This window comes from Oncorhynchus masou, chromosome 8 (genome assembly GCF_036934945.1).
Source record: "Oncorhynchus masou masou isolate Uvic2021 chromosome 8, UVic_Omas_1.1, whole genome shotgun sequence".
Lineage (NCBI taxonomy): Eukaryota > Metazoa > Chordata > Actinopteri > Salmoniformes > Salmonidae > Oncorhynchus > Oncorhynchus masou.
Genome location: NC_088219.1, coordinates 34,090,818 through 34,234,996, shown reverse-complemented (window position 1 = coordinate 34,234,996; position 144,179 = coordinate 34,090,818). Strand labels below are relative to the sequence as shown.

Sequence of the window (144,179 nt, the reverse complement as noted above, 5' to 3'; positions counted from 1 at the left end):
CACACATTACCCCATCATGAAAAAGTAAAAACAGTTTTTTAGAAATGTTTGCAAATTTAGCGCTCTGGAGCAGGTTTTCATCAAGGTTCTTTCTGTATTTGCTCTGTTCATCTTTGCCTTGATCCTGACGAGTCTCCCAGTTTTGCTGCCGATAAACATCCCCACAGCATGATGCTGCAACAACCATGCATCACCGTAGGGATGCTGCTAGGTTTCCTCCAGACATGACAGTTGGCATTCAGGCCAAAGAGTTCAATCTTGGTTTCATTAGACCAAAAACTTGTTTTTCATGGTCTGAGAGTCTTTAGGTGCCTTTTGGCAAACTTCAAGCGGGCTGGCATGTGCCTTTCACTGAGGAGAAGCTTCTGTCTGGCCATTCTTCCAAAAAGGCCTGAATGGTGGAGTTCTGCAGAGATGGTTGTCCTTCTGGAAGGTTCTCCATCTCCACAGAGGAACTCTGGAGTGACCATCGGGTTCTTGGTCACCTCCCTGACCAAGGCCCTTCTCCCCCGATTGCTCAGTATGGCCAGGTGGCCAGCTCTAGAAAGAGTTTTGGTGGTTCCAAACTTCTTCCATTTAAGAATTATGGAGGCCACTGTGTTCTTGGGGACCTTCAATGCTGCAGATATTTTTTGGAATATGTCTCCCTTCCCCAGATCTATACCTCGACACAATCCTGTTTCGGAGCTCTACGGACAATTTGTTCGACCTCATGGCTTGGTTTTTGCTCTGACATGCACTATCAACTGTGGGACCTTATATATACAGGTGTTTGCCTTTCCAAATCATGTCCAATAAGTTGAAATGAGTTGTTGAAACATCTCAAGGATGATCAATGGAAATAGGATGCACCTGAGCTCAATTTCGAGTCTCATTGCAAAGGGTCTGAATACTTATGTAAATAAGGTATTTCTTTTTTTAATTTAAGATATTTGCAAAAATGTCAACAAAAAAAAATTTGCTTCGATATTATGGGGTATTGTGTATGGATGGATGAGGAAAACAAATAATTCAATCAGTTTTAGAATATGCTTGGAACAGCGCTCAGGACCTCAACAGAACCATGACCCTGAGCACACAGCCAAGACAACGCACAAATGACTTCGGGACAAGTCTCTGAATGTCCTTGAGTAGCTCATCCAGAGCCCGGAATTGAACCCGATCAAAAATCTCTGGAAAAAACTGAAAATAATTGGGCAGCAACGCTCCCCATCCAACCTGACAGAGCCTGAGAGTATCTGCAGAGAAGAATGGGAGAAAGTCCCTAAATACAGGTGTGCCAAGCTTGTAGCATGATTCCCAAGAAGACTCAAGGCTGTATATGCTGCCAAAGGTGCTTCAACAAAGTACTGAGTAAAGGTTCTGAATACTTATGAAAATGTAAGATTTCAGTTTTTTATATAAATTAGCAAAAATGTCTAAAAACTTGTTTTTGCTTTGTCATTATGGGGTTTTGTGGGCAGATTGATGAGGGAACAAATCTTTTAATCAATTTTAGAATAAGGCTGTAATGTAACCAAATGTGGAAAAAGTCAAAGGATCTGAATACTTTTCAAAGGCACTTGTCTGTGTGCCTTTTTGCTAAAATGGGGAAATGTACATGGTGTACTTAAATATTTCCATAAGTGTTTTCTGTGAGTGGCTTGCTTTTTTAATGGAGGGCATTTGGCTCCATGTGTAGATAATACTACAGAGACAGAGAGGAGGGGTGGGAGGGAAGGTGGTGTGGGGAGGGGAGGGGGAGCAAGGGAGGTGAGCAGAGAGGAAGCATGGGTTAAGGAGCAAGGATGGGGGGAAGGAGCAAGGAATGGGGAAACGAGGGAGGATGGCAGCAGTGGAGAGTGAGGGAAGAGAGAAGGGGAGGAGGGGGGAGCACAGCAAGAGAGGGGGGAGGGTCTGCAGTGTGTTTGTGATGATGGGGCTCCACTCCTGAGCAGCCAGGGGCTGCGTGTCTCACATACGGAAACATGGCCGACTGCTAATGTTCACAGGAGGGCACTGGGGAGAAAGGAGAGGAGAGGAGGCACAGTGTGGTGGAGCATAGCAGTGCAGAGTAGAGCTAAGTAGAGCAAAACTGTAGCTGTGGCTGGCTGGCTCGCCAGACTTGTCCAGAAAGAATAGTCAAATCCAATCAAATTTGATTTATCACATGCTTCATAAACAACAGGTGTTAACTAACAGTGAAATCCTTACTCATAGGTCCTTTTCCAACAATGCAGAGTTAAGAGAAAGATGTTTTTTCACACAAGGAACAAATACACAATGAATAACAAATAACAATTCTGAGTAAAAAAATAACATGGCTAAATACAGGGAGTACCACTACCGAGTCAATGTGCAGGGGTACAAGGTAATTGAGGTAGCTATGTACATATAGGCAAGGGTAAAGTGACTAGGCAACAAAATAGATAGGACTGAGTAGTACCAGTGTGTGTGTGTGTGTGTGTGTGTGTGTGTGTGTGTGTGTGTGTGTGTGTGTGTGTGTGTGTGTGTGTGTGTGTGTGTGTGTGTGTGTGTGTGTGTGTGTGTGTGTGTGTGTGTGTGTGTGTGTGTGTGTGTGTGTGTGTGTGTGTGTGTGTGTGTGTGTGTCAATGTAAGTATTTGTGTGTGGAGGGGTAGATTCCAGTGTGTGTGTGTACATAGAGTCAGTGCAAGAGAGTTATTTTTTTTTCAAGGGTAAATGCAGGTAGTTTAGGTAGCCATTTGATTAGCTATCTAGTAGTCTTGTTGAGCAATCTTATGGCTTGGGGGTAGAAGCTGTTTAGGGTCTTGTTTGTTCCAGACTTGGTGCACTGGTGTCGCTTGCCATTAGAGGTCCTGGATGGCAGGCATTTTGGCCCCAGTGATGTACTGGGCTGTACTCAACCACCGTCTCTACTGTCATGCAGTTGGGTGCCTTGTAGTTGCTGTACCACGTGGAGATGCAGCCAGTCAAGATGCTCTCAATGTTGCAGCTGTAGAACTTTTTGAGGATCTGAGGCCCCATGCCAAATCTATACAGCCTCTAGAGGGGGAAGAAGGGCTAACCTGCCCTCTGCACAACTGTGGGTGGACCATGTTAATTTCTTGGTGATGTGGACATCGAGGAACTTGAAGCTCTCGACTCGCTCCAATACAGCCCCATCGATGTGGATGGGGGCTTACTCACCCCTTTGTTTCAGGCAGGCCACGATCAGATCCTTTGTGTTGCTGACTTTGAGGGAGAGTTTAAAAAATAAATATATATATTTTTTTTAAATACATTTTCCTTTATTATTTTCCACTAACCCTACCACCCCTCCCATAATTGGAGTAAACGAATGAACAACAACACTTACGCTTCTACTTCCAGCTTATACATACTATATACATTTTACGGACACAATCTATTTTAAATGTTATATATTTTGTTTGTTTTTAGTCCTGCCCTTCCTCTACCCTCAACCTCTCTCATCTAATTCTGATGTCCATCCAGTTTCATTACAATATACCATATATTTTTAACTGTGCTGTTTCACAAAAGTTCTGAACCTAAATGCATTTTACGAACACAGTATTTTACATGAGTTATCTTGTTGTTATTAGTCCCCACCCATTCAACCGCTCCCAACTTTGCTGTGATGTTTTGCAACAGTTCTGAACCTTTCTGGTCTCATAGTTTCTACAGATTGTAAACTAAAGATAAACATTTTTGCTAAAAGTATTATTGTATTATTGATCGATTGAATATGACTTTTCAAATCCCTCAGTAGTGCTCTCTGTCGAGTTAGCTCCAGGTAAATGTTGCAATTCTTCAGCCATTCCTGGACCTGTGACCAAAAACAAGCTACATATGGACACTACTAAAATAAATGATCTAATTACTTTGTCTATTCGCAGCAAAATCTGCAGAGCTGGGAAGGTTGTATCCCCCATATATATAACATTCTATTTGTTGCAATATTTGTTTTGTCTTTTCTGGTGGATTAAACTGAAATTGCAACCAACTTTCTATGACTTGTTTTAAAAATAGTGATATTTTGGAGAGTATTTCATTTTCAAATAAAATAAAGTGAGAAGTTGTAATCTCAATAAAGGGGAAAAAGCTAGTCTTGAACATGGGGTGAGACATTCTTACTAATTTGTTAGAGAACCAGTTAGGAACCAGTTAAGCATTAGGGGGCACTATTACAATTTTTGGATGAAAAACATTCCCGTTTTAAACAAGATATTTTGTCACGAAAAGACTGCCAAAACTGCAAAGATATTGTCTGTGAGTGCCACAGAACTGATGTTACAGGCGAAACCCAGATAAAAATCCAACCAGAAAGTGTCGCATTTTTTGAAACCGCCTCATGCCAATGATTCCTTATATGGCTGTGCATGAGCTACGAATGAGCTTAAGTTTTCCACGTATTCCCCAAGGTGTCTACAGCATTGTGACGTCTTTTTACGCATTTCCATTGAAGAATAGCCGTAAGAGACCTTATATAGCAAATGGTCACATGGTGTCTCCCGCAGAAAATCTTGCGTAAAATACTGAGGTAGCCATTTTTCCAATTTCTTCGTATGAGAAACCAATTGCCTCGACGGATATATTATCGAATATATATGTTAAAAACCCTTTGAGGATGGATCCTAAACAACGTTTGCCGTGTTTCTGTCGATATTATGGAGCAAACTTTGAAAAAAGTTTGGAGTTATAGTTGTAGCATTTTCCGGTCGATTTCTCAGCCAAGCATGATGAACAAAAGGGAGCTATTTCACCTACAATAATAATCTTTTTGGAAAAAAGGAACATTTGCTATCTAACTGGGAGTCTCCTGAGTGAAAGCATCTGAAATTCTTCAAAGGTAAATGATTTAATTTGGTTGCTTTTCTTATTTTCGTGAAAATGTTGCCTGCTGCTAGCAGAGCCTAGCATAGCATTATGCCATGATAAACTTACACAAATGCTTGTCTAGCATTGGCTGTAACGCATATTTTGAAAATCTGAGATGACAGTGTTGTTAACAAAAGGCTAAGCTTGTGTTTGAATATATTTATTTCATTTCATTTGCGATTTTCATGAATAGGAAAAGTTTCTAGGGGTATTTATGGCCGCTGCGTTATGCTAATTAGTTTGAGGCTATGACTACGCTCCGGGATACGGATTTGCTCGTCGCAAAAGGCTAAACTTGTTTGAATATATTTAATTAATTTCATTTGCGATTTTCATGAATAGGAAACGTTTCTAGGGGTATTTATGTCCGCTGCGTTATGCTAATTAGTTTGAGGCTATGATTACGATCCCGGATCCGGGATTGCTCGTCGCAAGAGGTTTTAAGCATATGTTTTAGTTTCAGTCTCCTCCATCTCCACTAACCGAAGCTAGTGTATGGATTTTTTTTCTGTTAATAATGTCAAATTAACAGCCATGCCGAAAGACTCAAGTGAAGGCAAAAGAAAAAAAAGAACTTCTTAATGCAATTAAAGCCTTTTCGTCTGGGAAAATTTGAGGGCTGGATAGGATACCAGTGGAGATATACTAAACCTTTTTTTGATATACTCAGAGGAACGTTATTAGCATGTTTTAACCACTCCCTATATTAATGGTAGATAATCAGACACTCAACAAGAAGGTCTGATTTCATTATTAATGAAACAGGATCCAAGTGGTGAATATAAAGATACAGTCCATTTACAAAATTGTAGGCCTCTTACAAGTGTGATGCAAAAATTCTATCAAAATGCATAGGGCATAGATTTTAAAAGGTATTGTCGGATATTATTCATCGTTATAATGAAAAAATGTTTTACCTTTATGTAACTAGAAAAGTCAGTTATGAACAAATTCTTATTTACAATGATGGCCTACCCCTCCCAAACTCTAACCCAGAAGATGCTGGGCCACGCCAGGGTCTGCTGGAATCCAGGGTCTGCTGGAATCAAGCCAGGGTCTGTAGTAACGCCTCTAGCACTGAGATGCAGTGCCTTAGACCGCTGCGGCACTCAGGAGCCCAAATACATTGGAGATAAAATCTGGGAAACCAGGCCTGGTATTCATAGCTGACTTCGAAAAGGCATTTGATAAAGTACGATTGAAATTTATATATAAATGCCTGGAATATTTCCATTTTGGAGAATCTCTTATAAAATAGTTAAAGTTATGTATATTAACCCTAGGTGTAAAATATTACATAATGGCTACTTCTCAGAAAGTTTTGAACTGTTGAGGAGTAAAACAAGGCTTATCTTGTTTTATCTTCAGCATAAATATATTTTTATTATTTCCATTGAAATGTTAGGTGTTAAAATCAGATCCAACAATAATATCAAGGGGTTCAAAAACCAGGCCATAAAAACAAAGGTGTTATTGTACTCTGATGATTCATGTTTTCTTTTAAATCCACAATTTGGATCCCTCCACAGCCTCAAAGAGGATCTAGATACTTTTTCTAACCTTTCTGGATTACAACCAAAATATGATGTGTACAATACTACATATTGGATCATTAAAAAATTCAACTTTACCAATTAAATGGTCTGACGGTGATGTGGACATACTCGGTTTACATATCCCAAAAGAATGAAAGATCTCACTCAAATAAATTTTCATAGAAAGTTAGCAAAAATTTATAAGATCTTGCTACCATAGAAAGGAAAATACCGGTCGAGTTGTGGAAAAAAATCACCCTGATTAACTTTTTAGTCATATCCCAGTTTACTTATTTGCTTATGGTCTTGCCCACGCCTAGTGACCTGATTTTTAAATTATATGAGCAAAAACAAAATCTAACTTATTTGGGATGGCAAGCCAGACAATATTTAAAAGAGCTTATTTATATTTGGAGGGCAGAAATGATTAAATATTAAAGCATTAGACCTTTCACTAAAGGCGTCAGTCCTACAAAAGTTATACTTACAGTACTTTACTTCCTTTTTTCTAAATATTGTTTGGTGAATCATGGACTCTTTCATTTGTGACAAGTTTCAATAAATTATTTATGGTAGCATTTCTATGTTGAAGATTAAAAAATAATTTGGTGCATTTTTCTCCATATTCCAACAAGTTAGCTTTATTTCTATAATATATTACACTTGATCTTTCTTGGATAAGTTCCTCTATTTCTTTTTGTTTTTCCTCTAACTTATTCTGAGCCGCTATGGAACCGATTTTATTGATATCTATCTGTACGTTTAGTCCTTCCATTTCCTTTGTTTAATATGGACTCTTTTTACCTAAATAGATTTTTTTTAGAGATGAGAAGTGAATTGCATGGCCTCTAAAGGCACATTAAAAAGTGGCCCATACAATAAGGGGATCTGCTGTACCTATGTTACAGTATGTTGGAAAAAGTCAGTTAGAAATTCTTCTGTCCTAGTTAAAAACAAGTTATCATCCAATAGGCTTTGATTACATTTCCAAAATCCTCGCCCACGTGTACATTTTGTAAGAGTAATATGTATGCCAATTATTTGATGGTCCGACCGCATTCTGTCTCCTATCAACACTTTTTAAACTTTTGGAGCCAAGGAGAATGACAGAAGAAAGTAGTCAAGATGAATAGTTTGATTGAGCCTCCGCCATTTGTATCTCACTAGGTCAGGATATTTAAGCTTCCATATATCCACTAGTTCCAATATATCCATGACATTCATGATTTCCTTTACGGTCCATAGAGGTACAGTACCAATCAAAAGTTGGGACACACATACTCATTCCAGTTTTTTCTTAATTTTTTACTATTTTGTACATTGTAGAATAATAGTGAAGACATCAGAATTATGAAATGACACAGATGGAATCATGTAGTAACCAAAAAAGTGTAAGCAAATCAAAACATATTTTATATTTGAGATTCTTCAAAGTAGCCACCCTTTTCCTTGATGACAGCTTTACACACTCTTGGTATTCTCTCAACCAGCTTCATGAGGTAGTCACCTGGGATGCATTTCAGCAGGTGTGCCTTGTTAAAAGTAAATTTGTGGAATTTCTTTCCTTCTTAATGCATTTTAGCCAATCAGTTGTGTTGTGACAAGGTAGGGGTGGTATACAGCCATTGGAAATCTGATGAGTCCAAATTTTAGATTTTTGGTTCCAACCACCGTGTCTTTGTGAGACACAGAGTTGGTGAACGAATGATCTCCGCATGTGTATTTAACTAGGCAAGTCAGTTAAGAACAAATTCTTACTTACAATGACAGCCTACCCCTGTCAGGACCCGGTTACGAACCTGGGTCTCCGGAGTGAGAAACAGTCACTTAACCAACTGAGCCACGAATAGTCAGCAGAACCCAGAAGATGAGGCAGACACAGCAGTACTTAAGACGGTGTATTTAATAAAGTAAAAAGGAGAAGTCCTTCAATACAAAAAATGGCAAATCCAAAAGGTGGTAGGAATAGCACAAAAAAGCCTCTAGAGATACTCAAAAACAAAAACAGAATTCCACAAGAGCATCCACCGGAATCGACAAGAATACACAGAACACTAGGGCTGGGTGCTAACATACAAACACAGAGCACAGAACTGAGGGAAACTAAGGGTTTAAATACAATCAGGGGAAAACGAGGCACAGGTGCAAATAATAATGGGGAACAAGGAAAAAACATAAGGTCAAAAAGCACAATGGGGGCATCTAGTGACCAAAACCCGGAACAACCCTGGCCAAATCCTGACAGAATCCCCCCTAGGAACGGCTCCTGACGTTCCTACCAGCTCTCTCAGGGTGGAGGGCCCTGAACTGACGAATGAGGTCAGGGTCCAGGATGTCTTTGGCAGGAACCCAGGAGCGCTCCTCAGGACCGTAGCCTTCCCAGTCCACCAGATACTGCCAGGACCGCTGCACCCGGCGGGAATCCAGTATCCGATGGACGGTATAAGCCGGCTGGCCTCCAATGACACGAGGCGGAGGTCTGTCTGCCGGGACAAGTGGAGAAAAAACAACAGGTTTTAACAATGAAATGTGAAATGTGGGATTAATCTTAAGGGATCTGGGTAAGTGTAGGCGATAAGAAACTGGGTTAACTCTCCTGGCAACCTTGAAGGGACCGATATATTTTTGGGACAGCTTGCGAGACTCCACCCGTAGAGGTAAGTCTCTTGTGGAGAGCCAGACTCTCTGGCCGGGGCGCAGGGTAGGCCCGGGACGGCGACGTCTGTTGGCTTGTTGTTGGTACCTCTGTGAGGAACGCATAAGATTAAGACGGGTCTTCCTCCACATAAGCCGACAGCGTCTGACGAACTTCAAGGCTGAAGGCACTCTGACTTCTGCCTCCTGGTCCGGGAACAATGGAGGAGCATAGCCAAACTGACACTCGTGCGGGGACATACCAGTGGAGGAGGAGCGCAAGGTGTTGTGCGCGTATTCGGCCCAAACAATAAAGGATGACCATGTGGACGGGTTGTCACGAGTCATACATCGGAGGGTGGTTTCCAGCTCTTGATTCATCCTCTCTGTTTGGCCGTTGGACTCCGGATGGTACCCTGAAGATAGACTGGCAGAAGCCCCCATGAGTTGGCAGAAGGCCTTCCAAAACCTTGAGGCGAACTGGGGACCTCTGTCAGAAACCATATCTTGAGGAATGCCGAAGACTCGGAACACATGATTAATTACCAACTCAGCCGTTTCCTTGGCAGAAGGTAACTTAGTCAGAGGGACGAACCTGGCCGCCTTTGAAAACCTGTCGATTATGACTAGGATAGTAGTATTGCCATGGGATGGAGGAAGTCCAGTAATAAAGTCCAATGAGATATGGGACCAGGGTCTGTGGGGAACAGGTAAAGGGTGAAGGAGTCCTTGAGGGCGGAGGTGAGAAGATTTGCCCTGGCAGCACACGGGACAGGCATTGACGAAAGTGGCAACGTCTTCTCTTATGGTAGGCCACCAGAACTTACGCTGGATGAACTCCAAGGTGCGACCTACGCCCGGATGACAGGTGAGGCGAGAGGAGTGCCCCCACAGAAGGACCTGAGTCCTCACTGCCTTGGGGACAAACAACCGATTGGCAGGACCTCCTTTCGGGTCCGGTTCGCTAGCTTGAGCACGTCTCACGGTATCCTCAACTTGCCACGAGTTCGGAGCCACAATCTTAGCAGCAGGAAGGACAGGCATGTCCGTGTCATCTCGAATGGCAGGAGCGTAGACTCGGGACAGGGCATCCGGTTTGAGATTTTTCGACCCGGGCCGATAGGTGAGGATAAACTGGAATCGATTGAAGAAAAGAGACCATCTAGCTTGTCTAGAGTTCAACCGCTTCGCCTGCTGGATATACTCCAGATTTTTGTGGTCCGTAAGCACTTGAAACGGGTGAGAAGCCCCCTCGAGCCAGTGTCTCCATTCCTTCAATGCCATCTTAACCGCTAGGAGTTCACGATCCCCCACATCGTAGTTCCTCTCAGTCGGGGTAAGCCGGTGTGAGAAGAAAGCGCACGGATGAAGCTTCTTGTCTTCACTCCTCTGAGACAGGACAGCTCCAACACCAACCTCTGATGCGTCTACCTCCACCACAAATGGTTCATCCATAGTCGGTAGTATCAGGATGGGAGCAGAGAGAACGCGCTGCTTGAGTCCTTGGAAGGCCGTCTCAGCTTCTCTTCCCCACAAAAACCTTGCATTGCCACCCTTGGTTAAAGCTGAGAGAGGGGCTGCCACCAAGCTGAAGTTCTTGATGAACTTGCGGTAAAAGTTTGTGAAGCCCAGGAAACGCTGAACTTCCTTAACGGATTTGGGGGTGGGCCAATCCGCTACCGCCCCTACCTTCCTGGGGTCCATTTGGACTCGACCGGGTTCCACTACAAATCCCAGGAATTGTACTCGGGATGAATGGAATTCACATTTTTCCGGCTTAACGTACAGATGGCTGTCCAGGAGGCGTTTGAGTACTTGTCTGACATGCTTAGTGTGTTCTTGAAGGGAGCTCGAAAAGATGAGGATGTCATCCAAGTAAACGAACACAAATATGTTAAGCATATCCCTAAGCACATCGTTTATGAGCGCTTGGAACACCGCTGGGGCGTTGGTCAGGTCGAAGGGCATCACCAAGTATTCATAGTGACCAGTAGGCGTGTTGAAAGGGGTCTTCCACTCGTCACCAGGTCTGATCCGCACAAGATGGTATGCGTTCCGCAGGTCAAGCTTAGTGAAAACAACTGCTTCCTGGAGCAGCTCGAAGGCTGTGGCCATAAGGGGTAGCGGGTAACGGTTACGGACGGTTATGGCATTGAGTCCCCGGTAGTCGATGCAAGGACGTAATCCACCGTCTTTCTTGGCCACAAAGAGAAACCCTGCTCCCGCCGGGGAGGTGGATGGACGCATGAGGCCTGCTTCCAGAGCGTCCTTGATGTAGGTATCCATAGCAGCTCGTTCGGGTGGAGATAGGGAAAAGATCCGACCCCTGGGGGGGCAAGTGCCCGGAAACAGGTCGATGGGGCAATCGTAAGGTCTATGGGGTGGTAGCATGGTGGCCCTCTGTTTGCTAAACACCAGTTTGAGGTCATGATAACACTCGGGAACTCGGGTCAGGTCGATGGACTCTAAAGACTCGGGAGTAGAACTCGGGGAATTCTGGAAAATACAAGTAGCTTGGCACGTAGGACCCCACTGCTTGATAGTGCCCACAGACCAGACGATGTGAGGGTTATGGCTGTGAAGCCAGGGGTATCCAAGGACGAGAGGGAACTCGGAACAGGAGATCAAATGAAAGTTCATCAATTCCTGGTGTTGTGAAACTGAAAGTCGCAAGGAGGTAGTGACATGAGTGACAAGTCCAGATCCCAAAGGGCTTCCATCCAATGTAGTGACCCTCATGGGTTCACTTAGAGGTTCAGAGGGAACGCCATTCTCCTTCGCCCAGACACCATCCATGAAGTTACCTGCGGCTCCAGAGTCTACCAAGGCTTGAAGGTGAAGCTTGTGGTTGTCCCAGGAGAGGGTGACTGGAATGAGCAGATGGGAGTTGGACGGATGGGAGGAGGTTATGTTTCCCGTTACAGTTCCCCCCGGTCTGTACGGGACAGAGCGTTTCCCTGGAGCCCGGGACACGTGGAACGGAAATGGCCCGGTTTGCCGCAATATAGACAGCGTCGCTCCCTCATCCGGCGGTCTCTCTCAGCCTGGGAGATGCGTCCAATCTGCATGGGTTCCGATGGAGCCAGCGAGGATAAAGGTGGGGACTCGGAGCTGGGACTGATAGGGGCTAGAGGTCTACGGTTGAGTTCTTCTCTCTCAGACGCTGGTCAATGCGTGAGGCCAACTTGATCAGGGACTCGAGATTGTCCGGTGGTTCCCGAGTGGCCAGTTCATCTTGGATAGTGTCGGAAAGGCCTTTCAGAAAGCACACCGTGAGCGCCTCGTTGTTCCAGCCACTTGCTGCTGCCACCGTGCGGAACTGGATGGCATAGTCCGTCACGCTGCGCCAACCTTGGTGGAGAGTCAGGAGCTGTTTGGCTGAGTCAGAACCACTGCATGGGCCTTGAAACACTTGTTTGAATTCCTCAGCAAAGGCAGAGTAGCTGGCACAGCAGGAACTATGGGCATCCCACACAGCAGTAGCCCAGGCCAGGGCTTTCTCCGACAGCAGGGTGATGATATAAGCGATCTTAGACCGGTCGGTGGGAAACGACGAGGGTTGTAGCTCAAAGGAGAGAGAACATTGGGTGAGAAGCCCTTTACAAGCACTTGGATCACCTGAGAACCGTTGGGGAGGTGGAAGATGAGGTTCAGCCAGGGGGTTAACTGCCATGGGTAAGTGAATCTGAGTTACTGGGACGGGAACTGTTGCCGGGGTAAGACGATCAGATATTTGCTTAATGGAAGTCAGCATCTCCGACAGAAGATGAGAATGTCTAGCCATTAAGGCCTCTTGCTGAACCAGGGCGGCTTCGTGGCGTTGGACAGTCTCCTGGTGGTGGGACAGCATGGCAAAAGGTCCTGGGAACTGGCTGCCTCTGGGTTCATTTTTGGCTCTGTGTTTCTGTCAGGACCCGGTTACGAACCTGGGTCTCCGGAGTGAGAAACAGTCACTTAACCAACTGAGCCACGAATAGTCAGCAGAACCCAGAAGATGAGGCAGACACAGCAGTACTTAAGACGGTGTATTTAATAAAGTAAAAAGGAGAAGTCCTTCAATACAAAAAATGGCAAATCCAAAAGGTGGTAGGAATAGCACAAAAAAGCCTCTAGAGATACTCAAAAACAAAAACAGAATTCCACAAGAGCATCCACCGGAATCGACAAGAATACACAGAACACTAGGGCTGGGTGCTAACATACAAACACAGAGCACAAAACTGAGGGAAACTAAGGGTTTAAATACAATCAGGGGGAAACGAGGCACAGGTGCAAATAATAATGGGGAACAAGGGAAAAAACATAAGGTCAAAAAGCACAATGGGGGCATCTAGTGACCAAAACCCTGAACAACCCTGGCCAAATCCTGACAACCCCGGACAATGCTGGGCCAATTGTGCGCTGCCCTATGAGACTCCCATATCACGGCCGGATGTGATGCAGCCTGGATTCGAACCAGGGACGCAGTGATGCCTCTTGCACTGAGATGCAGTGCATTAGACCGCTGCGCAACTCGGGTTCCCACTAAGTTCCCACTGTGAAGCATGGAGGAGGAGGTGTGATGGTGTGGGGATGCTTTGCTGGTGACACTGTCTGTGATTTATTTAGAATTTAAAGCACACTTAACCAGCATGGCTACCACAGCATTCTGCAGTAATACACTATCCCATCTGGTTTGAGCTTAGTGGGACTATCACTTGTTTTTTTAACAGGACAAGGACCCAACAAACCTCCAGGCTGTGAAAGGGCTATTTGACCAAGAAGGAGAGTGATGGAGTGCTGCATCAGATGACCTGGCCTCCACAATCACTCGACCTCAACCCAATTGAGATGGTTTGGGATGATTTGGACCGCAGAGTGAAACAAGTGCTCAGCATATGTGGGAACTCTTACATGACTGTTGGGAAAGGATTCCAGGTGAAGCTGGTTGAGAGAATGCCAAGAGTGTGCATGTCTTAAAGTAATGATGGACTGTCATTTATCTTTGCTTATTTGAGTTGTTCTTGCCATAATATGGACTTGGTTTTTTACCAAATGTGATCGCCTGGATTCACTCTTTATGTAGCAACATTTTAAATTGTGTGTTTTATATTGGATAAAAGTAGACTCAGAGCTACAAAATGGTATATCATACACCGAATTTGAGGAAGAATGGGAAAGTAATCAATGTGTTGATCAATGTGAAAATGGCCTTTCAATGTTTTGGTATCTAGTGAAGAGCTCCTCTTTGTTTACATCCATTCAGCATCGTTCACACTCTCTTAAGCTTAAGCCCCACCCATCTCGTTTCGCTCATGGAGTGCACATTTGACACTCTGGCTGATGATTTGTTTACCTATAGTATGGATAACATGAAACAGCCTAACCATCTCAGCCGGAAACAATTTCTTTACGCTATTTTGCAGACGTTACTGACACCGGCCATATTTAACGGGTGTTGTACACACATCACGTAACGTTAGCTAACGAGCCAGGCAGCTAACGTTAGCTAGTTAAACAACAATGAACAGTGCCAACAATGCCACGGTGATGGGAGCTACCCAACCAGGTTCAATTTTAGCTAGCTAACATTAGGCCCTAACGAGAAAAGCAAATGGCTCTGGGAAATGAATAACAACATTAGCTAGGGAGCCAGCCAACTGACGTTAGCTAGATAGTTAACAGTACACTTTAGCTTGAAATGAAACCACTTTATGTCAAAATTAGAAACATACAATATCGGAAAATGTAGCTATCTAACGCTACACTTTATCTTAAGACATGTAGCTACCTAGCTGGGCAAACAATGAACCTAGCTAGGTAAATAATGTTTATGATCACACACGCCACGTAACGTTAGCTAACAAGTGAGCCAGTGTTAGAACACAATGCCAAATCATGTCATTACTACCTTGCATGAATACGGCTCTGGGATACGAAAAAAAACGTCAACTTGGGAGCCAGTCAGCTAACATTTGCTAGCTAGCTAACAGTACACTTTGTGCTTGAAATGAAACCACTTTATGTCAAAATTAGAAACATATAATATCTGAAAATGTAGCTATCTAATGCTAGACTATCTTGCCTGTATACATCATCATGCATGATAGACGCGTTTCCCTGTCAGGAATGCTATACCACAGTTGCCCTTAGTTTGAGATGTAATCCGGAGACAGATGTATTCTCCATCTCTTTAGCTATCATACTCTAATTCCAATAACTCCAGAAAGTGTAGATCAACACTTGTGAAGCTCCACTACACAATACACAATACAAGCCGTGTTTGACAGGATTACCAACACAGACTGACAAGCTCAAATAGACAGAAGCCTTCTATATGGCAGACCAATCCAAACTCATCTCTCTGTATGTCCAGCCCACTCATTATCTCAGCCAATCATGGCTAGTGGGAAGCTTGCTAACTTTTTCTGTGGCTTAACCAACAAGGCTTGTAAATTCAACAATTGTATTCGTATTTACAGATGGCATACAAGTTTGTTATTAAGGCATATGACAGTTCACATTTCCGAGAAGGCATTTCTGCCAAGAAAATGCAGTTCAAACGGCTCTCCTGTGAAGTCGTGACTTGCAGCATATGCCTAGTTTCCTGAATCGAGGCACAAGTAGGGCTATCTTCTGTATACCACTGTATACAACCTTGTCACAACAAACGCATTAAAAATTCCACTATTTAACTTTTAACAAGACACACATGTTAATTTAAATACATTCCAGGTGACTACCTCATGAAACTGGTTGAGAGAATACAAAGAGTGTGCAAAACTGTCATCAAGGTAAAGAGTGGCTACTTTGAAGAATCTCAAATATAAAATATATTTTGATTTGTTGAACACTTTTTTGGCTACTACATGATTCCATATGTATTATTTCATAGTTCTGATGTCTTCACTATTATTTTACAATGTAGAAAATAGTTTTAAAAAATTAAAACCCTAGAATGAGTAGGTGTGTTCAAACTTTTGACTGAAAACTTCTACAGAACACACACTGAATTTGTCATGATTGAACTACATCACATGAAGCCGAGAGTGAAAAAGAGATTCTAAAATATCCACAATACTCACTGAGACATAGAACTGTCTAACTGCTGCTCAGGGTCAGCTGGCTGGCTTTAAATCATGCGAGTACACCTTCTAAAAAAACAATGGTTGAACATCTCTCCAAACATAGACCGTAACCTGTCAGAAAGCAGCACAAGCCACCACGAGTCATGATTCATCTACATCACCTGAAGCCTAGAGTAAAAAAGAGATGCTATAATATCCACAATACTCACTGAAACTGTCTAACTGCTGCTCAGGGTCAGCTGGCTGGCTTCACTCTGTCAAAGTACTGGACAGCAATATTACAGACAGGAAAAAGAGACATTAGAAATGCAAGAGTAAAATAATGGTAAGTAAGCAAGTTATAGGAAATATGTCGCATCTACCTTAATGGAGGAGCAATTTTCTCAACAGCTGGCTTTTCTCTGCAACTCTATCGATCACCATGTCAGTATCCAGGGCCATTAGGATGCCCTTCTCAGTGGCCATCAGCATGAAGGCCTCTAGGTGTTGTTCTGAGAGAGTGCTGCTGAGTCTGCTCTTGATATACTTTAAAACTTCGCTCACAAGCTACTTGGGTAACTGAGAGGGTGAGTAGGAACTTGTATCCAAGGGCAAGGATATGTTATGCATCAGTCAGCAGGTTGTAACGTCTCAGCGGTGGACATTCTTTCCAGGATGAGCAGAATTTATTATTCATTGCCATCAGGGCCATCCTCCACTGTCCTCCAATCCTGAACTGTTCAGTCTTTTCCACTGTACAGCGAAGCTTCTCAGCTCACACCGCAAATTGTCACCAGTTGCTCAGCTATCAAATCAAAGCAAACTTTTGCTGAGCTCTTGAAGGACTGTCACTGGAAGACCATTTGGATGTTATTTGGGAGAAGTTTCTAGGGTCCAGAAGGGCTAGGTCAGCATATAGAGTGCCATGAAACAGAAATAGTCTGTGAATACGATCTGTGACTGTATCCATCATTTGATTGTGGAGTTGAACTTTATAGGCCCTCTCTGCCTCTGTCAAAGCTTCATCTTGAGCCATCTCTCCGGACATGAATTTCTTCTTTCTTGCCCGTTTCTGTGGCAGAGTGGCTTCCACCTCCTCCAGTTCTGTGTCCTCATCCTGTTCTTTGATATTCTTATTTGCAAACTGAACACGTGTCTGTAGCTGCCTTAATGGTTTTAGTCTCTTGACATGCCTTTCAGGGTTTCCTGTGTCCCCACGACCATTCGATGGGCAGACAGGATGCCCATCCCACTTGTCTGCAGGTATTTGGACAGTGGTGACGTGTTCTCAAATATTCAAAGAAATATTTGAGCTGCCAGCATCGTCTCATACCGGAGAAGAGCCTCAGTAAATACTCTTGTCTTCACCCGAACAGTTGTCTTCATGTTGGCCTGTCCTTGTATGGCTGATAGTGTGAGGAGTACTTCAACATTGAGACCCTGGTCTGGTTTTTCCAAAGGATCCAAAGACCTTCTTTCAAGCAGTATCCTTAGCCCACCAGCGTGTTTCTCCGATTGGAGATAGGCGTCTGTGTCGACTGTCCTGGCTCTTCTTCTCCCACACGTCCATCCTTTGGTAGGATTCACGGAGTAATACAGCAATGTCGTTAAGGAGAGCAAACAGTGACCCACTTGCTAAGACAATTTCAGTTGTTGTCAGAAAAAAAAAACAGATTAAGGACATGTGCATAGCACCATACATCCACTTGATTGGGGGACTTTGAGGATAAGAGAGCAGAGAAGCCCTTATATTTGCCCTGAGTATTGGATGCTCCATCCGTAGCATTTCCAATACACTTGCTCAAACTGGACTGGTCCTGTCATCAACCCCAAAGATTGTCTCTTCCACTGAAACTGGACTGGTCCTGTCATCAACCCCAAAGATTGTCTCTTCTACTGAAACTGGACTGGTCCTGTCATCAACCCCAAAGATTGTCTCTTCCACTGAAACTGGACTGGTCCTGTCATCAACCCCAAAGAATGTCTCTTCGACTGAAACTGGACTGGTCCTGTCATCATCCCCAAAGATTGTCTCTTCCACTGAAACTGGACTGGGCCTGTCATTATCCCCAAAGATTGTCTCTTCCACTGAAACTGGCCTGGACCTGTCATCAACCCCAATGATTGTCTCTTCCACTGAAACTGGACTAGGCCTGTCATCAACATCAATGCTCAATTCCACTGAAACTGGACTGGCTCTGTCATCAACCCCAATGATCGTCTCTTCCACTGAAACTGGAATGGGCCTGTCATCAACATCAATGCTCAATTTCACTGAAACTGGGCTGGGTCTGTCATCAACCCCAATGATCGTCTCTTCCACTGAAACTGGGCTGGGTCTGTCATCAACATCAATGATAGTCTCTTCCACTGAAACTGGGCTGGGTCTGTCATCAACATCAATGCTCACTTCCCCTGAAACCGGACTGGTCCTGTCATCAACATCAATGATCGTCTCTTCCACTGAAACTGGACTGGCTCTGTCATCAACATCAATGATTGTCTCTTCCACTGAAACTGGGCTGGGTCTGTTATCAACAGCAATGCTCAATTCCACTGAAACTGGACTGGCCCTGTCATCAACCCCAATGATCGTCTCTTCCACTGAAACTGGACTGGTCCTGTCATCAACCCCAATGATCGTCTCTTCCACTGAAACTGGACTGGTCCTGTCATCAACCCCAATGATCGTCTCTTCCACTGAAACTGGACTGGTCCTGTCATCAACCCCAATGATCGTCTCTTCCACTGAAACTGGACTGGCCCTGTCATCAACCCCAATGATCGTCTCTTCCACTGAAACTGGACTGGGCCTGTCATCAACATCAATGCTCACTTCTCCTGAAACTGGACTGGTCCTGTCATCAACATCAATGCTCACTTCCCCTGAAACTGGACTGGGCCTGTCATCAACATCAATGCTCACTTCTCCTGAAACTGGACTGGTCCTGTCATCAACATCAATGCTCACTTCTCCTGAAACTGGACTGGTCCTGTCCTCAACCCCAATGATCGTCTCTTCCACTGAAACTGGACTGGCCCTGTCATCAACCCCAATGATCGTCTCTTCCACTGAAACTGGACTGGTCCTGTCATCAACCCCAATGATCGTCTCTTCCACTGAAACTGGACTGGGCCTGTCATCAACATCAATGCTCACTTCTCCTGAAACTGGACTGGTCCTGTCATCAACATCAATGCTCACTTCTCCTGAAACTGGACTGGTCCTGTCATCAACATCAATGCTCACTTCTCCTGAAACTGGAATGGGCCTGTCATCAACATCAATGCTCACTTCCCCTGAAACTGGACTGGTCCTGTCATCAACCCCAATGATCGTCTCTTCCACTGAAACTGGACTGGCCCTGTCATCAACCTGGATATGAATAAAAATATATATCAATTAACCAATAAAGGCCCACCCAATTTTGAAAAACTCCAAAAACACAGCAGCAGCAATCCCACTATTTCATATCAAGTGAATCAATGGTAACACAACACGTTTTTTTTGTGTGCCTTTACTCGCCGTTCACATTTTGCTGACAACTTCACGTGGGATTTGAAGCGCTGTGAGAAGGAATTCCTTTACCACATTTTCAGGAACTTCACCTTCTTCTTCTTGGATACCAATAAGTACCAGATTTTCCCTCATAGATCTAGTCTGAATGTCAAGTAAGGCATCTCTCTGAAAGATCTTCTCCTTTCTAAGTTCATTAACATCCATTTCAATCTAATTGACTGTTCCTTTTAGCTTGTTTGTTTCTTTCTCCATTGTCGCATCTTTTTCGTCACTCATCTTCAACTCCTTTATATCTTTACTGACTAACTCAAGTATGCCCAGTTTGTCATTCATCAATTTTAACAGATCAGTTTCCACCCTTACCATTCCCGGTGGTGAAAAGCATAAATCGTCTGTGTCCGTTGTGGAGTCGGGTTCCTTGTTTACTCTCCGTCATGTTTGGGTGTTGCTTGTTTCATAATATTTGTTCATACATTTCTCTAGCCCTATGAATTGTTTTGTGTTGTTATCCAGATTGAAGGTTATTACCCACGAGTGAAGTGCTTATTTACAGTGCCGTGCGAAAGTATTCGGCCCCCTTGAACTTTGCGACCTTTTGCCACATTTCAGGCTTCAAACATAAAGATATAAAACTGTATTTTTTTGTGAAGAATCAACAACAAGTGGGACACAATTATGAAGTGGAACGACATTTATTGGATATTTCAAACTTTTTTAACAAATCAAAAACTGAAAAATTGGGCGTGCAAAATTATTCAGCCCCCTTAAGTTAATACTTTGTAGCGCCACCTTTTGCTGCGATTACAGCTGTAACTCGCTTGGGGTATGTCTCTATCAGTTTTGCACATCGAGAGACTGAAATTTTTTCGCATTCCTCCTTGCAAAACAGCCCGAGCTCAGTGAGGTTGGATGGAGAGCATTTGTGAGTATGCAAATTGGAGTGGTTCCAGGTTGTCTGGGATGATGGTGTTGATGTGAGCCATGACCAGCCTTTCAAAACATTTCATGGCTATAGATGTGAGTGCTACGGGGCGATAGTCATTTAGGCAGGTTCCCTTGGTGTTCAACCATGACTGATGAATGGGGGAACTAGTCTCTATTTATACAAATTCCCAGCCATGTACTTTTTCAGCCACGACTCTGAGAAAAATAGGATATTACAGTTTCAGGACCCGTTGATAGTATAGTCTCGAATGGAGTTCATCCCGTTTGTTCTCCAGTGACAGCACGTTCATCAATAGAACAGAGGGCAATGATGGTCTATTTGCTTGCCGACGTAGTCTCGTCGGGATGCCGGCTTGCCGGCCTCTCTTTCACAGCCGCTTCATCTTTCGAGTCCCGGGGATTCGAGACTGGTCTGGAGTAAATAGAAGGTCCAGAGCTGCCGACTTGTTAAAGTAGACATTTTCGTCCTAATCGAGGTTAGTGATCGCTGTTCTGATGTCCTGAAGCTGTTTTCACTCATAGGAAATGATAGTTCAATCATTCTGTACAAAAAAGTTAGTGATCAGTGTAAAAAAAGCACACATAATAGCAGAATTGTCAGGAGCCCGTAAGATGGCTGCTATCCACTGTAGGGCCATCTTACAGACTAGCTATAAATGTCAACAATGACTGATGAATGGGGGAACTAGTCTCTATTTATACAGATTCCTATTTCAATTCAATTAGTGGAGGTGAAATTGATTTTAAAACAGCTGCAGTACAAATTTAACCTTGATTTTACATGAATGTAATGAAGCAATGATGATTGGGTAGATGATGATGATGGTGATGTTGAAGATTGAGGCGGTTTGTTGGTAACCAAGCAGAACTGTTATCTTTACAGAAGAAGCGCTGAACTAAAAGCAATAGTAATACTTGTCCATTCCCATGCAGGATGAGCCTCAGTAACTCTGAACTGTGCTCGTTCATCTTCACAAGTTGTACAGTCTGTCAGCACATTCTGAACATTAAGTCTAGCATGGCTCATTTGACAGAGACACGGACCCACAATCGGTATGACTACACTAAGTCCTTAGTGCGTTGCAATAACCCCCAACTCTTTGTCTTATGGAGAACAATTATGAATGACTGGTATTACATGCTTGGATATCAAGAATTAGTATTAGGCACCTCAGTGAAGAACTAATAGGCTACGTCCCAAACGGCACCCTATTCCCAATGCAGTGCATTACCTTTTGGCCCTGGTCAGAAATAGTGCACTACATATGGAACAGGGTGCCATTTGGGACACACACATACTTATTTTTACCATGCTGTAGCTAGCGTAGCGCTCCGCACTTCATTAAACTACAGGCTAATTAGGGTTTCCTTAAAGGCTGTGTGATTCTTGCATACGGTACATATCTGTGAAGTTAGTTGGCAGCACTTTGTCTTAGTGTCCAAAATGGCCCTGGTCAAATGTCGTGCACTATATAAGGAATAGGGTCCCATTTGGGACGTAGAACTTCATCTTAGCAACAAAGGAAGACAGGAAGCGGCTTCACTGACCCAATAGCAAAATCTTTGCTTGCTCAAGATAGACTTGATCATTTGAACTAAAATCGTCTCCATAGTTAATAGCTTTAAAAAGTCCTATTCAATCATACTGACGTATAGGCATGTTGACCATTCAATGAACCAGGAAGGAAGCTTCCCATCACTATCACTAGTATGAGATGGGCTTTGATATTTGGACCTTCAAAATATTTAAATATTTAATATTTAAAGGTTATTGAATATGAATGTTAAATGGTTTTCCTGTTGGAGTGTGTATAGCTGTCTGGACCAGAGGTAGTTTTAGGCGATTTTAGCTCTGGGTTTGATTAGCAGTTGGTTTACTAAACTGCTGGGTCTCCTAACCCATAGGGTGGGTTAGGTATTGAATATGTTGCCATGGCAGCTGTGGTGAGGCCTAGAGTGGCCTGTTTAGGGGTGTGTTAAGGTGAGAGATGGATTTTATGTTACCCGCCCGTCTTGTAGTGAGATCACTGCAACTGGAGTGCTCTCCCTGAGGAGAGATGTTTATTTAGATTCAAATCAAATCAAATTGTATTAGTCACATGCGCTGAATCCAACAGTGAAATGCTTACTTACGAGCCCCTAACCGACAGTGCAGTTTAAAGAAATAAGAATAAGAGATAAATGAAACAAGTAATTAAAGAGCAGCAGTAAAAAATAACAATATATACAGGGGGTTGCCGGTACAGAGTCAATGTGCAAGGGCACCGGTTAGTTGAGGTAGTATGTACATGTAGGTGGTGTGGAGATGGAGGGGCAATGCAAATAGCATGGGTAGCCATTTGACTAGATGTTCAGGAGTCATATGGCTTGGGGTAGAAGCTGTTTAGAAGCCTCTTGGACCTAGACATGGCGCTCTGCTACCTAGTATTGCTTCTGAAGCTAAGCAGGGTTGGTCCTGGTCAGTCCCTGGATGGAAGACCAGATATTGCTGGAAGTGGTGTTGGACGGCTAGTAGGAGGCTGTGTAGGGTGCTATTTTTTGGATGGGATGTTAAAAGGGTGTCATGGCTCTCTGAGGTCATTAAAGATCCCATGGCACTTATCGTAAGAGTAGGGGTGTCAACCCTGGTGTCCTGGCTAAATTCCCAAGCTGTCCCTCATACCATCATGGTCACCTAATCATCCCCAGCTTACAATTGGCTCATTCATCCCCTTCCTCTCCCCTATAACTATTCCCCAGGTTGTTGCTGTAAATGAGAATGTGTTCTCAGTCAACTTACCTGGTAAAATAAAGATAAATAAAATAAAATAGAGGTCCAGTGATGTACTGGGCCATTCACATTACCCTCTGTAGTGTCTTGCGGTCAGAGGCCGAGCAGCTGCCATACCAGTCAGGATGCTCTCAATGGTGCAGCTGTAGAACCTTTTGAGGATCTGAGGACCCATGCCAAATCCTTTCAGTCTCCTGAGGGGGAAAAGGTTTTGGCGTGCCCGCTTCAAGACTGTCATGCTGTGCTTGGACCATGTTAGTTTGTTGGTGATGTGGACACCAAGGAACTTGAAGCTCTCAACCTGATCCACTGCAGCTCCGTGGATGAGAATGGGGGCGTGCTTGGTCCTCTTTTTCCTATAGTACACAATCATCTCATTTGTCTTGATCACGAGAGAGAGGTTGTTACCCTGGCATCACACGGCCAAGTCTCTGACCTCCTCCCTATAGGCTGTCTCGTTGTTGTCAGGGATCAGGCTGTTGTGTCATCTCTTGTGTCATCTGCAAATGTAATAATGGCATGTGAGTTGTGCCTGGCCGTGCAGTCATGAGAGGGAGTACAGGATGGGGCTGAGCACGCACCCTTGAGGGGCCCCTGTGTTGGGGATCAGTGTGGCGGATGTGTTGTTACCTACCCTTACCACCTGGGGGCGGCCCGTCAGGAAGTCCATGATCCAGTTGCAGAGGGTGTTTAGTCCCAGGGTCCTTAGCTTATTGATGAGCTTTGAGGGCTCTATATTGTTGAACGCTGAGCTGTAGTCAATGAATAGCATTCTCACATAGGTGTTCCTTTTGTCCAGGTGGGAAAGGGCAGTGTGGAGTGCAATAGAGACTGCATCATCTTTTTATTTTTATTTTTTTTATTTCACCTTTATTTAACCAGGTAGGCTAGTTGAGAACAAGTTCTCATTTACAACTGCGACCTGGCCAAGATAAAGCATAGCAGTGTGAACAGACAACACAGAGTTACACATGGAGTAAACAATTAACAAGTCAATAAACACAGAAAAAAAAAGGGGGAGTCTATATACAATGTGTGCAAAAGGCATGAGGAGGTAGGCGAATAATTACAATATTGCAGATTAACACTGGATTGATAAATGATCATGGACAGGTAGAGATATTGGTGTGCAAAAGAGCAGAAAAGTAAATAAATAAAAACTGTGGGGATGAGGTAGGTGAAAATGGGTTGGCTATTTACCAATAGATTATGTACAGCTGCAGCGATCGGTTAGTTGCTCAGATAGCTGATGTTTGAAGTTGGTGAGGGAGATAAAGGTCTCCAACTTCAGCGATTTTTGCAATTCGTTCCAGTCACAGGCAGCAGAGTACTGGAACGAAAGGCGGCCGAATGAGGTGTTGGCTTTAGGGATGATCAGTGAGATACACCTGCTGGAGCGCGTGCTACGGATGGGTGTTGCCATCGTGACCAGTGAACTGAGATAAGGCGGAGCTTTACCTAGCATGGCCTTGTAGACGACCTGGAGCCAGTGGGTCTTGCGACGAATATGTAGCGAGGGCCAGCCGACTAGAGCATACAAGTCGCAGTGGTGGGTAGTATAAGGTGCTTTAGTGACAAAACGGATGGCACTGTGATAAACTGCATCCAGTTTGCTGAGAAGAGTGTTGGAAGCAATTTTGTAGATGACATCGCCGAAGTCGAGGATCGGTAGGATAGTCAGTTTTACTAGGGTAAGCTTGGCAGCGTGAGTGAAGGAGGCTTTGTTACGGAATAGAAAGCCGACTCTTGATTTGATTTTCGATTGGAGATGTTTGATATGGGTCTGGAAGGAGAGTTTGCAGTCTAGCCAGACACCTAGGTACTTATAGGTGTCCACATATTCAAGGTCGGAACCATCCAGTGTGGTGATGCTAGTCGGGCATGCGGGTGCAGGCAGCGATCGGTTGAAAAGCATGCATTTGGTTTTACTAGCGTTTAAGAGCAGTTGGAGGCCACGGAAGGAGTGTTGTATGGCATTGAAGCTCGTTTGGAGGTTAGATAGCACAGTGTCCAATGACGGGCCGAAATTATATAGAATGGTGTCGTCTGCGTAGAGGTGGATCAGGGAATCGCCCGCAGCAAGAGCAACATCAATGATATATACAGAGAAAAGAGTCGGCCCGAGAATTGAACCCTGTGGCACCCCCATAGAGACTGCCAGAGGACCGGACAGCATGCCCTCCGATTTGACACACTGAACTCTGTCTGCAAAGTAATTGGTGAACCAGGCAAGGCAGTCATCCGAAACACCGAGGCTACTGAGTCTGCCGATAAGAATATGGTGATTGACAGAGTCGAAAGCCTTGGCAAGGTCGATGAAGACGGCTGCACAGTACTGTCTTTTATCGATGGCGGTTATGATGTCGTTTAGTACCTTGAGTGTGGCTGAAGTGCACCCGTGACCGGCTCGGAAACCAGATTGCATAGCGGAGAAGGTACGGTGGGATTCGAGATGGTCAGTGACCTGTTTGTTGACTTGGCTTTCGAAGACCTTAGATAGGCAAGGCAGAATGGATATAGGTCTGTAACAGTTTGGGTCCAGGGTGTCACCCCCTTTGAAGAGGGGGATGACTGCGGCAGCTTTCCAATCCTTGGGGATCTCAGACGATATGAAAGAGAGGTTGGACAGGCTGGTAATAGGGGTTGCGACAATGGCGGCGGATAGTTTCAGAAATAGAGGGTCCAGATTGTCAAGCCCAGCTGATTTATACGGGTCCAGGTTTTGCAGCTCTTTCAGAACATCTGCTATCTAGATTTGGGTAAAGGAGAACCTGGAGAGGCTTGGGCGAGGAGCTGCGAGGGGGCCGGAGCTGTTGGTCGAGGTTGGAGTAGCCAGGCGGAAGGCATGGCCAGCCGTTGAGAAATGCTTGTTGAAGTTTTCAATAATCATGGATTTGTCGGTGGTGACCGTGTTCCCTAGCCTCAGTGCAGTGGGCAGCTGGGAGGAGGTGCTCTTGTTCTCCATGGACTTCACAGTGTCCCAGAACTTTTTGGAGTTGGAGCTACAGGATGCAGACTTCTGCCTGAAGAAGCTGGCCTTAGCTTTCCTGACTGACTGCGTGTATTGGTTCCTGACTTCCCTGAACAGTTGCATATTGCGGTGACTGTTCGATGCTATTGCAGTCCGCCACAGGATGTTTTTGTGCTGGTCGAGGGCAGTCAGGTCTGGAGTGAACCAAGGGCTGTATCTGTTCTTAGTTCTGCATTTTTTGAACGGAGCATGCTTATCTAAAATGGTGAGGAAGTTACTCTTAAAGAATGACCAGGCATCCTCAACTGACGGGATGAGGTCAATGTCCTTCCAGGGTACCCGGGCCAGGTCGATTAGAAAGGCCTGCTCACAGAAGTGCTTTAGGGAGCGTTTGACAGTGATGAGGGGTGGTCGTTTGACTGCGGCACCGTAGCGGATACAGGCAATGAGGCAGTGGTCGCTGAGATCCTGATTGAAGACAGCGGAGGTGTATTTGGAGGGCCAGTTGGTCAGGATGACGTCTATGAGGGTGCCCTTGTTTACAGAGTTAGGGTTGTACCTGGTGGGTTCCTTGATGATTTGTGTGAGATTGAGGGCATCTAGCTTAGATTGTAGGACTGCCGGGGTGTTAAGCATATCCCAGTTTAGGTCACCTAACAGAACAAACTCTGAAGCTAGATGGGGGACAATCAATTCACAAATGGTGTCCAGGGCACAGCTGGGAGCTGAGGGGGGTCGGTAGCAGGCGGCAACAGTGAGCGACTTATTTCTGGAGAGAGTAATTTTCAGAATTAGTAGTTCGAACTGTTTGGGTATGGACCTGGAAAGTATGACATTACTTTGCAGGCTATCTCTGCAGTAGACTGCAACTCCTCCCCATTTGGCAGTTCTATCTTGACGGAAGATGTTATAGTTGGGTATGGAAATCGCTGAATTTTTGGTGGCCTTCCTGAGCCAGGATTCAGACATGGCAAGGACATCAGGGTTAGCAGAGTGTGCTAAAGCAGTGAGTAAAACAAACTTAGGGAGAAGGCTTCTGATGTTGACATGCATGAAACCAAGGCTTTTTCGATCACAGAAGTCAACAAATGAGGGTGCCTGGGGACATGCAGGGCCTGGGTTTACCTCCACATCACCCGCGGAACAGAGAAGGAGTAGTATGAGGGTGCGGCTAAAGGCTATCAAAACTGGTCGCCTAGAGCGTTGGGGACAGAGAATAAGAGGAGCAGGTATCTGGGCATGGTAGAATATATTCAGGGCATAATGCGCAGACAGGGGTATGGTGGGGTGCGGGTACGGCGGAGGTAAGCCCAGGCACTGGGTGATGATGAGAGAGGTTTTATCTTTAGACATGCTGGTTGTAATGGGTGAGGTCACCGCATATGTGGGAGGTGGGACAAAGGAGGTATCAGGGGTATGAGGAGTGGGACAAGGGGCTCCATTGTGAACTAAAACAATGATAACTAACCTGAGCAACAGTATACAAGGCATATTGACAATTGAGAGAGACATACAGCGAGGCATACAGTAATCACAGGTGTTGAACTGGGAAAGCTAGCTAAAACAGTGGGTGAAACAACAGCTAATCAGCTAGCATAACAACAGCAGGTAAAATGGCATTGACTAGGCAACGAGGCCGACAGATAAAACAAACAAGCAGAATGGAGTACCGTGATTAATGGACAGTCCAGCGTGCATCAGCTATGTAGCCAAGTGATCAGAGTCCATGGGGCAGGGGGGCTGGACTGGCGGGTGTTATCCAGGTTAAAAAACTAACAATGACTAAATAGCTTGTAGCTAGTTCGCTGGATTAGCTTCTGGAGGTTCTTGAGTGTGTTCTAAAAATTAAAAATAATAGCGATTCCGTATCACATTGGTTGAGGCAGGTTTCCGGAAGGTATAAAAAAATAAAAAAATCGGGAAGAGATAGAAAGTACATATGGGCCACTGCGTGTTTGGGACGCGGCAATGCAGACGGTTAGCAGGCCTGTGCTAACAAACTAACAGATTAGCAGGCCTGTGCTAGCTGATTAGCAGGCCGGGGTAAACAAGGTAGTAGTTAGCGGACCTGGGCTAAACAAGCTAGCAGTTAGCATGCCGAATTAGCAAGCAAGGAGATAGCGAGGGCTAGAGAGTTCGCCTTTGGAGGGCGTCGCGATGGGGTGAGTCTGTTTATTCCTCTTCATGCAGTGACATCGATAGACCGGTCGTGGGTCCGGGTATTGTAGCCCAGGAGTATGCTATGAGCACAGGAGCTCTGGCCGGGCTAGCTTCAAGCTACGTGGGTGGAAACGCTGGCCAGGAGTAATCAACCAGGGTTGATGTTTAGCTTGATAGCTAGTTGTGAAGATCCAGCTGAAAGATGTTCCGTTTGCGGTGGGAATCCGGGGTTAAAAAAAATAAATAGGTCCGCTATGCTCTGGTTAGCGTTGCGTTGTTCGAACTGGCGAGAGCTTTCCGAGCTAAGGGTTAGCTGATGACCGGTTAGCTGAAGACCGCTAGCATAGCAGATGGTTAGCTGGCTAGCTTCAGTTGAGGGGTTCCGGTTCCGAAGTAAATATAAATACTTTAGGAAAAGTAGCTACATTGGGTGAGGCGGGTTGCAGGAGAGTATTTGGAAGCGAGCAAAAATGTTTTTAAAGATATGCGAAGAAAAATATCTAAAACGAAAAAGAGACAATATTTACAGAGAGACGATACGACAGGACGACTTACTGCTACGCCATCTTGGAATCAAATTGTGGATCTGTTGGGGCACATGCACTATGGTGGATTACTTAAAACATGTTGGTATGACAGACGCAGACAGGTAGAGGTTGAAAATGTCAGTGAAGACAGTCCTTACACTGCTCTCTGGTCTTGGCCATTGTGGAAAGGTTGGAGTCTGTTTGATTGAGTGTGTGGACAGGTGTCTTTTATACAGGTACCGAGTTCAAACACGTGCAGTTAATACAGGTAATGAGTGGAGAACAGGAGGGCTTCTTAAAGAAAAACTAACAGGTCTGTGAGAGCCAGAATTACTACTGGTTGGTAGGGGATCAAATACTTATGTCATGCAATAAAATGCAAATTTAATTACTTAAAAATCACGCAATGTGATTTTCTGTATTTTTTGTTCTAGATTCTGTCTCTCACAGTTGAAGTGTACCTATGATTTTAAAAAAATACAGACCTCTACATGCTTTGTAAGTAGGAAAACCTGCCAAATCGGCAGTGTATCAAATACTTGTTCTCCCCACTGTATCAACAGTACTAAATCCGTGTGTGTGTGTCAATATTTGTGTTGCTTCACAGTCCCCGCTGTTCAATAAGGTGTTTTTTAACTGTTTTTTAAATCTAATTTTACTGCTTGCGTCAGTTACTTGATGTGGAATAGAGTTCCATGTAGTACTGTGTGCCTCCCATAGTCTGTTCTGGACTTGTGGACTGTGAAGAGACCTCTTGTGGGGTATGCATGGGTGTCCGAGCTGTGTGCCAGTAGTTCAGACAGACAGCTCGGTGCATTCAACATGTCAATACCTCTCATAAATAAAAGTAGAGCGATTGACAGCCAGGAGAGATTGACATGCGTATGATTAATATGAGCTCTCTGTGTACATCCAAGGGCCAGCCGTGCTGCCCTCTCCTGAGCCAATTGCAATTTTACTACGTCCTTTTTTGTGGCACCTGACCACATGACTGAACAGTAGTCAAGGTGCGACAGAACTATGGCCTGTAGGACCTGCCTTGTTGATAGTGTTGTTATGAAGAAGGCAGAGCATCTCTTTATTATAGACAGACTTCACTGTCATTGTGTTCTGTTAGACAAGTAACTCTTTATCCACATTATAGCAGAGGGTGGAAAGCCATAACACATATGTTTTTCCAGCAGCAGTCTATGATCGATAATGTCAAAAGCTACACTGAAGTCTAACAAGACAGCCCCTACAATCATTTTATGATCAATTTGTCTCAGCCAATCATCAGTCATTTGTGTAAGTGCTGTGCTTGTTGAGTGTCCTTCTCTATAAGGATGCTGAAATGCTGTTGTCAATTTGTTTGTTGTGAAATAGCATTGTATCTGGTCAAACACTAGTTTTTCCAGAAGTTTAATAAGGGTTGGTAATAGGCTGATTGGTCGGCTATTTGAGCCAGTAAAGTGGGCTTTACTATTCCAGGCCTGAGGGCACACGCTCTCTAGTAGGCTTAAATTGAAGATGTGGCACATAGGAGCAATATCGTCTGCTATTTTCTTTAGTAACTTTCCATCCAGATTGTCAGACCGCAAGTGGCTTGTCATTGTTGAGAGACAACAATACTTTTTTTACCTCTTCCACACTAACTTTATGGAATTCAAAAGTGCAATTCTTGTCTTTCATAATTTGGTCCGATATACTTGGATGTGTAGTATCAGCGTTTGTTGCTGGCATGTCATCCTTAAGTTTGCTTATCTTGACAATGAAAAAGTCATTAAAGTAGTTTGCAATATCAGGGGGCTTTGTGATGAACGAGCCATCTGATTCAATGAATGAAGGAGCCGAGTTGGCTTTTTTTCCCCCAAAAAATCATTTTAGGTGTCCCAAAGCTTTTTTACTATCATTATTTATATAGAGTTTATATTTGTTTCAGAGTGTAGTTTATTTTTATTTAGTTTAGTCACATGATTTCTTAATTTGCAATATGTTTGCCAATCAGTTGCGCTGCCAGACTTATTTGCCATACCTCCAACCAGACCATTTTAAAATTACTCATCAATCCAAGGGGATTTAACCATTTTTAGAGTAATTTTCTTAATGGGTGCGTGCTTATTATAACTGGAATAAGTAGTTCCATAAATTCATCAAGTGCATCGTCTGGTTGCTCCTCATTACACACCACAGACCAGCAAATATTCTTTACATCATCAACATATGAATCACTACAAAACTTCTTGTATGACCTCTTGTATGACCTCAAGCCACCTTGCTTCTACACCTGCATTGCTTGCTGTTTGGGGTTTTAGGCTGGGTTTCTGTACAGCTGATGTAAGAGGGGCTTTATAAGTACATTTGATTGATTAATTGACCTCTTATACACATTATTAGGCCCAGCCTTTGGAACTTTGGTTCTCCTAGATATGGCTATTATATTGTGATCACTCCATCCTATGGATTTGGATACTGCTTTAAAGCAAATATCTGCAGCTTGAGTAAAGATGTGATCAATACATGTTGATTATTTAATTCCTGTGCTGTTTGCAACTACCTTGGTAGGTTGACTGACAACCTGATCCAGGGTGCAGGCACTGGTTACAGTCTGAAGTTTTTTCCTGAGTGGGCAGCTTGATGATAGCCAGTCAATATTGAAGTCACTCATAAAATATATTTCTGTGGAGATATCACATACATTATCAAGCGTTTCACACATATTATCCAGATACTGACTGTTGGCACTTGGTGGTCTAAAGCAGCTTCCCACACTAATGGGCTTTAGGTGAGGCAGATGAACTTGTAACATTATTACGTCAACAGTATTTAACATTAGATCGTCTCTAAGCTTTGCAGGAATGTGGTTCTGAATATAGACAGCAACACCGCCTCCATTGGCATTTCCGTCTTTTCAGTAGATGTTATAACCATGTATTGCTACCACTGTATCATCAAAGTTTTTATCGAAGTGAGTTTCAGAGATATATGAATGTCATCTGTTACAAGAAAGTTATTGACTTTATGGTCCCTGTTACATATGTTAATATGGGCTATTTTTAGCAGTGTTCTGGGTTATTCAATGTTTGACCAAATATTTGTTTGATACCTGAAGGGGTCCTAAAATTCCAAATGAAGTAGCTAAATGATACTTGGTTTGACCATCTTAAAACAATTCCATATGTTATCCCCAGCTTAGACTCTTAATGATTTGAATCGTGAACATAACTATTCACATAATTGCAACATATGTGAAGTGAAGTTTGATTAGGTTTATATTGAATTGTAGGCCTAGTTATTTTTTACTTACGTTTGGGTTTGGAGAGTGTTTATTATTCAAACTATGATTCTCAATCATAACGAGCATATTTAACAGTTACAACTCCGTGGCTAATTATCCCAGCAAACAGAGAGAAAAACTAGATGAGTGGTCAAAAGTTCATAAAATCCATTTCTTTCTATTATATATGTGAAGAGCTGTAGCTACATGCGTAAAGCCCAGAGTTGTTTTCCCTGAGGCTCTATAAGACATATGGATTTAACAGTCTGTTTTTAGGGCATAATACATATGGTAATCTCTCACTTGGGGTGAATTAGTTAACTTCTTGAAGGTCTTTCTGTCTGAATCCAGCTCTTATTTTTCCCAAAGCAATTACAGTGAATTTAGACCAGTTATTTCTGCACTCTCTCTCTCTCCGGTGGAGGACTGGGTTTCAGTATTGGCTGTTTCCTCTTATTGTTCTCTCGTTCTGCTGTGCCTGTGTGGAGAGCGACGTGAATGGTGCAGACAGCTGGCTAGAGACAGAGACACAGCGCACTCTGCTGGTGGTAAGGGGAACTCTACTCACTGTGGCCTGGATCTGTCAGAGGAGAAAATCAATACAGCATCCATCCTCCTGTGTGTGTGTGTGTGTGTGTGTGTGTGTGTGTGTGTGTGTGTGTGTGTGTGTGTGTGTGTGTGTGTGTGTGTGTGTGTGTGTGTGTGTGTGTGTACACATTCAGGTTCGCACTAACTTGTGCCTGTGAAAAAGAGAGAGAATGAAAGTGGAGTGAGTGAGTGAGGTGAGAGAGGGAGGTGGATGGGTAGCTGGGTACCTTCAAGTGTATTGAATAGTTGCTGCTTTCCCACTCACAAGTACCACCAGTCTCAGTCACATGTCTCAGAGTCATTCATCTGTGTCTGCTACTGAAATTCAGTATGATGGTCCTGTGTGCTCTTTAGTGAGTTGTAACGTTCAATGTCTCTCCTTCTCTCTCTACCCCACGCAGGTGTGTGTGAGTGTGCAGATTTCACCACAGGACCAACCTGCGAGCGCTGCCTGGATGGTTACTATGGCAACACGTTGATTGGCACGACCAACGACTGTCAAACTTGCCCCTGCCCGGACCACACCAGCTGTGCTCAAATTATGGAGATTGGGGACGTGGTCTGTACCAACTGCCCTTCAGGACAGAGGGGTGAGATGAATTACTGTTACTGTTAGATTACTGTTAGATATCTGGTAACGGAAACAAACCATTCCCCCAACCTGGGTTGGATCCCAAATGTCACCTTATCAAGGGGGGGGCAAAGTACGGCTCTGCATCACAACTCCGCAAATTGATTTTATTAACTGTCACGGTTTTCTGTAGGCGAAGGAGAGTCGGACCAAAATGCGGTGTGGCTATTGTGATTCATATTTTAATGAAACAAGGAAAAACACTAATCAATACGAAAACAACAAACGTAACACGAAAACCGAAACAGCCTATACTGGTGCAAACTAACACACAACAGAAACAAGGACATAAGGACAATCACCCACGAAACACTCAAAGAATATGGCTGCCTAAATTTGGTTCTCAATCAGAGACAACGATAAACACCTGCCTCTGATTGAAAACCACTTCAGATAGCCATAGACTAAGCTAGAACACCCCACTAAGCTACAATCCCAATACCTATGAAAAAACCCCAAGAAAAAACACACCACATACAAAAACCCATGTCACACCCTGGCCTGACCAAATAGATAAAGAAAACACAAAATACTAAGACCAGGGCGTGACATTAACAAACAATTGGTCCGACCAAAAAATGCGTCCCTCCGTTGTATTTCAAAACCCTCGAGCAAAAATGTTTGCCCACCCCTTCCCTATATAGTAGGGAATAGGGTGCCATTTGGGACACAACCTTGAAGTTCATTGTTTGCTCAGTGGAGCGGTTTCCAGAAATTGGATTTATAAAAAGCTTGCTGGTGATAGCTAACTGTCCTCGCTGTCTTGATAAAATTGAACTTGATCCTAGCATGTGTAGAGCACAGTGTGTGAATTAAAACATATTCCCTTGTCGGGTTGGGATCGTTTATTCATTACAAGAATTTCATAGAACTGAATTTGAAGTTTGTCTGAACTATATTGATTAAAGGTTCAAATTGAAATGGCCACCGAAACCCCACACACAAACACAAACATCGTCTCTGCTCAGGAACCAGGTGTGAGTTGTGTGAGGACGGTTTCCACGGCGACCCCCTGGGCCGTTCTGGGCTGGTTCGGCAGTGCGAGCGGTGCGATTGTAACGGAAACGTGGATCCCAACGCGCTGGGCGTGTGTGATCACATGACAGGCCGCTGCTTCAAGTGTCTGGGACACACCGAGGGGGACCACTGTCAACGTTGTCGACGCGGTTACTATGGAGACGCCATGGACCGGACGATGGCCGGGAAGTGCAAACGTGAGTGTGTGAACTTGGGAAGGGCTTATATAGGTTTGGGTTACTGTGACATAGGTTTTTTAATTAAGGAGAAATACAAAATTAAAAATGTAGAATGTATTGACAATGAATGTATTTCAACGTGTTATATCATTTGTTCGTGTGCATCAATGTGTGTTTGTGTGTCTGTGTATATGTGCCCTTTATGTGTGGATTTCTTGTGAGCTTTTCTTGAGGGTTTAACAAGTTTTTCTCATACTGTACTATTGACTTGACTTCAGCAAGTCTCAGTAAAAATAATTTTTCGTAAAAGTTAGAGCATGAGAGTTGTGGTTAAAAGTGACATTAGGAACTCCACAGTTGTTGTAAAGTGAGAGAACATTTTCTTTACAGGCTCTCTATCTCTCTGAGTGAATAGAAGTCATAGACCTACAAGGAAATAGTGTCAGTTGAACGTAGTTCAGAGAAAGAAGAGGAGAGCAGTCTGACATGCCAACTACAGTACTTTGTCTCCATTATAATGTATGAATAGAAAGAGAAAAGTTTCAACTTTAAATACACTTTTTTTCTCCTGATATACATGAAGGGCCTAAGAGGATTTGAATACTGCAGATGTATGAGAGCGAAAACGATATAAAGAGAAAGCTAAAGAGTGCAAAAAACGACAGAGAAAAATAGAGCCACAGAGATGGAGAGAGATAGAGGCAGTGATAGGAATAGAGACACAAAGAGCGAGAAAGAGAGAGAGGGATAGAGAGAGAGAGAGGGATGTACGTAATGTCTTTGTCCCCCAGAAGTACCTGAGCTGTTCCATCTATAACCCCAGGGCTGAGCACAGTTTGCTTCATAAATGGCACCCTATTCGCTACATAGTGCACTACAAAAGTAGTGCACTATAGAGGGAATAAGGTGCCATTTGGAATGCACACAAATATGACAAAGTGGTGAGGGAAAGGCCCCAGAATCTCACTCTGCTGTCTCCCTCACTGAGTTACACACACACACCCAGGGAAACACTGAGTCACACACACACACACACACACACACACACACACACACACACACACACACACACACACACACACACACACACACACACACACACACACACACACACACACTCGGGCTCAGGGAAATATGGCTGCCCCACAGACACCTCACAGATAAACGGCCTGCTCTGCCTCTGCATTGTTCCAGCTCACATACAGCCATGCACACAGGCCAGACAAGACACACCCTACAAAGAGAAGGATTGTTGTACTTTATTCCTGTCTAAACTATGAACCTCAGAGGATTCTCTCTCCAGATGAAATCCTGCAACTAGTGAGGTCTGGCCGCCCGACAACCCTGCGCGCTCAACCCCATCCCCTCCTCCCGTCTCCCATTCATCACTTCCATCAACTCATCCCTGACCACTGGCTGCATCCCCTGCCTGACTCGCTCCCCTGAATCGCTGAATCGCTCTCCTCGACTCCTTTGTCATCAAAAACTACAGACCAGTATCCCTTATTTTCTTTCCAAAACACTTGAGGGTGCTGTCTCTGACCAACTCTCTCGCTATTACTCTCAGAAGGACCTTCTTGACCCTAACCCATCAGGCTTCAAGACAGGGCACTCAACTGAGACTGCTCTTTTGTGTGTCACAGAGGCTCACCCCACTGTCAAAGCTAACATTCTCTCCTCTGTTCTCATTCGAGATCTATCTGCTGCCTTTGACACTGTGAACTGTCAGATCCTCCTCTCCACCCTCTCAGGGCTGGGCGTCTAAGGCTCTGCACACTTTTGGATTGCATCCGTCACCTGGTAGGCCACTCCTACCAGGTGATGTGGAGAGGATTTGTCTCTACATCACATACTCTCACTACTGGTGTCCCCCAGGGCTTGGTTCTAGTCCCTCTCCTCTTCTATCTATACACCAAGTCACTCCGTCATATCCTCATATGTTCTCTCTTATTATTGCTATGCACATGACACTCAACTACTTTTCTCCTTCCCCCTTCTGACACCCAGGTGGCGACACGCATCTCTGCGTTCCTGGCAGATATCTTAGCTTGTATGTCGACCCACCACCTCAAGCTCAACCTCGACAAGACGGAGCTGCTCTTCCTTCCGGGGAAGGCCTGACCGTTCAAGACCTCTCCATCACTGTTGACAACTCAACGGTGTCCCCTTCCCAGTGTACAAAGAAACTTGGCATGACTCTGGACAAAACCCTGTCGTTCTCTGCAAACATAAAAGCAGTGACTCGCTCCTGCAGGTTCATTCTCTATAAACATTTGTAGAGTACAACCCTAACTTACACAAGGAGTGGCTCAGGTCCTTATCCAGTCACTGTCACTCGCTGTTGGCTGGGCTCCCCTGCAACTTATCCAGAACGTTGCAGCCCGCCTTGTGTTAAACCTTCCCAAGTTCTCCCATGTCACCCCGCTCCTCTGCACACTCCACTGGCTTCCAGTCGAAGCTCATAACCACTAAAAGACCATGGTACTTGCGTACGGAGCAGCAAGTTGAACTGCCCCTCCATACCTTCAAGCTATGCTTAAACCTTACACCCCAACCCGAGAACTCAGTTCTGCCACCTCTGACAAAAATGAAAAATGTAAATGTAGAATAGAGTGAAGGGATAGATTAGAAGATAAAGTGAATGGATTGAAGATCGAGTGAATGGATAGAGGGTGGGAAATAAATGATCACAGCAGTGTCTGCAACAATGATATAGGGATAAGCTTCAGTGTTTTGTCAGGCTTGTTACAGACATTTTTTATACTGTGTTTAATTAGTGTAATTTTTCTGTGATGGATATGATTCATGTCACTTTTTGGAGACTGTGTTTGAATTGTGTTCTGTTTTGATCATGTACTGTATGTGTGTGTGTTTAGGCCACCATACTTTTTGATACTGTATTTGATGTGAGGTTGCGTGGTTGATGTGTGGCTGACATGTGGTTGTGTCTTCACCCAGCCTGCGACTGCAGTCCTGCAGGGACTTCTGGGTTGTTGGAGGACTGTGACCCCCAGACCGGAAGTTGTCAGTGCCTTAGTCATGTGACCGGGGGAGACTGTAGCCAGTGCTCAGTCGGCTTCTTCAACCTGCAGCCTGGAGTAGGCTGTGAGAGGTACAGGGATTTCTCCAGGGATTCCGCACTAATCTATATGGATTAGAATAGTCCTTTCATTTACATGTTTCTGACTCTATACTTTATACTGTAGTTCTGTTTTGTCTCGTTAATAATTATTACTGTACGTGAATCACTTTTTACATCGACTGTTTCTAAGGTGCAACTGTAACCCCATTGGCTCGTCTTCCGCGGGGTGCCACCCAATCACAGGGCAGTGTGTGTGTCAGCCGGGACTGGAGGGGCGGCTGTGCAGCACCTGTCGTATGGGCTTCTTTGGTTTCTCCTCACGAGGCTGCAGAGGTAGCTACAGTAGCCTATACTGTGATTGGGTCTAGAAGTCCCTGTGTGTCAAATACTAAGACAGGCCAAAATATATGCTAAATCAAGTAATTCTGATAACAATAAGTAAAAAAAAAAAAAAAAAAAAAAAAGCAAAACGCAAGCATGTAATTTCGAATACTTCCATTGTATCACCCCTCTCTGACATTCATGTCCTCTGCCCCCTGTCCACCCCTGCCTCCCTCTGTCCACCTGTACCCTGTCCACTGCCCCTCCCCTGTCCCTCTCAGCCTGTAACTGCGACCCTATGGGTTCCCGCTCCATGCAGTGCCACACCAACGGCACCTGTCCCTGCCGCCAGGGCTTCGTGGGGTACAAGTGTGACCAGTGTGAGCTCAACTACTTCCACAACAGAGCCACGCACCAGTGTGAAGAGTGCCCCATCTGCTACGGGCTAGTCAAGGAGGAGGTAAGAGTGTGCGTGTGTCTTCGTAAGGCTGTCAGTCTCTCCATCTTCTTCTCTGTGTCAGTTTGCCTCCTTTTTTTTGCCAGAATCCCTATCCGTCTGTTTCCCAGTCTGCTTCTCAGCCTGTCTGTGGGGTAAATCTCCATAGGTAATCGGTGCAGTTATTAACCCATCACCACTGCATAATGCCATTTGCTCCAAAACAAAAGTCAGCTATTCAAAGTCCTACCCAATAATGTCTTTGTAGTCTAACAATCGTGGCCATCTGGCCTCCTTATTTAAACAACTAAGGTAAGTTAACAGTCAGACTGAAGTCAATGTGAAGATACAGAAATAGCTACAGAAATAGACCAGGTGCGTCCCAAATTGAACCCTAATCCCTATATAGTGCACTACATTTGGCCAGAAAAGTAGTGAACTGCACTATTTAGGGAGCCTTATGTTCTAAACGCTCTACAGTGTCTTTTCTCTGCAGGCAAAGCCAATAGCAGAGTTTGGTACTTTCCGTACATATGCTTGTTCTTGCTGAAGTGGTTTGTGTTTTTTTCTCTAGCAAACAATTTGTGTACCTGGCAAAGACTGCTGTGATTTCCACAGCGTTAGCAATTCAGAGGAAACCGGGGTCCGGTCTGCTCAGAGCCCATAAAATTACTTTGCTCTACCTACCAGTCTCTTTCTCTCATCTCTTTCTCTCTACCATGCAGTCTCTTTTTCTCACATCACTTCATCTCTCGCTCTCATATCTCACCTCTGGCTCTTTACTACACACCTTCCTCCCTTCTAAAGACAGGAGAGAAAAAGGAGGGGGGGGGTGGATAGAATGTAACCATAGGGGGGGGGGGGAGCACTACAGTATAGAAAAAGGGGAGAACTCCTTTCCTCTCTTGTGCTGTATACAGTATGTTCCTTTTGCTCCCGTACGTTTCAAAAACAACAACTGCAAGATACCATATTGTGTTGTGTGTGGAGTTATTGTTGCTCTTACCATAATATAATAACAGATTTGACCTCCTGGAGTGGGCTGAAGTGTCCAAATTACAGGTTTTTAAAGTGAATGTGGGTGAGTGTCCACCAAGGAGAGTGAAAGAGAAGTGGTATTATAAATGCCCTCTCCACCTACAGATGTACTATCTTCATTTGACTAATTTCTCACAGCAGACAAATAATCCTGCAGCAACAGGACATGTGAATTATTATGTGGATTATAATTATAAAGGACATGTTTATAGGGATTGATGCATTTTTGGGAAGGGCAAATCCACTCAATATTTTATGTGAAAATTACAATCTTTTGAAGCCTTTTTAAACCTTGAATTCACCACAAATGGCATTTTCTGCTGCACAGGACAATTATCTGCAACAACAGAGTGATCAAATTAAGATAGGACATCTGTACCTCCTCACCTGCTCGTGTTTAGCAGCGACACACACTCACACACACACAGGTTGAGCCTGCTAATTGCCTACTCCAAAAACGTATGGCTCCCCAGCCAGTAATATGCCTTAATCATCGAGGCCTGGAAGCTCATGCAAAAGCAAGGTCCACTTAAGAATTGACAACCAATGTATGAAACTGTGCTTAGGGTTGAGCTTGCCCTGCTCCCACTGCACAAAGAGTATTGCTTTTAAAATGTACAATCGGTTTCACGTTAAGATAGACAATCTACTCTTAACGTAGATGTTTATCTCTGTGTTTTGAATGAGATTGAATACACTGTAAATATGTCTGGGTGTGATTTGTTTTTGGCCACTGTGGGATCATGTTGTCATCTGCTTTCACTGACAATCTCGTGTTGAAAAAAGTCCATCGCAGCCATTTTGTTTTATTTCAATATCTAATCACTTCTGGGTAACAATTAAGTTGTGTTTTCAATTAAAATTTCAAAATATGAAAAACAAATCATTTCTTAGCAAAGATCAATTTCTCAAGCAAGAACTTTGCTCGGACAGTCTGGGTGTGGTCTTAGTGGGGAGGGGACAATTGAAAACTAGCTGTTGCTGGCAGAGAGGTGTGAAACTCTTTCCTGTTGGTCTATTACTAATTTACAAGCTGAAATTCCAGGTGTTTTTTTCAAACAGCTCTAACACTAAAAAGGCAGTATCATTATTTTCAAAATGTTACCATATTATTACAACATCAGTGTGGAAATATATATAAAACACAGGAAATCAAGTTTTTGACTGCACTGGGCCTTTAAAAGGGGGAAGTGCATACACCTATACAATACCTTTCCAGATCCTGGATCTGAGAGGAAACCTTATCTTTGTTAGGAACCAGTTTGGGATTGAAAAGTTGTTCTTTTTTCATTACACACTTTGGGAGCAGCATACCAAAGTGCATATTTGTATTTGTATTCTCATCATTGACAATCTCCCCCACCAAACCTCCATTGTTTGGTGTTCTGGTGTTTCCCCATACAGGCAGGGAAGCTGAAGGCACGGCTGCAGGATTTGGAGAAGCTCCTTGCACGCTTCGACTGCCGGAATGGCTCCGGACGCCAGCATCACGAGCGCCAGCATCACGAGCGCCAGCATCACGAGCGTGGCCATCAGGGGGAGGACAGCCTGCCCAATGCGCTGGAGGACTTCCTGGCTATCCAAGGTAAACAATCAGCACCCCACCCACTCACTCATTCTACTCGATCAATCAGAAAACTCTGTGACAGTTTGTTATTCTCAACCAACCAGTCAGGAAGTCGGAAATCCCACTGCCAATGCAGTTTACCACTGTACTCTCATTTGGCCATTATACCTGACGTATAGCCCATCTCACATTGTAGATTGCAATACCATCACGCCGTCCCATTCCGTGGATAAAGTAGACCTAGAGCAGATGACGCCAAACCGCACCCAGAATGACTGTCCATATGCTTCGCTGACTGTTCAGCTAGACATGGTTATAACCCAACATAACGGGATAGAACGAGACTGAATCAGCAGTCAACCAGCCTAACAATCATCTCTCCACAATTAACAGAATTTCTCATTATTTTATGAGCAGAGGGGGGGTGGGGGTACCATAAAAGGCTTACAGGTTCGTTGATATGGACAGAATGGAGGCTGAGTCCCAACAATACAGAACAAGGCAGGCAGGTCTGTGTATGGGCAACTTAATCCCTGTTTGTATGACAGAGATGCAGCAAGCACATCTTTTAATCCCTGTACCTCATTATGATTAAAGCTATAATCAGGATTATGGCAGTCCAACCGCTGCCCACCCTACTTTGGTACGCCACTAGTCTTCGTTGGTTGGACATTCTGCTCTGTGCGGTCCAATAACGCTAGGCTAGGAGGGGGGACTGTGTGGAGCTCCGAGACAGAACAGTATACACACAGACAAACACACGCACGCAGACACAGTTTATCATCTCATAGAGCGAACAAAGCGGTAATGACCCTCCTCTCACAAATAGACCCAGAATGTCACATTAGCTAGGCGCACGGCAGTTAACATTATGAGACAACAATAAAACCAGAACAACAACCAAAGGCACCTGGACTCACTGTGCAGTGAGTTCAGTCTAAGAATTTACAATATGCAGGCCATGATAAAATGCAACGGTTCCACTACAAATCACACTACAAAGGGGTTGGCAGGCCTTGTGTCCCAAATAACAATACTATTGAAATGGAATCCAAAGGATCCATTTACTGATCCATGCTGTGTATTTTGAAGTTTGCTCACATCTGTTTCTTTGATTCCCCGCAGAGGCAAAAGAAGCCTTTGTCAAACAGTTTGCTCTCCTGGAGACGTCTACACACACTCTCTCAGCTCAGCTGCACACTGTTGCCACTGCTATGAACTGTAGCGGCAGCATGGAAGAAGAGCAGGAGGAAGGGTGGACAACATTGTGCAGGACCCTTGCTGACTCTGTGTCCGTGGTTAGAAGTGCACAGACCCAGCTGACGCAGGCAACTCTGGACCTGGACAACATGGTCAGTGGGACATTTACTCCGTCTGGGATCTTTTATTTCAGCTCCTGAAACATGGGACCAACACGTTTATAGTTTTGTTCGGCATTCTTTTATGAATACCTCAAATGACAGACTCAGCAGCAGTCATTGATGAGTCAGAGACAGTGTTGTGTCCCAAATGGCACCCCATTCCCTGCATAGTGCACTACTTTCGACCAATGACATGGGCCCTGGTCAACAACAAAAAAAGAAGTGCACTATGTAGGGAACAGGGAGCCATTTGGGACACAACACTGTCTCTGACTCATCAATGACTGCTGCTGAGTCTGTCATTTGAAGTATTCATAAAAGAATGACGAACAAAACTATAAACGTGTTGGTCCCATGTTTCAGGAGCTGAAATAAAAGATCCCAGAAATGTTCAATACGCTCTCAAATTGTGTGCTCAATTTTCTTAATATCACTGTTTGAGAGCATTTCCCCTCGCCAAGATAATCCATCCACCTGACAGGTGTGGCATATCAAGAAGCTGATTAAACAACTTGTGCTGGGGACAATAAAAGGCCACTCTAAAATGTGTAGGTTTGTCAAACAACACAATGCCACACATGTCTCAAGTTTTCAGGGAGTGTGCAATCGGCATGCTGACTGCAGGAATGTCCTCCAGAGCTGATGCCAGAGAATTGAATGTTAATTTCTCTACCATAAGCCGCCGCAGTCATTTTAGAGAATTTGACAGTCCAACCATCCTCACAACTGCAGACCACTTGTATACACTCCAGCTCAGGGCCACCACATCCAGCTTCTTCACCTGCGGAATCGTCTGAGACTAGCCACCCATACAGCTGATGAAACTGTGGGTTTGCACAACAGAAGAATTTCTGCACAAACTGTCAGAAACAGTCTTAGGGAAGCACACCTGCGTGCTCGGGCGTCCTCACCAGGGTCTTGACCTGACTGCAACTGAGCATGTTTGGGACGCTATAGATCGACATGTACGGCAGCGTGTTCCAGTTTCCGCCAACATCCAGCAACTTCACACAGCCATTGAAGAGGAGTAGGACAACAGGCTACAGGCCACACTCAACAGCCTGATCAACTCTATGAGAAGGAGATGTGACGCGCTGCATGAGGCAAATGGTGGTCACACCAGATACTGGCTGGGTTTCTGATCCACGCCCCTACCTTACTACAGATGCATACAATATCTGTATTCCCAGTCATGTGAAATCCATAGATTAGGGCTTAAAGAATGTATTTCAATTGACTGATATGAACTCTAACTCTGTAAAATCTTATAAATTGTTGCATGTTGCGTTTATATATTTATTCGGTTGACGTTGCAGTAGCATACATGAACATATAGTGATCACGCTTAGCGAGGTCTGCAGTTATTTATCCATTTAAAGTATTTTGTCATTTTTTTCATTTGAAAAAAAACTGAGTTACTAGTGGCTATTCAGTAGAGGTTCAAATGCATTGATCAATAGGGATCCCTAAAGCATAGTATTTGTAACGGTTTTCTTGCGGTGAAGGAGAGGTGGACCAAAATGCAGCGTGGTTTCTATTCATGGTTCTTTAATGAAGAAAACTATACATGAATAGACTAACAAAACCTAAACAGCCCTATCTGGTGCAAACACAGAGAAAGGAACAATCACCCACAAACACACAGTGAAACCCAGGCTACCTAAGTATGATTCTCAATCAGAGACAACTAATGACACCTGCCTCTGATTGAGAACCATACGAGGCCGAAACATAGAAATACCCAAATCATAGAAAAACAAACATAGACTGCCCACCCCAACTCACGCCCTTACCATACTAAATAATGACAAAACAAAGGAAATAAAGGTCAGAACGAGACAGTATTTCTCAATGTGAAGCTCCATATCTCTAAAAATCGAGTGAGTGAGCACACCGTTTCTCTGACTAACTCTCGGCTGAAATGAATGATTTGTTATGCTACAGCTCAAGCTTTCCCCCGTATCTTCACGCTCAATAGCGTCAGCTTGGAATTCTATTATGAATATGGCTGCCATGTTATGCGGTTCTGGGGAAATGAGAGAGCTTGTTTTGGCAGTGCTTCGTGTGTGTGTGTGTGTGTGTGTGTGTGTGTGTGTGTGTGTGTGTGTGTGTGTGTGTGTGTGTGTGTGTGTGTGTGTGTGTGTGTGTGTGTGTGTGTGTGTGTGTGTGTTCGTGCCGTGCCGTGCCGTGCCGTGCATTTAACTTACCTCCCCAGTCGTTTGGGCAAGCCTGAAGCCAGAGCAATGCCATTGCACATTAACAAGCAGAACGACTCCAAAATAGGAAGAGTAGTGTGTGTGTCATGTATTGCGATTAAATTATTTGAATGTTCCCAAAATAAATGTCACAAGGTAAAATAGTCAACATTTATCTACTGGTGCCACAACAGAAAAACTTTGCCGCTGTATACATTAGTGAGTGAATGTGTGTAATTGCAGCCTTCAGTATGTCTTCTTGAAATGCCTATTGAACAGTGAGTTCTGAGTCAGCCTACTTTGAGTTGAACATAGGTCAGCAGACAACTGTGCATGGTCACAATTCAGGTTTAAAATAGCAACTGATGTCCGCCCATACAGATCATACTTTATAAACGTTGTCCTCCAGTTTTCTTTTGTCTATGAGACTGCACCGTTTCAGTGCTTCCCACTTTGCTCTGCATTCCCAAAGGTCATCCCTTTCAAGATGACACCTGTGCCCAACCGCTGGAACTCTGCGGTGAACGAATCAGAGATACTTATGAAAAGGTAAGTCACTGGAGGTCAATAGACTAAGTGGCCAATTACGACACACAAAGGTTATCTTCTTCTAATAGAGGCACTGCCTCTTCCGTCTGTCAGTCGCACAATGGCTGGCCTGCCACCGACACCCTCTGTCAATGACAACAGTACAAAGCCTCTGAATATGCTGAATGAATGCCCATTCGGTCCATTGAGAGGAAGTAGAGAGATCGACGAGATAACTGCAATCCATTTGACTTGTGCACAGCAGACCTGTTGGTTTTCTGTCAAATACTTTGAGCTGTTTCATCAAACTTGTCTGGAGTTCCATATGGGCGCTTTCAGTGTTTGCATATTCGGGTCTATTCCATTGGTTCCATTGCAGCACAAGATTAGCCAAGCTGAAGTAATTGATATAATAAATACTATTTGAACTCAGGTGTGGTAGTCAGACCCATATATCTAAGGGCTATTTGAACAAGAAGGAGAGTGATGAAGTGCTGCATCAGATTACCTGGCCTCCACAATAACCCAACCTCAAACCAATTTGAGATGGTTTGGGATGAGTTGGACCACAGAGGGTAGAAAGCGCATCCAACAAGTGCTCAGCATATGTAAGAACTCCTTCAAGACTGTTGGAAAATAATTACAGGTGAAGCTGGTTGAGTGAATGCCAAGAGTGTGCAAAGCTGTCATCAAGGAAAAGGGTGGCTACTCTGAAGAATCAAAAATATATTTTGATTTGTTTAACACTTTTTGGGTTGAAACATGATTCCATATGTGTCATTTCATAGTTTTAATGTCTTCAATATTATTCTACAACGTAGAAAATAGTCAAAATAATGAAAAACCCTTGAATGAGTAGAGTTGTCCAAACTTTTGACTGGTACTGTATATATACACTAACATTCAAAAGTTTGGGGTCACTTAGAAATATCCTTGTTTTTGAAAGAAAAGCTAAAAGATTTGTCCATTAAAATAACATCAAATTGATCAGAAATATAGCGTAGACATTGTTAATATTGTAAATGACTATTGTAGCTGGAAAAGGCTGATTTTTAATGGAATATATACTTTGGCGTTCAGAGGCCCAATATCAACAATCATCATCTCCTGTGTTCCAATGGTACGTTGTGTTAGCTAATACAAGTTTATAATTTTAAAAGGTTAATTGATCATTATAAAACTCTGCCTAGAAGGCCAGCATCACGGAGTCACCTCTTCACTGTTGATGTTGAGACTGGTGTTTTGCGGGTACTATTTAATGAAGCTGCCAGTTGGGGACTCGTGAGGCATCTGTTTCTCAAACTAGACACTCTAATGTACTTGTCCTTTTGCTCAGTTGTGCACCGGGTCCTCCCACTCGTCTTTATTTTCTGGTTAGAGCCAATGTGCGCTGTTCTATGAAGGGAGTAGTACACAGCATTGTACACAGCATCTTCAGTTTCTTGGCAATATCTCGCATGGAATAGCCTTCATTTCTCAGAACAAGAATAGACTGATGAGTTTCAGAAAAAAAAGTTATTTGTTTCTAGCCATGTTGAGCATGTAATCGAACCCACAAATGCTGATGCTCTAGATACTCAAGTAGTCTAAAGAAGGCCAGTTTTGTTGCTTCTTTAATCAGCACTACAGTTTTCAGCTGTGTGAACATAATTGCAAAAGGGTTTTCTAATGATCAATAAGCCTTTTAAAATGATCAACTTGGATTAGATAACACAACCTGCCATTGGAACACAGGAGTGATGGTTGCTGATAATAGGCCAGAAAGATTTATTTCAGCTTTTATTTCTTTCATCACATTCCCATTGGGTCAGAAGTTTACATACACTCAATTAGTATTTGGTAGCATTGCCTTTAAATTAACTTGGGTCAAACATTTCAGGTAGCCTTCCACGAGCTTCCCACAATAAGTTGGGTGAATTTTGGCCCATTCCTCCTGACAGAGCTGGTGTAACTGAGTCAGGTTTGTAAGCCTTCTTGCTCGCACACACTTTTTCAGTTCTGCCTACGAATGTTCTATGGGATTGAGGTCATGGCTTTGTGATGGTCGCTCCAATACCTTGATTTTGTTGTCCTTAAGCCATTTTGCCACAACTTTGGAAGTATGCTTGGGATCATTGTCCATTTGGAATACCCATTTTTTGACCAAGCTTTAACTTCCTGACTATTGTTTTGAGATGTTGCTTCAATATATCCACATAATTTTCCTTCCTCATGATGCCATCTATTTTGTGAAGTGCACCAGTCTCTCCTGCAGCAAAGCACCCCCACAACATGATGCTGCCACCCCCGTGCTTCACAGTTGGGATGATGTTCTTCGGCTTGCAAACATCCCCCTTTTTCCTCCAAACATAACAATGGTCAATATGGTCAAACAGTTCTATTTTTGCTTCATCAGACCAGAGAACATTTCTCCAAAAAGTATGATCTTTGTTCCCATGTGCAGTTGCAAACCGTAGTCTGGCTTTTTTTTAATGGCGGTTTTGGAGCAGTGGCTTCTTCCTTGCTGAGCAGCCTTTCAGGTTATGTCGATATAGGACTCATTTTTCTGTGGATATAGATACTTTTGTACCTGTTTCCTCCAGCATCTTCACAAGGTCCTTTGCTGTTGTTCTGGGATTGATTAGCACTTTTCGGACCAAAGTACATTCAGGCGTTTGGAAATTGCTCCCAAGGATGAACCAGAGTTGTGGAGGTCCACAATTTGCTTTCTGAGGTCTTGGCTGATTTATTTTGATTTTCCCATCATGTCAAGCATGTCAATCAGAAGCTTTTAAAACCATTATATAATTTTCTGGAATTTTCCAGGCTGTTTGAAGGCACAGTCAACTTAGTGTATATAAACTTCTGACACACTGGAATTGTGGTACAGTGAATTATCAGTGAAATAATTTGTCTGTAAACAATTGTTAGAAAAATGACTTGTGTCATGTACAAAGTAGATTTCCTAATCGACTTGCCAAAACTATAGTTTGTTAACAATACATTTCTGGAGTGGTTGAAAAACAAGTTCTAATGACTCAAACCAAAGTGTATGTAAACTTCCGATTTCAACTGTAGATATTCCATAAAAAATCAGTCGTTTCCAGCTTCCATAGTAATTTACAACATTAACCATGTCTACACTGTATTTCTGATCAATTTGATGCGTGTTTTCTTTCAAAAACAAGGACATTTCTAAGTGACCCCAAACTATTGAACGGTAGTGTATATATATCTTATACGATTCCCTGTCTCCTTCTTTCTCCATCTTTCAGTCACACAGAGATGGCTGGTCATATAGAGTCTATAGCGACCAAAGCTTTCATGGCCTCCAACCAGACCTACTCTCTCCTGATGGACCTACTGGAGGACAACTCTATTGAGGAATACATCAGCATCCTCACGGAGCAGTGAGTAACTAGGCATCACACACGGGCTGGGAATTGCCAGGGACTTCCCACTTTCATCACAAAACTTAGGTGCCGATATATGTATTGCGATTCTCACCATTCTATATGCATTGTTACGAAACCAATAACCAGCCTACTGATTTTGCTGCACTCGTTATGTCTAGGGGTCTTGGGACTAGTTAACTGGTATGTAATCTGATTTTAAGATGTGCATCTATGTGAGAAATCAGCATATGCCCCTAGGTGTTGAATGTACATGTGCCTAGTGGAGGCAACAACCTTACCTTGGTCCATGGCCAGTTCTACCTTTCTTGGCCTCTTGGTCGGCCAGTCCAAGTGGATCATTATGTGTTCAGATGATGATGAAAATAAATGTATACAAAAGGAAAATACAAACAGGTGTCATGGAAATGACCACTAAGGACCCCAATGTCAAGCTTAAATTAATTAAAAGTTTATTCACGCCAGTGGATAGATTACAGACAAACAGCACCTCATGTGGAGTTTAGTCAGAAGCTCTGATGAGGTTTTTCCCCCATCAGTATATTTATACCATTGCTTCAGGTTACACAAAGATAGCCAAGTGCATCCTTTCTCAGCAAAGCGTTTTGCTCCCAGTGACCAGCTGCAGAGGAGATCACCTGGCAACCACAGTCTGGGCGTTCAGCCAATATTTCCACTTCCGCTGACCTTGTGAGAACAAACCTCAGACACCGTGTCTGTCTACAACAGGCACATTTCTAAGTATGCAACAGGTCAAATATATGATAAGTGTGAGAAACTGAAAAAGCAGAACGAGACATAGTACAATTCTACTACACTACCACTCCTTTTATCACTTATTCGTGATAGTTAACAATATCTTACACATGTCTCTCAAAAGGGAGGTATCTATACTAAAATTAGAAACTCAAACGAAAAGAGAACACCCAGGAAACCAGTGTGCCTCAAACCCTATCCCATTACCCTTACTGGTAAATACTTTAACAAGGCACAGTGCCACTCATTCCTGTGGGTTCTCCTCAGGGTAGAACGGCATCTCATGAAAAAACAGCTGATCATCACAGTCATTGCGTGGGGGGGGGGCATTAAACATCAACACTGCAGTCAGACGAGAAGCTCAAGATGAACAGATTACTTCACAACAGGCAAGCATCATAATTATATCAACCAGAAAAACTAAACCAACCATAATCAAACTCCAAGCGGGCTGTCATGTGCCTTTTACTGAGGAGTGGTTTCCGTCTGGCCCCTCTACCATAACGGCCTAATCGGTGGAGTGATGCAGAGATGGTTGTCCTTCTGGAAGGTTCTCCCATCTCCACAAAGGAACTCTGGAGCTCTGTCAGAGTGACCATCGGGTTCTTGGTCACCTCCCTGATCAAGGCCCTTCTCCCTCGATTGCTCCGTTTGGCCGGGCATCCAGCTCTAGGAAGAGTCTTGGTGGTTCCAAACAATTCCTTCGACCTCATGGCTTGGTTTTTGCTCTGACATGCACTGTCAACTGTGGGACCTTATATAGACAGGTGTGTGCCTTTCCAAATCATGTCCAATCAATTGAATTTACCAGAGGTGGACTCCAAATCAAGTTGTAGAAACATCTCAAGGATGATCAATGGAGACAGGATGCACCTGAGCTCAATTTCGAGTCTCAAAGCAAACGTTTTGAACACTTATGTAAATAAGGTATTTCTGTTTATATATTTTTTTTATAAATTTGCCAAAATGGAAAATGTACTGTGTGTACATTGAAGAGGGGGGGAAATGATTTAATTCAATTTAGAATAAGGCTGTAACGTAACAAAATGTGGAAATAGTGAAAGGGTCTGAATACTTTCCGTATGTACTGTATGTATATTTTTTACTGCTCTAGGGATACAGCTATTGTTTGGATAACCCTATTTACTATTATTTATTGAGTGTATTATTATTTTTTTAAATTACGCTCAATGTAATGTGCACTGCAGAGAACACCGGAAATAGAACTACCACTGAGTTAAATTATTGTCTTTTTTGTTTATGTGTCAACTAATCCTATAAGGGATGGGATGCCAACTGGAGATTTGACACGAAAACAAAATATCAGTCATTCATTCTCAGACACACCTACACAGTACACGCGCAGATACACAGTCTTTATCTCTTCCCCTCTCTCTCTCTTTCTCTCTCGCTTTCTTGCCAGCACCATCCCTCCAACACTGTCTCTCTTTAAAGGCTCCACATAAGGTGTGAAAAAGCCTGTTAGCCTGCACAGAGCAAGGATAAAAACAGACGTGCCCTAAGAGATGTTCCTTGCCCCTTGAAGCAATATCTGAACACAGTACCTAATTTCCACAATTTTGTTGCTCCTCTGTCACTCTATATATTTTTCCCAAACAGGGCCCAGAAGTGGTTTAGTTAGCTGTAGCGGTGCCCCACAACAAAATGTCATAAACCTGCCTCTTTTTTTGCAGCTCTTTAAGGCACACTGGTTGAGAAAGTAAGACATTTAGTCACAGGGGAACAGCTCTATTCCTTCCTCTTTAAGCCTATTGCTTTCAGGGGCTGCTTTCATGGAATAGCAGCATGGAAGGAGCAGCATCGCTTAGCATGAGATTGCTCTGAGGATTATCCCAAACGCTCAACATAAAAATGCAAATCCCTCTGGTGGCCACGCCTCGATGGGAGTTGGTGGGAGGCAAGAAACCTGAAATTGATTTCCTTCATACCAGCACTAGTCTGCTTGGTTCTGGGGAATTCTGTCATTCTTTCAGAGAAATTTGGTGGGTGGATGGGTGGGTAGAAAGCAGGAAGTGTGTGTGTGTGCACACATGTGTCCATTGATAAATATGAGGGACACTCAAGAATCAAAACACTAAACGATCTAACCTTCTTCTTTCCCTCTTCACCCTCCCCTTTCTTTCTCTCGCTATCTATTTTTCTTTCTCTCTTTCTCTCTCCCCCTCCGCCCTCTCTCCCTTTATATCTCTCTCTCTTTCTATATCTCTTTCAGAATGGCAGACATGCAGCAGATGAAGGAGAATTTGATGGCCCAGGTGAATGAGACTCTAGCCATTCAGCTGTCTCTGGAGGAGGAGTCTGCTGAGATCATGGTTGCCTTTGTTAACCTCACATCCTCCATATTGGAGCTGTCCAAAAAGATGCCCAACCCCACATCAGGAACCAACCAATCAGACCCCAGCCTAAGATCGGGTGCCAATCAAACAGAGGTCAGTGGCTATGAGGGTCAGGGGTAACAAAAATTAATTGTACTCTCAAGTTGACTGACCGAAGGAATGGATGGATGGATGGATGGATGGAATGATGGATGAATGGATCACTGCTGTGCGTCCCTTCCCTCAGGGTGTTGAGCTGAGCAACAGGACATCTGAGCTGGCGTTCCATGTCCAGTCTAAAGAAGAACTGGCCAGTAAGATCAGAGAGGAGATGGAGCCTCGAATACAGACTGCCCACAACAACCTTGCTGCCGTACAGGACATGCACAAGGTAAAGGGGGCTTTATCTTCACACTACAGTAGATAATGATGTCAGAATTGCCTTTATTTATTTACATGTAACCGAAATTTGACCTGGTGAAATGGTGCTAACAACAATAAACAGAATACACTGTACCAATAGACAAAATAACTGACACATAATTCACATGCAGTGTCAGTCTGTAACTACAGGTATTGGGGGCTGCATCTTTCCTGTTTTCTCATGTTAAGCCTGACAATTCACAAAGCTATACAAGGTGCTGCAATGCTGACATTTAGACTGTTGGCTGGCGGCAATAATGTAATCACTTGTTCAGTAATACAAGTTGGAAAATCAAACAATGCAGATTGTAAAATACATTTTCGATGCAACTGTATACTAATAAGCTACCAATAGATTTTTCTAGAATATACAACTGTCCTGTATAGCCTACCTGAATCTGCACGTCCTGATCCATCCTTGCGCTCTCTCCCAGCTTGGATGGAAAGTTGTGGTGCCTAAACCCATCCTATTAATGCCAAATAATACAGTCAGTCCACCCTCAAAACACTAGCTTACTAGGGATCGTTTTATTATTGCAGTGTAGCCTACTATCTATAGCTCGTATTTAGCTGCTATTTATACACTTTTTATTTTAAAAATTACACATCAAATAGCCTAACAATTCTCCTGAAGTATTCCTTGTGACATCTCTCTCTCTGTGTCTGTCTCTTTTTCTCTTTATGTCTCTTAGGAATGCTATGTGTCTGTGCTTGTCTGTAGTAGCTCCAGTATGCGACTGCGTCGCCTTGTATTTTTGTGATCAAATATTTTCACCACGGCCTTTAGGCCTAGGTTGTAGGCCCGACGGGCCCGACACACAATGCCAGTATGAACGAAATCGCAAACCACTTTTTTTTTGGCCTTCAAGAACTGTTAAAAAAGATAGTCAGTCCGCATCTGCCAATTTATTGGCTGTCCAGCATCCAGATGACCCGTCCCCAGAGCTTCCTGTACAGATAATCTCTTTTCATAACCTGTTGAGGCTCATTTAAATATGTTGCAGAACTGCTTATCACCACTTCCTTCTGCCCAGTTTCATTCATGTTGCTATGGTAATCAAGCTATTTTTAACCATCGAGAGATCGTTTTCTAAACTAAAACTAGTAAAGAACTACCTAAGAACAAAGCTTTAGGCTCTGTCTGATTGCACTGGCGCCGTCATAGCGTTGAACACGGCGGCATTTGTTCACCGATATCCCTTTACTTTTAATCAGTTCAATAATGTATTTTTCAAAGCCTGAGGCACTTTGATCAGTCACATTCTTGAAGCCCAAAAAACAGGGGTTACTGTGTGACATCGATGACAGGCACATGAGCCCCCAGAGCTCGTTGCCCCTCCCCCCTGCCTTGCGGGGGCTGTGGGGGTGTCTGGTACACCAGTGAGTACCCCCAACAGTACATGTTTGTTGTAGCCCCAGACAAACACACCTGATTCAGCTCACAGAGGGCTTGATGATTTGTTGACAAGTTGAATCAGGTTGAATCAGGTGTGAATCAAGTTGAATCAGGTGTGTTTGTCTGGGCTTAATAAAAATTGTTAGGCTACTGTTGGGGTAGAACTGGAGAACTGGAGTTCGGAAACACTGCAGTAGATGGTAGATGCTTCTGGTCAGGTTGTTGTGCAGTCTAATGTCACTCATGTCCCTGAAGTTCTGTGAGGTTCACTCCCCCTTCTCTCTCCATCCCTGGTGCCTCTGCAGCTGACAGTTCAAGCCCAGGGGTCAAAGGTCATTGCCCTGTCATCGGTGGTGACAGGGAAGGAAGTGGAGTCAAAGGCCATTACCCTGCGGAGAGAACTGGAAGGTGACATTTACAGCATTTTGTATTTGTTTCCATTTCTGTTGTTGTACGTTTCCGACAGTTTGCTTAGTTTTCGCATCCCCATCGCTGCAATAGCAGCCCACAGAGTTATTCCAATCAAATCAAGAGAAAAAAACAATACTGAGAAAAACAACTATAACCCAAATGTAACCATTACGAATGTGTCTCACCCTGTTACGCTCCCCTTGTCATTTTGTGTGGAGAGTAAGAGCATCTGCGATTGTGGTCTCAAATGCACTTTCAGTTTCACAGCCTTCAATTCATTATAATAATATGTTCACTGTTTATAAAAATAAAAAAAATAAACAAGGTGCCACTTCGGATTTATTGTTGGAAATGTCATCAGGGGAATCTGAGTAAAATGGAATAAAGTGGAATGGAACTAGAAGTAATATTTTCTCACCAACTGTGTTACTAGTACATAGATTGTGTGAAATAAAATAGAATAGTCCTACACTACCCATTGTCAGTTATTATCACTTCTGTAGCCATGTCGCTGGCCAACCTGCGTTGCCCCTCTCCATCCCTCAGACATGCAGAGAGAGTGGCCTCAAAGGCAGGCCCAGACGAAGGCTGCTCTGAAGAGGGAGAGGCTGCTGAGGGAGAAGGTTCTGGAAGACGTCAGTAAGAAGGTGAACCAGACCAAGCGAGTCCTTAGGCCTGCCTTGGAGAGCGCTACCCTCTCCAACGCTACCGCACAAGAAGCAAAACACATCGCAAATGCCCTGTCTAAAGTAAGTATGGGTGTAGGGGGGCATAGATGTGTGTGTGTTGTGCATGCGTGAGCTATGTTTCCAACTCACCCTGTGGGTTGAGCAATGAGATTCCATTCACATAACACACCTCACCCCTTGGAACCATGTTAATTTGTCTCTTTCCTTTATTCTTCGTATTCCTCTGTCTGTGTTTTTCTCTGAGCCCAGGAGGCCAAGGCCACCCTAACCCAGGGCAAGCACACGAGGACATTGTCTGCCCAGCTCAGCTCATCTATAGACATAACCCTGCAGCAGCTGGCTGAGCAGGAGAACCACACTGTTCAGGCACAAACCCAGACGAACGCAGAGGTATAACCAAAACACAGCCACTAATCAACCACACTACCCAGGCACAAGCACAACTCAATGTAGAGGTATAACCAAAACACGTGATTCAGAAATTAGGGAGAGAGATTTTTTTAATTTGAGAAGAATGATAAACTAGTTAAGGATACTATGGTTGTCATGTTTCACATTGTATTTATTAACTACAAAAAGGTCAGACGTGTTTTTAATTCTAGTTCTGCTCTGCGCACACAAGTTTGTTAGCTAGCTAGCTAGATCTGATCCAACTTTAAGCCAACTCTCGGAAGTTCAAATACATTCCAAGTTCCTTAATAGATGCCGCTCCTACTAATTCTTTGGGGCTATTTCAGGTAATGCATGTCATAACAAGGTGCTGAGCGCTTCAAGCCTCCTCCTCCACTCTCTCTCGCTCTCTCCCCACCAACAAAAGTTCAGTCAAATCTAGCCTTGACACTTGTCTGTCCATAGTGACTGTTAGCACAATGCATGGTGTTTGTAATTGTCTTCATTATGATTTAACCATGCTGTTACGGTAAAATATTTGCTCTTTTTCCATAATACAGATTTTCCCAAATAGATTAAATAGCTTACCAGCTCCATAACAAGATGCTCTAAGTAATTTAATGTCAAGCTAAATAAAAAAACTGAATTCAGAATTCAGAGGTTTAAAAAGGAACAGAAAGGAATGCTATAAACCGGTAGTTGTTTTGGATTCGAACCGGTTCAGTACTTTATTTTGCTGGTCGGAACAGTAAAATGGAACAAAATAAATGATGGTTCTGTTGAGAAAATACTTTTGGTTCAAACCACTGGTTCCATACACTCGTTTTTTAAATCAAGGTGTATCAATGCGTCCATTTGGCAGAGGCTGGTGCTCTCACATAAATTGATTTTGAACTTTTAGATTTTTATAATTTTATTCCGGTTTTTATGATTAACCACTTGACCATGATTTTGAGAAACTCAAACGTTATTATTGAAATTAAACTAGTCCATTTCAAATAACGCATTTGAAAATCATACCTGGCATGTCGATCAGTAGAAATGGTAGGATAAATTGTAAGCTTCCCCAAACTCACCCCCCACCTATGGTCTTTACTATAACACCCACAAAAGATTGTGGAGGTCCCGTGAAAAAAACCTGCCACCCTCTATAGAACTCAAATGCCCATCTAACTGATTGGTCCTGTCGCCGGACCTAACCCCCTCTGTTTTTGTAAAACAGCTGAGGGATGGGCCTGGAGAAATGTAACCACTCTCAAAATCATAGACTGAGCTATGGATGCAAGGACTGACCATGCATGATATCAACACAATCTTTTTAACCATGTTTTGAAGCCATACAGTGTTTGATTACATTCACGTTGTTCACAAATATATATATATATATATATATTGTTATATATATACTGTATATATCTTGGGTTTTGATGAGTATGACAGTTGATCTCGGCTCATGAGGCATTTAAAAGTTATATTCTTCAAGAATCAACAGTTCTACAGTATATCATACACTTCCAGAAATTGATGTATAAACTAAGGATTCTTAGCTTTAAGGTCTTGGTGAGCAGTTACTTCGTAGAATCAGATGTGCTAAAGGAGGGTTGGACTGAGAACTTACAGGATGGTAGATCTCCAGGAAGAGGGTTGGAAAGCCCTGATCTATGCACGTGATGTCACTGTATATTTCTCCCTCTGTGATCATCAGCCTGTAGAGTCTCTGGCCAGTGTAAAGGTGAACATCCAGGCAGCTCAGCTTCAACTTGAGGCCTACTCCCTCACACTCACCCAGCTCGTCAGTAAAATAGGTAAGTTCAAACCTGCTGACGTTTTCTTGTCTGTCCCAAAAAGGAATCTTACTCCCAATATAGTGCACTACTTTTGGGCCCATCAGGTCAAAAGTAGAACAATAGGGTGCCATTTGGGATGCACATAAATTTCATGCAGTAACAAATGCAACATTTCAGATCAACCAGAAACGTCTACACTTACATGTTACTGCCCTTGCCACTGATCAGACTTGACTTCCATCCAGTCAGTCATATGTCAGATAGAGAAGTCAGAATGGTCATTAGTAAATTGGTCCAAAAGGATTGCTCAGACGGAGAAGGATTATCCTGACCTCAACCCACAACTCTAGGGTTGAGATAATGAAGCAATAACACACGAGGAGGTGTGCCTGGATACAGCCTTTAGCCATGTTATATTGGCCATATATCACAAACCACAGAGATATCTTATTGCTATTATAAGTTGGTTACCAACGTAATTAGAGAATTACAAAGAAATGTTTTGTCATACCCGTGGCATACGGTATATACCACGGCTGTCAGCCAATCAGCATTCAGGGCTCGAACTACCCAGTTTATACATTTATACATACACTGGTATAAATCATCTAAATTATACCCCAAAAATATTGCTTTAGTTTTATTGATTTAAATGCAGAAACTAGCTGTGCAGGAATTGATTAAATGGTTTTCCACAGTTCCCATCTGGCCCTGTCAATGAGTCACTAGGAGTCACTTATAGCTGGCGGGGTGTGTGGCATGATCCTGATCGAGAAATATCCCTCTACTAACCCCGTTATTGGGGGGGCACAACATGGTGGCACACAGATGTCAGAAGACAAGAGCCCTGCTGATGGCAAACGTTTAATACTACACTTCAAAAGGGTTCTTCAGCTGTCCACATAGGACAACCCTTTTTGGTTCCAAGTAGAACTATTATGGGAACCATAAAGGTTTCTTCAAATGGTTATCCTACGAGGACAGCCGAAGCACCCTTTTAGGTTCTAGCTAGCAGCTTTTTTACTGAGAGTGTAGGCCTGCTCAATACTCCGAGCTTTATAGTACCCTGTTCATCCCTCCTTCTGTGTCTCACGCTTTTTCAAAATAACTCCTGAAAGAACAATGTAGTACCTCAAATACTCTGTTGTTTTCTGTTGACCAGATGGGGGCATGGCACTGGAACGGTTTGAACGTATACTGAGTGAGACGGCGGTGCGGTTGAGTGTTCTGCGTGGCAGCGTGGAGAGCCCGGCCCTGAACGGGAAGATCCAGACCCTACGATCAGCCGCCCAGGACCAGAACAGCCAGCTGACCCACCTGGAACAGGACCTGCAGGAGATCAGACAGGAGAGAGACAGTCTGAAGGACATTGCCCTGCACCTGCCCCAGACCTGCCCTCAGGCCTCGGGGATAGAGGGACACTAGGATCGGGGCACCAGGAGGACACTAGAGCCCTAGTCCATGCATTCTACCCCCTTCCTGGTGTATACACACTCGTTCACACCACTTCAATGATTTAAAAGAGAGGTCCCACCATGTTTTTTACACCAGAATAATTGTAATTGGGCATCGGAAGGTGAAGAGGGGACAAGTAGGGCGACAGATGATGGATAGGACATTGGTATTTGAACTATTTAGGGGAGATAATATCTGAGACCCAAATTGCACACTATTCCATATAGTGGACTAATTTTGACCAGAGCCCATAGGGCAAAAGTAGTGCACTGTGTAGGTATTAGGGTGCCGTTTGGGACACAGCCATAGATGAGGAGTGTAGGTGGAATCATCCAGGTATCCTTCTTAGTTTGTTATTCAGTACTGTGGTTGTGCATCCCCCTTTGCTGCCGTACAGTCACACAGTTCTACCACTTTGTCTCTGTGCTTTTCAAACTTTCACCTCTACTATACTGACCTGGCTGATACCGTCAGTACCACTAAATCAAATCGTATTGGTCTTATACACATATTTAGCAGATATGCAGCCATAATCAGTTTTCCATTGCCATTGCCCGCTTTCAACTCCCACCATCATTATCACGTTCTTTCTTTTAATTCTACCCCTCACTCCTTTTTGGCTTTAACCGTCCTCTCTCCTGTTCTAGCCTCTTAATCCCCTCTCTCCATCCCTCCTTCTAAATCCATATCACCCCTGACCTGTTTCCTTAGTGTTTATGTTCATTGTCATTTAATTTCCCCCTTCATATTTCCAACAGCATTTTAATTCATCTGTGAATAATAACAGTCAGCTAGCTCCCTGTGTTCTATCAAGTTTTAAATAATGCTGATTTTCCACTTTGGAGGAAGGAGTGTTTGCGCTGTGGCGCTTCTCCAACCTGACACATTCATTTACACTTGAGTTATTTTTCATCAGCCCACCATAATTAACAATTAGTCATTTTGCCCTCTGTAGGGTTCAGCCTTCTACTGCAAACACACAGCCACAGACACACACACACACATAGTTTGGGATTCTGCGTGTGCCCCTCGCTTTTCCTCAATCTCCTTTTTTCACTTTTCTCTAAAACGTTCTACCTTTCTCTCGATCTTTCTTTCTCTCTCTCTTTCTCTCTCTGAGCAAATTATCTTCTCTTGTCTGGCAAATGGAAAAGGACTAAAACAGCTAACTGTTTGTTTGTTCTATGTGGGTACCTGAGGCTGGAATACCTGCTGAATTATGGAAAATATAGAAATGGGACCTCTGCAAAGACTATGTTCCATTTCAGCAGGTGATTGTATTTTGTCAGACAACAAATAGTATATGATTGGTTTTGTGTTTAGATAATAGCCAGAAAAAACTGTTGAAAGCAAAAAATGAAAATAAAATGGATTGTGGGTGTGTGTGTGCGCGTGTGTGTGTGCACGCGCGCGCGTGCATGTTTTGTGTGATTTTGTAAACAACATCTCTTTGCAATATCTCCTTCTGGCCACATATTGGTGCTGCTTACTAGTATTGAAGAAACAAGCACAGCAATTGCCAAAGCCATAGACAAGACTGTATAATGAACACCTAAAGATGTATACTGAGTCAAATATCGATGATGAAAAGCAGTGATAGAAGTGCCTTATATAAATAAAATGGTTATTACATTAATAACTTCAGACTTGATGGGACTATATTTCTGTTCAATATTGGATCACTTATTGGAGATAAAACTGACAAAACCTCCATGCAGTTATTGCATTTACCACACGGGGGAGACAAAGAATCACAAGAATATTTGGCATCCAGAGAACATCACTTGCTGTGTGTTGTTGACCCACTGTGGTGGAATGATATATACAGTACCAGTCAAAGGTATGGACAAACCTACTCATTCAATGGTTTGTCTTTATTTGGACTATTTTCTACATAGTCCAGATTTTAGATTATTCAAAGTAGCCACACTTTGCCTTGACGGCTTTGCACAATCTTGGCATTCTCTCAACCAGCTTCACCTGGAATGCTTTTCCAACCGTCTTGAAGGAGTTCCCACATATGCTGAGCACCTGTTGGCTGCTTTTCCTTTACTCTGCAGTCCAACTCATCCCAAACCATCTCAATTGGATTGAGGTCAGGTCATCTGATGCAGCACTCCATCACTCTACTTGGTCAAATAGCCCTTACACAGCCTGGAGGTGTGTTGGGTCATTCTCCTGCTGAAAAACAAATGATAGTCCCACCAACCGCAAACCAGATGGGATGGCGTATCGCAGCATAATGCTGTGGTAGCCATGCTAGTTAAGTGTGCCTTGAATTCTAAATAAATCACAAACAGTGTCACCAGCAAAGCACCCCCACATCATCACACCTGCTCCTCCATGCTTAATGGTTGGAACCACAAATGTGGAGATCATCCGTTCACCTAATCTGCGTCTCACAAAGACACGGCGGTTACAACCAGAAATCTCATATTTGGACTTTCCACCGGTCTAATGTCCATTGCTCGTGTTTCTTGGCACAAGCAAGTCTCTCCTTGTTGTCCTTTAATAGTGGTGTCTTTGCACCAATTCGACCGTGAAGGCTTGATTCACACAGTCTCCTCTGAACAGTTGATGTTGAATGCGTCTCTTACTTGAACTCTTTGAAGCATTTATTTGGGCTGCAATTTGATGCTGGTAACTAATGAACCTATCCTATGCAGCAGAGGTAACTCTGGGTCTCCTTTCCTGTGGATGTCCTCATGAGAGCCAGTTTTATCATAGCGCTTGATGTTGTTTGCGACTGCACTTGAAGAAACGTTCAATGTTCTTGATATTTTCCGGATTGACTGACCTTCATGTCATCAGTAATGATGCCCTCATTTCTCTTTGGTTTTTTGAGCTGTTCTTGCCATACTATGGACTTGGTCTTTTACCAAATAGGGCTCTCTTCCTTGTAACAAGCACAACTGATTGGCTCAAACGCATTAAGAAGGAAAGAAATTCCACAAATGAACTTTTAACAAGGCACACCCGTTAATTGAAATGCCTTCCGGTTGACCATCTCATTAAGCTGGTTGAGAGAATGCCAAGAGTGTGCAAAGCTGTCATCAAGGAAAATGGTGGCTATTTGAAGAATCTTAAATATAATATATATTTTGATTACTACGTGATTCCATATGTGTTATTTCATAGTTTTGATGTCTTCACTATTATTCTACAATGAAGAAAATAGTAAAAATAAAGAAAAACCCTTGAATGAGTAGGTGTGTACATTATGCTGGGACCTCCACACTCTACTTCATATTGCTGTACTGCAGAAAGCTCACCATGATCTGAAATACATACATACATTCTTAATGTATAATGACACAGGACGAGACCCAAATGCAGACACAGGAGGCAGATGGTTTGAGTCTCTGACATTTAATAAAAGACAAGGGGCAGGCGGGCTCAGGATCAGGGCAGCCAGAAAAGGTTGGAACCGTGAGAACTAGAAAACAGGGACTAGAAAAACATGCTGGTAAGCTTGACGAGACGAACTGGCAACAGACAAACAGAAACCACCGGTATAAATACACAGGGGATAATGGGAACAAATGGGAGCCACCTGGTGGGGGGTGAAGACAAGCACAAGACAGGTGAAACAGTTCAGCGTGTGACAGTACCCACTCCCACCTGGCGGCCTACCCGGGCACATACTTGGTTGACTGGGATGCCTGCTGCGAAAGTCAGTGATGAGGACCGGGTCCAGGATGTCCTTAGCAGGGACCCAGCACCTCTCCTCCAGGCCATAACCCTCTCAACCAGAAACTGGACACCCCTGCCCCGAGGTTGAACCCTCAGGAGGCGTCTCGCCGTGTATGCCGGGTGGCCATCAATGAGACGGGGAGGGAGGGTGGACCTGGAAACAGGAGACAAAGGGCTGTGAGACAAAGGTTTAATCTTAGACACATGAAAAGTGGGATGTATATGGAGGGTACGGGGCAACAGAAGACGAACATAAGTGGGTCTAAGGATTTTAGAGATGGGAAAGGGGCCGATAAAGCAGGGGGAAAGTTTACGGGATTCCACACTGAAGGGCAGATCAGGAGTGGAGAGCCATACCCTCTGCCCGAGAAGATAGCGGGGAGCCGGCGTCTGGTGGCGGTCCACCTGTTGCCGAATCCTGGAGGTGGTCTTAAAAAGAGGGGACCGGACTCGACGGACGTACAGGTACGCCGACAGCGACGGACGAACATCTGGGCTGAGGGTATGTTGACATCTTCCTTTTGCTCTGGGAAGAGTGGAGGCTGGTAACCTAGGGAACACTCAAAAGAAGGGAGCCCAGTGGCCAAGCAGGGAAGGGTGTTCCCGGGCGTACTCCACCCACACGAGTTGCTGGCTCCAGGTGGTGGGATTGGCCGAGATGAGGCACCAAAGAGTCGTCTCTAGGTCCTGATTGGCACGCTCCGACTGGCCGTTGGACTGAGGCTTAAACCCGGAGGACAGGCTGGCCAACGACCCAATGAGGGTGCAGAACACCTTCCAGAATTGGGACGAGGACTGAGGACCACAAACAGAGACCATGTCAACTGGAAGTCCATGGATTCGGAAGACGTGCTGCACCATGAGCTGGAGCAACCCCTTGCCTGAAGGTAACTTAGGGGGGGAACGAATTGGGTGGCTTCAGAAAACTTATCCACCACTGTAAGGATGGTGCTGTTGCCATCAGACGGAGGGAGAGCAGTGACAAAGTCCAGGGATATATGGGACCAGAGGCTATGAGGCACAGGGAGTGGTTAACTTCTTTGGGAGTGGAGGGCAATATTGAGTAGCTTGGATAATAAGGTGCCCAGAGTAAACTGTCTGCTACTCAGGCCCAAAAGCTAGAATATGCATACAATTAGTGGATTTGAATAGAAACCACTCTGAAGTTTCTAAAACTGTTTGAATGATGTCTGTGAGTATAACAGAACTCATATGGCAGGCAAAAACCTGAGAAAAAATCCAACCAGGAAGTGGGAGATCTGAGGTGTGTAGGTTTTCAAGTCTTTGCCTATCCAATATACAGTGTATATGGGGTCATATTGCACTGTCTGATTAAAAACATCCTAAAGATTGATTATATACATCCTTTGACATGTTTCTACGAACTGTAATATAACTTTTTAAACTTTTCGTCGGAACTAAGTGATCGTGCATTGAGCATTTGGATCACTAGGCTAAACGCGCAAACAAAAAGGAGGTATTTTGACATAAATTATGGACTTTATCGAACAAAACAAACATTTATTGTGGAACTGGGATCCCTGGGAGTGCATTCCGGTCAAGATCATCACAGGTAAGTGAATATTTATAACGCTATTTCTGACACCTCGCCTTCTTTGGAAAATGGCTGTATGTTTTTCTGTGACTAGGTGATGACCTAACATAATCTTCGCCGTAAAGCCTTTTTGAAATCTGACACAGCGGTTGCATTAAGGAGAAGTTTTTCTATAATTCCATGCATAACACTTGTATTTTGGTGCGGCTGGCTTCCGGGTTGGATGCACGCTGTGTTAAGAAGCAGTGCAGCTTGGTTGGGTTGTGTATCAGAGGAAGCATTACTTTCGACCTTCGTCTCTCCCGAGCCCATACGGGAGTTGTAGCGATGAGACAAGATAGTACTACTAATAATTGGATACCATGAAAAAGGGGGTAAAAAAAATAAATAGTGTATTATACTTGTATGTTTGAGGAATTTTAATTATGGGATTTCTGTTGTCTTGAATTTGGCGCCCTGCAATTTCACTGGCTGTTGGCGAGGTGTGTGGGACGCTCCCACATATCCCAGAGAAGTTAAAGGAGGCCAGCTGGAGCTTGCCTCTGAGTCTTGTTCTGAGCGCACATAGTGCAGGTGGTGACAAATGTTGAGGTGTCAGAAACCATAGTGGGCCACCAAAAACATTGTCAGATGAAAGCCAGGTTCCGGCGGGAGCCGGGATAACAGGTGAGCTTAGAGGAATGAGCCCATTCCCATTCCTGGGGAGTGCGCCGAATCAGGGACGAACATCCGGTTAGTTCCCCCCCCCCCCCCCCGGGCCTGACTGGGAACGCTGCACCTTGCGGACCAGGCTCTTGATTCTCCAGACAAGTGTAGCAGCGAGACAGGAGGTAGGGAGGATGGTCTCTGGGTCTGATGTTGTAGCCACATCAGACCCAGAGGCCAACTATACAGGCGAGAGAGAGAGCGTCTAGCTTAATATTCTTGGACCCAGGGCGGTAGGTGATGGTAAAGTTAAACTGAGTGAATTAACAGAGCCCAACAAACCTGTATAGATTTGAGGCATTTGGCAGTGGGGAGATATTGAAGATTCTTATGGTCAGTCCAAACTAAGAATGGGTGTTCTGCCCCTTCAAACCAGTGCCTCCACTCCTCCAGCGCCATCTTGACCGCAAGAAGAGTCCGTTTACCAACGTTATAGTTCCTCTCAGCGGAATTCAGGAGATGAAAAGTGAAATCGCAGGGGTGCAACCATCACCACGAACTGACGGGACGGGTCCGGATGGATGAGGATGGGGGCTGTGGTGAAACAATCAATACGCTGGTGGGCCATACTGAGAGACTTCTAACTCCTATTACTCGTACCCCTTTCCATGTCATCCTTCAAACTTCTTACAGATAGGTGGGACAGTTGCGTCCCACTTGGGCAAAAAAACAGGGAATTTGCAGCGCGGCAAATAAAAAAAAGATGATCACCCCACAGCAGGATGACATGGAACAGGGTACGAGTAATAGGAGTTAGAAGACTCCCAGTATGGCCCACCAGCGTACTCGTACCTACTGATGAGCCTGGTCTTTTACTGGAAAGGTGGGTATGTAATGCCGTGTAGCACCACAATACAGGCAACTGTTAGAGCTCAGCCTGCGTAATCGTTCATTAGGCGACAATCTAGCCCTACCCAGTTGCATAGGCTCTGGAGTAAAAAAGTTGCCCATCCCTGATTATTCCCGAGGAGGCACAGGTGACTTCGGATCCTCTCGGGAATGCAGGCGTTGGGGACTTCCATGGTTCTTCGGAGGCGAGAAAGCAGCTGTAATGCTCCGGGTGTCGTGGGTGTGGAGTCAGACGCAGGAGACAACTGTTCGCTGCTCTGGCCCCCCAATGGTGGAACAAACTCCCTCACGACGCCAGGACAGCGGAGTTAATCACCACCTTCCGGAGACACCTGAAACCCCACCTCTTCAAGGAATACCTAGGATAGGATAAGTAATCCTTCTCACCCCCCCTCCCTTAAATGATTTAGATGCACTATTGTAAAGTGGCTGTTCCACTGGATGTCAGAAGGTGAATTCACCAATTTGTAAGTCGCTCTGGATAAGTTTGTGAACCAGGTCAGTCAGATGGGTACAGGACAGCAGGTGGGCTTGAGGTCAGGGCAGGTAGAATGGTATAGCAAACGGGATCAGGGCAGCCAGAAAAGGAATGAACCGGGAAGACTAGAAAACCAGGAGTATAGAAAAACACGCTGACAGGTTTGACGAGACAAGACGAACTGGCAACTTACAAACAGAAACCACCGGTATAAGTACACAGCGGATAATGGGAACAGATGGAAGACACCTGGTGGGGAGTGGGGACAAGCACAAGACAGGTGAAACACATCAGGGTGTGACATCATGTTAACCCTCTGACTGGATTGTGACAGTTCCTGCTCAGACCAACCACAAATTTAAGTCGTCTGTCAGTCACTGCCTGAGGGTAGCCATTTGCCAGGCTAGTGTCTAACGATCTGATGGCCCAACCAGGAACATCTTCAAGGCATGTTCAAGGGAATGTTAATTGTTTTGAAAACCAGATGGGTGGCCAGAGAGGCATTTTTCTAAGGAGTGTTTGGGGGAGTTTTAAAGTTTTTATAAGTTACAGATGTGGTTTATATTTCTGAAACATGAAAGAACTGTTATAACTCACTGGTTCAAATTGTTTTGTTGTCATTCTAGGGCTTACAAGCCTATATGACTGCATAGGTTTATAAATTGATACATCATCAATCATGATGTTTTGTGTACACAAGTTATATGAAGAATGTGTCTACATGTCTACACAGAGTGATGTGTCAACCTGCTGTCTGTGAATGATATAAGGCTACATCCCCACTTATCCCCTAGGTAGCCTGGCAGTGTCAGACACCACACTTTATTCTTATTTGAGAATCAGGTGTGTTTATGTAAGAGTTAAGTAAGATGCCTGAAGGATTGTGAGCGAGATGGAATAATGAAGCCAAACCTGTTATATTCTTCAACAATCAATGAATAAAGATTTATTTGAAATGGTTTCAAATGTAGCCTCTGGCCCCCATTTTGACCTCCGACATGGCCCAACCTGCATTCCCCATTTTGACCTCTGATATGGCCCAACCTGCATTCCCCCATTTTCACTTCTGCTCACCTAGACATACCAAGCTAGAACCATGGCAAAAAAGACATAGGACTCAGGATCCTTCCCATTGAGACTTATGTCTAGACACAGGTGTATTTAAGTGACTGTGTTCCTTACTGTCCAGATGAGAGCAACAAAGAGCATATCTTTGGCCACATCCATAGGGATGAAAGACTGAGCTGCCTGATAACTTTTACTTATCAACCTCACCACATCCAAACTCAGAGAGATAGAGAGAGACTTGGTAAGACCTGTTTATAATTCTTGTAATTCTCCTTTTTTTAACTGTTCAGTCCACTGTAAACCATCATCTCTCTCTCTTTCATGGGGCTGTCTCTACGAACAGACACATGTCACATATGTCATCGGTAGGGAGGTGGTATCCTTTTTGTGGGGAGGAGACAGTGAAGCATTTGTTTTTCCTTTGTTCCAGGCTGGCAGGGCTGTTTTCTGTCCTGGAATGGTGGTGTACCGGCTAGGTTTGGGGCTGACACTAGACCTATATGTTGTAGGGCCTAGGTTCACTGTAGCAGACAGGCATAGGAACTGCTAACTACTTTTTGAGGCAGGCAAAAATGGCAGTGTGGAAAATGAGAAAGCATCAGATGCAGGGGCAGGTTGTGCAGACCCCAGAGCTATGCTGCTGTGTGGGGCATCGGGGGGGAGGGGGGGGCTTGGTTTTTAACTTTTTAGTTCTGGTAAAATTAAGTAAAGATTGTGCTCAAATTATGTAACTACAGTGCCAATAAAGTTATTGTTATATAATAATAATCCCTCTATCGCTTTTCTTGCAGTTCTCTGGCCAGAAGACAGCAAAAAATATATTGTGAGTGCAGTATGATTTAGGCAATTTCTCCCCGCTACCATCTAGAAGACAGAAACAGTACAGGTGTATCAAAGCTTGGACTGAGAGACTGAGAAACAGCTTCTATCTCCAGTCCATCAAACTGTTGAACAGTCATCACTAGCCGGCCTTTGGACACTGCCCTGAACCTGAGTCACTGTTCTAGCCGTCTACCACCCAGTACTCTACCCTGCACCTTAGAGACAGATGCCCTATGTAAATAGTATCATTGAACACTGGTCACTTTAATAATGTTTACATACTGTTTTACCCACTTTATATGTATTCTAGTCATGGCTCATCCTATATAACTACAGCGGTACACCTTTTCTATTCATACACTCCATACTGTCTATACACACTATTATATATATATATATATATATATATATATATATATATATATATATATATATATATATATATATATAATAGTGTGTATAGACAGTATGGAGTATATATATATATATTATATATATTATATTATATATTATGTATATATTATTTCTATACATTACATGTATATGTATTTATATTTTGGTCTCTGACATTGCTCATTCGGATATTTCTTCATTAAAAAAAATGGCATTTTGCTGCACTTGCAATAACATCTGCAAATCTTTGTACACAACCAATCAACTTTGATTTGACATGATGATGCTGCTGCAGTGTTCACAAACTATTGGAAAAATTGGATCAGCCTTTGCCAAAGCCATAGATAAACTGTATAAAAGCACACATGCAAATGTATGCAGTCAAATAAAAACAATGAAAAGCATTTTTTTGTATTAATATCAATAAAAGTGTAATACGTTTACAACTTGGGGCGTATGGACTTTAATTCTGATCAGTATAATTGGTTTGTGAAAATGTTGCTTCAAATCTCAGACATCCACAAATAGGTCTTAGGTAGGTCTGTACATGTCAGGGTTGGTTTCAGATCTGTTTTATTTTGAAAGCAGATTGTGTGCCTTACACTTGCAGTTCTTTAATTTACCACACGAGGGTAACCAAGAATCACTTTTATTTCTGGCGAGCCAGAGCATCACTTGCTGTGAATTGACTGACCCACTCACTGAACTATAAAAAACGGAGCCACTGTCACCGCAGCGCGCCACAGCCATACCACACAGGGCAATACCCCGCGAAGGGAAGAAGACCAGCGAGCTGCTGTCCGCTGATTTCTCCTTCCCCATCTCACTATATCAAACTCACTCCACAATGCCTGTGAATCAGAAATTTCAAGGTAATTGCAAATAACGTTATCCGAGTGGGATATTTTTTTTGGGGGGGATTATCTATCAAGCTAAAAGGGCTAGCTTAGCGTTTGCAATCTATTGTCAGCTAGTTCTGTATTGCCTGTTGGAATGGAACGCACGCCACTCTCCGCAATGGAGCATGCAAGGGCTAGCTCGATAGTAGACCAGCTAGCTAACGGGATGAAATTAGACTACTCTAGCGAGCTAACGTCCGATCTATTTTCTTGCAGGAGGGAAAGCCTTTGGATTACTCAAAGCTCAACAAAGGGAGAGATGCGAGGAAATAAACAAGGTAAATCCGGTGATGTTTCTAATGTCGATATTTGCGTTTTATTTTGTCAATGAATGTATTAACAATTTATTGTCGACAGAATAATACCACTTGGCCTTGAACCTACTTTGATTTAGCTAGCACATAGCTAATCAGGTTTCAGCCCGTTACGTTTGCTAATAACGTAAATAGCATTATTGCTATCCACGTTATCTGCCTGTACTCACATTTGCATGTGATACAATATGTAATGATTCATTTCATTGTTATTGACCCGGTGACCCGTTATCTTGCCGGCGGTCTTCCCTGTGTCGTGAGAGCGACAGCCACTTGTTGCATGGCATAGCCGTCACAGCTACGTCTTCTGGGGGTCCGTCTGTGAATGTCTCTCGCACTCCTGGTTTTAATGTCGTTGCTCGCGCTAAGACCAGTCTAATTTCGCCCTAGATATTAACTACAATTTATCCAATTCCATATTCCCCAACCTGATTTAAAGACTAAAATCAGAAAAGGGGCAGATGCTGTGTGGCCCCTCTCCCTTGACTCCTGGAGCCGGGCGGTTATCCCCCTGCGTTTAGACGGGAAATGCGTGTTTGGGCAGCGGGCTAAATGCGCCCTTTGTGTCGGGGGCGACTGTCTGGAAGAGGGCTGGAAACGGGCCCACGGCATTTGAGTAGCTTCTCTCTCAAAATTATTTCAATTCAAAGGGGCTTTATTGGCATGGGAACCATCTTTTTAGATTGCCAAAGCATATAACCAAAACAAACATAAGTGAGAAAAAACTAGGCTAACAACATACATTTTTTTAAATAAAAAATGAACAGTAGACACTGCACTCAAAGGTTTTAAAAAGATAGACATTTAAAGAGTTATATTGTCAGCTATGTAAAGTGTTTTAGCAATATGAAAATAGTTGTAGTATGAAGATAGTGGGAGAAGATAAACAGATAACTATTGGTGGTATTTACAATGTTTGCGCTCAACTGTTTGCCCATTTCTCATGGAAATGGTACACAAATCATGTTGCTATTGATTGCACATTGTGGAATTTCATCTTACAGATATAGAAGTTTATCAAATCAAATTGAATTTGTCACATGTGCCGAATACAATAGGTGTAGACATTACAGTGAAATGCTTACAATTAATGTTGGATTTGTTTTCAAATTCTTTGTGGGTCTGTGTGATCAGTGGGAAATATGTCTCTAATGTGATCATACATGCAGTTCAGTTTCCACCTCATTTTGTGGACAGTAGACACATATATGTCTGCCTATGGTGACCTCTCTCAATAGCAAGGCTATTCTCACTAAGTCTGTACGTAGTCAAGGATTTTCTTAATTTCCGGTCAGTCTCAGTGGGCAGGTATTTTACCACTGTATATGGCCAAAAATTGAGAATGACACATATTCATTTCCACAAAGTTTGCTGCTTCAGTGTCTTTAGATATTTTTTGTCAGATTTTACTATGAAATACTGAAGTATAATTACAAGCATTTCACAAGTGTCAAAGGCTTTTATTGACAACTACATGAACTTGATACAAAGAGTCAATATTTGCAGTGTTGACCCTTCTTTTTCAAGACCCCTGCAATCCGCCCAGGCATGCTGTCAATTAACTTCTGGGCCACATCCACACTGATGGCCACCCATTCTTGCATAATCAATGCTTGGAGTTTGTCAAAATTCGTGGGGTTTTGTTTGTCCACCCGCCTCTTGAGGATTGACCACAGGTTCTCAATGTGATTAAGGTCTGGGGAGTTTCCTGGCCATGGACCCAAAATGTTGATGTTTTGTTCACTTAGTTATCACTATTGCCTTATGGTAAGGTGCTCCATCATGCTGAAAAAGACATTGTTTGTCACCAAACTGTTCCTGGATGGTTGGGAGAAGTTGCTGTCGGAGGATGTGTTGGTACCATTCTTTATTCATGGCTGTGTTCTTAGGCAAATTTGTGAGTGAGCCCACTCCCTTGGCTGAGAAGCAACCCCACACATGAATGGTCTCAGGATACTTTATTGTTGGCATGACACAGGACTGATGGTAGCGCTCACCTTGTCTTCTCCGGACAAGCTTTTTTTTCCGCATGCCCCAAACAATCAGAAAAGGGATTCATTAGAGAAAATGACTTTACCCCAGTCCTCAACAGTTCAATCCCTGTACCTTTTGCAGAATATCAGTGTGTCCCTGATGTTTTTCCTGGAGAGAAGTGGCTTCTTTCCTGCCCTTCTTGACACCAGGCCATCCTCCAAAAATCTTTGCCTCACTGTGCGTGCAGGTGCACTCTCACCTGCCTGCTGCCATTCCTGAGCAAGCTCTGAGCAAGCTCGGTGCCCCGATCCCGCAGCTGAATCAACGTTAGGAGACAGTCCTGGTGCATGCTGGACTTTCTTGGGTGCCTTGAAGCCTTCTTCACAACAATTGAACCGCTCTCCTTGAAGTTCTTGATGATCCGATAAATGGTTGATTTACGTGCAATCTTACTGGCAGCAATATCCTTGCCTGTGAAGCCCTTTTTGTGCAAAGCAATGATGACGGCACTTGTTTCCTTGCAGGTAACCATGAATGACCGAGGAAGAACAATGATTCCAAGCACCACCCTCCTTTTAAAGCTTCCAGTCTGTTATTCAAACTCAATCAGCATGACAGAGTGGTCTCGAGCCTTGTCCTCGTCAACACTCACACCTGTGTTGACATGATGTCAGCTGGTCCTTTTGTGGCAGGGCTGAAATACAGTGGAAATGTTTTTGGGGGATTCAGTTCTTTTGCATGACAAAGAGGGACTTTGCAATTAATTGCAATTCATCTGATCACTCTTCATAACATTCTGGAGTATATGCAAATTGCCATCATACCAACTGAGGCAGCAGTCTTTGTGAAAATGTATATTTGTGTCATTCTCAACTTTTTGCCATGACTGTACTCTCAATTTGCTCCGTTTTTTTGGTTGATTCTTTGCAGTGTGTCAAATAGTTATCTTTTTCCTTCCTCATAATTTGGTTGGCTCTGATTGTGTTTCTGGCTTGGTGCTCTGTGGGGTCTGTTCGTGTTTGTGAACAGAGCCCCAGAACCACCTGGCTTAGGGGACTGTTCTCTATTTTAATCTCTCTGTAGGTGAGGGCTTTGTGTGGGCATCGCTTCCTTTTTAGGGCGTTGTAGAATTTAACAGCACTTTTGGGGATTTTGATAACTGGTGGGTATAATTCTGCTCTGCATGCATTGTTTGGTGTTTAGCATTGTATACAAAGTATATTTTTGCAAACTTCTGGATGCAGTTTCAATTGGGTGTCCCATTTTGTGAATTCTGGGATCTCAAGTGTTATGTTCCTTTTGATGGCATAGCAGGCCCTTCTTGCCTTGTCTCTTAGATCGTTCACAGCCTTGTGGAAGTTACCTGTGGTGTTGATGTTTAGGCCAAGGTAGGTATAATTCATTGCGTGTTCTAGGGCAACAGTGTCTATATTAAGGTGACCAGATTTCTGAAATCCGGCGCCGACAGAGATGGCCGCCTCTCCGGCGCCGACAGAGATGGCCGCTTCGCTTCACGTTCCTAGGAAACTATGCAGTTTTTTTGTTTTTTTACGTGTTATTTCTTACATTAGTACCCCAGGTCATCTTAGGTTTCATTACATACAGTCGAGAAGAACTACTGTATATAAGATCAGCGTCAACTCACCATCAGTACGACCAAGAATATGTTTTTCGCGACGCGGATCCTGTGTTCTGCCTTACAAACAGGACAACGGAATGGATCGCATGCAGCGACCCAAAAAAAAACGACTCCGTAAAAGAGGGAAACGAGGCGGTCTTCTGGTCAGACTCCGGAGACGGGCACGCCGTGCACCACTCCCTAGCATTCTTCTTGCCAATGTCCAGTCTCTTGACAACAAGGTTGATGAAATCCGAGCAAGGGTAGCATTCCAGAGGGACATCAGAGACTGTAACGTTCTGTGCTTCACGGAAACATGGCTCACTGGAGAGACGCTATCCGAAGCGGTGCAGCCAACGGGTTTCTCCACGCATCGCGCCGAAAGAAACAAACACCTTTCTGGTAAGAAGAGGGGTGGGGGCGTATGCCTTATGGATAACGAGACATGGTGCGATGAAAGAAACATACAGGAACTCAAATCCTTCTGTTCACCTGATTTAGAATTCCTCACAATCAAATGTAGACCGCATTATTTACCAAGAGAATTCTCTTCGATTATAATCACAGCCGTATATATTCCCCCCCAAGCAGACACATCGATGGCTCTGAACGAACTTTATTGAACTCTTTGCAAACTGGAAACCATTTATCCGGAGGCTGCATTCATTGTTGCTGGGGATTTTAACAAGGCTAATCTGAAAACAAGACTCCCTAAATTTTATCAGCATATCGATTGTGCAACCAGGGGTGCAAAAACCTTGGATCACTGTTACTCTAACTTCCGCGACGCATATAAGGCCCTGCCCCGCCCCCCTTTCGGAAAAGCTGACCACGACTCCATTTTGCTGATACCTGCCTACAGACAAAAACTAAAACAAGAAGCTCCCACGCTGAGGTCTGTCCAACGCTGGTCCGACCAAGCTGACTCCACACTCCAAGACTGCTTCCATCACGTGGACTGGGACATGTTTCGTATTGCGTCAGATAACAACATTGACAAATACGCTGATTCGGTGTGCGAGTTCATTAGAACACCTACACCACCCGATGTTACAGGAAGGCCATAAAGATCATCAAGGACATTAACCACCCGAGCCACTGCCTGTTCACCCCGCTATCATCCAGAAGGCGAGGTCAGTACAGGTGCATCAAAGCTGGGACCGAGAGACTGAAAAACAGCTTCTATCTCAAGGCCATCAGACTGTTAAACAGCCACCACTAACATTGAGTGGCTGCTGCCAACACACTGACACTGACTCAACTCCAGCCACTTTAATAATGGGAATTGATGGGAAATGATGTAAATATATCACTAGCCACTTTAAACAATGCTACCTTATATAATGTTACTTACCCTACATTATTCATCTCATATGCATACGTATATACTGTACTCTATATCATCGACTGAATCCTTAGGTAATACATGTATCACTAGCCACTTTAACTATGCCACTTTGTTTACATACTCATCTCATATGTATATACTGTACTCGATACCATCTACTGTATCTTGCCTATGCTGCTCTGTACCATCACTCATTCATATATCCTTATGTACATATTCTTTATCCCCTTACACTGTGTATAAGACAGTAGTTTAGGAATTGTTAGTTAGATTACTTGTTGGTTATTACTGCATTGTCGGAACTAGAAGCACAAGCATTTCGCTAAACTCGCATTAACATCTGCTAACCATGTGTATGTGACAAATAAAATTTGATTTGATTTGATATTTGAAATGAAAACCGGGGACATTTCCAGTTCGGTGGTCAATATATAATTAAAATATCCAATGTTGTTAACTATGAAATAAAAAAGGGGGACAATTCCGGTTTCATGTATTTAGTCTAACAGGCAGACTGTGATAGAGAAAACAACTATATTACAGAAACACTACAGACAAGACAGAACTGTCCGATCTGAACAGCCATTCAGTGGTCCTGGTAGACTAAGAGCAGAAGAGAACATGAGCAAAATTTAAATGAAACAGACAATAGTACATGTGAAATACTTAACATAATAAAGAAATAAGATGCTGATGAGATTGGTACCTACGTAATATACTTATACCAACCTAATCTGTATATTTCTCAGAATGAATGTATCTTCATCAGGATTGCTCCGTCTTTGGCAAGCTTCTCCATGTACTCCTGGCAGTGGAGGTTGAAGTTTATCTTCACAATAAGCATGGCCTTGGTGGTAGGAACAGTGAACCTATTTCTTGCTGCTGTCCATAGATCATTAATTTTGGAGAACAGTCTCTCGACTGGTGCATTACTTCCAGGTAAGCACATGACAACAGACACTAATCTAGCCAGGTTAGTGTGTGAGATGTCGTTCTCTTTGAAGTGGTTAACCACCGAGCTCCATCTCTGACTAAACGGTGTCTCTGATATTTTCCATTCTTCAAGCGATCCCCCTTTAGGAACTCTTGCAGGCCAGAAACCTCGTCACACAATGCATCCTCATTGATGGTCACATTGGGGCATTTTTCCTGCAGTGTGCCTGCTGCTTTCTGGATCTCTTCACGCAGAGGTTGCCTTTTTAAAAGGAGACAATGTAGATATTTTAGATTATCTGTGTGCTTTCCCCATGCTTGCAAGTAGTTCACAGCCATAGTGAAGAATGATTGGGATGTTTTGAGAAAGCTATCTTTCGACATGGCTCCATTGTCCGCTAGCTCTTTCAGAAGTCCTCTGACCAAAACTGGAATGAAGTTGTCATCACGTCTTACAGTGAATTTTGCCTCAACGTTTCTCAGAATTGCAGCGGACTCCACAGCACAGTGGTCCTGGCCAAGCATCTTGATCGTGTCACTGAATACGGTCAAGTTTCCAGGGACAAAGGCCAGGCAAAGGTCAGTCAGTGGATCTTCGAACATTGTTCACAGGACAACTGGGCATTTGTCAATGGCACATATATTTTCAGCACTCTTTCTAGAACAGGGAGCATGGATATCCAGCGAACATTGCTGTGTCCTAAAATGTTATGGTACTCCTGGCCAACAAACTCACAAAAATTCTTCAGTCTTTCTACTCTGACGGTAAAAATATAAACATATCCAAATATCTTTGTGAGTAGGTAGTCAACATCATATCCAAAGCTGTCTGGCCGTGTTATGAATGATGTGGGCAGGACAACCTAAGCCTCCCGCGGCAGAGCATTTTTAACTTTGGTATGGACATTGACCCTCCCCAGCCTATTCAGTCCTCCAAAGTTGGTATTTGTTGTCGGCAGATAATATTTTCCAGGTTACATTTTTGGATGACCACCAGGACCTCAGCTGCAATCTCCTCTGCTGTTTCTCCATTCAATTCAACACAATCAAGCAGTTATGTTTCCACAGATGTGCTGCCATCATATATCTTACATATCTGACTACTACTGGCAGCAGCTTTACATGTCCATGATTGGACGCATCAATGGACAGGGACACAAATTCAACCTGGTCTAGATCCTGTGTTAGCAAAGTAGTTGCCCATGTTGCAAAATGTGACGTTACTCACTATGGCGTCACATTTTGTCCAAGCACATGCTAACTTTGGCTCACAAAGCTTCCGTGTCAGTTGTGCTGTGCTGTCCGTAGATCTGTAACTATGTATGTGTCACATAGTGTGGTATGCAAAGACACCCTCCTGCACAGCTAAACCATATTCTTCTTGGGAAGGCTCTACCTTCTTGAAGAATGTGGTGACAGAGGGCACACCAACATGGGCAATCAGAGAGGCTTTATGCTTTTTAGTCTGCTGATGTTCTACCACTGCCATTCTTCTCCGGATGCCAATTGAAAGAGAGGAATTACAAAGGGTGCAGTGAACCATTCTATCGTCTTGACCTGAGCATATAAATGGAAATTCTCTCTTGTTTTTCATAAAAAGTGCATTTCCGTTTCTTGGAGAGAGTCTTTGTATCTCCTCTGTCTGTTCTTCTTCACTCTCCTTGTGTCACTCTTCTTACACTCAACTTTTTCTTCTCCTCCAATCTTTCTCCTCCTCTTTTCTTCACTCGTCTTCCATTCCTTCTCTTCACCTTTCCACCTCACTCTTCTCCACTCTCCTTGCTTTACTCTTTTTTTCTCCCTTAATTTTTCCTTCTCCTTTCTCTCCAATCTGTATTAATAAACAGCATACTATTAGATAAAATACTTTGGTTAACAGATTCCCATTGTTTGCCTCATTTTTGTATTTTATCTCAAAAACATTGTTTGGAACAACAAATTGGCAGGCTCTGTAACCATATCTTTACCTTTCCTCCTCTTGTCTCCTTCACTCTTCTTCCTCTCCACTACTAATGCTATCCATGAACATTTCTAAATATATTTTCACACTTCTTATTATAATGCCAAACCATTAAAATTGTAATCTACAAAAAATATTCTCAGAATTAATTGTGCATTCATTTAATATAATCATATTTTCAAAATAGCCCGTCCACTGCATGTTTACATGTGAACATTTTTTTTAACCTAGCTAACATAACAGTAGCTAGCTAACTTAATGTTAGTCTACATAGGTTATGCTAGCTAACGTTAGCTATTTAAAACCTTATAGAGCAGATCATCTATCTATATAATAAATTGTGATATAACATCACTAGCTAATATCTTAAACGATTTTAACTTACCTGGCTTGAAAATACGTTTCTGGTGATGTTGTGGATTCACTTGACACTTGCTAGCTTCTGGCCTAGTTTTCCACAGCAGTTTTCTCTAAAACTATCGCGAGCAAGTAGTTAGTAGAAGAAGAGTGAATGAAGCTGCTATAGCGAGCAGCCCCTTCTGCTGGACAAACAAGCACAACGCGATTGAGACGTCAACCTGGGAAGGCTCTGCTGCCCGGTCTTTCTTGCCAAGTAAAATATTTCACTTTGCGGGCTGTTAAACTGTTAAACTGTTTAAAGCACAGTTAAAAACGGGGACATTTCAGGGGACAGCTCCAGCTGGGGACAGGCCACCAAAAACGGGGACTGTCCCCGGAAAACGGGGACGTCTGGTCACCCTAGTCTAGATATAATTTGTATTTGTTGTCCTGGCAACTGGACCTTTTTTTTAATACCATTATTTTGTCTTACTGAGATTCACTGTCAGGGTCTAATAGAATCTGTGAGGAATATCTAGGTGCTGCTGTAAGCCATTCTTGGTTGGGGACAGAAGCACCAGATCATCAGCAAACAGTAGACATTCGATTTCAGAGTCCAGTAAGGTGAGGCCAGGTGCTGCAGACTGTTCTAGTGACATCAGCAATTCATTGATATAAACGTTGAAAAGGGTGGGGCTCTTGCTGCATCCTTGTCTCACCCTTCGGCTCTGAGGAAAGAAATCTGTGTGTTTATTGCCAATTTTAACTGCGCACTTGCTGTTTCTGTACATTGATTTTACAATGTTTTCACTGAGGAAATGTTTGCTGTTAATGATACCGCAGAGGATTTTTCAGCGATTGCTGTTGACATAGATTCTCTTTGGGGCTAGAAGCCTGTCCTATCTCTCTCTCTCTCTGGGGCTGAAAGTATGTCTCTCTGTCTCTCTCTCACACATTCTGGTCACATGGAAACAACCTAGAAGTGAGGAGAGAGAGAATCAGCCCTCAGGGCACAGACATCAGTTCAACTTCTAGTTTTGATTTACATTTAGTTGAGTTGTCAACCAATGTGAATTCAATGGGAAGTCAGCAAAACATTTCACCATGTCATTGGTTTTAGGTTACAAGTTGGATGAAAAAAAGACAATGCTGTGAAGTGATGTGGGAATTATGTGGAAACAGCGTTGATTCAACCAGTTTTTGCCCAGTGGGATGTTGCGGAGAGAGGTCAATCAGGAGAATCGCCGTTGTTTTGATTTGTGGGCCGGTATTGGTATGAAAATTAAATGAGGCTCTCCTGCTCCTCTCTCTCTTCACCCTGCTCTTGCTCTACCCCAGAGGTGTCAAACTCATTTCCCCCCACAGGCTTATGCGGTCTTCAAATTGATTATATTTCCTTGCCGTCAAAATAAGCAAAGAATGCTTTTGGAATTTTCGATGTTCCGTGACTAACTTTCATTTCAATGACTGTTGGAGCCTGTTGTAGCAGCAAAGGGGAACCAACTCCATATTAATGCCCATGATTTTGGAATGAGATGTTCGACAAGCAGGTGTCCACATACTTTAGGTCATGTAGTGTACATAATTTACACACAGTACATACACCATACACATACAGTGCATTCGGAAAGTATTCAGACCCCTTCACTTTTTCCACATTTTGTTACGTTACAGCCTTATTCTAAAATAGATTACTTTGTTTGTTTTACCTCAATCTACACACAATGCCCCATAATAACGAAGCAAAAACAGTTTATTTGACATTTTTGCACGTAAAAAAAATTTTCAAACAGGAATACTGTACGCTGTTGAAGCACTTTTGGCAGTGATTACAGCCTTGAGTCTTCTTGGGTATGACGCGACAAGCTTGGCACACCTGTATTTGGGACAAACTTAGCATTCATTTTCTAGAATCAATGTTCATTGATTCTGGTGTTTTTAGTCGTGTCCGCCCTGCGTGCAATTTGTGTAGTTGAGACATACAACGGGTATTGTTAAAAAAAAGCGAACTTCTCTATTAGAGTAAAATATTGTCTCAAATGTGTTTTGGTGTCCATTCGACCCGGTTCTATTGAACCAAACCTCAAATACCGAGTTGAAACTGCTTGTCAGCGCTTTGGCGCCCGAGTGGCGAAAGATGTGCAAGATCAGGAACAGGCCGCCTACCTCGCGAAGCTGGGCACAGTGTGCGACGCTGGGCGCATTGCTCAGTTTGACTTGGGCTGTTCAGTTTAGGGTCCGCGGTTCCGATGCAGTCGTAAACGTTTGAATCGTTACAGCCCTACATTCAATGTCCATTGTGTCACGTTCTGACCTTTATTTCCTTTGTTTTGTCTTTATTTAGTATGGTCAGGGCGTGAGTTGGGGTGGGCAGTCTATGTTTGTTTTTCTATGATTTGGGTATTTCTATGTTTCGGACTAGTATGGTTCTCAATCAGAGGCAGGTGTCATTAGTTGTCTCTGATTGAGAATCATACTTAGGTAGCCTGGGTTTCACTGTGTGTTTGTGGGTGATTGTTCCTGTCTCTGTGTCTGCACCAGATAGGACTGTTTGGGGGTTTTTCACATTTCTTGTTTTTGTAGTCAGTTTTTCATGTGTACCTTTACGTATTAAAAAGAACCATGGACACTTACCACGCCGCATATTGGTCCTCTGATCCTTTCGCCTCTCCTCTTCGGAAGAAGAGTAGGAAATCCCTTACACATTGAGAGTTTCCCTTATATTCATTTAGGGGTGCTCTGTCAATGCTAAATTGTTGCCGGGCAGTCCAAAAATATAACTAAAAATGGTATTTGTGTGTGTGTATTTGTGTGTGTGTGTACAGTATCTATCACTAGATTATTTTTAAAAATGTAAATCATATTTTTGGAGTGGTGACAATGATTTTAGCAGTGGAGGAGCGCCCCGAAAAGAATATAGGGAAACACTGTCGCTATTAATATTGTGTGCGTGTTTGTTGCAGTGATGAGTCAGACCCACTGAATCGTGCCGCTGTCCTTGAGAGATTGCCTGTAATGCTGATTCTCATATTCACCTACAATTTCACGCTCTACCACTCACACAAACACTCTTTATAACCCTTTCTCTCCAACTCACATACATGTACTGGACTAACACCTCTTCAGGCATCAAATGACTCTTCATATTATATTATATATTCCATTTAGCAGACTCTTTTATCCAAAGCGTCTGAGAAGGAAGTTGTCAAGGAAGTGAGTTTGTGTTTATACAGGACCTACCGGCCCGCATTGTTACAAAATTTAGGATTGCCTCTAGATCCGCCATTATAGCACACAGAGCCTCCGACGACACGTGTCTTTAACAGTCATGCGTGTGTATATATTTTGTGTATGGTTGGCCCTGGTAATGAGTGCTCCATACAGGGCCACATTACTGAGCGACACCTGAACAATCACAATGGCTGCCTGCCTTTCTTTACTGACTCCGGTATCAGTCATTCTCATGTCCCACTTTCCTGTGCTATAGAGCACAGGAAGAAACACACTGTGTGAGTCCCAAATGGCACCCTATTCCCTATATAGAGCACTACTTTTGACCAGGACCATAAGGGCTTTGTTAAAAAGTAATGCACTCTGTAGGAAATAGGGTTCTGTTTGGGACACAGCCTGTGTCTTTACAACCCCTAGAGACATAGCATGGCCAGCAGCATACCACCATGCATCCCACTGTTGGCTTGGCTCTGAAGCTAAGCATGGTTGGTCCTGGTCAGTCCCTGGATGGGAGACCAGATGTTGTTTGTAGTGGTGTTTGAGGGCTAGTAGGAGGCACTCTATCCTCTGGTCTAAAAAAAAAAAATATCCCTAGGCACTGATAAGGGACATTACTCTGTGTAGGGTGCTGTCCTTTGGATGGGATGGTAAACGGTGTCCTGACTCTCGTGACGTCACCAAAGATTCCTTGGCAGTAATCATAGGGGTGTTAACCCTGGTGTCCTGCCTACATTCCCGATCTGCCCCTCGTACCATCATGGCCACCTAAGCATACCCAGCTTCCAATTCTCTCAATCATCTCCTCTATGGAAGTTCTGCTCCGAAGCAACTTTGCATTATTATTTTTTTTGTGTGTGTTATTTCATACAGCCGGCAATAGCTTTTGGATATCAGACCGGTGGTAACTCACCAGCATTACGGCCAGGGATACGACTTTCCCGAATTGGATCCTTTGTTCGTACCCCCGAGGGCAATTGATCTTATTCCAGAGGCTGCATTCAAAACACTGCCGGAGGAGGAGAGGTATTCGGAGTGGACTTCTAGTCTGACTCAGGAGGCGTGCACAGCATCCATCACTTCCGATTCTATTATTCGCTTATATTCAGTCTCTGGATAACAAAGTACACAAGCTCAGGGCAAGGATCTCCTTCCAGAGAGACATCGGGGATTGTAGCATACTCTGTTTCACAGAAACAGGGTTTTCTTGGGATATACTGTCCCTGTCCATACAGCCTGCTGGGTTCTCAGTACATCGTGCAGACAATAATAAAAACTCTCCGGGAAGAAGAAAGGCGGGTGTGTATGTTTCATGATTAACTATTCATGGTGTGATTGTGATAATATACAGAAACTCAAGTCCTTTTGTTCATCCGACCTAGAATACTTCATAATCAAATGCCGACCATATTACATCCCAAGATAATTATCTGCAGTTGTAGTCACGGTCGTGTATTTTCCCCATCGAGCCTATACCACGACGGCCCTCAAATAACTACACTGGATTTTATGCAAACTGGAAACCACATACCCTGAGGCCGTATTTATTGTAGCTGGGGATTTTAACAAAACATATTTGAGGAAAACGCTACCGAAGTTCTACCAACAGATTGACTGTACTACTCGCTCTGGAAAACATTGGACCACTGCTACTCAAACTTCCGGGATGCCTACAAGGCCCGCTCCCAACCCCCCTTCAGCAAATCTTATCGACTCCATTTTGCTCATCCCTTCCTATAGGCAGAAACTCAAACAGGAAGTACCCATGCTAAGGTCTATTCAACACTGGTCTGACCAATCCAAATCCATGCTTCAAGATTGTTTTGATCACGCGGACTGGGATAAGTTCTGGGAATAACATTGACGAATACATGGATACAGTGACTGAGTTCATCAAGAAGTGTATAGGGCAGCCTTTCTTAAAGTATGGGTCGCGACCTGTTAATGGTGGTTCGCAACGTGTCAGAGTAAATGTATAATTATTTAATTAATTACTGGAATTGATTTGGCCAAGTGCATCTGCGCTCTCTGTTCAGTGCACTCTCTGCTTAGAAGCGTTCTCTGCTCAGTTTGTAGCAGCAAAGGGGAACCAACTCCATATTAATGCCCATGATTTTGGAATGAGATGTTCGACAAGCAGGTGTCCACATACTTTAGGTCATGTAGTGTACATAATTTACACACAGTACATACACCATACACATACAGTGCATTCGGAAAGTATTCAGACCCCTTCACTTTTTCCACATTTTGTTACGTTACAGCCTTATTCTAAAATAGATTACTTTGTTTGTTTTACCTCAATCTACACACAATGCCCCATAATAACGAAGCAAAAACAGTTTATTTGACATTTTTGCACGTAAAAAAAATTTTTTTTTTGGTGTCCATTCGACCCGGTTCTATTGAACCAAACCTCAAATACCGAGTTGAAACTGCTTGTCAGCGCTTTGGCGCCCGAGTGGCGAAAGATGTGCAAGATCAGGAACAGGCCGCCTACCTCGCGAAGCTGGGCACAGTGTGCGACGCTGGGCGCATTGCTCAGTTTGACTTGGGCTGTTCAGTTTAGGGTCCGCGGTTCCGATGCAGTCGTAAACGTTTGAATCGTTACAGCCCTACATTCAATGTCCATTGTGTCACGTTCTGACCTTTATTTCCTTTGTTTTGTCTTTATTTAGTATGGTCAGGGCGTGAGTTGGGGTGGGCAGTCTATGTTTGTTTTTCTATGATTTGGGTATTTCTATGTTTCGGACTAGTATGGTTCTCAATCAGAGGCAGGTGTCATTAGTTGTCTCTGATTGAGAATCATACTTAGGTAGCCTGGGTTTCACTGTGTGTTTGTGGGTGATTGTTCCTGTCTCTGTGTCTGCACCAGATAGGACTGTTTGGGGTTTTTCACATTTCTTGTTTTTGTAGTCAGTTTTTCATGTGTACCTTTACGTATTAAAAAGAACCATGGACACTTACCACGCCGCATATTGGTCCTCTGATCCTTTCGCCTCTCCTCTTCGGAAGAAGAGTAGGAAATCCCTTACACATTGAGAGTTTCCCTTATATTCATTTAGGGGTGCTCTGTCAATGCTAAATTGTTGCCGGGCAGTCCAAAAATATAACTAAAAATGGTATTTGTGTGTGTGTATTTGTGTGTGTGTGTACAGTATCTATCACTAGATTATTTTTAAAAATGTAAATCATATTTTTGGAGTGGTGACAATGATTTTAGCAGTGGAGGAGCGCCCCGAAAAGAATATAGGGAAACACTGTCGCTATTAATATTGTGTGCGTGTTTGTTGCAGTGATGAGTCAGACCCACTGAATCGTGCCGCTGTCCTTGAGAGATTGCCTGTAATGCTGATTCTCATATTCACCTACAATTTCACGCTCTACCACTCACACAAACACTCTTTATAACCCTTTCTCTCCAACTCACATACATGTACTGGACTAACACCTCTTCAGGCATCAAATGACTCTTCATATTATATTATATATTCCATTTAGCAGACTCTTTTATCCAAAGCGTCTGAGAAGGAAGTTGTCAAGGAAGTGAGTTTGTGTTTATACAGGACCTACCGGCCCGCATTGTTACAAAATTTAGGATTGCCTCTAGATCCGCCATTATAGCACACAGAGCCTCCGACGACACGTGTCTTTAACAGTCATGCGTGTGTATATATTTTGTGTATGGTTGGCCCTGGTAATGAGTGCTCCATACAGGGCCACATTACTGAGCGACACCTGAACAATCACAATGGCTGCCTGCCTTTCTTTACTGACTCCGGTATCAGTCATTCTCATGTCCCACTTTCCTGTGCTATAGAGCACAGGAAGAAACACACTGTGTGAGTCCCAAATGGCACCCTATTCCCTATATAGAGCACTACTTTTGACCAGGACCATAAGGGCTTTGTTAAAAAGTAATGCACTCTGTAGGAAATAGGGTTCTGTTTGGGACACAGCCTGTGTCTTTACAACCCCTAGAGACATAGCATGGCCAGCAGCATACCACCATGCATCCCACTGTTGGCTTGGCTCTGAAGCTAAGCATGGTTGGTCCTGGTCAGTCCCTGGATGGGAGACCAGATGTTGTTTGTAGTGGTGTTTGAGGGCTAGTAGGAGGCACTCTATCCTCTGGTCTAAAAAAAAAAAAAAAAAAATATCCCTAGGCACTGATAAGGGACATTACTCTGTGTAGGGTGCTGTCCTTTGGATGGGATGGTAAACGGTGTCCTGACTCTCGTGACGTCACCAAAGATTCCTTGGCAGTAATCATAGGGGTGTTAACCCTGGTGTCCTGCCTACATTCCCGATCTGCCCCTCGTACCATCATGGCCACCTAAGCATACCCAGCTTCCAATTCTCTCAATCATCTCCTCTATGGAAGTTCTGCTCCGAAGCAACTTTGCATTATTATTTTTTTTGTGTGTGTTATTTCATACAGCCGGCAATAGCTTTTGGATATCAGACCGGTGGTAACTCACCAGCATTACGGCCAGGGATACGACTTTCCCGAATTGGATCCTTTGTTCGTACCCCCGAGGGCAATTGATCTTATTCCAGAGGCTGCATTCAAAACACTGCCGGAGGAGGAGAGGTATTCGGAGTGGACTTCTAGTCTGACTCAGGAGGCGTGCACAGCATCCATCACTTCCGATTCTATTATTCGCTTATATTCAGTCTCTGGATAACAAAGTACACAAGCTCAGGGCAAGGATCTCCTTCCAGAGAGACATCGGGGATTGTAGCATACTCTGTTTCACAGAAACAGGGTTTTCTTGGGATATACTGTCCCTGTCCATACAGCCTGCTGGGTTCTCAGTACATCGTGCAGACAATAATAAAAACTCTCCGGGAAGAAGAAAGGCGGGTGTGTATGTTTCATGATTAACTATTCATGGTGTGATTGTGATAATATACAGAAACTCAAGTCCTTTTGTTCATCCGACCTAGAATACTTCATAATCAAATGCCGACCATATTACATCCCAAGATAATTATCTGCAGTTGTAGTCACGGTCGTGTATTTTCCCCATCGAGCCTATACCACGACGGCCCTCAAATAACTACACTGGATTTTATGCAAACTGGAAACCACATACCCTGAGGCCGTATTTATTGTAGCTGGGGATTTTAACAAAACATATTTGAGGAAAACGCTACCGAAGTTCTACCAACAGATTGACTGTACTACTCGCTCTGGAAAACATTGGACCACTGCTACTCAAACTTCCGGGATGCCTACAAGGCCCGCTCCCAACCCCCTTCAGCAAATCTTATCGACTCCATTTTGCTCATCCCTTCCTATAGGCAGAAACTCAAACAGGAAGTACCCATGCTAAGGTCTATTCAACACTGGTCTGACCAATCCAAATCCATGCTTCAAGATTGTTTTGATCACGCGGACTGGGATAAGTTCTGGGAATAACATTGACGAATACATGGATACAGTGACTGAGTTCATCAAGAAGTGTATAGGGCAGCCTTTCTTAAAGTATGGGTCGCGACCTGTTAATGGTGGTTCGCAACGTGTCAGAGTAAATGTATAATTATTTAATTAATTACTGGAATTGATTTGGCCAAGTGCATCTGCGCTCTCTGTTCAGTGCACTCTCTGCTTAGAAGCGTTCTCTGCTCAGTTTGGCAGCTGCGCTAGTATGAGAGGGAGATGCCTGTGTGCTTCGCAGTTTACCAGATCTTTTTTTCTGCAGATTTCGTGAAGATCACTCCGCAACACACACAATGCAGCGCTGTCTTGTTATTCCCACTCGCCCTCTGTCATGAAATGGACTCATGCTAGCCACAAGTTCTGACTGAGCTCAATTGTCATGAAACGCATATACAGTGATGAGTTTCTCTCTCTTTCATACAAACTTATAACGAGGAGCGCCCACAGTGTGTTTTGTGCGGGGAAGTGCTTAGTAATGAGTCTCTCATAACAAACAAATGAATAAAACAACACGTCCTGACCAAACATCCACAGCATGATGGTAAACCCAGGGAGTTCTTTCAGAACAGGGCAGAATGCTTCAGGAAACCATGCTTCAAACCTGGAAAAGTTAGTCAGCTGGCAAGGCATTGTTGTCATTTTATAACAGATGACAAGCAGAAATAACCGGGGTACTAACTAACTCTCATAGTAGTAGATGTTTCAATCAATCCCCTGGCCTTCTACACAGCTAATAGCTAACAATCGCCAAAGCAAGCTTGCCACGGATACAGCAAGCTAGCTACCCTAGTAACAGTACAGATGAAGATGAAAAATGATCAGGTTTACTGTACATCTTACTGTATAGATTATTGTTGAAAACTAGTCTAGGTTGGAACTGTTGCTGTTAAAATAAAATAATAAAAAATTCTTAACTGCAAAATGCTTTTTGAGGTAAACACATCTACAGCAGGAAGCGGTCTCCTGCCTGACTGAGAAAGCAGTAGATGTTCTGGTCCAGTTTGGCACCACATACCTATGTGAGTCAGGGTTCTCAACTCTGACATACTTAAAAACAAGTACAGAAACAGTTTCAAGGCTGAGCTTGACCTCAGTGTTACACTGTCAAAAACAGAGCCCAGAATAGACATGCTCTCATTAGAACTGTGTGTTTTCTGGTCTACATCTGTGTGATGTGATCAATCTGTTTATTCCAGTTCAGAATAAATAATATGCATTGTATTTTAACGGCAACAGTTCCAACCTAGACTTTCTTTCAACAATAATTTCTACAGTAAGATGCACATTTAAGCCTAATCATTTTTCATCTGTACTGTTACTTGCTATCAAAAAGCCTGTGTGTGTGTTCTGTTATTCATCTGTGTGACGTGATCAAACAATTTATTCCAGTTCAGAATTTAAATAATTTATTGTATTTTAACAGCACCAGTTCCAACCAAGACAGATATGTAAGTGTTTTTAATGGGGGAGAATAAACATTAATAGATATATATATATGGATATTTCATTTAATTTGTTTTTGTCTGTATTGCATTTGTTTTTTAAGCATTAGGGCAATGAAATGTACCAATATTTATGTATTGTTCAATAATTTTTCTAAGCTTGCGTTCCAGGAAAAATACAGAAATTTTAATTTGGGTCCCAAGCTGAAAACGTTGGTATAAGGTATGTTGTTCCCACTGTGACTACTTAAACATACCCAAACCAAAAACTGTGGATAGATGGCAGCATTCGTGCAAAACTGAAAGGGGCCAAACACCGCATTTAACCATGGCAAGGTGACTTGGAATATGGCCAAATACAAACAGTGTAGGTATTCCCTCCGTAAGACAATCAATCAGGAAAAACGTCAGTACAGAGACAAAGCGGAGTGGCAATTCAGTGGCTCAGACCCGAGACGAATGTGGCAGGGTCTACAGCCAATCGCAGACTACAAAGGGGAAAACTGCCACGTCGCGAACACCGACGTCTTGCTTCCGGACAAACACTAAACACCTTCGACCGCTTTGAAGATGACACGGTGCGACCGACGCGGCACACTACCGAGGACTGTGGGCTCTCCTTCTCTGTGGCCGACGTGAGTAAGACATTTAAGCGTGTTAATCCTTGCAAGGCTGCCGGCCCAGACAGCATCCCTAGCCACGTCCTGGTCTGCTCATGCAAAGGTAACTGGACTAAATGACTATCACCCCGTAACACTCACTTCTGTCATCATGAAGTGGTCTGAGAGGCTAGTTAAGGATCATATCACCTCTGCCTTACATGACACCCTAGACCCACTTGAATTTGCTTACCGCCCCAAATAGATCCACAGACGATGCAATCGTCATCACATTGCACACTGCCCTGTCCCCTCTGGACAAGATGAATACCTATGTAAGAATGCAGTTCATTGTCTATAGTTCCGCATTCAACACCATAGTACAGGCTCATCATTAAGTTCGGGGCCCTGGGTCTGAACACCGTCCTGGACTTCCTGACTGGCCGCCCCCAGGTGATGAAGGTAGGAAATAACACCTCCACTTCGCTCCTGTACTCCCTGTTCACCCATGACTACGTGGTCACGCACGGCTCCAATTCAATCATCAAGTTTGCGGACGACACAACAGTAGTAGGCCTGATTACCAACAATGACGAGACAGCCTACAAACTTTTACAGACGTAAAAACTGCACCACTCACAAACAGTGCTCTCTAGACGGTGGTGCGGTCTGCTCAACAGATCACAGGGGGCAAACTACCTGCCCTCCACGACACTTACAGCACCCATTGTCACAGGAAGGCCAAAAAAGATCAAGGACATCAACCACCCGATCCACGATCCACGGTCTGTTCACCCCGCTATCAATCAGAAGGCAAGGTCAGTACAGTTGCATCAAAGCTGGGACCTAGAGACTGAGAAACAGCTTCTATCTCAAGGCCATCAGACTGTTAAATAGCCACTCAGTTATACAACCCTGTCCCTTAGAGGCTGCTGCCCTATATACATAGACTTGGAATCACTGGCCACATGAATAATGGAACACGAGTCACTTTCTTAATGTTTACATACTGCTTTATTAATCTCATATGTATTTACTGTATTCTATTCTACTGTATTTTAGTCAATGCCACTCCGACGTTGCTCGATCTAATATTCATATTTTTCTTAAATCTTTTACTTTTAGATTTTGTTTATTGTTGTGAATTGTTAGATACTACTGCACAAGCATTTCGCTACACCTGCTACTAAATATCTGCTAAATATCAATTAGTATTTGGTAGCATTGCCTTTAAATTGTTTAACTTGGTTCAAACGTTTCGGGTAGTCTTCCACAAGCTTCCCACAATAAGTTGGGTGAATTTTGGCCCATTCCTCCTGACAGAGCTGGTGTAACTGAGTCAGGTTTGTACGCTTTCTTGCTTGCACACGCTATTTCCGTTCTGCCCAGGGATTTGTGATGACCACTCCAATACCTTGACTTTGTTGTCGTTAAGCCATTTTGCCACAACTTTGGAAGTATGCTTGGGGTCATTGTCCATTTGGAAGACCCATTTGCGACCAAGCTTTAACTTCCTAACGGATGTTTTGAGATGTTGCTTCAATATATCCACAAAATTTTCCACCCTCATGATGCCATCTATTTTGTGAAGTGCACCTGTCCCTCCTGCAGCAAAGCACCCCCACAACATGATGCTGCCACCCTCGTGCTTCACAGTTGGGATGGTGTTCTTTGGCTTGCAAGCTTCCCTCTTTTTCCTCCAAACATAACGATTGTCATTATGGCCAAACAGTTCTATTTTTGTTTCATCAGACCAGAGGACATTTCTCCAAAAAGTACAATCTTTGTCCCCATGTGCAGTTGCAAACCGTAGTCTGGCTTTTCTTATGGTGGTTTTGGAGCAGTGGCTTCTTCCTTGCCGAGTGGCCTTTCAGGTTATGTCGATATCGGACTTGTTTTACTGTGGATATAGATACTTTTGTACGCGTTTCCTCCAGCATATTCACAAGGTCCTTTGCTGCTGTTCTGGGATTGATTTGCACTTTTCGCACCAAAGTACTTTCGTCTCTCGGAGACAGAACACATCTCATTCCTGAGCAGTATGACGTCTGTGTGGTCCCATGGTGTTTATACTTGCGTACTATTGTTTGTACAGATAAACGTGGCACCTTCAGGCGTTTGGAAATTGCTCCCAAGGATGAACCAGACTTGTGGAGGTTTACACCTTTTTTTTCTGGGGTCTTGGCTGATTTCTTTTGATTTTCCGATGATGTCAAGCATAGATGCTCTGAGTTTGAAGGTAGGCCTTGAAATGCATCCACAGGTACACCTCCAATTGACTCAAATTATGTCAATTAGCCTATCAGAAGCTTCTAAAGCCATGGAATCATTTTCTGACATTTTCAAAGCTGTTTGAAGACAGTGAACTTAGTGTATGTAAACTTTTTACCCACTGGAATTGTGATACAGTGAATTATAAGTGAAATAATCTGTCTGTAAACAGTTGTTTGAAAAATGACCTATGTCATGCACAAAGTAGATGGCCTAACTGTCTTGCCAAAACTATTGTTTGTTATCAAGAAATTTGTAGAGTGGTTGAAAAACGAGTTTTCATGACTCCAACCTAAGTGTATGTAAACTTCCGACTTCAAATGTAGATACTGTAACCTCTGCATTGAATAGTGTAAATGACATGGGTGCGTCCCAGTAATATTTCATTGCACCTGAAGTTTACACTCGTTCACTACTTCCCACCAATCGAAATAGGATTGGATTGGTGGAGGCATGTTCACTTCCCTTCACTGAAAAGGAATGACTCGGTGAACACGTGGGAGGAAGGAGCAATAATTGAGATGTAGCCACGATGGTTAAATGTTGTGAATCTGATACCATGTTAGACCTGTTTCTCTGATAGGCTCTCAGACTCAGTTTCTCCCCTCTTCCTCTCTCCTCAGGAGTACATGGAAGACCAGAAATACCGGGATGAGGAGGACCTCCCAGAAAAACTAGATTCCTTTAAAAGTAAGTCATTCTGCCAGGAAAGACCTTCCCGGCCTGGAATGTCAGATGTATCACTGTCCCAATTTTGGTCTGAATCAAAGAGGGGTGTGAGTAGGTTGTGTCTGTGCGTTTCCTGTGTGGGTGTGTGTGCCATATGTCAATGTGTTTGTATTTTGTGTCTTTTTTTAGTGTGCCTGTGTGTTCTGACCTGATTTCTAAGTGGGTTGTGAGGCCAGGTGGTTCCACAGTGGTCCAGACAGCAGGAATGTGGCTGCTCCTTCTCTCCTCTGGTTGTTATTATAATTCTAGGGCTCTGGGGGAACAGGTGGTTTTAGAGAGTAGAATGACACTGAAACCAGGACCAGATTAGTCCCCCCCCAGCAGCAGCACCTTGTTAAAAAAAAACTGGTGTGTGTGTCATCATTCACAGACAGGTCTGGTCTGAGTGTGAGAGTTGCAGTGGTGTTCTGTGTGTGTATTTTACTTGCAAATCCTGAGATCATAAACATAGGCTTATCGCAGAGGAGGCTGGTGGGATGAACTACAGGAGGACGGGCTCATTGTAATTAGAGGTCGACCGATTAATCAGAATGGGCCGATTTCAAGTTTTCATAACGATCGGAAATCTGTATTTTTGGATGCCGGTTTTCATTTAAGAAAATAATTTTTTTAACACCATTATTTAACTTGGCAAGTCAGTTAAGAACATTCTTATTTTCAATGACAGCCTAGGAACAGTCGGTTAACTGCCTTGTTCAGGGGCAGAATGACAGATTTGTACCTTGTCAGCCAAGGGGATTCAATCTTGCAACCTTACAGTTAACTAGTCCAACGCTCTAACCACCTGCCTCACGAGGAGCCTGCCTGTTACGCGAATGCAGTAACCCAAGGTAAGTTGCTAGCCAGCATTAAACTTATCTTTATAAAAATCAATCAATCATAATCACTAGTTAACTACACATGGTTGATGATATTACTAGTTTATCTAGCGTGTCCTGCGTTGCATATAATCGATGCAGTGCGTTTTCATGAAAAAGGACTGTTGTTTCTCCCATGTGTACCTAACCATAAACATCAATGCCTTTCTTAAAATCAATACATAGAAGTATATATTTTTAAACCTGCATATTTAGCTAAAAGAAATCCAGGTTAGCAGGCAATATTAACCAGGTAAAATTGTGTCACTCCTCTTGTGTTCATTGCACGCAGAGTCAGGGTACATGCAACAGTTTGGGCCGCCTAATTTGCCAGAATTTTACAGAATTATGACATAACATTGAAGGTTGTGCAATGTAACAGGAATATTTAGACTTATGGATGCCCACCCGTTAGATAAAATACGGAACGGTTCCGTATTTCACTGAAAGAATAATTTCTGGATTCGACCATATTAATGAGCTACGGCTCGTATTTCTGTGTGTTATTATGTTATAATTAAGTATATGATTTGATAGAGCAGTCTGACTGAGCGATGGTAGGCACCAGCAGGCTCGTAAGCATTCATTCAAACAGTACTTTAGTGCGTTTTGCCAGCAGCTCTTTGCAATGCTTCAAGCATTGAGCTGTTTATGACTTCAAGCCTATCAACTCCCGAGATTAGGCTGGTGTAACCGATGTGAAATGGTTAACTAGTTTGGGGGGTGCGCGCTAATAGCGTTTCAAACGTCACTCGCTCTGAGACTTGGAGTAGTTGTTCCCCTTGCTCTGCATGGGTCATGCTGCTTCGAGGGTGGCTGTTGTCGATGTGTTCCTGGTTCGAGCCCAGGTATGGGCGAGGAGAGGGACGGAAGCTATACTGTTACACTGGCAATACTAAAGTGCCTATAAGAACATCATCCTCCTTTAGCTCCTCCCACCAGCCTCCTCTGGCCTATAAGAGAACTAGATAGAGCCCTGGTGCTGTCTTTATTTCTCATAACAGCAAATGCTTGAAGGTATTGTTCCCGTTCGAGAGCGGGTGAGAATGAGCAAAGAGCAAGGACACAAGCCGTTATTGTTTTGGGAAAGAACGACAGGAGGCTTTCATGTAGCGTCCCACACTGTCTCAGCTGAGGCCTCAAGCCAACAGCCCCACGCCCCAGAGGCTCCAGGGGTTGATGTGTGTATCACACAAATATGTCTGTCAGAGCAAACTCCTAACCATGGTGAAAATAGAGGGAGGGAAGGAGAGAGCGAGACAATATGTGATTGTCCGTCCTTGCCCTTTAAGCTCACAGCGAAGGCCTGATGGAAATAGAAGGGCGCACGGAATCGGGGAAGAGGAGGAAGAGAGAGAGGGCCTCCAATATATTTCACTCACTTTGAAGACATGAGGAATATTGGAGAGGAGGAAGAAGCCACTTGTGTTGTTGAGACTATCAGTGTGTGGACGGATAGATGGTTGATTGACAGAGCGCTTCAGGACAAGAAGCCCACTCACAGAGCAGTGTGTAGGTTGGAGGCGGAAGAGGGGCCCTCTCCTCAGAGTTCACAAACAGGGTCAGCATTGTCCCCCGGCTGCCCCCTCACCCCTCCCTACACGGTGACAAAGTTCCACAACTCAAGGCCTCACACACAAACACACACACAGAGGCTCCATTGTGACAGGGGAAACAGCTAGGCCTAATCCAGAAATCTGACTAACTACAGAGTTCCAGAGAGAGAGAGAGTTCCAGAGAGAGAGAGTTCCAGAGAGAGAGAGTTCCAGAGAGAGAGAGTGAGTTCCATAGAGAGAGAGTTCCAGAGAGAGAGAGAGAGTTCCAGAGAGAGAGAGAGAGAGAGAGAGAGAGTTCCAGAGAAAGAGAGAGAGTTCCAGAGAGAGAGAGAGAGAGAGTTCCAGAGAGAGAGAGAGAGAGAGTGAGTTCCAGAGAGAGAGAGAGGGAGTTCCAGAGAGAGAGAGGGAGTTCCAGAGAGAGAGAGGGAGTTCCAGAGAGAGAGAGTGAGTTCCAGAGAGAGAGTGAGTTCCAGAGAGAGAGTGAGTTCCAGAGAGAGAGTGAGTTCCAGAGAGAGAGTGAGTTCCAGAGAGAGAGTGAGTTCCAGAGAGAGAGTGAGTTCCAGAGAGAGAGAGTTCCAGAGAGAGAGAGAGAGAGAGTTCCAGAGAGAGAGAGAGTGAGTTCCAGAGAGAGAGAGAGTGAGTTCCAGAGAGAGAGAGTGAGTTCCAGAGAGAGAGAGAGTGAGTTCCAGAGAGAGAGAGAGAGAGAGAGAGTGAGTTCCAGAGAGAGAGAGAGGGAGTTCCAGAGAGAGAGAGAGGGAGTTCCAGAGAGAGAGAGTGAGTTCCAGAGAGAGAGTGAGTTCCAGAGAGAGAGTGAGTTCCAGGGAGTGGGAGAGAGTTCCAGAGAGCGACAGAGAGAGTTTCAGAGAGAGAGGTCCAGAGAGATCCAGAGAGAGAGAGTTCCAGAGAGAGACAGAGATAGTTCCAGAGAGAGAGAGAGTTCCAGAGAGAGATAGAGTGAGAGCTGTTTCTATCTCCACAACAAGACTTGTCATTGGAGAGGCACAGGGCAGTTGGCTACTGACTGATAAAGTATTAGGCTACTGCTGTAGGCCAGGCCAAATGAGAGGATCTGTTCATTGCCATGAGGCCAAGACAATCTTTTTTACTCGTTGGCCTGTCTGACCCTAGCCTGCCATTGCGAGACACACCTGCTATGACCAGCTGTGTGTGGGTGTGGTGTGTGTGTGTGTGTTTTCCCTTCTTCTTGGTCTTCTGCCCTCTCCCTAATGCGTTCTGTTTGTGTGTGTTATTAAAGGCCTTGAACTTTATTAGGTGTTACATTGAGACACCTCCACCCTCCTTATTTAGTCTGCTGTGTGTTAACCATGCAAGCTAACCATGCGGTTGTGTGTCGATTTTTGTTTTGCAGACAAATATGCAGAGTTTGACCTGAATGACCAAGGAGAGATCGGTGAGTAGTGGAAATGACAAGCAGCCAGGTGCTCAACATTGATACACAACTGCGGTGCTTTGTGTGTGTGTGTGATCACTGAGCAGTAGTTTAAGACCTCTGTGTGTTGTGGGTATGAGATTAACCAGGGGTCTATGAGGGTTTCATGTATCACTAGAAAGGTGATACTGTATTTGGCCTGCTGGCCTTGAAAACAGGTGTCAGATAAGGTGGTGTGTGTGTGTGTGTGTGTGTGTGTGTGTGTGTGTGTGTGTGTGTGTGTGTGTGTGTGTGTGTGTGTGTGTGTGTGTGTGTGTGTGTGTGTGTGTGTGTGTGTGTGTGTGTGTGTGTGTGTGTGTGTGTGTGTGTGTGTGTGTGTGTGTGTGTGTGTGTGTGTGTGTGTGTGTGTGAACCATTCTCCTCCTGTGTGGGTGTCCCCCTGAAGATATGATGGGGATGAAGAGGATGATGGAGAAGCTGGGCGTTCCGAAGACCCACCTGGAGATGAAGAAGATGATCTCCGAGGTGACCGAAGGCATCAGCGACAGCATCAACTACAGAGACTTTGTCAAGATGATGCTGGGCAAGCGCTCGGCCGTCCTCAAACTGTGAGTGCATTATGTGTCTCGGGGGGAGGGGGGGTATTGGGTTGGTGTGTGTACGGCACTTGTCACCAACAAATGTACATTGTGTTGCGTCATGTTTCATTGGCATCTCTGGGTGGGTGTGTGACTGACCACGATCATCGTTACATAGGTCTCAGTGGACGTTAGTTGGCTTTTGCTGTGTGTGTGGGAATTCACCCTCCGCTGTGTCAGCCAGTTGTTATCTTTCAGCAGGGGTCTGGGAAGACAGGTGATGAGATCATCACTCGTAACAAGGCACCAGCCTTTAATCGCCATGGTATTCATGGTGGGAGGAGCATAAAACAGACATGCCTCAGTACATACAGTCTAAGACTTTGCCCTGTCCAAAACCGCCATTCATCTAAGGGCAACACGTAAATAATTTAAAAGAGTTGAGACAGGAATGGGTTTTGGACAGGGTGACTTGTGTAAGCAGGGCCTAAAATTAACACCTGCCAATTGCGGGTAGATTTTTGGCATTGGCGGGTAAGATGTCTATTTCACCAGCCACGTTGGCGGGTAGTCAAGGCTCCACAATGCAAGCATTTCACTCACATTTGGGAATAAAAATAGTCAAGTGCGATCACATTTATAGTTAAATAAATGCTGCAGTAGCTGTTTTCAATGTATTTCCTCCATTTTGTTTCACAGCTGGTAAATTAATCAAAGAATTACGAATCCGATATAGCCTATTCCACCTCGAGCTTCAACACTGCCTCGCTTGGGGTATGTGCACACCTGAAGAGCTGAGTAAAATATTTTTAGAAGTGCTGGGAACAGGCATAAAAGTTAGTCTAATTTACTCGAAACGAAAGTCTACTGAAGTGAGGTTGTCCTTGTGTTTCTTGGCTATTTACATTGTTTTGTTCACAAGCCAGGTTGTTTTTCTATGTTTGCGTTTCAACCGCTAGGGAAGAGAAGACGACGCTTCTGCTAGTCAGACTCAATCTCACAGGCACAAACTTGACTCAACATGAGTGATATTGTGTGATATTTTGGTCACAGAAATGTTATTATTCAATATACCACATCAGGTACTTCGTACTAGTAATACATGTACAAAGCATGCTCACCTTTTTTTTTGTATTTTGTTGGTTTGATTATAGTGACATAAAAATATTTTGTCTCTTGAAACTCTGGGGGCGCAATTTCATTTTTGGATGAAAAACGTTCCCATTTTAAACAAGATATTTTGTCACAAAAAGATGCTCGACTATGCATATAATTGATAGCTTTGGAAAAAAAATACTCTTGAGTTTTCCAGAACTGCAAAGATATTGTCTGTGGGTGCCCTAGAACGGGAGCTACAGGCAAAACCAAGATGAAACGGCAACCAGGAAATCAGCAGGATTTTTGAGGCTCTGTTTTCCATTGTCTCCTTATATGGCTGTGAATGCGAGAGGAATGAGCCTGCCCGATCTATCGTTTCCCCAAGGTGTCTGCAGCATTGTGACGTATTTGTAGGCATATCATTGGAAGATTGACCATAAGAGACTACATTTTCCAGGTGTCCGCCCGGTGTCCTCCGTCGAAATTGGTGCGTCATTTTCAGCTGCTGGTATTTTTCCATGCGATTCTGAGGCGAAAGCAGGCTTCCACGAACTGCATATCAATGAAGAGATATGTGAAAAAACACCTTGAGGATTGATTCTAAACAACGTTTGCCATGTTTCGGTCGATATTATGGAGTTAATTCGGAAAAAGTTTGACGTTTTGGTGACTGAATTTTCGGTAGCCAAATGTGATGTACAAAACGGAGCGATTTTCTCCTACACAAAGATTCTTTCAGGAAAAACTGAACATTTGCTATGTAACTGAGAGTCTCCTCATAGAAAACATCCGAAGCTCTTCAAAGGTAAATGATTTTATTTATCTGGTTTTTGTGAAAATGTTGAGTGCTAAATGCTACGCAAAATGCTAAGCTAGCTTGCAATACTCTTACACAAATGCTTGATTTGCTATGGTTCAAAAGCATATTTTGAAAATCTGAGATGACAGTGTTGTTAAGAAAAGACTAAGCTTGAGAGCAGGCATATTATTTTCATTTCATTTGCGATTTTCAGAAATCGTTAACGTTGCGTTATGCTAATGAGCCTGAGGCTGTATTCACAATCCCGGATACAGGATTGGGAGTATCAAGAGGTTTTAAACAATCTGAGTGTCTGGTAGATTTTTAAATCTACCTGCCACAGTGGCTGCTGGACCAAAAAGTACATGTTTTGCCCATTGTGCAAGCCCTTTTTAAAACAGGAAAACGTCCCCGGGATGGGGTGGGTTGGGTTTGGGCAGATATCTGCGGGTCTAGTCAGTGTGTGTTTGCTATTGCGTTTCAGCTCTAACTGGACTAAATTGGCCACTCATCATCAGGCAGAAACAACTTTTCTCCACTGCTCCTTCCAATCTTTCTCTCTCGCTCTCTCCCTCGCTCTCTATCCTTCATCAGCAGAGGTGGTGAGCCTAGTGAGAGAAAAAGACAGAGGCCTTTTCTCATTTGGGGAAAAGTCTGTCCTCCACCCTCTCTCCTCCGTCCTCTCCTCCGTAACCCGGAAACCGACAAGTGGTGGAGTGTTCGAGGAGATGTCAATTTTTTTAGTAGGTGAACGGAAGACTTGTCCTGTCCTCCTCGATAGCCACCTTACATCAAGGATAGTCATACGTATCCTACCTGAGTCCTTCCCGGAAGAGTTTTGGAATCTGCAACACCCCCTGTGAATCAGCATTTGTTTTGTCAGAGGAGCACGCATTCAAAAACAGTATGCTACTTAACGTTTTTTCTATGAAATGTCTTTCACAACTAGCTTAATTTGTTTTTAATCACTTTACACACTTTTTTTGGGTATCCACACTTGTAAATGTAATTTGCCTGATGACGCGTGAGTGGAGGAGTCTCATTTGAAACAATGAGACTCCTCCACACGTTCCTCTTCCCTGTCTTCCTCTCCTCGATTTCCTTTTGACCTTTTTCAAAAAGGAGGCAAGGGAGGATACAGGAGTTGAGCAAATCCAATTGAGAAAAGGCCAGAGTAAATGTTGCTACCTTTTATTCTCTGTCTGAGTGATTTGAGACCCACCCCCTTTCAAAAACCTTTCTCCCACTGCAGCCTTTTAATGTGTGAATTTGATTGGACGTCAACCAAGTTGGCCACAGCGATCTTCAACTGCTCTCTAGTTGTTTTATAGTGTTCCGTTTCTCTCCTGGGACGGAGAGGGAGAAGGAGGGGGAGTTTGAGAGAGAGAGAGAGAGAGTGAGGGTTTTGTGGACAGAACAGGAGCTATTATATAGTTAGTAAACTGTTATTCAGAGTTTCATGGCAGAGGAACAATTGGTTTTGTTGCAATTACAGGGAAATAATTTGGGTCGGGTACTACTAACGGCCAGGGGGGTTCTGGGGTTAAGTCCAGTCCTATTGTTTCCTGGGTTGGCCATTTGAGTGCCAGAGTAAACTAAACACACATTTGGCTTCATGCACACACACACACTCCAGGGTTTCCGTTAGCAAAATGTGGCGCCAGACATTTGACTGGCAACATTTTTTAATTTCTCAGACATTTGAGAAATGTACAGGACCCATATGCATTGGGTGCGCCAGCTGATTAGGGCATCTACCCACGGTGCTCAGAATGACCGAAATCCCATTTGGAATATGATACTTCATATTAACAGAACATGCAAGTCGAGGATGCAACTACGTGTGGCCCTTCTTTCCGAATTCTGATGTGCACTTTGAACATTTTACTTTTCTTCAGCCAACAAGACGAGTAACGAACAGCAAAATAACTAGCCTATGTCAATCTACTATATAATGCTCTTATTTACATATCCAAAATGTGCATAGGCTCTTGGGGAACTCGTACACTTGTGGAAGCCTCATGTCAGTGTCCAACCTTAACATGTGATAACAATACGACATAACAGAACAGATGAACCATAATTACATTTACTCACGGGTAGCCAAAAACAACAATCTGAAAACCATGCCCCTACTAAGCCACTCCTCCAGTCTTCTGATATGTCCCATTGGGTCATCTCTCTCTATAACTCAGCATCAATAAGCCAGCAATTTTTCAAGACATCAACCCAACTAAGTGACCCAATGCATGCAACACAGCAATTTGGTCATCCAAACCCAGAATGTTATGGAGTGTGTGGATGAGAGCATTGTTAACCTATGGGGGCATAGCCAAGGAAGCAAAAATAATGGCTATTTAATTAACTCAGGAACCACACCTGTTTGGAAGCACCTGCATTTCATATACAGTACTTTGTATCTGTCATTTACTCCAGTTTTTCCATTATTTTGGTAATTATCTGAAGGCTGACCAGAGGTTAGGCCTAGTAGTTAATGAATAACTGTGGATGGTTCTGTCTTGTCCCCAGAGTGAATCCTAGTTCAGGTCGGTGTGATGGGCTTAGCAGGTTTAGCGTGTGAACCACCACACGGTGAGAGGAGGAATCCCTCTCTTTCCTCGTGGAGCCCAGCCAGCCAATTAGATGATCCTGAGTATTTTAGTGGAACTGTGGTGTGACTGTGCCTGACGGCTGACTGTGGCTCGCTACATTGTCATAAGGGAATCTACAGGCATACTTACCAAGGCTAAGTGCAGAATCACTGATCGACAAATCATCATGCATCCCAAATAACTACTCATTACATGATTTAAGATGCGCAAATCTGTTCAGGGCCTTGCCAGGCTGATCCCCTCAAACACGCTGCTACAGTAGCCATTAAAAGCCATCCAGTGAAACCATTGGTAATGTCGTCAGGAACAAAGTGGGAAGTGGTTGCCAGGGACACGTTCGCCAGCATTGGAGTTGCCGTGGAGGCGGTTTGGCCTCCATTGGGATCAACACTCCTTATGAGCTTATAGGAGCTTTGCTGAGGTTAACCAAAAAAGGAAAGTAAAGACGCCTTGCTCTGAATAGAGGCCGTCAGCTCTCTCTCTTTCTCTCGTTTTCTATACACATCGCTCCCTTTGTCTACCTCCTGTGTTTTTGCTGAGTAAAGCAAACAATCTGTCTTCCTCCTTCATTCTCTCAATGCCTTTCTGGGTATCTCCATCCGTCTATTTTATTCCTCCTTCTCCAGTGTTTCACTTTCAATCTTTCACTTCCCTCCCCCTTTGTCTTTTTATCTGCACTCCTATCGCTCATATTCATATTGTCTCACTCTGTAGTTCTCTCATTCCCTTGTGTGCTTGTCATTCTCTCTATCCCAATCTCGCTCTCACGCTCTCTGTGTTTTCCATTAGTGCCGGCTGTCTGCTAATCAGCCGGTTGCAGGCTCATTTTCATCTGGCTATATTTTACCACTTCATATTAACTAGGCTTCTTTTCATGTAAAGGTTTCGATTTGCTAGTCCGTCGAGCCCGCTCCCGCTAGAATGAACGATATGCATCTTCTGACGATCTATTGATAGGACAGTTGCCTGTCCGTCAGTCACAAAGTGAGCGATGACAGGGAAACGCAGCAACATTACATTACATTTAAGTCATTTAGCAGACGCTCTTATCCAGAGCGACTTACAAATTGGTGAATTCACCTTCTGACATCAGAACCGAAGATGAGGCGAAGTGAGAGGTTTCACTCTCACCGAAATCTGTCCAAAATGGGCTTATTTTGGACCTAATCTTGCCTGCCTGCCTGCCTTTGGGACAACGCCTCCCATTGTTAGGGTGGAGACATGAACATCTCGTCATTTACATTAATGCAGGGCATTATACCGCATTTTACTATATACCAGTATTGGTGCACGGACCGGTTTTGGTTTTTTACTTTCCCTATAACGGTATTTGAATGTTTGGTTTGTTAAATGTGATACACCGTGTGTAATGTCCATTGGTATAGTTTACTCCACTACTGGAGTCATCCCTTTCCACTCTCTCTCTCCATGCCACTTTTCACGCGGACCTAGTCCCATCCCCTGTCACTCAAGGAGCGCATTTGTTGTTGCTTGACCACGAGACACTTTCGTTCAGTCTGCATGGTCAATGCAGCACATACAACAACTTGGATCCACAAGTGTTCTATAATTACAATATTAGTTTGTGTTTCTTACATCTGCAAACAGTTTGTATTTTCTTAGCAAGTTAAGCTAAATCGTGTTAGCCACTGTTAGCCACTAATGCTAATTGCTAATAGCTGACTGGCTAGCTAAATGGCTAATAAAAGTACTGAGTCCGAGCAAATTTAACTAGCTAATGCAGCCTGATACCAGTACTGGTGGAGGCCTAAATCAGCATGTTTGTTCAACAGTATTGTAACTTTCATATGTGTAAACATACTGAATTGAAATTGGATGCATTTTACCGCCATATCATACTGTGCTATGATTGGTTAAGACCACCCAAATGGTTAGGTCATGGGCAGTTTGATCCTGGTTGGCGATCTGTGAACATGCCAGTTATAGCTAGTTAATAAAGAGCTACGTTAAGAAATATCCTCTAGTACTGCATTTTATTATTTTGTACAATGTGTGCAATACAAGACATGATGTCAGAGTAAAAGGTCTTACAAGATGGATTTTTCTGGAGTTCCTTCACCTCGAATGGACTGGGAGTCTACAAACTTGGCGTAAGTACAAACAGCATGTGGAGCTAATGTTCACGGGTCCTCTGAAGGACAGAGGAGAAGAGGAAAAATGCAGCTACTTGCTCCTCTGGATTGGTGAAAAGGGGAGAGATATTTACAACACATGGACACTTACCGTGGCTGAATCAAAGGTACTGAAAACATACTACGATCGTTTTGAAGCATATGTTGTGCCGAAGACAAATACGATTTTCGCTAGGTACAAATTCCATGAGAAAGTACGGGGAACTAGCGAGTCTTTTGAACAGTTTGTGACAGAGCTGCGTCTGCTTGTGAAAGACTGTGATTATGCAAACAAGGATGAGATGGTCAGGGACCGTATTGTATTTGGAATACACTCACCGCGAGTGAGAGATGAATGTTGGGTCTGAGGTAATGCTGGATAAAGCTATCGACATAGCCAGATCTCACGAGCTAGCACAGGCTCAGATGAAAACCATTTCACGCGGCAGCACGAGAGCATCACGTGAACAAGCAGTGCACGCAGTCAGGCAGACATCAAAGCACACCTCCGGTGCACAGAGAGCACGTTTTAGAACAGAGAGAGACATAACTCCAAAACAGAGCGACACAGACTCAAAACATGTGGATATTGTGGATTTTTCTTTTTTTTTACTAGGCAAGTCAGTTAAGAACAAATTCTTATTTTCAATGATGGCCTAGGAACAGTGTGTTAACTGCCTGTTCAGGGTCAGAATGACAGATTTGTACCTTGTCAGCTCGGGGATTTGAACTTGCAACCTTTTGGTTACTAGTCCAACGCTCTAACCACTAGGCTACCCTTCCACCCCATGGTGAACAAGGAAATTGCCCAGCTAAAGGCAAACAGTGTACTAAATGTGGAAAATGGAATCACTTTACAAAAGTGTAAAGAGCTTACCATGGAAAAACAGTACACACAGTGAGTGAAGATGAAATGTCAATCAAAGAGTCAAACGCTGATGAACTGTTTATTGATTCAGTGACACAAAAAAGTCAAATATCAGAGAAAGAGCAAGCCTTTGCTGACATTGAGATGGGAACACAAGGCACAAAGCGAAAGTTCAAACTAGACACTGGTGCACAAGTAAACATTATTCCTCTGAATAAGTACCACAGCTTGACATCTGAATGCGAGCTACAGCCCACCACGCGCAGACTGACTGGTTATGGTGGCGAACAGCTCCCAGTAAAAGGCACATGCACTTTCAAATGCAAATACAAGTGACATGATGTTGGACTTTTATGTTGTTGACACTAGAGCACCTGCAGTGCTAGGTCTTAACTTCTTGCGTCGCGCAATCCCGGATCCGGGATTCTATTTATAGCCTCAAGCTCATTAGCATAACGCAACGTTAACTATTCATGAAAATCGCAAATATAATGAAATAACTATATTTGCTCTCAAGCTTAGACTTTTGTTAACAACACTGTCATCTCAGATTTTCAAAATATGCTTTTCAACCATAGCTAAACAAGCATTTGTGTAAGAGTATTGATAGCTAACATAGCTATAAGCCTAGAATTCAGCCAGCAACATTTTCACAAAAACAAGAAAATCATTCAAATAAAATCATTTACCTTTGAAGAACTTCAGATGTTTTCAATGAGGAGACTCTCAGTTAGATAGCAAATGTTCAGTTTTTCAAAAAAATATTATTTGTGTAGGACAAATCGCTCCGTTTTGTTCACGTTTGGCTATGAAAAAAACCTGTATCCAGTTATAGCCTCAAGCTCATTAGCATAAGGTAACGTTAACTATTTAAGAAAATCGCAAATGAAATTAAATGAATGTGCTAGCTCTCAAGTTTAGCCTTTTCTTAACAACACTGTCATCTCAAATTTTCAAAATATGCTTTTGAACCATAGCAAATCAAGCATTTGTGTAAGAGTATTGCAAGCTATCTTAGCATTTTGCGTAGCATTTAGCATGCAACATTTTCACACAAACCAGATAACCAAATAAATAAAATCATTTACCTTTGAAGAGCTTCGGATGTTTTCAATGAGGAGACTCTCAGTTACATAGCAAATGTTCAGTTTTTCCTGAAAGAATCTTTGTGTAGGAGAAATCGCTCCGTTTTGTACATCACATTTGGCTACCGAAACAAACCGAAAATTCAGTCACCAAAACGTCAAACTTTTTCCGAATTAACTCCATAATATCGACCGAAACATGGCAAACGTTGTTTAGAATCAATCCTCAAGGTGTTTTTTCACATATCTCTTCATTGATATGCAGTTCGTGGAAGCCTGCTTTCCCCTCAGAATCGCATGGAAAAATACCAGCAGCTGAAAATGAAGCACCAATTTCGACGGAGGACACCGGGCGGACACCTGGAAAATATAGTCTCTTATGGTCAATCTTCCAATGATATGCCTACAAATACGTCACGATGCTGCAGACACCTTGGGGAAACGATAGATCGGGCAGGCTCATTCCTCTCGCATTCACAGCCATATAAGGAGACAATGGAAAACAGAGCCTCAAAAATCCTGCTGATTTCCTGGTTGCCGTTTCATCTTGGTTTTGCCTGTAGCTCCCGTTCTAGGGCACCCACAGACAATATCTTTGCAGTTCTGGAAAATTCAGAGTGTTTTCTTTCCAAAGCTATCAATTATATGCATAGTCGAGCATCTTTTTGTGACAAAATATCTTGTTTAAAACGGGAACGTTTTTCATCCAAAAATGAAATAGCGTCCCCAGAGTTTCAAGAGGTTAAAGCATGTTTAGACATGGACTTCATCGAGCTAGTTTTATCAGTGACAGCACCAGTAGAGGCAGACACTAGAGGAGTTTGCTGATGTTTTTACAGGAATGTCTCTCTTCATTCTAAAACGTGCTCTCTGTGCATCGGAGGTGTGCTTTGATGTCTGCCTGACTGCGTGCCCTGCTTGTTCACGTTATTCCCAGGAGAATGTACCATTCACCTTGACCCAGACGCAACCCCTGTGGTCTACCCACCAAGAAAGATTCCCCTTGCTCTCCTTGCCCGTCTGAAGAAAGAGTTGGAGAGCATGGAGCAATCTGACATAGTCACCAAGGTTACAGAACCGACTGACTGGGTAAACGCGTTAGTGGTGGTGGAGAAACCACGCACAGGCAAGCTCCGAGTATGTCTCGACCCGAGAGACTTGAACAAGGCTATCAAACGCCCGCATTATCCTTTACCGATGCTAGATGGCATCACACACAAGCTAGCGGGAACACACTACTTCAGTGTCATGGACGCTAGATCAGGCTACTGGGCTATCAAGCTCATAGAAGAGTCATCTAAGCTCACAACATTCAACACACCGTTTGGATGCTACAGGTTCCGTCGCCTGCCTTTTGGGATTATCTCAGCCCAAGACGAGTTTCAGCGAAAGATCGACAAAGTGTACGAAGGCCTCGATGGAGTTGTGGCAATTGTGGACAACATCCTTGTCTATGGTCAAAGCAAAGAGGAGCACGACCGAAACCTAGAGAGAGGAGTCCGGCTCAATCCCGAGAAGAGCACAGTCAGCGCTACAGAGGTCAGCTACTTCGGATAGCTTCTCACAGTGACTGGAATCAAGCCAGATCCACAGAAGATCATAAGCCATAAAAGAAATGGAGCCACCAAAGAACCATGCAGAGCTGGAAACAGTGCTTGGCATGGTCAACTACTTAGCCAAGTTAGCCTCTCCAATGCTAATGCACCCCTGCGTCAACTGCTAAAGCAGTCCAGTGACTTTCTCTGGGACAAGCAACACGACATTGCTTTCCAGAATGTGAAAGACTTGATCACGAGAGAACCAGGACCAATCCTTGCCTTGCGACAAAGAGCTCAGACTCCAAGTGGACGCGTTGAAGTATGGACTAGGTGTAGTGCTACTGCAAGAAGAAAAGCCCATCGGCTACGCTTCCAAATCTCTCACAGACTGTGAAATCGACTACGCTCAAATCGAAAAGGAGCTCTACGCTATTCTGTTCGGATGTAACCGTTTCCATCAGTACATATATGGACGACAAGTCATTGTGGAATCAGACCACAAGCCCCTTGAGTCAATTATGAGGAAGCGACTAGCCCCAGCCCCACCAAGGCTACAGAGGATGATCCTTCAACTACAAAAATGTGACTTCACAATCACTCACCGTCCAGGCAAAGACATCCCTGTCGCAGACACACTCGCCAGGAAGTTTCTTACCTATAAGGACAGCAGCCTCAATGAAGGCATGGACATGCAAGTGCACACAGTGTACAGCAACTTACCAGTTGGTGACACAAAACTGAAGGAAATCCAAGCAGAAACAGAAAAGGACACACAACTCACACAGCTGAGGAAAGTCATACAGGATGGATGGCCTGAGCAGAGGAGAAAATGCTCTCAGAGCGTCTCAGAATTCTGTAACCATCGTGATGAACTATCACAGATCAACGGAATACTTTTCAAAGGAGAGAAAATAATTTATTCCTTCCAGTCTCAGAGAAGAGATTTTGACAAAGATCCATGCTGGACACATGGGCATGGAAAAGTGCAAACAGAGAGCACGGGACATTTTGTTTTGGCCTGGAGTGTGGAAATTAATAGAGGACATTGTTGGTAAATGCGCCATATGTCTTGAACGACGCCCCTCCAAACACCAAAGAGCCAATGTTACCTCACTGTATCCCAGACCGAACCTGGCAGGTCGTGGCAACCGATCTGTTCACCTGGAACAACGAGGACTACATTGTAAAAGTGGATACTTCAAACTCGACAAGCTTCACAGCACCACATCTGCAGCTGTGATACACAAGCTGAAAGAAGCCTTTGCCAGGCATGGCATTGTAGAGACTTTAATATCTGACAATGGGCCCTGTTACAAATCATACGAGTTTGAATCCTTCACAAAAGCATGGGAGTTTACACATGTCACCACAAGCCCACATTAGCCTCAAAGTAATGGACTTGCTGAAAAATCTGTGCAGATTGCTAAATCACTCATGGACAAAGCAAAAGCAGACGAGAGACCCCTACCTCAGTCTCCTTGAATACCGCAACACTCTAGTTGACAACTTCAAATCACCAGCCCAGCTGTTGATGAACTGTTGATGAGCCGCAGACTTCGCTCAATCCTTCCCAGCACCAACCAGCAGCTGCAACCTGAGGTCATCGGCTACAAGGAAATGCATGAAAAACGTGCAGAGACAACAACAAAAGCGATACTACGACAGGTCAGCTAGACCACTGCCACCACTGATCGACGGAGAGTCCGTTAGAATCCAGGAGCATGGCCTCTGGAAGCCAGCAGTCGTCATCTAGCCAGCTGACACTGAACGTTCATATCACGTCCGCACCGCAGAAGGAGCGGTGTACCGCAGCAGTCGTCACCTACTGAACACAAAAGAACAACACACTGATGAGATGAACTGTTCCCCTGAAAGAGAACGTGATGGACTAAACACTCACAGCACAACATACACCATACTTACCTGCAACACCACAAGAACTGTTGACTGACACAGAAGCATGCTCAGCATCATATCGCACAAGGTCAGGAAGAGAGGTCAAGCCCAGAGCTGTCTTACACCTGTGAAATGTCAAAGGGTATAGGCGGATCGCTGCCCTAAAATAATTCCAGACTGTAATCTTGTTATTGAAAATGTTAAGATGTTATTTCTACAGTGGAAGCTGAGTTGCTGAGAATCCCTTGTTTGAAAAGTAACAGTATGTTGGATTATTGTTTCAGAGTCTATGTTGATTCAGTTGGTGTAGTATGCAATATAAATGGGTACCTACCTTGAGTTCAAACTACAGAGCATGTATTCAAAAGAAACGCTTAGAATATGTAAACCTTTTTCTTTTGTTTTAAAAGAAGAGGATGTAATATGTGTAAACATACTGAATTGTAATTGGATGCATTTTACCGCCATACTGTGCTATGATTGGTTACGACCACCCAAATGTTTAGGTCATGGTCAGTTTATCCTGGTTGGCGATACGTTAACATGCCAGTTATAGCTAGCTAATAAAGAGCTACGTTAAGAAATATCCTGTAGTACTACATTTGATTATTTTGTACAAAAGTGTGCAAAACAAGACAAGTATCTTATAAATCAAAGAGGAATAGGCGAGGCATGAATATGTTGGCTACATGAATAAAGATTTAATGTAGCCAAAGTTTATAGGGTCCCCTTGGAAAACACGGACCATCACTTTGGTTCCTACCCTGTCACAATTACTCCTCCATGGCATTTTCATTCGTTGTCATGTCAAAACACTGTATTCAAAGTGCCCACTATTATTTATATTCTAACTATAGAGTTAGAATAAACATTCTATTTCCATGATTCCAAACTAACAAGTTTTTGATCTAAATCGCAGTTGCAACGTTTGGTTAAAAATAAGGCCTAGTTTTTTGCCAATATAGTGGCAAGTGCAGGAAATGCAGAAATTGATGGAAATGCAGGAAATAATTTTAGGTTGAAGTTGATTTGAACAGTATTAAACAATCAGAATGGAGAAAGACCCATTGAATTAAATGTAGAATATATGTGTTGCCACCCTAGGCTCACGCACTACTCATAACGCAAAAGAAGAACTTTTCTTAATCAAAAAACTTAAAATACCGTCAAATTTGAAAAATACTATGATATATTTTGGCCATATCGCCCAGCCCTAATTTATATACAGATCTCTAGTGACAGTCAATTTTCTTTACATGGAGGGGGAGAGCATGATGCTCGTGAATTTGTGCGTCCCATGTTGTGTAAAATGTAACGATGAATGGAAATCCACAACTTAGCCTAAATATTGTTTTCGGGCACGTTAATTGATTTTCCTTTGCGTGTTTCACATTGCCAACCACACAGAGTCATGGCGCAAAGTAGGCTATTTACTGTGCGTTGATGATAACTGAACAGCAAGTGTTGACTAGTTTATAAAAGATGTCGATCTGACTGAAATAAAGTCTTAACTCCTATATCCCTTTGCCATTCATAAATATAACCACGTTGCATGATTTATGTTCGTGGAATCATATTGGGACAAATTTACCTTTCCTAAGATGTTGGGGTTTGCCAGAGAGTGACGCTAAAATTAGTGACGTCTCGTCAGTGAAGCCGAACCAATCGCATCCGTGAGAGACGTTCATTTGGCTCTCTATTTTGCACAGGTTACTGGTAGGCCTAGGCTGTTTGGCGATTATCTGCAGTGCAGATACGTTCTGAAAACATTCGATGAAGATGGTGAATCATTACTGCAGGAACAATGGGCAGTGGATAACCTTTATTCTGATCCAAAAATTATAATTAGGCTTCATGGACTCCAGGCATTAAAACGGAATTCATCATTACTGAAGGAACAATCATGGAGAACCTTTATTCTGATCCAAAAATGGCATTCCAGGCAAAACGGAATTCATCATTACTGCAGGAACAATGGGCAGTGGAGAACCTTTATTCTGATCCAAAAATTATAATTAGGCTTCATGGACTCCAGGCATTAAAACGGAATTCATCATTACTGAAGGAACAATGGGCAGTGGAGAACCTTTATTCTGATCCAAAAATGATAATTAGGCTTCATGGACTCCAGGCATTAAAACGGAATTCATCATTACTGAAGGAACAATGGGCAGTGGAGAACCTTTATTCTGATCCAAAAATGATAATTAGGCTTCATGGACTCCAGGCATTAAAACGGAATTCATCATTACTGCAGGAACAATGGGCAGTGGAGAACCTTTATTCTGATCCAAAAATGATCATTAGGCTTCATGGACTCCAGGCATTAAAACGGAATTCAACAATATTCAAAAATGTATTGAATCATCTAAATGTATTGAACATTAATTAATTTGGCCAAGTTTATCATAAGACATGAAGAGAATGCATCAGTGATTCGTATTTCCTGCAACTTTGTGAATGAGGCCACGAGAATGCCCCTGTGTGTGGCCGTTAGTGATGATCATGGGCGCAACTTTCACTGGGGATGGGGGGGACATGCTGGTTGAGACAATGCCAAGAGTGTGCAAAGCTGTCATCAAAGCAAAGGGTGGCTAATTTGAAGAATATAAAATGTATTTTGATTTGTATTTTTTGGCTAGAAAATAGTAAATATAAAGAAAACCCTTGAATGAGTAGGTGTGTCCACACTTTTGACTGGGTATACAGTTGAAGTCAGAAGTTTACATACACTTAGGTTGGAGTCATTAACCTCTTGAATCTATAGGGGAGCTATTTCATTATTGGATAAAAAAACGTGCCCGTTTTAAGCGCAATCATGCTCGACTATGCATATAATTGACAGCTTTGGAAAGAAAACACTGACGTTTCCAAAACTGCAAAGATATTATCTGTGAGTGCCCCAGAACTGATGCTACAGGCGAAACCAAGATGAAACTTCAAACAGGAAATGAGCAGGATTTTTGAGGCTCTGTTTTTCATTGTCTCCTTATATGGCTGTGAATGCGCAAGGAATGAGCCTGCCCGATCTATCGTTTCCCCAAGGTGTCTGCAGCATTGTGACATATTTGTAGGCATATCATTGGAAGATTGACCATAAGAGACCACATTTACCAGGTGTCCGCCCGGTGTCCTGCGCCGAAATTGGTGCGCAAACCTCAGCTGCAAGTATTTTTCCATGGGATTCAGAGAAGAAAGCAGGCTTCCACGAACGATATATCAATGAAGAGATATATGAAAAACACCTTGAGGATTGATTCTAAACAGCGTTTGCCGTGTTTCAGTCGATATTATGGATGACCGTTATGCTAATAAGCTTGAGGCTATAAATAGGATCCCGGATCCGGGATTGCTCGACGCAAGAAGTTCATTTTTCAACCACTCCACTAATTTCTTGTTAACAAACTGTAGTTTTTGCAAGTCGGTTAGGACATCTACTTTGTGCATGACAAGTCATTTTTCCAACAATTGTTTACAGACAGGTCATTTCACTTATAATTCACTGTATCACAATTCCAGTGGGTCAGAAGTTTACATGCATACACTAAGTTGACTGTGCCTGTAAACAGCTTGGAAAATTCCAGAAAATTATGTCATGGCTTTAGAAGCTTCTGATAGGCTAATTGACATCATTTGAGTCAATTGGAGGTGTACCTGTGGATGTATTTCAAGGCCTACCTTCAAACTCAGTGCCTCTTTGCTTGACATCATGGGAAAATCAAAAGAAATCAGCCAAGACCTCAGGGGGGGGGGGAAATTGGTTCATCCTTGGGAGCAATTTCCAAACGCCTGAAGGTACCACATTCATCTGTACAAACAATAGTATGCAAGTATAAACACCATGGGACCACACAGCCGTCATACTGCTCAGGAAGGAGATGCATTCTGTCTCCTAGAGATGAAAGTACTTTGGTGTGAAAAGTGCAAATCAATCCCAGAACAACAGCAAAGGACTTTGTGAAACAAAAGTATCTATATCCACAGTAAAACGAGTCCTATATCGACATAACCTGAAAGGCCACTCAGCAAGGAAGAAGCCACTGCTCCAAAACCGCCATAAAAAAGCCAGACTACGGTTTGCTACTGCACCTGGGGACAAAGATCATGCTTTCTGGAGAAATGTCTGATGAAACACAAATAAAACTGTTTGGCCATAATGACTATTGCTATGTTTGGAGGAAAAAGAGGGAGGCTTGCAAGCCGAAGAACACCATGCCAACCGTGAAGTACGGGGGTGGCAGCATCATGTTGTGGGGGTGCTTTACTGCAGGAGGGACTAGTGCACTTCACAAAATAGATGGCATCATGAGGAAGGAAAATTATGTCGATATATTGAAGCAACATCTCAAGACATCAGTTACGAAGTTAAAGCTTGGTCGCAATTGGGTCTTCCAAATGAACAAAGACCCCAATCATACTTCCAAAGTTGTGGCAAAATGGCTTAAGGATAACAAAGTCAAGGTATTGGAGTGGCCATCACAACCTCAATCACATAGAAAATTTGTGGCAGACCTGAAAATGAGTGTGCGTCCAAGGTCTACAAACCTGACTCAGTTACACCAGTTTGTCAGGAGGAATGGGCAAAATTCCCCCAACTTATTGTGGGAAGATTGTGGAATGCTACCCGAAACGTTTTACCCAAGCTAAACAATTTAAAGGCATTGCTACCAAATACTAATTGAGTGTATGTAGACTTCTGACCCACTGGAAATGTGATGAAAGAAATTAAAGCTGAAATAAATCTCTACTACTACTCTACTCTCTACTGTTATTGTGACATTTGACATTCTTAAAATAAAGTGGTGATCCTAACTGACCCAAGACAGGAAATCTATATTAGGATTAAATGTCAGGAATTATGAAAAACTGAGTTTAAATGTATTTGGCTAAGGTGCATGTAAACTTCAGACTTCAACTGTGTGTGTGTGTGTGTGTGTGTGTGTGTGTGTGTGTGTGTGTGTGTGTGTGTGTGTGTGTGTGTGTGTGTCTATATATCACGTTCTGACCTTAGTTCCCCTGTTATGTCTTTTGTTTTAGTATGGTCAGGGCGTGAGTTGGGTGGGTTGTCTGTTCGTTTTTCTATAATTTGGGATTTCTGTGTTCAGCCTAGTATGGTTCTCAATCAGAGGCAGCTGTCAATTGTTGTCCCTGATTGAGAATCATACTTAGGTAGCCTGGTTTCACTTTTGAGTTGTGGGTGTTTGTCTTCCGTGTCAGTGTTTGTTACCACACTGGGCTGTGTCGTTTATTCACGTTTATTGTTTTGTTCCAGTGTTCTGCTGTGTTTTGATTAAACATTATGGACACTTACCGCGCTGCCCATTGGTCCTCCGATCCTTCTCGCTACTCCTCCTCAGAAGAGGAGGACGAGATCCGTTACACTATATATATATATATATATACAGCCTGAAACTGGGAGAAACGGAAACCTGGAAAAACAAAACCTTTAATAAATGTGTCTGTTTTTAATAAAATACATAATTTGAAGAATAAACATTGATTTTTTCCAATCTGGGAAGTAAACTCGAATAAAGTATTCCAATAATTTTATTGTGCATTTCAGATGGAATCAAGGCATTAGGATGGACACAAATATACCTCTTTCTGCAAATACATTTGAACTACTTCTCCGATTTGGCTGGGTACTCTATGTACTGTACTTGTGGAAACACTGTCTTTCCCTCCCTCTCTCTCTCTACTCCATATCTATTTAGATCAGTGTGTCCTTGTTGCGGGCATAAGCCCCCTGTTAAACTCAGCAGGGCGTCCTGTTTTGATCTCCCCCTCTGGCCTGACTGCTCGTTGGGGACTGTGTCATTAGTGACTGTCGTTCGGGACTCTCGTTTGTGTGGGACACTGAATGGACACTGCACTGCAGCCATCTTAAATCCTGTCCAGCTCTCAGTTCCCAGGCACTGGGAATAGAATAGAGGCAGTCTTGGGAGGGTTGCCAAGCATGTTCCCCAAACCCCATCCCTTGGTGCATGGCCCAAATCCTGCTATAGCATACACATGTGAACGTACTCTCTCTCTCTCTCCCGGTCTCGCAATCATTCACTCACTCTAGGGCTGTCCCCGACTAAAATAAATCTTTGTCGACTGAGAGTCGGCTGTTCTTTCAACCAAACGATTGGTCAACATTTTTAAACGTGTATTTTTCCATATATAGACACACCCTATGTTTGAATAAAATCAGCTATATGTAGACTACTGAGCTTGCTGATGCTTTAAGCACTGCGATTAAAAGTTAAGACACACAAATTACTAAAGAGGGAGTCTTGAGATCAATAGAGCCATACCAGAAGAAAAAACCCTATTCTTGCTCAACGCCATTGGACTCTGGGAGCAGTGGAAACATGTTCTCTGGAGTGATGAATCGCGCTTCACCATCTGACAGTCTGATGGACGAATCTGTGTTTGACGGATGCCAGGATAACTCGACCTGCCCAAATGTAAAGTTTTATGGAGGAGGAATAGTGGTCTGGGGCTGTTTTAATGGTTTGGGCTAGGCCACTTAGTTCCAATGATGGGAAATCTTAATGCTACAGCATTACAATGACATTCTAGATGACTCTGTGCTTCCAACTTTATGGCAACAGTTTGTGGAAGGCCCTTTCCTGTTCCAGCATTACAATGCCCCCGTGCACAAAGCGAAGTCCATACAGAATGAATTGTTGAGATCATTGATCATCAGTGTGGAAGAACTTGACTGGTCTGCACAGAGCCCTGACCTCAACTCCATCGAACACCTTTGGGATGAATTGGAACGCCGACTGCGAACCAGGCCAAATCGCCGAACATAAGTGCCCAACCTCACTAATACTCTTGTGGCTGAATGGAAGCAAGTCCCCGCAGCAATGTTCCAACATCTAGTTGATAGCCTTCCCAGAAGAGTGGAGGCTTTTATAGCAGCAAAGGGGGGGCCAACTCCATATTAATGCCCATGATTTTGGAATGAGATGTTCGACGAGCAGGTGTCCACAGACTTTTGGTCATGTAGGGTATTTGCCACAGCTTGGTTAAAAAAATCTTTGTTGACCAACAGCCTATCAACAAAACAATCGAATAGTAGACTAAATGGAGTCAGCCCTAACTCACTCACTCTCATGCATAGACACACATGCGCACTCCCACACACAGTATTTAGTTTCTTTACTCACAAAAAAATATGGGTCTTGATCCAGGGGATTGATTGTCTCTGCTGCTGCTGCTTAAAAAATCCTCTACTTTTTATGTTCTACAGCTGGACACCCCCAATGACCGTGTTGTTCAATGTACTTATAGAGTTTAATTACAAAACGCTATATATATTCATTTTCAGGATGTTGGAAATGAGTTTTTATTGTTTTAAAGAAATTATGAAAGAGATTTGGTGTAGTTTTCCCACTATCTAATCATGGTTTGGGGTTGTTCAATCACAGACCAATCTATCGCTTAATGGTTTTATTTAGACAAATAATCTTTTTTTATTTAGCAAAATGCTATATATCCGCCTCACTCTCATAGTAATAAGTAGTACTGCTAGGTTTTACACAGTCAAATGTAATAAATAACTACATTTGTAATAAAGAAATGTACAAATTATAAAAATATTTTAAAAAGTTATTTTTTTTTACAAAAGTATTATTCAATAGAGCAATGTGAAATCTGTATTTTAATCATTCATCAGATGTTCTTATCCAAAGATACTTACAGTATGGGCATTCATCTTAAGATGACTAGGTGAGACAACCACATATCATAGTCAAATTTCCAGGATACGAACAAAAAAAAAAACATTTTCATACACCACTAAAATCTATGAATGAATGGATTTTACACACATATGAGGGTACCCATAAGCAATCATTTCTGTTGAAAAAACATGTGAAAAAGTGGTGGATTTAGAGTTTTGGAAATAAACTCTTCACTTAGAAAAGCACCTACAGTATTCACACCTGTCACGTGTGCTCCCTCTCCGGCCTCTAGGTCACCACGCTGCTCATTATAATGCGCAGGAGCGTAGCCTAGTGGTAAGAGTGTTGGATTAGTAACCGAAAGGTTGCAAGTTTAAATACCCAAGCTGACAAAGTACAAATCTGTCATTTCTGTAAGGCAGTTCCTAGGCCGTCATTGAAAATAAGAATTTGTTCTTAACTGACTTGCCTAGTAAAATAAAATTCAAACAATATTACTGAAAATATTTATATTCATGAAATCACAAGTGCAATATAGGAAAACACAGCTTCACCTTCTGTCGTATCAGATTTTGAAATTATGCTTTTCAGTGAATGAAATCCAAGCGTTTGTAAGTTTATCGATCGCACGATAAAACATTAAGTACACTTAGCAACAGGTTGCTCGGTTACGAAAATCAGAAAAGCAATCAAATTAATCGTTTACCTTTGATGATCTTCGGATGTTTTCACTCACAAGACTCCCAGTTACACAATAAATGTTCCTTTTGTTCCATAAAAATTATTTTTATATCCAAAACACCTCTGTTTGTTTGTCGCGTTATATTCAGAAATCCACAGGAAAGAGCGGTCACGACAACACATACAATTTCCAAATAGTTTCCGTAATGTCCACAGAAACATGTCATACGTTTTTTATAATCAATCCTCAGGTTGTTTTTAAAATATATAATCGATAATATATCAACCGCAACGGTCTTGTTCAGTAGGAGGTGGAACGGCAATGGCTGCCCAAACTCTGTTGCGCGAGCAAAACTCGTGCGAACACTTGACATGATGTTATCGTTCTGGCTCATTTTTCAAAATAAAAGCCTGAAACTATGTCTGAATACTGTGTTGACACCTTGAGGAAGCAATAGGAAAAGGAATCTGGTTGATATCCCTTTAAATGGAGCAAAGAGAGGCTATGGAACATGGAGTTTTCAAAATAGAAGCCACTTCCTGGTTTGATTTTCCTCAGGGTTTCGCCTGCAATATCAGTTCTGTTATACTCACAGACAATATTTTGACAGTTTTGGAAACTTTAGAGTGTTTTCTATCCAATACTACTAATAATATGCATATATTAGCAACTGAGACTGAGGAGCTGGCCGTTTACAATGGGCACCTTTTCATCCAAGCTACTCAATACTGCCCCTGCAGCCATAAGAAGTTAACCTAATAAAAACAGTTACGTAGGAATGGTGTTTGTGCAGTAGGCCTAATACATTATCACAGCATATTGGCTACATGCCTGGCCTGACAATATTGTTCTTCTCAGATCATATTACACTGAACAAAAAATATAAATGCAACATATAAAGTGTTGGCCCCATATTTCTTGAGCTGAATAAAATATTCCAGAAATGTTCCATACGCACAAAAAGCTTTTTTCCTTCAAATGTTGTGCACAAATTTGTTTACATCCCTGTTCGTGAGCATTTCTCCTTTGCCAAGATAATCCATCCACCTGACAGGTGTGGCATATCAAAGGGCAGCAGGGTATCCTAGTGGCCTAGTGGTTAGAGCGTTGAACTAGTAACCGAAAGGTTGCAAGTTTGAATCCCCGAGCTGACAAGGTACAAATCTGTCGTTCTGCCCCTGAACAGGGAGTTAACCCACTGTTCCTAGGCCGTCATTGAAAATAATAATTTGTTCTTAACTGACTTGCCTAGTAAACTTAAGGTTAAATAAAAATATTCAACAACATCATCATTACACAGGTGCACCTTGTGTGGCCATTTTAAAATGTGCAGTTTTGTCACGTAACACAATGCCACAGATGTCTCAAGTTTTGAGGAAGCATGCAATTGGCATGCTAACTACAGGAGCTGTTGCCAGATCATTTTATGTTAATTTCTCTATCGTAAGCTGCCTCCAATGTCGTTTTAGAGAATTTGGCAGTACTTCCAACCGGCCTCACAACCCTAGACCACTTGTAACCACACCAGCCCAGGACAACCACATCTGGTTTCTTCGCCTGCAGAATCGTCTGAGACCAGCCACCTGGACAGCTGATGAAACTGTGGGTTTGCACAGCCAAAGAATTTCTGCACAAACTGTCAGAAGCCGTCTCAGGGAAGCTCATCTGCTTGCTCGTTGTCCTAACCAGGGTCTTGACCTGACTGCAGTTCGGCGTCATAACCAACTTCAGTGTGCAAATGCTTACCTTCGATGGCCACTGGAATGCTGGAGGTGTACTCTTAATGGATGAATCCCGGTTTCAACTGTAGCGTGCAGATAGCAGACAGCATGTATGGCGTCTTGTGGGGTGAGCGGTTTGCTGATGTCAACGTTGTGAACAGAGTGCACCATGATGGCAGTGGGATTATCGTATGCGAAGGCATAAACTAAGGACAATGAACGCAATTGCATTTTAACAATGGCCGTTTGAAAGTACCGAGATACCGTGACGAGATCCTGAGGCCCATTGTCATGCCATTCATCCACCACCATCACCTTATGTTTCAGAATGAAAATGGCCCCATTTGCAAGGATCTGAACACAATTCCCGGAGCTGAAAATGTCCCAGTTCTATCATGGCCTGCATGCTCACTCACCAGATGTTACCTATTGAGCATGTTTGGGATGCTCTGGATTAGAGTCGACCGATTATGATTTTTCAACGCCGATACCGATTATTGAAGGACACAAAAAAACAGATACCGATCTCATCGGCCGAATTTTAAAATGTGTATATATATACACACATTTTTGTAATAATGACAATTCCAATAGTACTGAATGAACAATGAACACTTTTATTTTAACTTAATGTAATACATATGGGCTTTTGGATAGGTGTTAAGGTGATTCCACAGGTTGGTGATATTTTTTGATTTAGCCATTTCTGACCCCATGCTTACAAATAAGACACCTTGCTTTCCCTGGTGCCAATTCCATGTAATAGTCCCACACTGGTGCTCTGCTTTTCTCTGCCATCTGTAAAACACACACACAGCTCTGAAGTGACAATGATACTGAAGAGTCTGCTTAGGAGACAAATACTCTCAACTGTTTGAATAAAAATAGAGTTTAAGTTACCTGTGATGAATGTTGAAAACAAAAACTTTCATGTATATATGCAGGAAATCCTATTTTAATAATGGACATGGTAAGAATTGACTACCAAAGTGCGAGTCATAATTCCCATGACACCTTCTAGCAAAATCTGAACATTTATTTATTCCATAGGATATTTTTAGATTCACTTAAAATAAGGTCTGTGTTTCGTGTAGGCTTACACCACCTTGCCAATTGTGTAGATACCCATAGGACACTGATCAATATGGGCAAAATATAAGCGAAGATGGATTTATGAAAATATTTTGACAAACGTTACCTTATCCTAGTGAGATATACACGGGTATCAAAACCCGAGGCGGTTTAAGCCTGCCCGAAACACATACCTTATTTGAAGTAGATCAAGACATTCTGTATGGAAGATATGAACGGTAAAATAACGAAGGAACCCCTTTCAAGTTCAGCCGCAAGTTGTTACAGGAATTATAACGCGTCGACTATTTGTCTCTAAACCATATACCTTTGACTATTACGAGCCTGCTGCTGCCAACCACCCCTCAGTCAGACTGCTCTATCAAATATCAAATCATAGATTTAACTATAATAAACACACAGAAATACGAACCTTAGGTCAAATCTGGAAACTATCACCTCGAAAACAAAACATTTATTCCATTCTGTATTTTATCTAACGGGTGGCATCCATGAGTCTAAATATTCCTGTTGCATTGCACAACCTTTAATGTTATGTCATAATTACGTAAGATTCTGGCAAATTAGTTTGCAAAGAGCCAGGCGGCCCAAACTGTTGCATATACCCTGACTCTGCGTGCAATGAATGCTAGAAAAGTGACACAATTTCACCTGGTTAATATTGCCTGCTAAGCTGGATTTCTTTTAGCTAAATATGCAGGTTTAAAAATATATACTTGTGTATTGATTTTAAGAAAGACATTGATGTTCATGGTTAAGTACACATTGGTGCAACGGCAGTCGTTGATTGATTGTTTTTTATAAGATAAATTTAATGCTAGCTAGCAACTTATCTTGGCTTACTGCATTCGTGTAACAGGCGGGCTTCTCGTGAGGCAGGTGGTTAGAACATTGGACTAGTTAACTGTAAGGTTGCAAGATTGAATCCCCCGAGCTGACAAGGTAAAAATCTGTCGTTCTGCCTCGTTCCTAGGCCGTCATTGAAAATAAGAATGTGTTCTTAACTGACTTGCCTAGTTAAATAAAGATTAAATAAAGGTGTAAAAAAAAAAAAAAACATTGGCAAAATCGGCGCCCCAAAATACAGATTTCCGGTTGTTATGAAAACTTGAAATCGGCCCTAATTAATCGGCCATTCCAATTAATCGGTCGACCTCTACTCTGGATCGATGTGTATGACAGCGTGTTCCAGTTCCCGCCAATATCTAGCAACTTTGCACAGCCATTGAAGAGGAGTGGGACAATATTCCACAGGCCACAATCAGCAGCCTGATTGTGTTGCGCTGCATGAGGCAAATGGTGGTCACACCAGATACTGACTGGTTTTCTGATCCACGCCCCTACTTTTTTTAAAGGTATCTGTGACCAACAGATGCATACCCGTATTCCCAGTCATGTGAAATCCATAGATTAGGGCCTAATGATTTTTTTAAATTTTTAATTGACTGATTTTCTTATACAGTATGTACAATTTTTCAATTTGTTGCATGATGTGTTTTATGTTTTTGTTCAGTGTATATTGCAAAACTCGAGCTTTAATAACAAAATAGATCAATTGGTGTTGCACTTACAAATGAACAGGCTGAGCATAAATTGAAATAATATGCACTAATTAGCTTTTATTTTACTGGACTGGTTGTAGGCTACCTGCATCTGATGGTAATGGTGCTTTCAAGACAACTGAGTACTCTGGGGGTAAGAAACTAGGTCAAATCATAACATCAGTGGTCTTCATGTCGGAACGTCGGTGGTCTAGAAACATACCGGAGTTTCCAACTTATAGGTTTCCAACTGGAGTTTCCAACTTGGATTCCCGGTTGAAGTCAGAAGTCTGAGATTTCCCCGAGTTCCCAGTTGTTTTGAACACGGCATTACTCTTAGCGGAAGGAGGGAGAGAGCAGCAGAGGGTCCACCTCTCATGTTCCCTGCTCTTTCCTTACTTTCATCAGTTGAAACGGACCAGAGAGAGGGGACACCGTCTTCCACCTGATGGCGAAACCTGAGTTGCACCGTATCTGCCTCAGTCATGCACAAATTCATGTTGTTCCAGGGACCAGAGAAGGTCTCAATTAAAATATACACAATGAGCAGCTAATAATAATTAGAAATGCAGGACAATCGATACACTTGACTACTCTTTCATTGCAGAGGCAACACGACTAGATGTAGGGAGAAATGCGTTTGATGTTTTCTAATAGTGTTGAATAAAAACTGTTGGCTGTGCTTAATAAAAACGCGAACTCACTCGTAAAAACAGCAGCTTTTTGCTGTATTCTTTGACAGTCTCGTACTGGTCATGGTTTTAAAAGTCATGACATTTCACGTAGGCTAGTGTCAAACTTTGCTGTGGCCTAGGTCTTGGAAGCTGTAGGCACAGTGATATGAGGTATCCGATTGGCCAGCGCAGTAGGCGCTCTCGATTTAGCCACAGATCTCCCGGTCCGCAGGGCTTCTGAATAAAGTGTGCCTACCGCAACAACGTAACGGTGGGGGGGAGGAGCGCAAAGCCTTTATCGTTGGCTTTTCAACTGAAATGTTTTGTGATCGACTTGGAATGCCTTGAAGATCGACCAGTCGATCACGATCAATTGGTTGGTGACCACTGCTTTAGTGCCTTGTTGCAAACAGGATACATGTTTTGGAATATTTTCATTCTGTACAGGCTTCATTCTTTTCACTCTGACATTTTAGGCCTATGTTAGTATTGTGGAGTAACTACAGTGTTGGTGATTCATTCTCATATCACAGCCAATAAACTCTGTAATTGTTTTAAAATCACCATGGCTTCATGTTGAAATCCCTGAGCAGTTTCCTTCTTCTCCGGCAACTGAGTTAGGAAGGGTACCTGTATCTTTGTAGTGACTGGGTATATTGTTACACTATCCAAAGTGCAATTAATAACTGCACCATGCTCATAGGGATATTCAATGTCTGTTTTTTTTTTTTTACCCATCTACCAATAGGTGCCCTTCTTTGCAAACCATTGGAAAAACCTCCCTGGTCTTTGTGTTTGAATCTGTGCTTGAAATGCACTGCTCAACTGAGTGAACTTTAAGATAATTGTATATGTGGGGTACAGAGATGGGGTAGTGGTTTAAAAAGCATGTTAAACACTATTATTGTACACAGAGTGAGTCCATGCAACTTATTATGTGACTTGTTAAGCACATTTTTACTCCTAAACTTAATTAGGCTTGACATAACAAAAGGGTTGAATGCTTATTACTCATACATTTCACCTTTTAATTTTTAACTAAGTTGTAAACATTTCTAAATTGTAAATTCAGGCTGTAACACTACAGTATGTGAAAAAGGTCAAGGGGTGTGAATACTTTCTGAAGGCTATGGGAGACTGCCATAGCTTTGAGTTTGTTTTGCAGTCCACCACTGACCTCTCTCTCGCTCTGTTTTTCTCCCCCCCAGGGTGATGATCTTCGAGGACAAGGCTAATGGGGCCAGCTGTAAGCCTGACGGGCCTCCACCCAAACGGGACATAGCCAGCCTGCCATAGACCAAGGACATCCAGAGCCTCTAGACTACAGAGGGGTCATAGGGACCCGACCTCGACCATTTCACCATCCTAGGCCCCTGCACTCAGCCAGGGACTTGTGTACATAGCCTTATCAACTCCTCACCTCAGGACGCACACGCGTCCCAGAAGGGGGGGGTGTGTGTGTGTATCCTCCTCTGTTCAAAACATGTGGGAAAAAAGAGGGAGGAGCAATCTCTTAACTATATATATTTGCTGTGAAGACGTTAAGGCAGATTAGCTTTTTTTTATGACCACTACATACCTGTATATATTTATATTGATTATGGCGATGAGAAATAAGTATTTTTAATTAGCGTGATCACTTGTAACCCCTGGCGATAACTGTGGAATTGAGTCGTTTTGTGAATATGAGCAAATTGTTGTTGTGTTTGCTGGGGATCAAACTAACAGAGGTGACTGTTTTGTATGTATGTGTTAATGAGAAGATTGTGTGTCAACAACGCACATGTTCTACAGCAATCTGTGTATGGATACTAGTGAATTTATCATTAGGCCTGTTTTATCATGATTTCAATGTGGCGTTTGACAGATGTAATGATTTCAGTGTAGTTGTAGTTAAGAGGTTTGGGGAGCTTGTTAGCTGTGACCCGTTTTAGGGAAACTAACCCAAATCCTTCATCTTATTTTCCACCCCTCCCTCTCCCCTATTTCACCACCACCTAGTTGCTCTTTCAGATATTATATTTTTAATCGTGTTAAAGTAGCATGCTGGTGATTTTAAAGCACATGTAATAATAAGAACACAGTTATTTTTAACACCTTTACACACAGTTGTCAACATCGTCCCACATGTTGGATTAGTGCCATGCAGACTCTGCTTGGTCATCGTCTCACTAGGTCAGGTTTGAGAGATTATGGTCCAACCCCATTCTTTCAGACTAGAGATGGGTTACTGTAGTTGGGATTAGGATTAGGAATGGGGTCGGGGGGCATTAGGACAGAGTATGATATGACTCTAGATCCGGTGTTGTAGATCGACACTGACTTTCTCAACCTAAAGGTTCCGGGGTGAATGGGTTCTCGTGAGTTGAGTTTAGGATTCAGGAAAGATTGGTTTTACGGTACATGCACACACTGAAGATTCTCAGCCTGTTAGTATGAATTATGATTAAATCACATTCTTTCCAAGTGCCTAAAGTAGCATGTGGATGGAAGTCAGAGAGAAGAGTAGAGGATGGTGGAGGAGGTTTAGAGTTGGTCTTTATTCTCCCTCCTGAACCAGACCATTAAGTTGTGTTGTAGGTTATTGGAAGATGGTTTTAAAGGTGTTTATTCATGTGTATATTAGGGTAAGGCGTTTCTCGTTTGGTAGTGTACCCCTAGGTCTAGGCTATCAGATACTGCATTGATACTGGAGACCTGAATACATCTATGAAGTGATATTAGATAGGCAGCTCATGCCAGTGTCCCACATTTCCCGGCCTGACTATCCTAATCTCCATAGTGGCACCTCTTGACTTCCGAATTTCTATCTCGTCTTCCGAATTTCTATCTCGTCTTTGTAAAATGTGATGTACCTGTCCCATTTCAAATGGTATTATCTCCATCTTGCTATGTTTTGCTATTATCTTGTTCTTTAAAAAATATATATTTTCATCTCGTCTCATTCTGTACTTCTTCCTCTTCTTACTTCTCAGTCATTCCCCATCTCAGGCCGGGTTCATTTGTTTGTCACGTAAATTCTCTAATCTGTGCCTCAGCGCTGCTTTTCTATCTTTCGTTTTTTTTCTCGAACTCACACTTAACATGGAATATAATAGTAACCGTAGTATTTTAATTCATTAGCTTTACATTTTTTTAATGGAACGTCAGTTATGCATTTTCATTCCCAGTGTGTTGGGTAGAGGTCTTTTTAGTGGTATTTTCATTTAACCACCCGGACAATGCACATTTTTGTTTTGCAAACACCAAAGGAATTAAAGTTATTTCTGTTACACCGGCATATTTGTTATTGAGTAGTTTGTTGTATGAGTAGTTGTTTAACAGAGTGAAGAAACTGTTCAATCAAACACTGAAACCAGCTTTCCTGTTTTTCCAGTACTGTTTGTAGGTGGACGGAAATAGGGGTTTAATGCTGTCACTTCTAGAAACAGAGAGGATTCCACCATGTCACAGGGTGTTTTAAATCACATAAACATGATCATGTACATGGATGTGGTTTAGTCTAAGGTACTGTGTTTCAACCCATTTTGATATACAGTTATTGCTTCATTTTAAACCATAGACTTAATTTAATCCCATTTACAGTGTACTTTATGATTTAAATTCCATGTTACAGTAATTCATGTAGAGAAATATTAGTCACAGGCACTATAATGCTGTTCCACACATGTATACATGTGTTTTTCTTATGTTATGCATTGCCTCAAGGGAATGAGCTGGTGCTCCATGGTGGAAGCCCACTACCAGTGTCTGATTATGGCACATACAGTAGAAGAAATATAGACGCAGATACCTCAGGCTATAGAGCCTTTCAACATGTGTAAAACACCAGGCAACAACACTGAGCCCCTTTCACAGCTACCAGCAAAGACACATGGGCTATAAACCCATTTCACACACACAGCTAAACGTGTCAATAGGCCTAGTTGCTCAGCCACTTAGTCAAATGAACATGCACATTGCAAACCAATCTCTTCTCGACATGGACACTTTCCACATGTTCACAAAAGCCTGGCGACAGAGTTCTCTGACTTCACTGGTTCGTAAAACACACAAACCCCGAAGCCTTACTATATTGTGTGTCAGTGTATGTGTGTGTCATTGTGTGTATTTGTTTGTGTGGGAGTGCTAGGAAAGTAACGTCCTGCTGGGGAAGGGGAGAAGGCGGGGAGGAAGATTAGAGGCGATACGGAGGGAATACACTAATGAGCACAGCACACTGAGGAGGGAATCTGACGGGACAATAAGCACAGTAAGCACTTGTGTAATTAAAACAATCATCAGTGCTCTATGTGAAGACCTGTCACTAATGCCAGAGGCCTGTGCAACGACAGCGGACAAAGTCCTACTGGGTTACAAGTTAGGACTGGCATCTGGAATTCACTCAAAACAAAATGCCCTACTACTCGACAGGCTGACTCTAGCCCTGGTGCTCTTGTTAAGTGCTTCACTTTGTCCATGTTCCCTGACCGCTATCCAACGGGAAAAGTTGATAAGCTAGTATCCGTATCTATCCTCCAAAAGGTGCGTCTCCAACAGCTACATCTTATAGCTGCATTATATAGGCCTGTGTGAGAGTGGTAGCCTGATTGATCATATAGGTAACTGTCTATTGCTACTACTGCAATTTTTCAGCAGCGTTTCGCAACAGGTCTTCGCTGATTGACCCAGTCTAGACAGACTAGAGAAACACTTCAAACCATTTAAAACATCAATGTTGTAGCCTGGTCTGATTCCCTGTGGCAGGTATCCTGCTGTTAGGTGATCATGTAACACCCGGCGCTCCCAACAACCCCCCCCCCTCTCGTTATCTTTGATCTTTCTCTTGGTTCATTCTATCCATCCAGGCTTTCAACAGCACCACTCCCTCTTCAACCCCTCTCTCTCTTTCTACTCTTTCTTTTTTTCTTTCTCTGAGGTCTCTAATCCTGGGTCGGTCCTAATGAGCTTCAAAGCACAGCATCTATTCGGTATGATAGTAAATAAAGGTAACATTAAAGAGCCTCCTCTTCTCCTCCGAACAGTGAAAAGACTGCCTCTTTCCCTAGTACTGACTAGGTGAATAGCTGTACAAGCAATTGTGCTTCATTCTCTCGTGTAGGCTACATGTTCTAAATGTCACCCTATTCCCATAGGGCTCTGGTCAAAAGTAGTGCACTATGTAGGGAATAGGTTGCAATTTGGGACGTATCCCCTGTTTGGAAAGGAAATTATGCATGAAACGTTCACTGTTAGTCCCAGCCTGAGGCTTTTCTGTGTGGCGTGGCTGTGACCTTTATTCTGTGCTAAATACTCCCCGTTCCAGGGCTCCCTCTCCTCCCTGGAAATACGCTGACATCTACTGGGGGCACACAACAATGATTGAACTGGTACTATTTCACATTTCTATTCAACTCAGACAGTGAATTTGACTGTCATCTGGTGGCTGAAAAGTAGTTTGCACATGAGTCAGACTGATTATTGGCCAGTGATCGTCACACAAATGATGAGGGCGAATATGTTTTAAGATTTTAAACAACCTTTTTACAATCGGCTACATTGCAGGGGCCAGGAGTCACAATCGTGGACTAATGCCGCGGGGAGAAAGACAGACAGGGTGGGGCGTTTTGAGATAGAATTACGCCGGGATGCCACCAGTGGGCAGCAAGCAAAGTTGGGAGAATATGAATATTGGGACAGGGACACAGAAAGGAGGATTTCTGAGGAAAGGAGTGGAAAAAAATATGATGAAGAGGTTGAAGAGAATGAGGAAAGCAGATTTTTCATTTCAATTTGAGGAAGATGCCGATAAAAGTGGAGATGGGTTGTCGAAGAGATTGGTGTCAAGTGCAAACAGAGTGAGTCGTGTGCCAGACCGAGTTCTGGAGGTGAAGTGGATGAGGGCGAGTTAAATGAGGTGGAAGGTGGGGTGAAGAGCTCAGAGCCCAAGCATGGCATCGATGGACGTGATACAGAATAATCTGGTCCAGTAGGAGTGACATTTTTGGAGAGAGTGGATCCTTGCCTTTTACCGGATCCATGTGTGGTTTCAGGGTGGTTGGGAAAGGAGTTGAAGGTAACCTGTAGTGGACTTGTGGCTAGAGTCAGAGTAGTGCAGAAGTTGTCGTATGCCAAGGCAGTGAAGAAAGTAGCGGGTGGATCAAGGATGAGGGATTTTGAGAGGATCCCTGTGAATAGCAGATATGTGCCAGCACAGAGGGATAGGCCAATGAGTGATATATGCTTCAGTAAGTTTGGCTTCTTAGTGTTCATAGCAATCACAGAAAATAGATGTTGTGGTGGCAGCTGCAGAGAAGTCCTTGGGGGTAGGAGATTTGAGAAGAGTTACAGCTTGTGTTGAGCGGTAGTGTCCTGGGGTCGAATCAGATAGGGTTAAAGTAGTGGAATAAGATGATGGGTTTTAATGAGTATAGGGTAATACAAATATATCTATATTTTTATTTTCTATATTTTGTTGTGTTTTCCTGTTACCCTTTCCCATTTTGTATCACACGGTGTAATGGATCTATACTATAGTTCAGTTGGGGGCGGTAATGTAACATATCAAACCTTACCGAAGAAGAAGAAGACCGGAAGAGTATTTTTCACGCTGTTTCGCATTTTCTTGCTCGCTCCAGCTAGTCTGCTCCGTCTGCCCGCAGCAGCAGATAGGCTAGGCCACTGCGGGAAAGATGGCGACGACGGATAAACAGAAACATGAAGGAAGAGTGAAAATCGGTCATTATATTCTCGGAGACACACTTGGAGTGGGGACGTTCGGGAAAGTTAAAGGTAACCGTTATGGCCTTTCTTAGCGAGTTGTCACCGGCAGTTACCCGCGAGAGAGGATGGGGACGTTTCTCTGTTAGCTAGCCAGCCGTGTGCTAACACTTATTGGCCTCTAACGTCTTTTAGCTAGCTTGCTTTGCTAGGCTAGTTCGTCAACGTCGTTAGCTTAGCCAGGCTCTAGAATCAAACAGCTAAGTTAGCGTACTATGCGGTCTACCTTTGATCGATCAACCGATAGTGCTGTCATGTGTTCAATCTAGTTAGCTTGCTAGCCAGCTAACGTTAGTTATGTGGTCGAGTTACTCAGAGCTTTAGGTAACCAAGTTTACACGCTTGCTGGCTAACCGCAGTTGGCAAACTAGTATAATCTTAGCTCAAATTGCTAGCCAAGGCAATACAACATTAATGGTTTCTCAACCAAGGAAACCTGTTTATTCAGTTAACTAACGTGAGTTGCCCAGTTACACACTGACCATCTAGCCGTGCTCGCCCCATGCCATACATGCATTTATGCAAACTATCTTGGGCCTGGCTGAATTATTGAGGACAGACACATATCTCCCACACTTTCCATTTGTGTTGACACATTAGCCATTGTCCCTAGGTTGCTTTCAGTCGACACGGTCAAAATACCATACCTTTTCTAATGGCATATCACCTAAAATTATGATAGTCAAGAGGACCAAACTGACTTGTATAGCCCAGTTAGGCCCTAACATTAATTCTATTTCAAACTAGAAAATGTACATTTCCCTTTTTGTCTTCCTTGGCTTGGGATTTGAAAACAAAACTCTATATCAAGCCACCAACTGGACTGTATAGTTGTTAATTCCTATTTCCTCCCAGTTTAGAACATGCTGGACATTGGACCATTTATTCCATGACCTATTATGTTCTAAATGACTGGCTGCTGGGTTAATGCTTTACCAACATAACAGTTAAATCAATAGAAGTAATTTGTACAACCCCTTCTACAGTCCTCCCTCTCTGTATAGTTCAGTACATTTTTCACCTTTTCTTCTTCTGACCCATTTTTAGTTAGGCCTATATTTGCTTGTGTTTTGCAATTGTGTGTGTGGGGGGGGGGGGGGGGTGTAGGCCTATAAGCCGTGTAGAAGGAAATGTTAACCCCAATTTAGTTTGTGTACTGCTCACAGGCGACTCGGTGGTGGTGTAATTTGTATCACCTTTGGTTCTAAACAGCACATTGCAGATGTAGGCCTGTCAGTCATGATGCATAATGAATTGATTTGATTCAATGGTAAAATGCTCGTGTTCTTTCACTGCAAGTAATGTCAGTCATCAATGCTGATTTGCTTGTGTCATTGTGTTAGCTGGGATCTGCTAAGCTCGTTATGACTGGATTCTTGTTACAGTATTTCCTAACCTCTCCTCCCTCCTGCCCTCTCTTGCTCTCTCTCTCCTGTAGTGGGGCAGCATGAGCTGACCAAACACCAGGTGGCTGTGAAGATTCTTAACAGACAGAAGATCCGCAGTCTGGATGTGGTGGGGAAGATACGCAGAGAGATCCAAAACCTCAAGCTCTTCAGGCATCCTCACATAATTAAGCTGTAAGTCTATAACCTCAGCTGCTTCAGGCATCCCTGCATCATTAAGCTCTAAGGCTGTGTACACACAGGCAGACCAATTCAGATATATTTTCACAAATTGGTCGTTTGACCAAAAACATCAGCTCTGAAAAAGATCAGATTTGAACAGATCTGATGTGATTGGTCAAAATACCAGCTAGTGAAAACAAAGATCAGTTGTGCTGCCTGTGTAAACGCAGCCTACATTAAGCTGAGAAGTATAACTCCTCGGGTGCTTCGGGCATCCCCACATCATTACGCTGTAAGAACCCCCAGCTTTTTAGGCATCCCCACACGCTGTAAGTCTAGAACCTCAGGTGCTTGACACGTTCACACATCTTTGGAGGGACGGCAGGTGGCCTCGTGGTTAGAGCGTTGGGCCAGTAACCGAAAGGTTGCTCGATCGACTCCCCGAGCTGACAAGTTGTTCTGCGCCTGAACAAGGCAGTTATCCCACTGTTCTCAGGCCGTCATTGTAAATAAGAATTTGTTTTTAGCTGACTTGCCTAGCTAATGTTTTTTTATTTTAAATCTTTAAGTCTAGAACCTCCAGCTTTTCAGGCATCATTAAACTGTAAATCTTAGATTATACAGCTCGCTCCATCGTTTGGACCCCTACGTAATCCCACCACTGCCACATTAATGTCACCCAGAGAGCTATTTTAGGGCTTTTAATGGTGGGTTTTATAGTGTGCATCACTCTTTCCCTTTTGTTTCTGCTTCACTGATGCGCACTTTTTTTCTCCTCAATCGCTCTCCCACCCACTATTTCTTCTGTGTTCTCGCTCTCTCAACCTGTCCATCCACTGACCTCTCAATTTTTTCCCCCGCTTGACCTCTGTCAGAGTAAGGGCAGCATAAATCCAGTGTTTTCATGATTTAGCTCATTGATAAGGAAGGGTCCGGTCTCTTCTTTGTTTCCGGATTCTTTTATTTTTTAAAAACTAGGCCTACATCTATTGACTGAATGGAAAAATCCCCGTACAATAGTCTTCTTGACCTGTGAGCGCCACCGAGTATCATTGCGTAGGCTTAGTTGGGGCATTTCCGGGCACCTGATCCCTTGTGACTAGACCTGTATTTTCCCACTTAGCGAACTTTCTTTTTACACTCACCCCCTGGAGTCCGGTTTGAAAATGACACGAGGCTACAGAAGAATGAGTGAAGTTGCCCTTTATTTACTGATGCCTTGTTTGTAGAGGCCAGTAGAATGTGAGTTTTCTGAAGCTGCGGTGGGACTGGTTTAACTTTGAACTTCACATGCTTGCTTCCTTTCCTTGGCTACTGTGCTGAGGTTTGAGACGGAGCTCAGGCAGCGAGCTTGTACGACACTTGTGTTGATAACCTTGTGGCACAGGAATGAAGAACAGTAGCGTTTTGCACATGGATGTTTGCTCTAGGGAAGTAGGCCTATGTTTAGCCAGTTGAAGGGTTCCATGGCCAGTCTCCCTTACACCGACCAGCCATTGAATGGCCCACTAAGGAGTCTTCCTGCAAAATGTCTGCCTCTATGCTTATGATCAATAAATGCCTCAGAAGTTGAATCTGTCCTGAAAGTGCTACCTCTCAATCTTATACTTTATAGAGCAATTTTTATTGCTGTGGTAAAGCTGATATATAATTCTGTGGGTTTGTCATCCCTCTGAGAAGTTTGGTGATCCTTGACCATTTTCTCTAGTGTTAAACAGTAGTGCCCAGAGTTTTTCCATGGTCAGGTGGGTGGCATGGTTATGGAAATCTCTTGGTCCAATCATGGCTAGCCTTTTTTTTTTCTTCTAACTTTTGTGATTTATGCTATGGGACTGTAGGTACCAGGTGATCAGCACCCCAACAGACATCTTCATGGTGATGGAGTACGTGTCCGGAGGAGAGCTCTTTGACTACATCTGCAAAAATGGAAAGGTAAGGGGAAGAGAAACATTATTTCCTCTAGCGTATGCAGGTTTTGGGAAAATTATAGACCTGTTTTTTTTTTGTTCAATCAAAAAGAAAAAAATTAGGTGGTATTCTACATTAGTACGCCTGTTTGTTGAATTACACGGTGGTTTGGGATTGTGGGTAGTCTTGTGCTCACCTGAATCTTATTAACTTAGCTCAGGGGTTTTCAACCTTTTCTTGCCCAGGGACCCCCTCTCAGGCAAACCGTTGACCCAGGGACCCCAATCATATGTTAGCAAAAAAAAATGTATCATCCATTTTAAACAGAACATTTTAAAATTATTAGATTTCTACTGCTAATGTTTGTCTATTGAGATTGCATTGCTGTGTACTCAATTTTATACACCTGTCACAACGGAAGTGTTTGAAATATACCCGGATCCACTAATTTGAAGGTTTGTCCACACACTTTTGGTCATGTAGTGTATCTGTGGTTAGGAGAGTTGGGAAGTATAATGGTTATGTCAATAATAGTCATGTTAGCACCTGCCTCATGTATGGACCACCCCTCTGTACACAACAGAAATCACAAAGCTCTATCGCTGCAATGCATTCTTTCCAATGGGTTTTTAAGGCCACTAAAACATTCAAGCAAAGACATTGACCAAATATCCAGAGTGGTTACAATACTGAAATGGACTGACTGGACAGCTAAAAAGGACATTTCTCACCTCTCGTGTGTGTTGCTGTGTCTGCGTTTCGTGCGTTTGCCACTGTGACTCCAGCTGGATGAGAAGGAGAGCCGTCGTCTTTTCCAGCAGATCATCTCAGCAGTAGACTACTGCCACAGACACATGGTGGTGCACAGGGACCTGAAACCTGAGAACGTCCTGCTGGACGCACAGATGAACGCCAAGATCGCCGACTTTGGTAAGTCTGTCACCCTCAACCTCACACCGACCAGCACCTTATTTACACCTCCAGATCGAGCCACACCTAACTGTACTAGGCTGGTGTGGTTATGCATCCACTGTAGTTACTGGAACCCTGATGGAAAGGGTGTGTCTGAAATGAAACCCTATCATTATATTGGACAAAACACTTATGTGATATTGTCTGGTGTTTTCTGAAGGTTTGTCAAACATGATGTCGGACGGAGAGTTTCTGAGGACAAGCTGTGGTTCTCCGAACTATGCTGCCCCTGAAGTCATCTCTGGAAGGTACACTTGTCCTCTTTCTTTTCTCACCGAAACTGGCAGACATGATGGGGAATATGCTAATGTATGCAAAAACTGCTCTTAGATTTCAATAAAGAGGACTGTTCAATTTCACGGTTTTGCTTTGTTGACAGACCCTGCTGTTCTTAAGTGTCACTAAATATTCACCATGTTAAGACTCCCTTGGTTCATGTCAATGAGCATCTCTGTCCTCTCCCCTCCCCTAGATGTGTCCTTCCTAGTTTATATGCAAGTGGTATTGTCCTCTGCTTCTGCCTGCTCTTTGGAGTCTAGACTTGGTTATGCTAAACTACATTTCGGCAACTGTTGTAAAGGAATTCCTAAATAAATGTTTGCTTGATTTGTCCCTTGTGTCTTCTCAGGTTATATGCAGGTCCTGAGGTGGACATCTGGAGCAGCGGGGTGATCCTATATGCCCTGCTGTGTGGGACACTGCCCTTTGACGATGACCACGTGCCAACGCTCTTCAAGAAAATCTGTGACGGGATCTTCTTCACTCCCCAGTACCTGAACCCCTCCGTCGCCGCCCTGCTCAAACACATGCTGCAGGTGGATCCCATGAAGAGGGCCACCATCAAAGAGATCCGGTAAGGAGTGGCAAGAGATCAACTTTGTCTACAAAGTGCATTTCAACACCTCTATATGCTTTGCAGTAAAATAATAGGAAAAAAATGCTTTTTTTAATCGACTTTTCTCCACATGCATCATTAAACTCTGAACACAGGGATGGCAAACTCCTGTCCTCTGTGCAGGCTTTTGATCCAGCCCAGCGTTAACAAAGTGAACCCACCCCTCCTGGTCTATATGTTTTCTAGCTGCCCTGTTGAGAGAACAAATGTCCCTATGAAATAATAGACTGCCTTGAACATGCTCTGTCTTCCCTCCCCACAGAGAGGATGAATGGTTCAAAGATGAGCTCCCCAAGTACCTGTTTCCAGAAGACCCATGCTACAGCAACAACATGATCGACGACGAGGCCCTGAAGGAGGTGTGTGAGAAGTTTGAGTGCACTGAGGAGGAGATCCTGACTTGCCTGTACAGCCGCAACCACCACGACCCACTGGCTGTGGCCTACCATCTCATCATTGACAACCGCCGCATTATGTCCGAGGCCAAGGACTTCTACCTGGCCTCCAGTCCCCCAGACTCATTCCTGGACGACCAGCATCTGACCGCCGCGGCCGGCCTTAAGCCCCACCCGGAGCGTATGCAGCCCTTCCTGGCGGGGGAGACCCCTCCCCGGCCAAGACACACGCTGGACGAGCTGAACCCCCTGAAGTCGAAGCACCAGGGGGTGAGGCGGGCCAAGTGGCACCTGGGGATCAGGAGCCAGAGCAGGCCAAATGATATTATGTCTGAGGTGTGCCGTGCCATGAAGCAGCTCGACTACGAGTGGAAGGTGAGTGAGGGGATAGAGAGATTGAACAACGGAGGGAGAATTGTAGAGCGTGGGGATGAGGGTGGTGAGAGGGAAAGGAGTGTGTGTAGAGAGGTCTGGTAGAAATAGACAGAACTGTCAAGTGGCCCCTCATATTTAAGTGGATCAGAGGTTTATTGGGATTTGCCTAGATAGTGATTCCACACCAAACTCAAGACAAAAAGACAGTGATTAGTTTTGTTTTTCATAATTGTATCCATATAATAGTCCTTTGGAGGAAGGATTGTTGACATGTATATGACATTTGTATCTAAAAGTATAATTGAGAAATAATCAGTTGGCATATTTATTTTTGGTTTACCCCAGGCCTCCTTTAAGACGCTATAGTGCTTTAATCTCTAAATGCAAAAATTTGCTCAAATGACGCTTTACCGCTTGCAAATCGTTGCAAATCACCAGCAGAGGCTACCTATATTGAATCCACTTTTATTTTCCCTCTGGTAATGCTTACATTTTTTTAATCATAACTCTAAAAGTAGCAGAGATCCCACTCTGGAACTTTTTAAATATATATTTTTAAATTAAATATTTAAACATACAATATACTTGCAGTGAAGCCGCTCAACGACAACATCACATTAGTCATCTAACAGACTCGCAACCAGGGTCAACGCCCTGCTCAAGGGCACGTCGGCAGATCGCCCACAAGGTCAAAAACAGGGACCCAATCCATCAGCCACAGGCCCAAGACCCCACCCACCCCCACACACAGATTTTTTTTTTTATACAACCAAGAAAGAGAGACAAAGGAAAACGCAAGGCCAACTGAATGGTTGAGTGCATGTATGGCACTATTTATGAGTGTGTGTATATGCACGGCATCAGCCTCAGGCAAACCGGCATCAGCTGTAATAACATTGCCCCTCAGTGTTGTTCAAACTTGATTTTTGTTCAGTTTTATCTTTGACTGTCATTCTATCCCCCACCCAGCAGCGTCACTCTCACTTGTCTCCAATTCCACATCCCAAATCTCAGCTTCCCTCAGCCCCTCGCACCTATCTCTGCTGGCCACCCTCTTCCGATTTCTACGCAACATATATCTTTCAACTATGCTGTGATGTTTAATTTACTAATGTACAATTTCTATCTAATCAAATAGAATCCACAGATTGCGAGTTGAAGATAAATACTTTTACCAGCAGTATTAGTAATTGACGGACCCGGTCTCTCCAGATCTCCCAACAGTGCTATTTCTTTAGATCAATGTTATGCATTTTCAGCCATTACTAAACCTGAGACCAGAAAGTGGCTACTTGAAGGCAATGGCAAAATCAATGGTCTATTGATTCTATCCTCACTAAAAAATCTGCAGCACTTCGATGATTGTATGCCTAAAATATATATTTAAAAAAAAAAAAAATTGGTGGCAAGAGTTCAATGTAGTTTTAGCTGAAAAGCACTAAGTCTTGACTCTTGCATCGTTTTATATCAACTCATACACACTACACTGTGGAATCGGTACATAAAATCTCTTTCCAACCATTTTGCAATCTGTATGACACAGTTGTCAACATCCTGTTCCTCAAATGAAACTGGTATACATTCCTGTTTATGCTATTTTTAGTCCAAGTTTTGATCCTTTATATTGGGCAGACAGGCCAGTTCCCTACTACCTCCCGCTGCCACCTGCCTCCTCCAATTTTGGGGTAAACTGTAATCAATTGATTATAATCTTGGATTGAGCAGACCTTCCTGTACAATTCTGTTAACTCCATGAAAGACAATTTACCCGTTTCAAACACTTGCCATAAATACAGGTATTCTATTAACCAACACATTTGAGTTAAACCATATTTGTTTCTATATTCAGGGGGATGGAATTGTAGCAAGTTTTGCAATGCTTGTTAAAATAGATACTTTTGAGTGATTTTCAATTAATCGAAAATGAGACATGATAATCTGCAAAAAGGCAATTTAAAAAAAACAATGAATGAGCTTTTTCTAGTACTCTACTTGAGAAGCATTACAGGGTTCAATTAAAACTTTTGAATAAGTGATGCTTTTAGAGCCGTTTATTGCTTTTATATTTCATCTCAACCCATCCTATTCATTATAGATGGGCATGCTTTATCTTTTCTAGTTTAGTGGGGCGGTTTGCTCATATGATTTGAAAAATGAATCCTCAGGAGTAGGCAATGACATAAGTGAGTAAACTATGATATCATTTATATATCTTGTGATATGAATACCAACAATGTCTACTCCAGTCAGCCTCATAATTGTTTTACTCCAGAAAAGTCATCTGGATCTTCAATAAGACATTGCAGGGATCTAGCTTGCGGACTTAATATAAAACTTGAGTCATCGGCATACATGGACACCATTTTGTTTTTAAGCCTTGGCTTTTTAATCCTGTTATTTGATCTGATTTTTTATTTTTTTTAATAGCTAGCATTTTGATGGCCATAACGAATAGATATGGTGAAAGTGGACACCCTTTAACTCCTCTTGACAATTCTAAACTCTGAGAAGTAACTGCTATTTACTGTTTTACAACTGGGGTTGCTATACATGACTTTTACCCATTTGTATAAGAGAATCACCGAATTTGGAAAAAAATCCAGGCATTTATCAAAGGCCTTTTCTAAATCTGCAATACCAGGCCTGACTTGTAATGTTTCAAAATCTATTAGTTGTCATATATTATCTCCAATGTATCGTCCATATAGAAGAGAAAATAAATAATAATAATAAATAAAAGAAACTGTCTGATCAGGATGAACAATACTTGGTTAAAAAAAAAATGTGAGTGCTATGCATTTCGCTAGTGTTTTTGCATCACAACATTGAAGCGTAAGTTTCTGAATCTTTAAATTTGCCATCTGGGTCTTGTTTTAATAATAGTGAAATCAGACCTTCCTGCTGAGTACCTGGCAGACCACCATTTCTATAAGCGTAGTTGAAACAAGCTAACAATGGCGCTCTGCGACTGATATACCCTTAGAGTATATTATGGTCAATATATTGATCAAAAATTATATTTTCAATTCATAAATGTAATGTAAAAAAAAAAAGTTATTGTAATAAAAATACTACTCGTATGGAGCAAGCGGTAACTTCACGAGGCCAATTTGAGCTTTGTAGCACCTACAGACTGTCTTAAAGGAGGCCTGGGTAAAAGCAAAATGTCATAAATATGCTGACTTTGATTATTCCTCAATTATCCTTAAAGATCCAAATGTGTCAACAATCCTTCCTCCAAAGTACTATTCTATGGATTACATTTCATTAAAACATGTTTTTTTTGTGTGTTTTTTTCCCCCACGAGGATTCACTGTAGCCCAATCCCCAATAAACCTTTAAAAATCTATGGTCTTAATCTTAGTAGTTGTAATGGTGGAAGATCACAAGGGGTAAAAACCTGGTTCTTTAAACATTAAGATGCTGTATATATATTGTTTTTTTTCTGCGTGGTGTAAACTACTGGCTCAGTCTGAGTTCTACTATCACCTAGAATGGAATGCTGCTGTTTCTTCTCTTGGGTTCTATTTCTGGTATGGCATGACCTTTAGACCTGAAGAATAGATCAGCTGACTGACTCATTTTGTATTCATCTTGGAGAAATGAGAGCAATTTCTGAAGGAAATGTTCAGTTTCCTGTTTATCCTTCTCTTGCCCTGATGGATAGAAAGCAGCTATTGATGGTTTTAATGTGTTTGAGTACACAGTAGTGGGCGAGGCATTTCCGATTACTCTCCCATAACATAAAGCACTGTTTAGAACTGCTGAAATGGTGAAAGTGCTCTCTGTAATATTTTTTAGCAAAGTATACAAATTATACACAACAATTTTGATGACTAAACAAACAGAACATGTTAAAGTTGCAAATCTCTGAAATACAGACCACTGAAGCAGCTACAGAAGCCATGTTGAAAATGTAATTTTACGCTGTGTATTCCATCTATTGTGTATCTTACCCAGCTTGTGTAATTTAAAGTATGTGTAACTAATCTCCATATCCTCCACCCCAGGTGGTGAACCCGTACTACCTGCGTGTGAAGAGGAAGAACCCAGTGACGGGCATGCAGACCAAGATGAGCCTTCAGCTCTACCAGGTGGACGGCAGGACCTACCTCCTGGACTTCCGTAGCATAGACAGTATGTCAACCTGGACGTAACCCTTTACTCTAACAACCCGTATGCGGATTGAAAACGGCCGAATTGGTCATTGAGCGCCTAAATTGGAACAAGGTGGCGGTACAGTAATATGCTATACATGACGTCTGAGCTCAAGGTCTCCACTTTACAGCGCTGTATGGGGTTCAACTGACATTTCTGAGTGGTTGTCTTTACTGCCAACTTTGCCATTAATGGAAAATGCCTAACGAAGTTGCTTTTCCCTGCTGTGCAATGTAAAGTGACTAGACATGGCACAGGTCTGTGTTCAGGGCCTTTGTGTGTTTGGCTGTAACCACAGAAGTATGTTTAACATTCTCTTTCTCTTCTGTCTTTCTCTGTCTGAAGATGACATGTTGGAGGCTAAATCTGGGACTGCCACTCCTCACCAGACTGGTTCAGTGGGGAACTACCGCACGGCCCTTAAGAACGAAGCTGCAGCGGCTGCAGAGGGGGGGTCCCAAACTGAGGGGGCTAAGGAGAACGCTACCCCTGCCACTAAGGCCTCAGAGAGCTCCCTGGCCTCCTCGCTCACCTCCTCCGTTGACTCAACAGGAGGCGACCTCGCACCCATGACTGCGGTTCCGCGGCCCGGCAGCCACACCATAGAGTTCTTTGAGATGTGCGCCAATCTCATCAAACTACTTGCACGATAGCTTGCAATCAAATAAAACAACGTTAGCCTTTTTTCCTCTGAGTGTCTTTATAAGCAATAAGCATGCAACCGATTTCATGGCTCGATTCATCCCTACCGCAGGCGGGTGAGACTGCTAGGGTTGTTCCAAGGCACTGATGATGCAGGTTCAGTTCGCAACCCTCCTGACTGACTTGGGAGTTGTCAGAGCACGGGTGGGCTTTAGGAAAAGGTGAACGACAATGACCAAGCAACTTCATTATAATCATGATGACAGAATACTATTTTAGAGGTGGTTTTACATTTTCATGATCATTATTATTGGCCTACGACTATTTTCCCCCCTATTTGATCACGTTCCAAACAGCGTGTGTGTGTGCTAAGTCTGAGTGATGCACAGAATTTGCTGTACTGTGCTCAGTGGGCGTTGCTGTGCTTTTTTTCAGTAGAGAAAACAAACGCACGTTTCTGCGTGCGGAAAGGAGAGCTGTAAGGTTTTGGGGGGTGCACTTCGGGTAGCTGAGGGGAACGAGGCACTTTTGCACAGTTCCGCTGTTCTGCCTGTTTCTCTATAGTAGATGTCTGAGATGCCTGTGCGAATTCGGGACACTGCACTACAGGCCTTTCAGGGGTAGCTGCACTGACCATAACATGGGTTGTCATGCCAACAATGTCCGTTTGACTCACTGAGGAAGTGCAATTACCCTCTCGATCGCGTCAGGCGAAAAAGGGAGTTACTACTTCATCAGAATTATTATTTTTTTGTGAAATTGAATTGTTAAGACTAGATATCAATGTTTGTCTGTCTGGATTGGTCTGTCCCCTACATAATATAAAGAATTAAAAAAATTATATGCATTTTGATTTCAGTGCTTTAAATGGGAATTGTAGATTTATATTGAGAAATTATTACTGACTGAAAGGTTCATTTTTCTTTTTTCGTTGCGATGCCATTTTATTCCTTTACAGCTTTTTAAAATGATACATTTTATTTTTTAATCATTTCTATGCACATGATTGTTTACCCTCACACTCTCAATGAGACCCACTGTCCTATTATGAATTCAAAAGTAAATTGTTAGATTTGTAAAATTATCTTGAGGTTAGGGGCTACATGTGTTCATAAATCTGAATGCACTTTTCTTGGCCCACATCCCCCACAAGAAGCTACATTTGAATTTAAGTTTACATATTTTCCCAAACCTTAAATTTGTCAGGTGCATTTGGAGATTTTTTTTTTCTGTCATTCTGTTAGCTGCCTTATCAATACTGTTGATCAGTTGTATATCAGTGAGTATAAAAGAGACATCTACTTCTATCCTCTTGCGTTGGGCTGGTTCTGGTCTGAAGAAATCTTGCGTATGGATTATGTGACTGCAAGGTCTCCTTTTTAGACCAAATGCTCATTGAAATATTTATAGGACTACAAACAAACTCTTTAGTTTTCAAGGATGCGTAAGTTCTGATTCCCAGTAGTGCATAAGGTGAATTGTGGGGTTGTTTTGAAAAAGTGTGAGGCCATGATCGGCTTATGTGGGTTGCACATTGGGTGAGTAGTTTTTCTCCTTTTAAGTGGGAGTGTTAAGTTCTGACTATTTGCAGGATCAATATCAATCATTGTATCTGTCTTAACTGCTTAAACCTTGTTTTATTTGTTGTGTAAAGGGACCCTACTACTAGAATGACCAATGTAAATGTCAAATGGACAGTGTTTAAATCATTTGTATAAATAACTGCCTAATAAAACAGATCAATTGCACAAGTTTTCATGCATTACTTTGTTTCTGTTGGAGGCATTGGAAAATGTCTTTAAATTTTGTATTTTTTTTAAATCAATACTATGATGCATGGCTGCAAAAGTCAAATATTAGAAAGCTCTTAAATTTAAAGAGTTTATCAAAATACCTTTATCATTTGTAAAACTGATGTACAGTAAATTTGGAATGTGTTCATAACCCTTGACCTTTTCCACATTTTGTTACGTTACATCCGTATTCTAAAATGGATTAAAAAAATTAAAGTGATCTGCACACAATGCCCCATAATGACAAAGCGAAAACGTGTTTTTAGAAATGTTTGCAAATGTGTTAAATATAGAACAGAAATCTTCTGTACATGTCTATTTAGACCCTTTTATATGTATGTATATAGGGCAGTTACCTCTAGGGTGCAGGGTTGAGTAAGCGGGTGGTAGCCGACTAGTGACGGCTATTTAACAGTGATGGCCTTGAGATAGAAGCTGTTTTTCAGTCTCTCAGTCCCAGCTTTAATGCACCTGTAATGACTTTGCCTTGTGAATGATAGCAGACAGACAGTGGCTCGGGTGGTTGTCTTTGATATTTTTGGCCTTCCTGTGACATCTGGTGCTGTGGGTGTCCTGGAGGGCAGGCAATGTGCCACCTGTGATGTGTTGGGCAGACTGCACCACCCTCTGGAGAGCCCTGTGGTTTCGTGCAGTGTAGTTGCCGTACCAAGCGGTGAGACATCAAGACAGGATGCTCTCAATTGTGCATATGTAAAAGTTTGTGAGGGCCTTAGGGGCCAAGACAAATTTCTTCAGCCTACTGAGGTTGAAGAGGTACTGTTGCGCCTTCCTCCGCACACTGTCTGTGGGTGGACCATTTCAGATTGTCAGTGATGTGTATGCCGAGGAACTTGAAGCTTTCCACCTTCTCCACTGTGGTCCAATCGAGGTGGATAGATGCATGCTCCCTCTGCTGTTTCCTGAAGTCCATGATTAGCTCTTTCGTTTTGTTGAGGGAGAGGTAATTTTCCTTGCACCACTCCGCCAGGGCCCTCACCTCCTAACTGTAGGCTTTCTGGTTATTGTTCAGTAATCAGGTCTGCTACTGTTGTGTCGTCTGCAAACTTGAAGATTGAGTTGGAGGTGTGTGTGGCCACAGAGTCATGGGTGAACAGGGAATACAGGAGGGGGCTGAGCACACACCCTCGTGTTGAGGAACAGAAAAGTGGATGTGTTAGTTTCCTACATTTACCACCTGGGGGCGGCCAGTCAGTAAGTCCAGAACCCTGTTGCACTGGGCGGGGTTCAGAACTAGAGTCCTAATGATGAGCTTGAAGGGTACTATAGTGTTGAAGGCTGAGCTATAGTCAATGAACAGCATTCTTACGTAGGTATTCCTCTTGTGGGAATGGGCAGATGGGACAGGGCAGTGTTCAGGGTGATGGCGATTGCATCGTCTGTGGATCTATTGGGGTGGTATGCAAATTGAAGTGGGTCTAGGGTGTCAGGTAAGGTAGAGGTGATATGAACCTTAACTAGTCTCTCAAAGCACTCCATGATGACAGAAGTGAGTGCTATGGAGCGATAGTCATTTAGTTCAGTTACCTTTGCTTTCTTAGGTACAAGAACAATGGTGGACATCTTGAAGCAAGTGGAGACAGCAGACTGGGATAGGAAGAGATTGAATATGTCCGTAAATACTCCAGCCAACTGGTCTGAGCATGCTATTAGGACGCAGTTAGGGATGCCGTCTGGGCCGGCAGCCTTGAGAGGGTTAACACGCCTAAATGTCTTACTCAAGTCAGCCACGGAGAGTGAGAGCCCACTGTCCTTGGTAGCGAGCAGTGTCGGTAACACTGTCTTATCCTCAAAGCGGGCGAAGAAGGTGTTTAGCTTGTCCGGAAGCAAGACGCTGGTGTCTGCAACGTGGCTGGTTTTCCCTCTGTAGTCCATGATTGTCTGTAGACCCTGCCACATACGTCTTGATTCTGAACTGTTGATTTGCGACTCCACTTTGTCTCTGTATTGACATTTTGCCTGTTCGATTACCTTACAGAGGGAATAACTACGCTGTTTTATTCGACCATATTCCCAGTCACCTTGCCATGGCTAAATGCGATGGTTTGCGCTTTCAGTTTTGCGCGAATGCTGCCATCTATCCCTGGTTTCTGGTTTGGGTAAGTTTTAATAGTCACAGTGGGAACAACATCCCCTATACACTTCCCTGTGATCTCAGTCACCGTGTCCGTGTATATGTCAATGTTATTCTCAGAGGCTACCAAGAACATATCCCAGTCCGCGTGATCAAAACAATCTTGAAGCATGGATTTCGATTGGTCAGACCAGAGTTGAATAGACCTTAGCATGGGTACTTCCTCTTTGAGTTTCTGGCAATAGGAAGGGAGAAGCAAAATGGAGTCGTGATCTGATTTGCCGAAGGGAGGTCGGGGACGGGCCTTGTAGGCATTTAGAAAAGGGAAGTAGCAGGGATCGAGTGTTTTACCAGAGCGAGTACTACAGTCAATGTGTTGGTAGAACTTCGGTAGCGTTTTCCTCAAATTTGCTTTGTTAAAATCCCTAGCTACAATAAATGCTGCCTCAGGATATGTGGTTTCCAGTTTGCATAAAGTCCAATCTAGTTCATTGAGGGCAGTCTAGTTCATTGAGGAGGAATATACAAGTCTTCGACTATAACTGAAGAGAATTCTCTTGGGAGGAAGCATTTGATTGTGAGGTATTCTAGGTTGGGTAAACAAGGTCGGGTGAACAAAAGGACTTTAGTTTCTGTATGTTATCACAATCACACCATGAGTTGTTAATCATGAAACATACACCACGCCCTTCTTCTTCCCGGAGAGTTCTTTATTCCTGTCTGCGCAATGTACGGAGAACCCAGCTGGCTGTATGGATGGGGACAGTATATCCCGAGAGAGCCATGATTCTGTGAAACATAGTATTTTACAGTCCCTGATGTCTCTCTGGAAGGAGACATTAAAGCTCATTTACTTTAATGTCCAGAGACTGAACATTAGCGAGTAATATACTCGGAAGCGGTGGATGGCGTGCACACCTCCAGAGTCGGACTAGAAGTCCATTCTAAATACATCTTCTAAATTGGCGGCATCTTGGAGCAGCCTCTATGATAAGTTAAATTGCCCTGGGGGTATAAGCAAAGGATCCAATACGTGAAAATCGTATTCCTGGTTGTAATGCTGGTGATTTACCGTCACTCTGATATCCCAAAGTTTTTTCTGGCTGTATGTAATAACACCCCAAAAAATTCTGGGCTAATTATGTAAGAAATAGCACACTAGCTTAGGAGCTAGAAGCAAAGCTGCCATGTCTGTCTGTGCCATCTTGCTATATTTACCAGCCGGACTATTTGCATTGACCCCCCCCCCCTGTATATGCATAGTAACTTTACCTCTACCTACATGTACATATTGCCTTGACTAACCTGTACCCCTGTATATAGCCTCATTATTGTTATTCGTTTATTTAGTAAATGTTATCTTAACTCTATCTTCTTAATTGTTAGTTAAGGACTTGTCATTAAGCATTTCATGGTAAGGTCTCCTGCAGACTCCTCCGGTTCTGTCCACCAGTGTCAACATCGCGGAGAACGACCTTATCCAGTCTGATGCAAGTGTAGCACATGGGGATGAGTGAAACTTACTCCTCAGCCTGAAGTGTCCCCACTTGTGCCAGTGAATAGCTGAAGTGGTCATTTTTATCTTCAGTAAACCTTTTTTTTGCATTTAATTTGAACATGTTTTGAATCTTAATTGGAACCACAATACAGGTTCACATTCATAGTCACATTACAGATATAGGTTTATCATCAAATGTCATAGAATTAAAATCAAATATTTTTTTATTGGTCACATACACATATTCAGCAGATGTTATTGTGGGTGTAGAGAAATGCTTGTTGGAGCTAGAAGCAGAGCTGCTATATCTGTTGGCGCCATCTTTCAACCACAAATGCAGGGGTTTAGCTGTTCAACTTCAGTACTTGCCAATGAATCACTGATTGACTTTGAACTCAGAAGTAAGACAACAGGGGCAAAGATGTGTGGCTCAGTCGGTAGAGCATGGCGCTTGCAACGCCAAGCGTCGTGGGTTCGATTCCCG

At 43.1% G+C, this 144,179-nt stretch overlaps 3 protein-coding genes across 3 annotated transcripts in view; all 3 read left to right on the top strand.

Moving 5' to 3' along the window:
* The window catches only part of LOC135544568 (laminin subunit gamma-3-like), a 269,997-nt gene extending 210,176 nt beyond the window's left edge, over nt 1-59,821 (top strand). The window contains exons 13-28 of the mRNA XM_064972283.1: nt 33,194-33,382; nt 34,392-34,637; nt 37,578-37,731; nt 37,892-38,034; nt 38,304-38,482; nt 40,901-41,081; nt 42,189-42,415; nt 45,092-45,168; nt 48,402-48,536; nt 51,529-51,745; nt 51,879-52,022; nt 53,756-53,858; nt 54,408-54,610; nt 54,800-54,940; nt 56,646-56,745; nt 57,890-59,821. Coding sequence (XP_064828355.1) covers nt 33,194-33,382; nt 34,392-34,637; nt 37,578-37,731; nt 37,892-38,034; nt 38,304-38,482; nt 40,901-41,081; nt 42,189-42,415; nt 45,092-45,168; nt 48,402-48,536; nt 51,529-51,745; nt 51,879-52,022; nt 53,756-53,858; nt 54,408-54,610; nt 54,800-54,940; nt 56,646-56,745; nt 57,890-58,152 — 2,702 coding nt within the window. The 3' untranslated portion in view covers nt 58,153-59,821. The remainder of the gene's footprint in view (nt 1-33,193; nt 33,383-34,391; nt 34,638-37,577; nt 37,732-37,891; nt 38,035-38,303; nt 38,483-40,900; nt 41,082-42,188; nt 42,416-45,091; nt 45,169-48,401; nt 48,537-51,528; nt 51,746-51,878; nt 52,023-53,755; nt 53,859-54,407; nt 54,611-54,799; nt 54,941-56,645; nt 56,746-57,889) is intronic.
* Nucleotides 59,822-68,454: 8,633 nt separating this feature from the next.
* Nucleotides 68,455-123,918, top strand: LOC135544567 (allograft inflammatory factor 1-like). Its single transcript, XM_064972282.1, has 6 exons — nt 68,455-68,617; nt 68,861-68,922; nt 90,740-90,806; nt 94,628-94,669; nt 95,094-95,256; nt 121,849-123,918. Exons 1-6 carry the CDS (start codon nt 68,593-68,595, stop codon nt 121,934-121,936), a joined length of 447 nt encoding a protein of 148 aa, XP_064828354.1. The 5' UTR covers nt 68,455-68,592; the 3' UTR covers nt 121,937-123,918.
* Nucleotides 123,919-127,221: 3,303 nt separating this feature from the next.
* LOC135544566 (5'-AMP-activated protein kinase catalytic subunit alpha-1-like) lies at nt 127,222-140,063 on the top strand. The gene is made up of 9 exons (XM_064972281.1): nt 127,222-127,411; nt 128,838-128,979; nt 130,806-130,899; nt 131,661-131,805; nt 132,008-132,095; nt 132,476-132,700; nt 133,005-133,512; nt 137,523-137,649; nt 138,016-140,063. The coding sequence occupies exons 1-9, from the start codon at nt 127,312-127,314 to the stop codon at nt 138,321-138,323; spliced, it is 1,737 nt and encodes a 578-aa protein (XP_064828353.1). The 5' UTR covers nt 127,222-127,311; the 3' UTR covers nt 138,324-140,063.
* The last annotated feature ends 4,116 nt before the right edge of the window (nt 140,064-144,179 follow it).

Excerpts from the sequence above, each read along its gene's own strand:
- LOC135544567 (XM_064972282.1), top strand. The coding sequence starts at position 68,593 with ATGCCTGTGAATCAGAAATTTCAAG. Across the intron at positions 68,618-68,860 it reads TGTGAATCAGAAATTTCAAG|GAGGGAAAGCCTTTGGATTA; the intron begins GTAATTGCAAAT and ends ATTTTCTTGCAG. Across the intron at positions 94,670-95,093 it reads GAATGACCAAGGAGAGATCG|ATATGATGGGGATGAAGAGG; the intron begins GTGAGTAGTGGA and ends GTCCCCCTGAAG.
- LOC135544566 (XM_064972281.1), top strand. The coding sequence starts at position 127,312 with ATGGCGACGACGGATAAACAGAAACATGAAGGAAGAGTGAAAATCGGT. Across the intron at positions 131,806-132,007 it reads CGCCAAGATCGCCGACTTTG|GTTTGTCAAACATGATGTCG; the intron begins GTAAGTCTGTCA and ends TGTTTTCTGAAG. Across the intron at positions 132,096-132,475 it reads CCTGAAGTCATCTCTGGAAG|GTTATATGCAGGTCCTGAGG; the intron begins GTACACTTGTCC and ends GTGTCTTCTCAG.